The sequence below is a fragment of the Astatotilapia calliptera genome, chromosome 16 (genome assembly GCF_964374335.1).
Source record: "Astatotilapia calliptera chromosome 16, fAstCal68.1, whole genome shotgun sequence".
Lineage (NCBI taxonomy): Eukaryota > Metazoa > Chordata > Actinopteri > Cichliformes > Cichlidae > Astatotilapia > Astatotilapia calliptera.
This window is the reverse complement of record NC_137437.1, coordinates 37,316,433-37,460,060: the sequence shown is the minus strand read 5'-3', so window position 1 is coordinate 37,460,060 and position 143,628 is coordinate 37,316,433. Positions and strand designations below refer to the sequence as shown.

General features: G+C 47.1%; 2 protein-coding genes and 1 long non-coding RNA gene across 8 annotated transcripts; 2 read left to right on the top strand and 1 right to left on the bottom strand.

The window, feature by feature from the left end:
• Nucleotides 1-50,042: 50,042 nt before the first annotated feature.
• On the bottom strand, nt 50,043-54,387 carry LOC145421039 (uncharacterized). Its single transcript, XR_013902308.1, has 4 exons — nt 54,195-54,387; nt 51,583-51,653; nt 51,400-51,467; nt 50,043-50,319 (listed from the first exon to the last, which is right to left on the bottom strand). It is a non-coding gene; the product is annotated as an uncharacterized LOC145421039 (long non-coding RNA).
• On the top strand, nt 52,740-94,207 carry zeb2a (zinc finger E-box binding homeobox 2a). Of its 5 annotated transcripts, none has more exons than XM_026143880.2 (10): nt 52,740-52,921; nt 53,616-53,718; nt 78,204-78,425; nt 78,736-78,804; nt 79,360-79,566; nt 79,913-80,127; nt 82,285-82,393; nt 83,221-85,115; nt 86,275-86,455; nt 89,061-94,207. In XM_026143880.2, exons 2-10 carry the CDS (start codon nt 53,646-53,648, stop codon nt 89,657-89,659), a joined length of 3,570 nt encoding a protein of 1,189 aa, XP_025999665.2. In that variant the 5' UTR covers nt 52,740-52,921; nt 53,616-53,645; the 3' UTR covers nt 89,660-94,207. The 5 variants fall into 5 exon arrangements, with proteins under 5 accessions (XP_025999665.2, XP_025999664.2, XP_025999666.2 ...); XM_026143879.2 differs by having other exon boundaries at nt 53,613-53,718; XM_026143881.2 differs by lacking the exon at nt 52,740-52,921 and having other exon boundaries at nt 53,458-53,718; nt 86,275-86,377.
• Nucleotides 94,208-96,396: 2,189 nt separating this feature from the next.
• gtdc1 (glycosyltransferase-like domain containing 1) lies at nt 96,397-122,572 on the top strand. 2 transcript variants are annotated; one of them, XR_013902307.1, is made up of 12 exons: nt 96,397-96,552; nt 102,620-102,831; nt 107,851-108,018; nt 109,124-109,297; nt 114,819-114,929; nt 115,001-115,072; nt 119,320-119,429; nt 119,846-119,990; nt 120,347-120,407; nt 121,822-121,892; nt 121,977-122,068; nt 122,144-122,572. XR_013902307.1 is itself a non-coding variant. In XM_026143882.2 (11 exons), the coding sequence occupies exons 1-11, from the start codon at nt 96,502-96,504 to the stop codon at nt 122,216-122,218; spliced, it is 1,281 nt and encodes a 426-aa protein (XP_025999667.2). In that variant the 5' UTR covers nt 96,398-96,501; the 3' UTR covers nt 122,219-122,572. The 2 variants fall into 2 exon arrangements, 1 of the variants encoding a protein (XP_025999667.2); XM_026143882.2 differs by lacking the exon at nt 120,347-120,407 and having other exon boundaries at nt 96,398-96,552.
• Nucleotides 122,573-143,628: the final 21,056 nt, after the last annotated feature.

Below are 143,628 nucleotides of genomic sequence, written 5' to 3'. Positions count from 1 at the left end.
TCTGTCCAAAATGTGAACATTGGCATCCTCGAAAGAGTGACCTTTGACCTTAAGATGCAGATGGACTGCTGAGTCTTGTCCTGTGGAGGTGGCTCTTCTGTGTTGTGCCATGCGCTTGTGAAGTGGTTGTTTGGTCTCTCCGATGTAGAGGTCTGGGCATTCCTCGCTGCACTGTACAGCAAACACCACATTGTTAAGTCTGTGTTTTGGGGTTTTGTCTTTCGGGTGAACCAGTTTGTGTCTGAGTGTGTTGCTGGGTCTGAAATGCACCGGGATGTTGTGCTTGGAGAAAACTCTCCTGAGTTTTTCTGATACACCGGCTACATAGGGGATGACAATGTACAGGCTGTACCCAGGGGAGTCTACACCAAGTCTGTATGGTTTACCAAAAATACATAAACAGGGTGCACCTTTAAGACCGATTGTCTGTTCTGGCTTCGATCCTCAACCCGCTGGTGGGCAGCTCTGAAAACCACATCTCGTACGACGTTACATCTCTCTTCACTTGCATCCCAGTCACGGAAGCGTTGGAGCTACCTCGTCAGGCCAGGACTCTGCAGTCTATTTACACCTACAGGTCAGTGGACACTCTTTCAATGATGAGGATGTAACATCCTGGACAGGGAGGAACGCTGGTTTCAGGGCGGAGTCAAGGAGGCCATTTGGTTGTTGATCAATGGTCAATTTGCATAATTAAGATTAAGGAACTGACCTCCCAGCCCATTGTTCCTTCAGTGGGCTGGTTTCAGTCATTATGCAAATGCACTGTTTATAAGATTGAAACCTGCAGTCAGCTGAGACTGAAGACGTCACCTGGATGATGACGAAACGTTTCTCCCACAAAACGCTATGTCCAGATGAACAGAATCAACTTTTTGGAGATTAGTTGTTTTTGTTATTGCTTGTGTACAGTGTCCTTGAGTGTTTCAAAAGGCGCTTTCTTAAATAAAATGTACTATTATTATTATTTTTTTTTTATTAAGGTCAGTAAGCACAACCAGAATTCATGCATAAGGCGCACCGGATTATAAGGTGCACTGTCAATTTTTTAGAAAATTAAAGGATTTTAAGTGTGCATTATGGTGCAGAAAATATGGTAGTTCTGTTTTCTTATTCTCCTCTTTTAGTCTCTGTGTCTTGTGCGCTTTGTTCTGTCTCTGTTGTGCATTTCCTGTTTTATTTTGATAGTCCCTGTCCTATGTGTGGTGTGTCTGGTTTTGCTTCCCCTCGTCTCGTTAGGTCTGATTTGTCCCAGCTGTGTTCCCACCTGTTCCCCATCGTCTTGTTGTCCTGCTTGTGTATTTAAGTCCTGTGCTTCTGTCTGTCAGTCGTTGTGTCGTACTCTCACTGTGCTGTTTTCTTCTCCGTGCTTATGGTAACACTCTACTTCTCTGTTCCTGGTTTTGTTTTCTAGTTTGAGCTTTGTCCTTTGAGTTTCTAGTTTGACTTTTCTTGTAGTTCATGTTTGAGTTTTTCCAGCAAATAAAGTTGCGCTGTGAGTTTAATTTTTCTGTCTGAGAGTCGTGCATTTAGGTCCTGCCTGCCACACAGCACGCACCATGACAGCTGAAGTCTCAGTAGAAGCTTTTGGAGAAAGATCATTTATGTGATGAAAGGTGAAGGCGTAGACGAGCCAGTCAGCTGATGCTGAAACACTTGAAGAAGAATGAATGTGTCAGCTGAGGATGACGTGTTGATGCTGAAGTTTTGCAGAGCAAAATGAGAGCTGAGACATCAGCTGATGAGACAAATTTATCACCATAAGTGGGCATGTTAGACACAAAGGCAGCTGCTGATTGATGCATTAAATGATGGAGTGATGGACTGCTGAGTGCCATAGCTGGTCTGGAGGCCTGTGCTCTCCTCTCCTTGTTTGGCCCAGTGGAGGTCTGCTGGGAGTTGTAGTTTGTATGGAGAAGAAGCTCCCATGTGGACAGATGGTTTCTGTGGTTTGGGTCTGTTAGCGCTCTGAGGGAGATAACGGTGTCGTACAGGGTGTCACTTCTGCGAGATAAGCAACGCGTGAGTGAGGCCGGATGTGCTGCTGTCGTGTTCGGTGAGGAGGACGAGGAGGAGGTGCTCCACGTTCATTTATCTTTTCCTGCAGGAGGAGGCAGACGGTTGTGAGGAGCAGTTTTCAGTAGTTTCATGTTTCCTCTGGACTCCTAATTTGGACGTGAAGGTTGAAGCGTGATTCTGGAGAAAGCTAAAAACAACCTTTTATCGTGACGTCCAAGCTGGACGTGTTGGCCCTGTCCTTTAACAGCAGCTTTACATCGGGGGGCGGCTTGTAAATCCAAAATGTACAAAATAAAAGCCTATTAGTGGAGTGAAACATTTTGATCTATCAGATTGCAATACAAACAATGTCAACACCCAAACACATCTGTTGGAGCTTATCTGCTTCCACTGCACTTAATACGCTTCTAATTCCGCTGCCGCGCCGCCCCGCGGTCCACTTCCACTGCGAGCACTATTTATACCTCCACATGCCACAGAGTGCTCCCACTCAGAGCGGATTTCATGCTTTAAGCTGCTCTACGTGAGCTCACCTCTGCATCCACAGACCTGTTCTCTGATACATTTCATCTATTTGTCCGAGTGGATAAAGAATCGTGTTTATCTGCGTCCACACATCCGCACGCCTGTGGCGCCCGCTCCACCCCCTCACCACACAAATATTCATCTCTTTAATTAATTAGTGAGCCTGCCAAGAAGCTGTGTGTCCAAACAGGAGGAGGAGGAGGGGATGTTTCATCATCATCATCATCATCATCATGTTGGCCCATGGGGCTGAAACTGAACTGATACCTGAACACAGTCTGTTGGCCGCAGCTTAAACACTCAGAGGATTTTCATTTCAGGCTGTAAGAGGCTTTCATTTTTATACTAATGCCCGACTTAAAAGGTAAAAAAAACAATCTGCTGCCTCCGTTCACCTGATGATGTCATCAAGAGACAAAACAAACGGGGCATGATGGGAAAATCTGATTATGTGAGGGAGAAAGATGCTGCTGACCTCGGTCAGCATTTAACACTGAAATTAACATGCGGAGACAAGATGCTAGTGTCTACATACGTTTGTTCATATGATCAGAAATATGTGAGGACGTAGACTTCTTCATTTCTTTCAGGTATTATAATGTGCTGTTGTCATGGTGAGGGCAAGTCTGTTGCTTAGCCTGTCTATTTCTTATTGTTGAGTATTTTCCCAGGTTTTGAAACCCTCCCTAGGACACAGCTCCCGCTACATTTCAGTACAGATGGCCTCTCTCTTAAAGCACTGATTGACTCCGCGGTGAAGCAGAACTTACTCGATGAGCAATAAGTAAGGCAGCTGAGAATAATCACTCCCATGTCTGTAACAGCTCCCAATGGGAGCCATTCCCCAACTCTCTGTGAACTGTGGTACTCTCGACCATCGATCAATAATCGTGACAATTTGTATATTAACGATCATAAACTGAGCTCCCAACCCATGGTTCATTCAGTGGTGCTAGTTTCAGTTATTGTACAAATGTGCCGTTTATAAATTTGGAAACCTGCGGTCAGCTGAGACTGAAGAAACGTTTCTTAGTCCAGATGAACAGGATCAACTTTTGGGGGAATGACTGTTAATGTCTAAACGGAGAAAATATGCGGACACTGTGTGAGCAAATCCTATATTATTAACATGCAAGTAATAGCCAGCTGTCCACAAACCTTTGACAAAGAAGCATATTTCTATTCACGTGCCTCAGAGCCCCTCCCCCACATCGCCTGTACTTATATGTGACATCATAATACTTCTCTCGTCTTCTACTCTTTCTTATCTTCACTTCTGCTCTTCATAAAGAGTCCTCTCTGTTTGTGTTTATTTTCAATATTTGTTTCACGCAGTTAAAAACAACAACAACATGCATTTCATGCTTCATGACTCCGCTGAGGTTTTCCAACCTTACTGCCATCCAGGAAAAAGGCAGTTCTTGTTGTTTTTACACTGAGCAGATACAAGGTTTCCACTCGGAGACAAACACATCCTGAAATTGAAATGTGTAAATAAACATGAAACGTGTCTGTGGGGGTTTCCACTCTGTTCCCCCAATGAAACACCTTCTTTTCTTCTGCTGTTTCCCCATCTTTCTGCGTCAGTTCAGCCACAAATGGTGAAATTAAAGCGAGGGCTTTCAGACAGACGCGCTGCATCAAAATCAGATTAGGAAATTGGGGCAACGTTCCCCCCGGAGAGTCTGACGTTCAGCTAGAAAAGACATCTGACACCACGAGAAACAAACACAGTGAGCGCGGAGCCTCATTTACTGTTTGTTGTTAGGATTCAGCAAAACACCTGGAAACACCTGGAAAAGATACCTGACACCACTGGAACCAAAGACAGCAGCCTGCACAGACTCCTCTGTTCCTTTGTGTTGTTAGAGTTCAATAAAAATACAATGCAGATGTTTCAGAGGGCCAACATCTGACTGACGTTATGCCAGTGCTCTCGCTGAGAGTGTGAACTCACCTGCAAACACCTGGAAGCAGCTGAATCAAACATAGGAACTGCACAGAGACTCCTTTACCGCTCTTTCATAGAACCTGGAAACAGCTGCTGAGCAGAAAAAGTCGTGCTCAAACACAGATCTGAGATCAGCCTCTCTGCCTCTTTCATCTCAGCTCCGTTAATTCCCTCTTCCCTTGCTCTCGGAGATGAATATGCATCCAGCTGAACATACCGAGACACATCAAATTTTAATCACCTCGCAGTATTTGCATTTGATTCCAGGAGAGCAGAAGAAGAAGAAGAGGAGGAGGAGGAGTGTAGATTTATTCCCAGCGAGCGGCGACTCACTCTTTGATGATCAGGACAATTAGGATGGATCAAAGTGGAGGTTCGACGAGGCCTGCAGCTCATTTACATAATGAAATTAACTCCAGATGAGAAGAATCACTAATAGGAACAACTGATGGTGCATTATTCATCGGCAGGAGGAAGAAGAGCTATTTATGCTGCTAATGTCGCCATTACAAACCTTGTTTTCAATTAACAGCGTGTTAATTAACGCCTGCCTTACATTCATCTGTTAGTTCAGGCTTCCCGTTTGTTGTCTCAATGCTGTTTGTTTCTGATGACATCACTTCCAGGCCTGGCGGAGGATGTCATGACCACGCGTGATGAAGAAAGTCCACAGTGACGATTCAATGAGCGAACTCGTCTTCACGTGTGAAACAGTCAAAATGTTTGAGAGCGCTGCTAGAACAAACTTTTCAATTCAACTGTATTTATATGGAAGTGTGGCACAGATGAAAAAAACATATTTACACCAATGATAAGGAAGAGAGAGTATTTATTCTCTTTATTTTAACTGTCCACATCAACAAAGTGTCATATTTCCTATGACCATTGAATGCGCCTCTCAGTTCACCCCACGTGAGGACACCTAGTTCAGCGCAGGCCGCATTGACCCTGTCAGGCAGGAAGAGAGGTGAAGGCACTTGGTTCTCCTGGGTTTTCTCATCTCAGCAACAGGAGTGGAGGCATCTGCTGCTTAAACTGAGAAATCCAGGGACAAAAGAGAGGAAAAACTCAGAATTGAGAGGAAGGAAAGCCAGCATACTTACCTGCTGGAAGTCTGGTGTCGAGTGGCTGGATGAAGGAGAGAAGCAACGTTGGTAAGACGAGTGTTATTCTGAAGAAAAAACTTGTAGAGACTTACCGTCGTGATCACGCTAATGCTAGCTCGGTCTCTCACAGGTTAACCTCTCACCTTTCATCTGGAGAGCTGCTGCAATGTCCGAGGGCCAGGACGAGATTCGTGATCGATGGCGAGCCAACCACTTTAAGGACAATTCACCCCAAAGAAGATACACACCCACACACTTATACGTTCCAATTACACTCAGAAGGACCTTTGAAGTTGCTGTTGTCAACATAACTTGAATTCTTAAAGGGCCCCAACGAGCACTTTATTTTGTTTAAGTGTGCACACTATTAGTGTTAGCCCTGCGACAGACTGGCGACCTGTCCAGGGTGTACCCTGCCTCTCGCCCTATGACAGCTGGGATAGGCTCCAGCGCCCCCCGCGACCCTGAAAAGGATAAGCGGAAGCGAATGGCAAGGCAAGGCAAGGCAAATTTATTTGTATAGCACAATTCAACAACAAGGTGATTCAAAGTGCTTTACAGAGACATTAGAAACAAAAACAAATAAAAAGCATGATTTAAAATTGATTAAAACAAACAAACTAACTAAACACACACATTTCACACCTGTTCGCGCGATCTGAACCCTTATCGTAAGGGGAGCTACCAGTCCTTCTGTGGACGAGCTACTTTCTATTTTAAATTCCCTGAATTTAAAATCTCTAGACCCAGTCTAGACCCAGTTGGGGAGCTACCCAGAGCTCTAATCCCACACCTGTTCGCGCAATCTGAACCCTTATCGTAAGGGGAGCTACCAGTCCTTCTGTGGACGAGCTACTTTCTATTTTAAATTCCCTGAATTTAAAATACTCTCTAGACCCAGTCTAGACCCAGTTGGGGAGCTACCCAGAGCTCTAAACCCACACCTGTTCGCGCGATCTGAACCCTTATCGAAAGGGGAGCTACCAGTCCTTCTGTGGACGAGCTACTTTCTATTTTAAATTCCCTGAATTTAAAATACTCTCTAGACCCAGTCTAGACCCAGTTGGGGAGCTACCCAGAGCTCTAATCCCACACCTGTTCGCGCGATCTGAACCCTTATCGAAAGGGGAGCTACCAGTCCTTCTGTGGACGAGCTACTTTCTATTTTAAATTCCCTGAATTTAAAATACTCTCTAGACCCAGTCTAGACCCAGCTGGGGAGCTACCCAGAGCTCTAAACCCACTTAACAAACAAACAAACAAACAAACAAACAAACAAACAAACAAACAAACAAACAAACAAACAAACAAACAAACAAACAAACAAAACAGTATATAAAATCAAAACAGATAAAATCAGAACAGTAGATAAAATCAGTAGTTAATGTAAGTTTTGAAATTTAAGCTTAACAAACAAACAAAACAGTATATAAAATCAAAACAGATAAAATCAGAAATAGATAAGATCAGTAGTTAGTGTAAGTTTTGAAATTTAAGCTTAAAAGTGTGGATTTGGTGCTTTATTCAAATGCAGCTGAGAATAGGTGAGTCTTCAACCTGGATTTAAATAAACTGAGTGTTTCAGCTGATCTGAGGCTTTCTGGGAGTTTGTTCCAGATATAAGGAGCATAAAAGCTGAATGCAGCTTCTCCGTGTCTGGTTCTGACTCTGGGAACTGATAAAAGACCGGATCCAGATGACCTGAGGGATCTGGAAGGTTCATACTGGGTCAGGAGGTCACTGATGTATTTTGGTCCTAAACCATTCAGAGCTTTATAGGCCAGCATCAGAACTTTAAAGTCTATCCTCTGACGGACAGGCAGCCAGTGTAAAGACCTCAGAGCTGGACTGATGTGGTCCACTTTTTTGGTCTTAGTGAGGACTCGAGCAGCAGAGTTCTGAATGAGCTGTAGTTGTCTGACTGATTTTTTAGGTAGACCTGTAAAGATGCTGTTACAGTAATCAAGCCTACTAAAAATGAATGCATGGACTAGTTTTTCCAGGTCCTGTTGAGACATCAGATCTTTAATCCTTGAAATATTCTTGAGGTGATAGTAAGCTGACTTTGTTATTGTCTTAATGTGTTTTTCTAAGTTTAGGTCTGCATCCATCACTACACCCAAATTTCTCGCCTGGTTTGTGGTTTTTAGATGTATAGATTGAAGTTCTCTGGTGACCTGTAATCGTTTTTCTTTGGCGCCAAAGACTATTACTTCAGTTTTGTTTTTGTTTAGTTGGAGAAAATTGTGGCACAACCAGTCATTGATTTCCTCAATGCATTTACCAAGAGCCTGTACAGGGCCTCGGTCTCCTGGTGACATTGTGATATATATTTGTGTGTCATCTGCATAGCTGTGGTAGTTTATTTTGTTGTTCTTTATAATCTGTGCCAGTGGGAGCATGTAAATGTTAAACAGAAGGGGTCCCAAGATGGAACCTTGGGGAACTCCACATGTGATACTTGTCTGCTCAGATGTGAAGTTACCTATTGATACAAAGTATTTCCTGTTTTCTAAGTATGTTTTGAACCAGTTTAGTACAGTTCCTGAAAGACCTGCCCAGTTCTCCAGTCGTTTGAGTAATATGTTGTGGTCAACTGTATCAAATGCTGCACTGAGATCCAGTAAAACTAGGACTGACATTTTTCCACTGTCTGTGTTCAGACATATGTCATTAAACACTTTTGTCAGAACGGTTTCAGTGCTGTGGTTCTGTCTAAAACCTGACTGGAAGGCATCGTAGCAGTTATTCTGTTTTAAGAAGTAACTGAGCTGTTGAGAAACTGCTTTTTCAATGATCTTACTTAAAAATGGGAGATTTGAGATCGGCCTGTAGTTTTTCATTTGTGTCTTGTCAAGATTGTCCTTTTTCAGTATAGGTTTGATTACAGCAGTTTTTAGTGATTCTGGAAACACACCTGACATTAAGGAAAAGTTGACGATCTGTAACAGGTCTGACTCTAAAGTCTTTGAGACCTTTTTGAAAAAACTTGTTGGCAGGACATCTAAACAGCAGGAGGAGGAGTTCAGTTGACCTAAGATGTCCTCCAGGTCTTTGCTGTTAATCGGGTGAAACTGTTTGATGGTGTTTAAACAGTTTTTCGGTGGACACAGTACATATCCTGGATCTGCTGTTGATGTACTAACTGCTTGTCTAATCTTTTGGATTTTCTCTGTGAAGAATTTGGCAAAGTCATTGCAGGCCATGGTCGAATGAAGTTCAGCTGCCACTGACACAGGAGGGTTTGTTAGCCTGTCAACTGTAGAAAATAAGACCCGATCATTATGGCTGTTTTTAGTGATGATGTCAGAGAAGTAGGACCTCCTTGCATTCCTCAGTTGTAAATTATAATTGTGAAGTTTCTCTTTATAGATGTCATAATGAACCTGGAGGTTTGTTTTTCTCCATCTGCGCTCAGCTTTCCTACACTCTCTTTTTTCATTTTTCACTAGTGTGGAGTTTCTCCATGGAGACTTTTTCCTTCCAGAGATAACCTTCACCTTAATGGGAGCAATAGTGTCCATTACATTTAACATGTTAGCATTGAAGCTATTGACGAGCTCATTGACTGAACCTTTGGACAGGTCAGGTGTTAATGGGAAGACCTGGTTAAAGATCTCACTACTGTGTTCAGTTATACACCGTTTTGTGATCACTGCTGTTGATATATTTGTGTGGGCTGAGATTTTACTTTCAAAGAAAACACAGTAATGATCAGATAAGCCCACATCAGACACAGTAACCTTTGAAATGCTCAGGCTCTTGGAGATCAGTAGGTCGAGAGTGTGTCCTCTATTATGTGTGGCCTCTGTTACATGCTGAGTCAGCCAAAGTTGCCCAGAGTGTTACTCAGGTCTTTAGTCCCTTTGTCCTGAGGGTTGTCCACATGGATGTTAAGATCCCCAACAATAATTACACAGTCAAAATCAACACAGATCACAGACAGCAGTTCACTGAGGTCATTAAAAAAGTCTGTGCAGTATTTGGGAGGCCTGTAAACATTAAGAAACACAACTTTGGATGGGGCCTTCAGCTGTAAAGCCACATATTCAAAAGACTGAAAACTTCCAGGAGATAGCTGCTTACATTGAAATGATTCATTAAATAAGACAGCAACCCCTCCTCCTCTCCTGCTCGCCCTGACCTCACTGATAAAACTGTAGTTAGGAGGGGTCGTCTCGATGAGAACAGCTCCACTGTTACTTTGGTCCAACCAAGTTTCAGTTAAAAACATAAAATCAAGGCTGTGCTCAGTGATTAAATCATTAATTAAAAATGTTTTCCCAGCTAAAGATCTAACGTTTAATAAAGCCAACTTAAGTGTTTTAGAGGCATTACTTGTCCCCTCGTGTTTGGGAGCAGTCTGTGGCACACAAGGTATGTTTACTATATTTAAAGATCTTTTAGAGTGCAGCTCTCTGTGTTTTGACCAGGCCACATGTCTCCTTCTGTCACCTAAAAGTACAGAAATTTTAAAACCTTCTAGTAAACAGGGTCCCAGCTTCTCCTGGGAAAAGTCACCACTGCCATAATCCTCACAGCCCGGACCCTTCACACATCAGACTGCGGAGACAAAGCATGAAGGTGGTAAGGAGGAACTAAGGGGGGCGAGGCTGGGCAATGTGACTTCGATTGCTCTGTTGAGGGTGGGGCTCGGTGGCGAACCTTTGGCTGCTTTGGTGGGGGGTTTATGGGGGACAAAGAGGGATTGGGCCGGGGGGTAGATCTGAGCCCAGCATTGACCCGCTCCATCATCTCTTCAGTGAATTTCAGGTGTGGGGAGGAGGGAGAAAGGGAGGGAGAGGAGGGTGATGGGGGTGATGGCCTGTCAGGGGTTTGGGGGACTGGGGAAGATCCTGGTCCTGGTCGTTGGTGTTGTTGAGAGAGTTGGAGGCAAATAGGGACCCCTCTTCTTGCCTCTTCTTGCCTCAGATGTCTCTCCTTTCTGAGGCTCTTCCCGGGTGGGGGCAGATGGAGCTCCTCCTCAAGGTTTCTGCTGGGCTTTGTCTGTTCTTGGAGTACTGTTTGTTCCTCTTTATGAGATAACTCCTTGTTTATCTCAGCCTTGGCTCCAAGCACAGATGGATGACGTATGGAATAAAACAAGTTGGAGGTGAACAGTTTCACCCCTGACTTGTTAAAATTAAATCCATTTGCTTTAAACAGATGCCTGCGTTCCCAAAAAATATTAAAGTTGTTGATAAAATGCACTGAGTGGTCAGCACATGCTGATATAAGCCATTTATTCAGTGTAAACAGCCTGCTGAATCTCTCGTCTCCTCCTCTGACCGGCGGTACAGGCCCACTGATGAATACAGCTGCATTCAGAGAGTTTACAGTGTTTAATAATCCAATAAAGTCCCGTTTCAGAACCTCCGATTGTTGTTTGGACACATCGTTTGACCCTGTATGCAGGACAATGTTTGTCACAGTTGGATATTCATCTGCAATTTGAAGAATTCTCTCCTTCAGGATGTTGACCATATTGTTAGGAAAGCAGAGGACTTTAGTGTTCTTACCGCACATGCTTTGTACATCCTTTACGGCAGAGTCACCCACAATCAGCGTTTCAGGCCTAGCCTTTAGCTTTCCCCGTGGATTTTTAGGCCTTACTTCGCTACTTTTAGATGGATGGTTGTCCGATATAGATCCAGAGTCCTTTGATAGTGGAGCAAATCTGTTCTACAGTTTCACATTCAGTTGTTTTGAAGGTTTGTTGTTAACCTTCCTATTCACGGTTGTCCAGTCCTGTTTCCTCTCGTGTACAGGGGTAGAAGAGCTTCTCTGTCTCGTAGGAAGTGAAGGCCAGTCGGTTTCAGAGATTTCAGCTCGCTGTGCCCTGCCTGTGGTATGTCCTCCCCCTTCCAGGAGACATGATTTATGTCTTGGTTTTGCACCAAGACAGTCCAAGGGGGGATTATCGCTTGAGGATTTATAATAGTGCACAAAGTCTACTTTCTTGGTCATGTTATCTGTGCTCCTTAGCTGTGTGCTAGCTTGCTCATAGCCATTGTTTTGAGTCAAAGGCAAGGTTGTTTCATTTCCACACAGTCCATTTGCCTCCACGTTTACTTCTAAGCGATGAATTTTTGTCTCCAGTGCTGCAATCTTCTGCAGGAGGCTGTGGTAGTCATCTGTGGAGAGGGAAGGCATCTTGTTGCTAGTTAGCCTAGCGGTTAGCACCTTTCTAGGCTATCGAGGCTGCTCGGTGCCCAGACGCTGTAATCAGGCTTCAGCTGTGTCTAGGCCACAGACACACGGAGCGCTGAGGATAAGGTAACTATAAAAATGTTGCTGTTTCTGTTAAGAACACTTTAGTCCTAATGATCTATAAGTGTCCAGAAGCTATCGCAGGTAAGCTCATATGGAAAAAAGGGAAAAAATCAGCATAAAAGAAGCAAAGCATTTAGAGAGCAAAGAGATGAAGCGTCCACACTCACAAAGGGGGAGGAGTATATGGAATGGATGGATGGATGGATGTGCACACTATTTATTTTTCTTTCATACTTTTTTTTTCCTGTACAAATTGGACACTAATCTTTTACACTTTGTAACAATACAAGAGTGGCTACTCAAAAGTTAAAACTGCCTCCGAGTCATTATTGCTGCTCAATACTTTGGCTCCGTATGAATTTGGTGTCTTCTGATTCTGGCTAGGGTCTTATTACGAGCCCAAGTAGTTATTGTGCTGTAATTCACCTTTACATAGCTAAAGTTGGTTACAGAAGCAGCTCGCGGCCACAGACGGACCCAAACATCTGATGGAAATCTGCTTCAAACACAGATTTCAGGACTCAGACAGCTGAAGGCGTGTCCAGAGTTGCAGTGACGCTGAGTCCAGGCAGAAGGCTCACCGCTGCAGACTGTGTGGCCTTATTTAAAGGACAGCATCTTTAATCTGTGTCTGAAAGCCTGGAAGCTCAGCAGAGTCATCAGCTCATACTCAAAGCTACATCTGTCCCCAGCCGTCCTCCCGAACACAAGCTAAACACCCAGCCAAAACACTCCACCTGCTGAGCCGCAATAATCGGACCTGAACAAACGTCCGAACAGTCTCACTCATTGATTCTCATTGGCTCTGCTCTTATTCAAATGAGCTGCTGTGGGTCACATGTGTGCATGTCGGAGGTGTTTCCCTCTTATTACACACACTATGTAGTGTGTGTGTGTGTGTGTGTGTGTGTGTGTGTATGTGTGTGTGTGAGAGAGAGAGAGAGATATAACGCCAATAAGTGGTGGAAGTGGCTGGAAAGCAGTGTACTACATTGAACCTCAGCCAGATGACTTTGAGGAAAAGTTTCACTTTTCTGCAGAATGAAAAGAAAACCTTAGAGGACATCCAAGGGTTACGCTCCCCCAAAGGGGAAGTGGATGGTAATTCTGAAGCCATCATCCATGCAGTAGGTGAGTTAATGGTCAGAGCAAACAAACAGCCTGAGAGCCACCCATATAGACGTCTAAGGACATTTTCCGAGGTCAGTCCCATCCCAGCTGGAGAAGAAGCCTTAGATATCTGGTTGGAGAAATTTAAGAGGCTTATCCCTCAAAACTTTAAATACAAAAAAGTTGCAAAAAATAGTTTACAACAACAGGAAATTTATCTTGAGTGTCTTCATAGTTTTATTTTGGAGATACAGCAATTTTTATATACTGCAGGAAAAACAAAACAAATCCTATGATGCAAATTTGCAAAGAAAACAGCAGGTGCATCAAAATAAACTATTTCCAGCAGTGCAATTCGAGTTCTAAGCATCCCAGCAACTATTCAGAAAAGTATAGAGTCAAACTTGACTTATAAAACTACATTTTCCGCGAAAATGACGTCACTTCCGGTTTCGGGCAGGAAATGACGTACATGCGATAGTTCGCGTTGACGTCTTTTTCATTGTGGGAAGTGTTATGAACAGCTGATCGGATCTGCAAAGTGTGTTTCTGGAATATTATGTTTTTGTTCCTGCAAGCGCTTTTTATGCAGTTTTTGCAAAACTTTATGTGGAAGGAAACCGTGACCGAGGACAAGCTGATGGCATAAGATGTAAGTACAACTCCTCCGGTTTCCTATGCAAAACAAATTATTGTGCTAGCTTACACGGTTCCGGTTCTACAGGGATTTAAAAATAGTTACGCAAAACGGAGCGTGCCTCTGCCCGGCTTTAAAGGGTTAACAATTACAATGTGTTGAATAATGACTTTAAAAAATAATATAAAATAGTGTGCAAATACTGATAACAGTGCAAATGTTTGCAATATAAGAAACAAATGAAAAATGTAAACATCTATGTTTAGTGAACTTTGCAGTGTTGCTCTGGTGCAGCTACGACACCGTAGCAAAGTTTACACACTGTGTCTACTTGATCCACGTCTGACTCCGCGAACCCATAATGTTTCCACACCACTGAAGTTTTTTTACCTCTCTTTTCAACCAACGGCAGTCACTCTCCTCTCCATATAACTTCTGCTTAGCTTTCCGAGCTTCCCTCGGGTCCTCTTATTGTTGTGACGAGTGTTCGAAATGCAGAGAGGTGCGCTCGATTTGCCACACGGAGCAGCGCGAGAGTAAAGCACGAGGGAGGTGCTAATAATCAGCTCAGTCATTTTTAATGATCGTTGAAAGCCCAGATTGTAATTGAGATTAAAATTCGATTAATTGAGCAGCCCTAGCTGAGGATGTGTTGGTGCATTTACTTTGTGTGTGCGTTTTAATTTAATTGTAATTTTTGTTCTGCTGACGTAATATCTGTGTTTTTCATTGATCATTTCACCATAGTGTTTCACGGTGTTTGCTGGTGAAAAGAAGATTAAAATACTGGCTAACCATCAGTTGGAGCATGGCCCTTTATTCTACTTCGAACATGAAAAACCTTCAGGAGCAGTTACAGTAACTATCCAGTTCATCAACTGGAATTCTTGGCAGTAAAGTGGGCCGTCGTGGATAAATACTACCTGTATGGTGCCAAATTCATTGTCAGGAGTGACAATAACCCATTAACGTATGCTATTGACCTTAGCTAAGCTCAGTGTAGGGCATCGCTGGCTCACTGCCCTTGTCATGTATGATTTCACCATACAGTACCTCCCTAAGCGCCACAACGTTGATGCTGACTTGCTGTCACGACAGTATGCCCAAGAGGAAGTTGGAGAATGGACTTCCATCCCGCCTGCTGGCATTAAAGCTCTCTGTAAATGGGCCTGCATTAGGGAAGGACCAGTTGTACCTGACTGATTGGTGGATCAACTTGGTGCTCCTGCCTCTAAAGTACCGGAAGCCTATGCATTTCCTGTGAATCTCAGCGTAAGCATCCTCGATCAGCTGAGTCCAAAAGATATGGACCCTACCATTGGGCCATTGAAGAAAGCAATCAAGAGCAAAAAAAGGTTTGAACAATAAAGGGCTCTAAAATTGATTCACCAGAGACTGTGATGCTCCTCCGTGAAAGTCGCAAATTGGAGTTGAGTGATGGATTACTCTACAGAGTAAAGGAAAAGATGTGTGGAAAACAAAGCAGCTTGTCTTGCCAGCAAGATACAGGTCTATGGTGCAACAACAACAACAACAAAAACAGACCACAGGGCTCTAGAGTGCGACCAAATTGTCCCGACCAAAAAGTCTCTGTGTGATCAACAACGGACACACATTATGCCCCTATCGTGGTCTAAGCCAATCAGAGATAGCCAGGGGCGGGACCTCTGTGATTGGCCGTGGTGCTGTAGTTGTCCCGTAGTCCTTCGTGTGTACGTTTGAAAGTGCAGGTGGATAGAGAGGTGTGAGTAGCTTGAATAAAGCGATAACGATTCATTAAATCCTGAATTGACTTTTAAATATAAACTTATTTTGCCAGAAACGCCAGAATCTCAGGTTAAACCTCACAAAACTATTTCAACAACCACCAAACAGTAAATGAGAGCAGGCAACGGACTCCACACAAAGACGTAAACACAGCGGACCCGACGAATCAGAATCAGCTTTGTCTTCCTCGGCTTTCTCACCCACGGACACGCCGTCGGGGCTGAAAGCCGACAGCTCGCTGACTCTGATGCGTCGGCAGGTCCGCTCTCTGTGTTTACGTCTTTTTTGGACTCAATTCTGAGCTGCAGGTTTTGTTTCTCTCCAACCAAAATTCACTGAACCAGCAGCAAAAGAAGCAGCAAACTATGCTTCACATTTGATAAACATCGTCATGAATTCTCTCTTACTTTTGCTGTTTTGCTTCCACCACGATAACAACTTCCTGCACAGCTCTCTCTCTCTCAGATCTCTCAGATCTCTGTTTTCTGTATTATTCATTCGCTTATTACCCATCACCCATCATTGTTTACAGCGCTGTCGGCCGCTGTCTGTTTTTTTTTTTTTTTTTTAATGACCTCGGACAGGAAAGCCTCATTTCTGCTGTTCAATACTGAAGAAATTTAAATTTTTAAAATTATGCAAAATTGCAGAATATTTTTAAGGTTATCTGCCATAAAAATCCAGGCCAGGAAAATCTGCTTCATGTTTTTCTGTTTTATTCTCAGTTACTTTGACACAAAGGCCTCTGCTGTGATGTTCACACCTCTGATGAAGTCTCACAGTGTCAGTGCTGATAAATGATCAGAATCATAATGTTTCTGACTGTCGGAGGCAAAATCGAATCGAATGGATTAAAGAAATCAGTGATGATGCCCAGCCCTAGTGAGCAGCCTAGGCCCGACAGAGTGGATGTCTCTGTGGGTAATGAGAAAAGATGAAAAGAACAATTGATAACTTTTGTTAAGTTAAGGCCTGATCCGTCTGAAATTCATAGCCAGCTGTGACACGGAGCCATCAACCTCTGAACGCTGAAAAAGCACAGTGTGTCCAGGAAACAGATTATATGCTGCGATAAATGCCCAAGTGTCCCCTCTACCACTGCCTTTCAGCAGCAGGCAGCAGCAAACAGGTCGCCACAGGAGCCGATGATGATGATGAAGAGTGCCAACGCACTTTAAGCACAAGCACAAGATTGTTAGTTAATCATTTACAAATGAATATTGTCTGTATGGACAGCAATTTAAATTGCTGTCCCCCCCAAAAAGTGCACATATAAAACTGTGGTGTTAAGAGTCTAATAAATAAAAGGGTTTCAAGATTTAGAGTTCACTTACTGTGCAGAAGCAACATATTGGGGTGTAACCTAAGTTTGTTTTCCCATCTAATATAAGTTACCTTAATGTTGTATTGTCATTGGTTGTTGTGCTGATGAGCCAGTCAATGTCACTCTTCTCTGTTATGGGCGGGACGAGTGGTAAGGTTTGTGTGAATCTCTGGGAGCGGACACCCGAACTTCGAATCAGGCCTGCAACAAGCACTGTGCCACCGGGGTAGTGTGGACAGGTTCAAGTGTGTGTGTGTGGGCCCACTGTTACAAATTTGGTTTAAATTGAGTAAGTGTTTAGTTGTAACCAAAGGTATTTTCAAAGGTCAAAAATCCCAGTGAGGGATAAATTTTGTGTAAAATATGGTAAATGGCCTGTGCTTTTCTAGTCCCTAAGGACCCCAAAGCGCTTTACACATTCAGTCATCCACACATTCACACACTGGTGATGGAAGCTACATTGTAGCCACAGCTGCCCTGGGGCGCACTGACAGAAGCGAGGCTGCCGGACACTGGGGCCACCGGGCCCTCTGACCACCACCAGTAGGCAAACATGGAGTTAGTATCTTGCCCAAGGATATTTTGCATGCAGCTAGGAGGCAGCCTGGGATTGAACCACCGACCTTCTGATTAGTGGCTGACCTGCTCTGCCACCTGAGCTACAGCCACCCCACGCTATTCCCGTGGGGTGGCAAATACAGTTGTGGTGGTCCTTATTAATTCAATTAGAGGGTATCAGGTATCATAATTAGTAGCACTACCAACCCAGGCCCAGTCCCATTGCACTATATACTCTAGCTCAGGGGTGCCCAATCCCAGTCCTCGAGATCTACTATCCTGCAGCTTTTAGATGCATCCCTACTACAGCTGAATCAAATGGTGTGATTACCTCTTCAGCATGCCATCAAGTTTGGCAAAGGCCTGATAACAAGGCATTAAGTTGATTCAGGTGTGTCAGAAGAAGGATGCGTCTAAAAGCTGCAGGACGGTAGCTCTCGAGGACTGGGATTGGGCACCCCTGCTCTAGCTTTACCATAGATACGTGGGACCTGGGTTACACTCCCCAACACACACTTTCTCTCTCACACACACACACACACACACACACACACACACACACACACACACACACACGCAGACACACACAGAGACTCTGCAGTCTGACACAATAAATGATGAAATGCAAACATTAAAGTCAGACTTTGACTCCAGCCAGGAACACGGATCACTGATGATGGCATCTGACAAATTTCATTATATAAAAGTTTTCTTTGGCTAATGTTAGCTTACCTGCTAATATACGTAAATTGCTTGTGACCCAACTTGATGCATTATCAGACAGAGACGTGGCAGTCAGAGTCATGAGAGGACGTTGATGGAAGTAACAGCAAAGATCTCAGTGGTCCATTCAGAGTCAGTCTGGTAGGGGAGCACCTGAGCCAGTGTCAGGTTGGTAGAGCTGTGGTAGCTGATTCACTGATGGTACTGGGAACGTAAATATCACATCTTTGGGACTTTAGTGGAAAATGTGAGTTCGTCACAGGCTGTCAGAGGAGCCAAGGAGGCGCTTTAAAATGACACTGGAAATATAAAGTGGTAACATGTGAAAACTGCTCAATAAGAAAGGTTTAATAAATGCACTGATCACTTCAATAATGGATCTTCATGCAGTTTTTCATCGATAGATTCCTCTAAAGCTTTATGTGACAGAATCACCTGAAACCTGGACTGATGTTGACCTGAAGCTTTGCTCCTAGACTGCAGGTTTTCATGTTTACAGTTTTTTCTGATTGCTTAAGCACATTTTTTGTAACTATTGGCTAATTTTGCAAAACTCTTCACACAAATAAGAAAACCTGTCACCCAATCATCAAAACATTGTAGTTCTCTTGCAAAAGCAAACACAGCTAGATTAACTCTTCACACCTTCGTAAAAATGGTGTTTCCGTATCAAACAGTACACACAAGCCATCATCTACTAAGCACACAATGCGCCAACTGCACACTGATGGTATGAATACAAAACACATCTGGCTTTTGCTTCCTCTGTGCACAAGGTAGGCTATGTCAGTTTGAGCTCATACTTCTGTCATAGATCCATAAGCATAGAGGGATCCAAACTTCAAGTACTGGTGTTTATTCAAACACATCAAAACAAACACAAGTGTTTATTTCCAAGTATAGGATTATTTGCAATCGCCATAATGACTCTATGGGTTACTTGGTCTGCAGTGAACATGCTTCCTCCGCCCCAGTATCTGGTCATCTAGCAATTCTGTAAAGTAACAATTTCAGTATTTTTACATCAATGGTATTGGTGTGTTTCTCATTGGCATATGGCAGTGCTACAAATCTTTGTGCGAAGTGACTGTACGCACTGATTCTCATTTCAAGATGTCCTTATGGTGCTTGCTACAGTGTAGCGGCTCGAGTTAGGCTGGACCCGTTGGCCAGCTTCCCTCAGGGTCATTCCACGGTTGATTACATGGTCCACTATTGTAGCTCTGATGTCATCAGCAATTCTATTTCTTACTCTTCCTACCCTTCCTCTCCCCCCTCCTCATCTTCCTCTCCCCCCTCCTCGTCTTCCTCTTGCTCCTCCTTGTCCTTGTCGTCCTCTTCATCCTACTTCTTCACCTCCACGTCCTCTTCCTCGGCCTCCTCTACTTCTCACTCTTTCTGCTCCCTCCATTGTACTCCGCACACACAGCTTACCTGTATTATAGTGCTTAGGCTGATTGCAAAGTGAACTAATTATCTAAAGAAGTTTTCACATGTGAAAGTGTGCCAGACAGTTGGCAAATTAGTGTTAATGATAGCCATACATGTGTATACTTTTGCTAGGAGTGTGTTGGAAAGTTGGTAATTGAGTGTTGTGCAGTGAATTGTGCCTACAGTTTTGCAAAGTGTGTGTTACAAAATTGCAAACTGAGTGCAAAGCAGTTTTTGTGCTTTTAGTTTTGCAAACTCAGTGAGTGGTTTTGCTATAAGTCTGAATAGTTTTAGAGATTGTGCTACAGGAATCACAGTTAGGGTTTAAGCATTCAGAAAAAACTGTAAACAGACAGGTGAGGTTCGAGTTTGACCCTATTTGGTGAGAAACAACCTGTGGGCTCCTCTGATATGAAACAGGTGCCACCATTAGAGCTGAACGTGTTCACTGCATAAGCAGATACTGTCGGTCACATGGCTGTTTGGTTCCTCAGATGTTTTTCGTTCCCATCAGGTTCTTCATGTTTTTTCCTCACACATGTAGAACTTGCGGGAGCTCCTGGTTCTCGGTCTGGGTCGGGTCTGATGAGGTTTTGGACTCAGTATTTGCGTCAGCAGCAACAGGATCCACCCCCATGACCTGGCGTTAAGAGCAGGCAGCAGTATTTTCTGTGCAGTGACCCGAGCTGAGTAAACATCATTAGAGGAGCTGCTGTGTGTTGCAGTGCACTCTGGGAAAGCTGAAGGTTCTTCATGTTGACGAGGGCTTTGACCTCTGACATGCTGCCATCAGTGTGATGGGCTGAAGAAGAGAAATGAGGCTTTCTGGGAAAGTGAGTGTTTTCCCAGTCCACACATCAGACCGGAGCAGCTTCCTGCTGGGGACCTTCCCATCCCTCACACAGGAAGCACTGACCCCCAAGGTGCTTCAGATGTGCAGGGATGCAGCTCGGGCCCCCGCCCATGTTATTACAACACTTGGAGCTTTACTCACCCCCCATCCTTCTCTCCCACGCAGCGACGCCGCTATGATGTCACCATCCTGCTCTGCTCCTGACAGACGACGAGCAGGGAGCGAGGGAACGAATGCAGGAAGATTCTCAGGAGTTAATGAGTTCATCTTGAGCCGAGGACCAGGACAAAAAACCACAGAGAGGGATGGCAGGACTGAGGAGAAACCCGAGGAATGAAGAAGACTCGGGTACAGGAACACTAAGCAGGAACAAAGCCACAGAAAGAAACTAAGAAAATGAGTCAAAGTCTGTGAGACAAACACATTTTAACAAAGAAGCAGAGAGAGGAAAAAGGACAAAGGCTAAAATACAAATATGACTAACTGAAGGGAAAACAGGAAGTTTCCTGAGTCAGACACAGAAGGGAAGAAGTCATTTTTAGAGCGTTTCTGAGCTCAGGTGGTCGGAGCTGTGACGTAGTCAGGTGTAGGCAGCTATTACCTGGAAGTAACCTGCACTGTGGCGATGACGATGACGGTGGTGATGACAGCAGGTGTACGTGGGCGGCGAGCCCCTTAACAAGAGCAGCGGGTGGAGGATTTACTTTGATCTGCACACGTTACACAAAGTCCTGGAAAAGGTGGAGGATTGCAGCAGAGGCTTTCGCTCCGTTAATCAGTCTTAGAAAAAAGCAATCAGGACAGATGTTTTCTCCTGCAGCTGGAAATTTGCACGAGGGCGGATTGAGAGCAGGACACCACCTGTGTGTGGGATGACCACGGCAGATAATCTGCAGACTAGAGTCGGTAGGGGTCCTTAATCTGAGGCCGTGTGACCCTGATACCGTCTGCAAAGAGCCCGGGCACAAGTCAGTGTTCAGGTCGGGAAATCCTGGATTATCTCCTGTGATGACAGGCGTGGCCGCCAGCTAATGGAAGGAAAACATGGCAGGAACAGGAAGTCGGTGCGCCGACAGCACACCTGAGCCAGGGTCCAGGCCACCTTTGACCTCTCTGGGAGCGTTGTTTAAACTGTTTGGTTCAGGTTAGAGCAGTGTTCAGAAATGACATGCCTCAAAGGGGCATGAGCCGAGAATGGGACAGCGCAGTCAAACAACGGCGTCTGGATGTGAGGCTGCATCACATCCGATGATTTCAGAGCGACTGATATGCTCCAGTTTTCATGAATTGATGTGCAGCGCGAGCTGCCGTGGACTCTCCCACACAGGTCTGATATCTGATCCAGCGTCCTTAGCAGCTCTGCTCTGATTGGACTGTTTCAGCAAAACAAACAGAGCCTGAACATGTTGGAGGCGAGGTGTTCGAGTCTGAGCCCAGATAGCTCAGGTGTCCTTACCCACAGCTTCAGGGCGGTCACACACCTGCCGACCCTCAGCTATTTTCACTGGTCCCTTCCTGTCTGGCTCATCTTCAGCGATGATGACCTTTAACCCTAAGCTCTGCAGTGTTAGACACAACAGGTCTCCACTTTCCCTTCAGTGGTCTTACTCCACACTCACCTGTCCTCCTTACCCATCTGTCCACCACACCCCCCTTTCCCCCACACTCACCCGTCCTACAGGTATGAAGATGCTATTTTCTGGAGATCTGATTGGTCAGTGGAGTAATCTGGAAATAACTGGCGCAGGGTAGATTGAAGCATCTGTTTCCATGGTGATTTTGTTAATCCTGAAGTTTCCTGCTGCAGTGCACAGCTCTGAGTTTAAGAGGGGGTTCAGGTGTTTGAAAGCTGACTCCATGTTCTGACCGGAGCGGTCTACAGGTGAGCTGTAACAGGTAACACACCTGAATCTGCAGCAGCTTGCCACAGGTCCAGTGTGACTGCTGCAGATCAGCTGAGGAATGCGAGGAAACGCTGGGCACGCTGCTCTCGGCTCTGATCAGACTGCACGTCAGCGCTCAGCTTCACAAACTGAGCGACCTCTGAGCAGAGCAGCGTCGACGTGCTGGTTCGATGATGCGGGAACACTGTGGGTCTGTGAGCGGCACCTCTCCGACGTTTCCTTGAAGCTTTATAATTGCTGGCTGCTGTGAGCAAAGCATTCAGACGAGCCCACACAGTTTGGCTGCTTCTCTGCTGCAGATGAAATTATGGGCTGTCAGTCGGCTGTAATTTTGTCCCTCTCTCTGCAGACAAGAATAATTTTGGAGCGCAGTGACCGTGAGCCACAGCGTGGTTGGTTTGATGGTTGAAATGTGAAGAGGTGCTTCCCTGAGGCATGCTGGGTACTCAGGGTCAGATTCCTCTGTCAGAGAAAATTGATCAGATCTTCAGCTGACGAAACCCCCGAACCCGAGCAGAGTCTGAAGTCTTTGTGAGACCAGCTGCTGAACGATGAAGATCGCTGTGAAGACATGCCAGAGTTTGAAATGCAGGTGAACACTGTGCCGCCCAGAGGCTCGTCTCGCTGACCTCCCGTTAACTGCTCGGCTCTCATTGGTTCGATGGTGAACACATGCTGAGGTTTGCAGTGATTCAGACTGAACACAGGCACAGCTTTGACCTGAATTCATCTGTGATCTAAAGCATTTTTTACCTCTTTATTTTCCTGTTTCAGAGGGCGCTTAAATACCAAAGCCACCGTGAACTGAATGGCTTAAAAGTCATTTGTGGGCGGGGTTAAACATTGACTTGAGATTGGGTGCTAGCTGTTAATTAGCTGCTGGCATGTGTGAGTCAAACGTGTGTCAGTACTTTCTCGTGGGGTCTGCTGTGAACGCTACACGACTGTGTCCCTGAGGCCGTCTGACAGAGAATGATATCGGCCGATTTTTCGATGGAATTTCGTATCAGCGAACACCACTGAACATCAGCGCGTGCTGCTGACCCTCGCTGTGCTCAAAGAGCAGCCACTAACTACACGGTGACATCACAAGCAGCATGCTGTGTGTAGCAGGGTGGCTGTGGCTCAGGTGGTAGAGCAGATCAGCTACTGACTGGAAGGTTGGTGGTTCGATCCTTGACTTCCCCTGCCTGCCTGCATGCCAAGTATGCGGCTTAAGTATCGAAGGGTGTGAATGTATACAGCGCTTTGAGTAGAATTCAGTCCAATAGTTTACTGACTCTTCTTCTGTGGTGCTCTGCAGGGTGGACCTCACAGCCAATCAGTATGCAGGTGATGCATCACATCGTCTGATGTCACAGCGACCAGTTAGAGGCACACACACTGATTCTGTCAGCAGTCCTCTGAGATGCTTGGCTCGGTGTCAGAGCATCTAGGTCCTCCTGCCTCACACTCACTGTTCGTATGAAAAAAGGGACACACCCTCTGCTTCATCCATGCTTGTCAGACCTGTGATTCCACCTGTGGGTGGAGTAAAAACGGTCAGGTGATGTGTTTCAGATAAACAAGTGCTCACAGCAAGGAGACAGAGCCATTGAGCCGTCTGCACCAGGGTCCAGTCAGAAAAAACGTCCAATTTAAAACGCTTCCCTCGAGTCCTCTGCAGCAGAGACACCAACTCAGACCAAAATAAACTGAAACAGTAGAAACTAAAGTGAAAGCAGCTGGAACAAAGAAAACAATAAGCCTTATTGCACGCTATAATAACCACACACTGACTCCTTCCTCTGTGTCCACGGTAACCGTCGTCTGAGTGATTAACGGCTTGGTTTCTCACAGAGACGACCTTCTGTTTCCTGTGATGTGATTATTGGTTATAGATCAGTGATCGGTGCTTTGTCCTCAGTTTATACAGGAACAAACACACTGTTGTATCTCTCAGCGGGACACTTCCTGTCTGCTGTCCTCAGCGCCACCACCACCGTGTCCGTGTGAAAAGAGGAACCATAAGCTGAAACATAACGATGGGAAACAACGACGCTACAGTGAGATGCCATGGCAACATCTCTGACAGGAAGTTTATTTTAATAACTGCGAGCTGCCACTGCCAACTTCCTCTGGCCGGGATTCAAACCCGCGCAGCCAACAGGACGCTCGGCAGGACGCCGTGTCAGCCGCAGATAAACCGAGCTGTCAGTCAGCCCGAGGACAAACAGCAGCTGATCACTCCGCTGGCCTCCTCCCACCGCTCAGGCCTCTCTGGACACCAGCCGAAGGAGAAGAGGAAGGCACGGTGAAGGTTTTCCACACATGAAATCAGCACGGTCCTCAGAGCACGCCCTCACACCTGCCCTTCATTAATGTCCCTGTATTTCCTAAAGTCCTCGGTTATTTCCTCTGCCTTCGCGCCACCTCGTGTTAGCTCGTTAGTCGCTCTCTGAAAGGCAGTTCATGTCAAACCAGCAGCCGAAGAAACCATAAGACAAACCAAAGACAGCCTCCTCTGTGGCACTTCAAAGGTCTCTGAGTCTGAACATGTGCAAAGGTAACAGACCGCACGCTGACTTAGCTTTACTAAGAATCAGAATCAGAATACTTTATTGATCCCTGGGGGAAATTATTTTTTGTTACAGTGCTCCATTATAAACCACCATTAACCAACATTAACAAGACAGACAATACGCTAACTAAGAATAGTACAACATATACATATATGTTGTACGTCTGCAGCAGGACCAGACGGCATCCCAGGTCGTATCCTAAGAGACTGCGCATACCAGCTAGCTCCTGTGTTCACTGAGATATTCAACATCTCTTTATCTCAGTCGGTGATCCCCACATGCTTCAAAGAGTCCATCATTGTTCCTGTCCCGAAGAAACCCCACCCTGCTTCTCTCAATGACTATCGCCCTGTAGCCCTCACCTCAGTAGTGATGAAGTGCTTTGAACGCCTGGTCAGAGACTTCATCATTTCTTCACTACCAGACACACTGGACCCACTACAGTTCGCTTACCGTCCAAATCGTTCCACAGACGATGCCATCTCTCATCTCCTCCACACATCACTCACTCACTTGGACACTAGAAGGGGGAATTATGTTAAAATGCTCTTCATAGACTACAGCTCTGCATTTAACACCATAATTCCCTCCACACTCACCACCAAGCTGGAGCATCTGGGACTCAGCTCATCTATGTGTCAGTGGATCTCCAACTTCCTAACTGGCAGACCACAGGCAGTAAGGATGGGCGGACATGTCTCAGCCTCCACCACTCTCAGCACTGGAGCCCCCCAGGGGTGTGTTCTGAGCCCCCTGCTGTACTCTTTGTACACATATGACTGCGTGGCCACTACCAGCTCCACCACCATCATCAAGTTTGCTGACGACGGCCTACCTGAAGGAGATTAGGAATCTGGAGAACTGGTGCCAGAGGAACAACCTCCTTCTAAACGTCAGTAAGACAAAGGAGCTGATAGTGGACTTCAGCACTAAGCAGGAGAGGAACTACCAGACCCCCGTCATCAACGAGTGCCCAGTGGAGAGAGTGGACAGCTTCAAATACCTCGGAGTTCACATCACGCAGGACCTGTCATGGTCCTGTCACATCAACACCGTGGTGAAAAAGGCCCGACAGCGTCTCTACCACCTCAGACGCTTGAGAGACTTCCAACTGCCCTCCAAGGTGCTCAGGAACTTTTACTCGTGCACCATAGAGAGCATCCTGGCGGGAAACATCTTAACCTGGTTCGGGAACAGCACCATGCAGGACAGACGAGCTCTACAGAGGGTTGTGCGGTCAGCTGAGCGCACCATCCGCTCCGAGCTCCCTGACCTGCACTCAATCTACAGCAGGCGGTGCTGGACCAAGGCCAGGAAGATGGTGAAGGACCTCAGCCATCCCAACAACAGACTGTTCTCTCTGCTGAGGTCAGGAAAGCGATTCCGCTCCCTGAAGACCAACACAGAGAGACTGAGGAGGAGCTTCTTCCCGCAGGCGATACGGTCTCTCAATCACACCACCACACAGTACTGACCCACACATACAGTTCTTACACACACTGGACTTTCTGGACTTTGGTTTTGCACAACACTGGTCACTATATTCTTCATTTCCGGTTAATACTTGTACAGCTGCTGTTATTGTGTATATATTTATTTATATTTAGATTTCTTCATACATTCTTATATAGTTCTATATTGTGTATTTTGTTGTACAGTTATTTTATTTTCAACTTTAATTTATATATTTTATCTTATTCTTCCCAGTTAAATTTACCCTTCATTCTAATTTGTGTTGTACAGTTATTTCCTTTTTAACCTTAATTTATATTTTATTCCTTCCTAGTTAAATTTACCCTTTTTAATTTTTCATATTTATTTCCTATCTTATTCATAGCCTTTTCCTTTTTTGTTTTCTTTAGGTCACGAGCAGTTGTCCAAGCATTTCACTGCATATCGTACTGTGTATGACTGTGTACGTGACAAATAAAATTTGAATTTGAATTTTGAATTTAACTAAGAATAGTACAACATATACATATATATACATACATAAGTCACTCATAAATAAATAGCTGGAAAAGAAACGTGTAGTTGTAGCAGTAACCAGTATGTTAAGTGGATGCGTTGTACAGGGAGATGGCCACAGGCAGGAAAGATTTCCTGTGTCGTTCAGTGGTGCTTTTCGGTAATCTCAGTCTCTCACTGAACGAGCTCCTGTGACTGACCAGCATGTCATGGAGTGGGTGGGAGGTGTTATCCAACATTGTCTTTATCTTGGACAGCATCCGCCTCTCCGACACCACCTTGAGGGAGTCCAGCTCCATCCCCACAACATTGCTGGCCTTACGGATCAGTTTATTGAGTTAGTTGAGAGTTAGTTTAATCCGATTGGAGCAGCATTTTTAACTCATCATCATCTGGAAACACAATGACCTGTGCGTGTGTGTGTGTGCGTGTGTGTGTGTGCGTGTGCGTGTGTGTGCGTGTGTGTGAGTGTGTGTGTGTGTGAGTGTGTGTGTGTGTGTGCGTGTGTGTGTGTGTACGTGTGTGTGAGTGTGTGTGTGTGTGTGTGTGTGTGTGCGTGTGTGTGTGCGTGTGTGTGCGTGTGTGTGAGTGTGTGTGCGTGTGTGTGCGTGTGTGTGTGTGTGCGTGCGTGTGTGTGTGTGCGTGTGTGTGAGTGTGTGTGTGTGCGTGTGTGTGCGTGTGTGTGTGCGTGTGTGTGTGCGTGTGTGTTCGTGTGTGTGTGCGTGCGTGTGTGTGTGTGCATGTGTGTGCGCGTGTGTGTGCGTGTGTGTGCGTGTGTGTGAGTGTGTGTGTGCGTGCGTGTGTGTGTGTGTGTATGTGTGTGTGTGTGTGTGTGTGTGCGTGCGTGTGTGTGTGCGTGTGTGTGAGTGTGTGTGTGCGTGCGTGTGTGTGTGTGCGTGTGTGTGTGAGTGTGTGTGTGCGTGTGTGTGAGTGTGTGTGTGTATGTGTGCGTGTGTGTGCGTGTGTGTGTGCGTGTGTGTGAGTGTGTGTGTGTGTGTGTGTGTGTGTGTGTGTGTGAGTGTGTGTGTGTGTGTGTGTATGTGTGTGTGTGTGTGTGTGTGTATGTGTGTGTGTGAGTGTGTGTGCGTGTGTGTGTATGTGTGTGTGTGTGTGTGTGTGTGTGTGTGCGTGCGTGTGTGTGAGTGTGTGTGTGTGAGTGTGTGTTTGTGTGTGTCAGTGCAGCTCTGTCCTCGCTCTCAGACGTGTCCTTGTCTGGGTGCTGCCCTGTAACCAGTCCCCACAGAGACAGCAAGACGAGCGTCTCTAAGTTCAGACGTGTGTGCTCGGGCACCAACGTGGGCTCCGGGTTTCTTGGCTTGTCTGAGGCGTCACGAGCGCAAGCAGGAAAGTCTGACTCTGATGTGAGGATAACGAGGAGGAGGCACTACCGGCACGCTCGGCCCAGGGAGGCGCTTTATTTCTGAAGCCACTAATCGAGTTCACTTTACGAGCTTTCCATTTACTAAAAGCAGCTCGCTCAGGTGCTCTGCAGACCTCCAAACCCCTGAAGCCACAAACAGAAAAAACAGAGTTCAGCAAGAACAAAACATCTGAGCTTCACTTTCTCATGGTCACATGTCTCATGTTGGAAGTGTTGAACATGCTGTGCAGCTTCTGCTCAAGTCTTTGGTAGGACTTCACTCGCTGGGACCACATCCTCATTTTAGATTTGACAGCGTTTCTCGGAGGTAATGAAGCATGAATTCAGGCAGTGGTTTGGGGAAGGCCTCAGAGAGGACTGGCTCCCAAGCCAAATCCCCACACATTAATAACAAGTGAACGAGGGGGGGTCCCAATAAAGAACTGTAAGGGCACATATGGAGGTGTGGTCCCACCCATGAAACTCAGATAAATTAAAAATCGCATGAAAAAAGAGTTTTATTCCTGAAATAAATGAAAAGGCAACGATAGCTTAGATACTGTTACACGTACACAGTGATTTATTTATTAATGCATCAATTTGAAATCTTAAAATTCTTAAGAAATTCTTAACTGAATTAAGAATTTTTTCACCACGTCAGTTCAAATACTCGAATACTAATAACGCTAATAAAATACATGCTTGAGACAACCTTGAAACCAACCTTTATGAACCTGCCAATAAAAGCAGGAGTCGGCCGTCAGAGTGTCGACAGTCGCCACATGTTGTCGGTTTGTCTGTTAATCCTCTGTTTTCATCTGTACTCATAATCCTCAGGAAAACCAGATTACAGGCTGCAGCTCGCCCAGCAGGAGACAGGTGAGGGCACAACGACCACATAACACATGGTGTTTGATGAAGACTCAGTCACACACATGCTCAGTGTTAGCCTTAAATTCAGACAGCAGCAAACACTCAGGTTGTCAGCAGTCCTGCTGTCATCATCAGGTGACTTCTTCAGTGTCAGCTGACTGCAGGTCTCCAACCTCATAAACAGGACATTTGCACAATGACTGACACTAGCACCACTGAATGAACACTGGGCTGGGAGGTCAGTTTTTAATCATTAATATGCAAATTGTCATGACCATTGATCAAAGACCATAGGTACCATTCACAGAGAGTAACAGGAAAACTTCTACTTTGCACTCGTGCTTACTGCTACAAACAGAATATGATTGGCTGCTGTCATAAATGCATGCTGCCAGCCAAAGGACTTTCATGTTGTAGGTGGCCATCAAAAGGCAACATAGCAACAACAGGATCAAGAGCCCTTTGTATCCTCTTCTTTGATCCATTTTCTTCCGGGTCTTCAGGGTTGGAGCCAATGCCATAGGAGGAGAAGCACCGGGACAGGTGATCAGTCTGTCACAGGGCACAGAGAGACAGACAACCATTTCCACCTATGGATATATCAGAATGTCGAGACATCTTAACCCACACAGACACAGAAAGACCAGATTGAACCGAGGATCTTCTTGCTCTGAGGGAACAGTGCTAACGACTGCACCACCATGCTGCGCCTGTGGACCCTTACAGACCAAGCAGATAGAAACTGAGAAAGCAAAGTGAAGCTGAAGCAGCTTCGGTGTCTCAGCTCGATGACCGTTAAAAACAGACTCCTGGAAATCTCTTTCACAGAAGAACCAGGAGCTTTGATGAAGGCTTTAAAAGTCTTTAGTTTGTCCAAAACTGAAACCACGCTCAAAAGAACGCAGAGCAGAACAGCTCTGTTCAATAACCAGGCCGACTGATCATGATCAATGTGATCAGGCGACCACTGATCTGTAAGGTGTTGCTCTGGGTCTTGGATGGACTGCGTTGGGTTTTCTGAGACTCTGCAGTACTCTGATGGTCTGGAAAGGATTCAGGTGGACTCTGCTGGTGTGTAACAGAGGTTGATGTTCTCGGGTGGACTCGGATGGTCTGAGGACATCGAGGTAATGAAGATGTGCAGCAGACTCTGACGTAAAGCAGGATGAAGATTGATAGAATCAGAAAGAGGTGGAAACAGAGAAAAGGAGGAAATGGAATAATGAAAGGTTGTGGACAGACAGCGAGACGCCGGCCACCTGCTCCCAGCATGCATCAGGCCAAGGTTCATAGAATAGAATAGAATAGAATAGAATAGAATAGAATAGAATAGAATAGCCCCTTATTGTCATTGTACGTGCACAACGTAATTGTGAGCGCACCACAAAAACTGTGCCAGAATAAAATAGAATTAGTAGATTTATAGAAAATAAGAGAGAGGCAGCGCGAGCAGGAACTGAGGGGAATTCAGACCACATGAAGCCTCTCGGTGATTTACATTTATTTGTGTTTACACTTCAACACTAAATCTTCATTAGAGATTAAATTTTATTTTGCTGCTTGTAACGTTGGGATGATTTGAATGAGTGCAGTCTTTATTGCTTCCACTGAGTCTCTAATTATTAAATTATATGCAGTACAAACGCTTTTTTGATGTGATTGTACAGTTTGGCTCCTCTGAAGAGATTTACAGCCCGACATGAAGCGCTCTCTGTGCTGCTGCCGTGTGTGCTATCACACTCGTCTCAGACTCCGGCTTTGTTTCTGTCTCGAGGTCAAGCTGAGACAGAAAAACTGAACCTCCACCAGAATCCAGGACCAACTCGTAGTGCTAGCTCTGGGAGGTCTTCTGTTCATTTTCATGGTGGGAGTAAACCAGTTGTTTTATGATTCATGCAGCAGCTTCTCAATCTGATTACCTCAGAAAACACGGAGCACAGCAGCAGCTTGTGTTCATGATTAAATCAGCACTAACAAGAGCTTATTAAATTGATGCATTAGGCTCCACGGTGGCGTTCCTCTTCCTCTGTGCTGGCTAATGGGGGTTTCCACTCTGACTGTCCATCAGGGCCGCTTCCTGTTTCGGTCACACCTTAAGCACCTGGTCCCAGGCTCAGGAGTGAAGCGCTTTGAATGGAGTTTGTGTCTTTGTTCAGGTGTGACCCTGCAGAGGTCTGAGGATGACGAGTCAGCACGTGCTAAAGCAGCTTTGTGAGTCGCTGTGAAGCACCTGCAGATTTCCAGGACATGCACAGTTATTCATCAGGCTGGTCTCGTGGTGACTGATGTGTCCACAGTACTCAGTCTTTGCTCTCTTGGAGTTAGGCACGGCTAAAACTTTTTACCGAGTCACAGGGATCCAACTGTGTTGCTAACATTCACAGCCATAAGCACTCACGCACAGTAAACATAAGCACAGACAAACAGCATAAATGTAATATTAAACCATCCAGCATTAACAGTGGTTTGTAGCGCAGGATAACGTAACACTAGATCTGAAAGTAAAACAGCAGCATGCTGGGTTGCCTAGCATTCACAACAGTGTGACTGATGGATAAACTGATAAACACATGGAGTTATTAAAGATGAATACTGAGCCGGGTCAGAGGGCGCACAGAGCAGAGAGTGCGGAGTGTGGAGAACCAATCAGAGCAAATAAAGACAGAAAGGAGAGCAGGGCAGCCAATCAGATGCGCAGAGCTGAGGAGCAGCAGAGTGGACAGCATCTTTGCAATAATTATGTTGTTTCAGCTGTGAGTTCAGCGTTAAAACGCAGACAGTGAGCTATTCACCCAGTTTTTATATCTTCTTTATTTTACTTTCACTAAAACCAAAACTCATCTTTAGCCTCTCTGTAACGTTCTTTCTGCTGCTTACATTATTCAGATGTGTTACTGTATCATTTGTTTTAACTTTAAACTATTTTAACGATCTGTGATGTAAAGATCTCAATTATTTGTGAAACTAATAAAACTTTGTATTAAATCTTAAATATAATCATTTGAAAACTCATTTTGGTCATTTGTCTCTATTATATTGAAGGCTCATTACAGCTAGCCCGAGACGGTTTTGCTTCATCTGTCCACAGAGACTCAGAGTTATACAGGAAGTTGGCTTTGAGCAGTAGTGCTGTTCTGACCCACTCTGCTACGCTGCAGGCATCAGCTTCTGCTCAAATTGACCTGAATCTGCTGATGATTGAGCAGTTTACAGTCTGAGTCCTCAGTGTTGGAGCTCCAGGAACTCGCTCTTTCTTTTCTCCACTGTTGCTGAGGCCGTGCAGGTCTGCTGTAACATCGCCAACAGCACCAGATTCACCTTCCTGCCTCTTATCTTCCTCCTGACAATGAAAAGCTGCAGGCGGTCATAAAGGACCCGCAGGGCTGTGGAGGTCCAGAGGTGCACTCGGAGATGACCCAGAAGAGGAGACCAACTCGGGTTTTGGATTTTTCTGCACTCATTCCAAGGTTTGGGATTTGTTTTGTGTTCTGGTTCCTGTTTTATTTTGGAATTCCTGTTTGTCTGCACCTCAGTTTCCTGCAGGTGTGGCCCTGCCACAGTCAGGTGTTCAGCTGCTGTTCCTTGTGTCTCCTCTCAGATCTCAATGCCTTCTCTGTGACCTCAGCCTGGATCACAGATTTGTCCTTCCTGACTCCTGAGTTTCCTTTCAGAGTCAGGGTCAACTGACCCAGAAGAAACCTCATGTTTGCCACTTACCTGTGAAGGTTTCCATCAGGCGGATGAGAGCAGATCACAAACACATGGTTCATGGTGCAGAAATCCCCTTTTTTATTTTTCACATAATTCAATCAAAGGGGCCTCGTTGGCTCGTGTTAATCGTGGTTAATTGAAGCGTCTTTCCATGTCAGCTTCCCGTTTGATCGGGAACGATGCAGAAATGCAAACCACATGATTGAGCTGTTTTCTGTTGCTGGAGGGAAACAGTTTGTTCTTTCTGTCCCAGTTTGGCTCCACGCTGGGGTTTTCCTACCTGGCATCCCCATAGATCCCACACAGAGTCACAGCAGGTGAAACCAGGCCGGCGGGAGGCCGGCTGCCCTCCGTGTCCATGCTCTGTTTGAAGGTTAGTGTGAGTCGCAGTGAAACTAATTGTTCTGGCACTTCCTCCACATTTTCTCGTGCTTTTTTCACAGCTTTTTAGGCGCTCTTGTTGTTGTTTGCTTTGGTCCCGTGAGGAGTTCATGTTCAAGATTTTAACCCTCAGAGGGAGATTAACTGTTTCTGGTTCAGGGTTCAGGCATTAAACAGTAGAGGTCCGATACTGCTGGAATCTCAGAGGTCAGATGAGCCCATCGGAGGTCATCCTCCTCATCACGAAGAGCCCGTCCTTTGTTCCACTCACTATTTATTGTTTCATTCATCGTGTATGACCAGAGGCGCTCCAGAATTAGCAGAGCTGTGTGTATCTGTCATGTTCAGTCACTAAAGACCAGATGCCTTCTGAATCAGAGATCCCTGAGGCCAGGCGCAGTCCCAGTCCTGGGCCGAACAAAAGAGCGTCTGTTGGGAGTGTCCCCACGTCCAGGAATGGCCGCGGGTCGCAGTAGTACTCTCCATTAGCATATCGACTCGACTTTGGGGGGTTTCGCGAATCTGTAAACAAAGTTTGCAGTGGGAACAGAAATAAAGTGTCCACTGTACGGCGAAGACGGGGAGCCACTCACAGGAATGTCTGAGCTCACAAAGGCCTCTTCTTCTGCATCTGCAGGTCCCTCGTGTTTTTACACCGGCTATCAGGAGTCATGTGACTGCAGGTGTGTCTCACGGTCACACGAGGTGTGACGTGTTCACAGCAGTGCTGTTAACCACAGACCGGACCAGCTGGAGGTGGTTTCTCCTCCTGCCTGTGAACCCCGAGCTGATCTGAGAGCTGCAGGGTGACGTCTCCTGATAGAGGAGACGCTGGAGCTCTTTCCTCCTTCAGGAGCACTCAGGGAGCCCTGCATGCTTTTTTTCTGGGTCCTCCTGATGTTTGGATTTGATTCAGTCCGTTATGCTCTCAGGTCCATGCAGCAGGACCGAAGGCCTCACAGACAAAGGTCCTAACAGGTTTAACCTGCCTCACGCCAGCCTGCTCTCTGTGGGGGGTCAACGTGATGGCTGTTCTTTCAGCTAACATGCCTGTGATGTGCGTCCTGTGTGTGCCTGATGTGGGATTCAGGTTCACAGGAGTGTGATGTGGAAATCTGATTCTTGGGCCTGATTTTGTCTCTGACGGATGTCGACGAGTGAAAACGCAGTCACAGCGTCTCAACTGCTGCTCAGCTCGAAGGAGCAACGGCTCTTCGTGTCGTAATGTGTAACGCCGTCACATGAGCGGTCCTGTGACTGCTCCATCACGGCTGCACTGTTCCTCACCGCCGCGATGACAGTCATGCTAATTAGTGGTTTTGGTGCAGAGCACGAAGCCCCAGGAGGAAAGGTTACACACAGAGGAGTGTTGTTCCTGCTCTGCAATGGACACGGACACACACAGTTAGTTACTCGCACTAAAGGAGTCTAAAGAGCTGCAGCCTGAAAAGATTTAACCCTGATGTGTGTTTGTGTGTCTGTTTGTTTGTGAGTTTGTTTGAGTGTTTACTAGTCTGTTTGTAGTTCAGACTAAGCGTCAGTTTGTGTGTCTGTGATCATGTAATCGTGTCCATTGTGAAGTCTTCTGTCTGTTATTTCCTGCTTTATTGTGTGGGTCAGTCTTCTTTCCTGTCTGTTTTTATTTGTTGCCAGGATCACTCAAGGTGTTACCATGACAACCATAAAACGAGAGTGTATGATTTTTCATCTCAGACATGCATAACGTTTGAGTCGAGCTGTGAAACACGTTCTCTGATGTTCTCTTGTCCTCCAACACATCTGCAAACATCTGCAGCTGAGAGGGTCAGTGAGCACATGGGTCACTGCACGACCCCACAAACCGCTCATCAGACAGGCTAACCGAGGAGAGGAGGAGCTCCTCCTGCTTCCATCACTGACCAGACTGATACCCACTGTGTGTGACGGGTTTCTGGACCTGCTGCAGGCTCTGGGTCAACCTCAGATCGGACTGGAGCAGAGACCATGTGAGCAGCTGTTTGCGTGCTGCGGCTGCTTCCTTTCTGTTTGATTTGTGTTGGTTAAAATAAAGAAAACCCAGATTATTGATTATCAGTGATCAGCTGCTCATCTGATCACTGATAGTCTGCTGAGTCTGATATTCAATGAATTACTTTGTGGGTTTCATTTGCAGACTTCATGTGAAAACAAACTGCAGGTTTTCACAGTCGACTGATCGATCGCTGAATAATCATTAATCAAACTGATGATCAGCTGCATCTTTAAAGATAAAAACTCCTTTACTGTCACTGAACTTCTGGTCCCACCCCATTGTAGGTGACCTGGACCCCCCCCCCCCTCCGTCTGGTCCTGTGGTGCACTCTACCCCCACCCGCCGGTCAGGTTCTCTGCCCCCGGTTTGGTTAATGATGGTCGATGATGGGGCCTGGGGCAGATCTCTGACTGCAGCACAATAAAGAGTCAGTGGTGGTTGTAGGGGTGGGGGCTGTGAGTGGGGGGGGGGGGGGTGGGGGGGCTGGATGGCTGTAGATGCATGAAGTCCACATTGTGCAGCTCCCACAATGGCCACACTGTTGACAACATGTGTCTAATTCAATTAGCCGGGAGACGGTGCATAAATTCCGCAGAATTCCTCTGATGAACCACTGTTAGCCTCCGGGGAGGGGGAGGGCGGTCTGAGCGTGCTCAGTAACAGCCAGTCAGTCCGAGGAACTGAGCCCCGTCCAGCCGGGAGGAGTTCAGAGGTCAGAGAGGGGGATCTCCTCACACGGTCCAAACATCACTGAGCTCTGAGCGGCTGATCGTCTCTGAGCAGAAGGAAGATTATAATGAGATATCAGTGCAGACGTGATTTAGGCCAGCGCTCTCACGCGTCACAGACACGTCACGCTCTAACCTTTTTCTGCTGGGAACAGCTTCAAACATGTTTCATGAGAAAGATTCCACTTATCTTTATCCTGACTGACATCAACATCAGCACTTTAAAGCTGTCCAGATGTTGAATGAACGATTCTAACCATACGTTCAGACTCGCAGGTGGGTGCTGAGATAACGGACTCCCTTTAAAGGACAGTGACGAACAGAGTCTGAGGGTGAAGGTTTGTAAGATGTTCTTCTCCAAACATAATATAAGAGAACAGTTTTATCCAACTCATACCAACATGGTGTTGTACACGTGAATTTTCTACAATAAACAATGTGTTTAAAATAAACTGGATCAAACGTTTCTCAGGAACACAACAAGGAACCAATTTGGAACTTTATTCCCAGTTATATACTTTTTTAAAGTTGGTGGTCTTAAGTTAGTTTTACTTTGTAATTACAATGTTGATCAAATTCCCGTAAAACTGTTCAACTTTCCTAGACAGAAGCTTTTTGGATCAACACAGACATTTTATACAAACACAAATCTTTATTTGTAGGTGACTGGTTTGTTCGTGGGATTCATCTTCTCGTGCAACTTCTTAATCCAAATGGCTGTTTACTTTCTTACTCTGAATGTTTGAGTATATATGGGCTTCCTGTCCCAGTGAAGGAGTATGCATAGTATTTGATACTGTCCTTCCTGGTGTTTCAAACTGCACAGAAACTGTTGTTAATGATCTGACCACCACTGGATCCTGCTGCTTCCTGTGTTGGACAGATCTGTTTCCCCTCTGTAAAGAAGAAAAACACCCGTGACATACGTACGACAGAACTGCTCACTGGAATACTTTATACTGGACCCGGAGTGGAAGAAAATTTGGAACTTACCATCGAAATTCCTGTTAATCATCAAAATACAGGAAATATTTTTGATAAACATTCATCATCACCAGAACGCTTCTTCTATGACTGATGTTAACTGTTCATTTTGTAACTGTCAGAAAGAGTTTCACTTATCTTAGTCCTGCTTACGTACTTTATGTACTCTGACTTCTCTCTGTGTTATGGAAAAATATTGTTTGGCTATTTTGATTACCCTGCAAATAGGGCAAACAAATTTTATTTGATTCATTTACTAATTTCACTTGCTAATTATCATAGACATAAATCCAAATGTTCTAACGCCAAACTGTCTTTTTGATGCTTTATAAATGAAACCAGACAATATTTTTTAACCATACAACATTCAAATAATGTAAAAGCAGGTAAAACTATAAGCTTATGCTTCTTTGACCCCCAGTGTCATGGAGTCGGGTGACTCTGTGTTTTGGTTTTGTTATTCTATGTTCTGGGATTTTGTGGGCTTTTCATGGTTTATTCTTTTATATTTCGTGTTCCTTAGTTATTCTTTAGCACCTCATGTAGTTGTTCTTACATGAAACCCTCTGAAATTGTCTTTTGTTCATTTAATTCTGTAATTTAGGGGCCAGAGCAGACGAGAGAAATGTAAAACTGCTGGCTAAGGGTAAACATAAATACAGTAAAATCGTAATTCACGTCGGCAGTAATGACACCCGGTTACGCCAATCGGAGGTCACTAAAATCAATATTGAATCGGTGTGCAACTTTGCCAAAACAATGTGGGACTCTGTAGTTTCCTCTGGTCCCCTCCCCAATCAGACCAGGAGTGACATGTTTAGCCGCATGTTCTCCTTAAATTGCTGGCTGTCTGAGTGGTGTCCCAGAAACGATGTGGGCTTCATAGATAATTGGCAAACCTTCTGGAGGAAACCTGGTCTTGTTAGGAGAGACGGCATCCATCCCACTTTGGATGGAGCAGCTCTCATTTCTAGAAATATGGACAAATTTATTAAACCCCCCAAAATATGACTATCCAGAGTTGGGACCAGGAAGCAGAGTTGCAGTCTTACACACCTCTCTGCAGCTTCTCTCCTCCTGCTACCCCCCAAAACCCATCTCCATAGAGACTGTGTCAGCTCCCAAACAGACAAAAAACTAAATAAACACACACACACACACACAGAGAGTCTGGTTGGACTGTAATCTGTAGCACACTCTTTTAGCGTTAGCGTAGCTACCTGCAGGCTCCTGGCACTCTGCCAGCTGCACTTCACTCCTCGCCCCATAAACCCGTCAGGGCGCTTGTACCTACCTCGACCTCTGACACCATTAAAGTCACGTTATTTCCCTGTTTAACACAGACACACACACACGCACATGCACACACACGCTCTGCTGTCGTCAGCCATGATGGTTTGCTGTGGTTCTGAATCCTGTCAGAAGCTCATCGTTCAGCTTCAATCACTTTTATTTCAAAAATGAGAGGATGAGACCATCAGAAAAACGTAACCAGAACGATCCAATCCTGCCAAAAGTACTGAAAACATCGAAACAACCAAAGGAAACTGAAGCAAACACTAAAGCCCTCAAAGCTAAAGAGAACCGGCTGTTATTCACTCATTTGTGTCACTAACTTTCTGTCAGCAGAACATTATATGGTGGAGAAAGATGACCTCTGCGCTCCTCTTCTGTAGCACCAGCTCGTAGCTGACTACGACACTTTAACGCCTGGGTATAAACGCTATTGATCAACCTGAAAGAACAAGTCTGCTTGGAAAATGTTAGGAATTGAACTATTTGTGTTATAATTTAGGGACTAAAAGTAAAAATAAATGCTTAATTAAGGTACAGATTCCTGAAAATCCTGCTTCAGGACAGTAACGAAGCAGTTACACTTAGTTATTGTACTGAAGGTAAGTCCAGGCAGGTTTCGGTTTTTGGCTGATGAACCAATCACATTTGAGCCTGGATCTGCTGGAGGTTTCTCCCTGTTCAAAGGGAGTTTTTCCTCCCCACTGTCACCAAGCACTCACTGATAAGGGGCCATATGATTGTTGTGTTTTTTTCTGTATTATTGTTTGGTCTTTACAATAAAAGCACCTGGAGGTGACTGTTGTTGTGATTTGGTGCTATATTAATGACACTGAAATGAATGTAACTGTAAGTGTATTTGTAAAGCAGGGCTGGAGGCTGTGGGGGGGTGTGAGGTGCAGCCAGAGGTGGGGCTGAAGTCCAGCTGGGTGAGCCGTCTGTCCTGAGCAGCAGGTTTCTGTCTGGCGTCCAGAAGATTTTCAGTCTCTGTGTTTGTGCAGGAATCAGAGTCGGGTCCGGATGCCCGGGCGGCTTCGCGTTCGACCCCCTGACATGTTGTTTTAGCAGCGTTATTGAGCACGTGTCCGGGTCCCCAAGGACTGAACATGAACCATGAGAAATGAAGCGTCCACACATGCAGTGTGAAATCTGATCTGAAGCAGGGAGACTGAAAGCATGGAGTTACACAAAGTTCCAAAAGCCTTCCTCTTGTTTGTCGAAGCGCCCGTGGTGGTTCTTTCTCCACATGAAACACGTCCGCCCACACGCCGCTGTGGAAACAGTCTGCTGCAGACAATGAGGACATCCTACGTGCTGCATAAGCCTGTCAGCCTTTGGATGGAGGAGGAAAAGGAAAAGGGCTGCGTGTGACGAGGCTCCACACAAACCCAACTTACTGTAAGAGTTAATGCAGCAGAAGAAGAAGGTCCGCCCTCACATTTACATGGCGTCACAGGATCTGTGTTTAAATCTGTGCGTGGGCACAAACAAAGGCTCACAAAGGTGGATTACCCCCAAGCAGAGCTGAGACAGAAAACCTCCCTGAATGACCCACAACACACCAGCACCACCAACCTGCACATCTGATCATCTGAGCTGCAGCTCGCGCTACAACTGACCACACCTGGTGTTCCAGATGTTTCTGGGGTGATGGTGTGGCTGATTCAGGTCAGAGTCTGGTCGTCCTCCACCTTTCACAGCCCTTTGCTGCTCCTGGAAACGTCACAGAGCCAGTCACGCGTCACATGGTAAATATCAGAGTCTGAGATGTGACCCGTGGAGTCCTCAGGGACAGACTGGATCAGAGGGGAGCAGCTGATATTTTTACTGCAGTGCTGAGTTTCTGTTGTTTTTGGAGTCAGGAGTGTTTTCCTGGATTTAGACTCACTGTGAGGGCGTCTGCACTCCTGATGATGTCACAGCGAGCTCCTCTCTGGTGTGAGAAGATCAGCTCGACAACCTGGTGTCAACAAAGCCCAAACGAAAGGGGGGGGGGGGGGGGTGCACACTCATACACTGTATGTATTCCTGTGTGGGATCTGCTGTTTGCTGTGTTGAGTTGGAGGTCAGGTGGAGGCAGTGCCTAATTTGATCCTGTTAGAATCACAGAAGATTGTGGGTGGGGCTTCCTGTGATTGACAGGTCATCGCTGGATGATTTGGCTCAGAGCACCAACATGGTGGACGCCGAGTGACATCACAACCTTTGAGAGAGCACAAACACAACAGCTTCAATGTTCTTCACAAATTAATTTCAAAGAAACAAACTGCAGGCTCCTCGGCTGAGATGGCTCTTTGCCTCCTCCTCACAGTCATCTCTCTCAGGTGAAATCTCCTGTGTTTACTTCGTTTTTTCTATTTGGGTCCAAACTGAGCTCGAGGTAAACCAACCCCACAGGAGGCCAGCGGCGAGCTCTTCTCTTTGCTGCAGGTCGGTTCTGGTTCAGGTTCAGGTGTTTACTTGTGATGAAGCCTGGCTGTCATGGCAGCATCTCTGAGCATCTGCAGCAGCGACTCTGAAGCAGTTTAAACAGTGCTGTGGAGGCAGCAGGTGGCGGCGCGTGCGGCGTGCGACCTCGCAAGCCTGATCCGGGATCTGCTCTTCAGCTGCGTCACATATGGCGATACCCCGGCGGCGCACGCACCCCTGAAGGGTCGCATTAAGTTTGACTCCACCATCTGCCCACCGCCTGCTGTGTCAACACGCCGCTCGCTGCCTGTGTGACTTCACCTGTTTGAAGCAGCTTCACCTTCAGCAGCTCAAATGACAGGAAGCTGTTTCACCTCCGCATCTTTCACCACGACAGGCTGGCGGCAGCTTCTCACAGGTGAGGTTTCTCTAAGAGGAACTTCATCTTGTTTCAAAAAGCCACGAGGTGTCCCAACACACTCTGACACAGTGTGTGTGCTGGTTTCTGCACACATGTTCACCTCACACACGCATGCGTGACCTAAAGTAGACTAAAATAGAATAGAAAGTCTGTGTGAAGATGAGTGGAGCAGAGGGCTGAAATGAGAGTCCAGATGTTGGTCTCACAGATGTGCTTTAGGTGCACAGTGACATGAAGATGGAACATGGTGATTGGCTGATTGCTGTCACACGGTGCTGAGGTTGGTGTGAGTCCAGCTGATAAAGACTAATAAAGACTTTACAAAGGCGATAAATAGCTCCATGACTCAGCTGATCAGTAACATCCAATCACATTTAAACTGAGGCCCGCTTGTCTCCGTGGAAACCTCCCGCAGCAGGCTGATGGAGCTCCTCAGCTGTGGAGGATTGATCCTCCCACTCTGACCCTCTGGCTCTGCAAGGAACACCTTAGCCTGTGACAGCTGCTAATCTGTGGCTGCTCCACCCACACAGACCTCCACCCAGCTGGATTCACCTGCTCATGCTTCCCTACACTTTATCTGCAGGAAACAGACTCCTCCACCTCCACCCACAGCCTGCTGCAGGACTTCTCACGGGCTCCAGACCTGCAGGTGAGATCATTATTTCATTATTTCAGAGATAACACAGAGTTCATCTCACTCCACCTGCAGCACAGCAGCTGCTCCGTCACCTCCACCTTCACTCTTCTGCTCTGAATTAAACTCGTTCTGGATGTGACCCGGGTTACCTGTTCGTCCCAATATCAGGTAAATGTGGTACAATTCAAAAAGTCCTCCAAAAGACACAAACACAAAGCAGTGAACAACCCGCTGGACTCGTCTGCATGCAGGAGGTGTTGATGCAGCAGACACAGCCTGAGACACACTCACGAGTTTACCCAGTGTAAACGGTCCTAACCAAGTTACAGCGACAGCACTCCACAGCCTGCTAACATGGACACTAGGGCTGCCACGATTAGTCGACTAGTCACGATTACGACAACTATCAAAATCGTCGACGACTGATTTAATAGTCGACGCGTCGTTTGAAGCTTTGTAAGATCCCAAAAGACGCAGGAATAAGTAGTAAGATTTAAGAGTGTAATAACGGACTGAAACAGAAGATGGCAGCACTGCATGTACAAGGATGCCAGCTGCCGTTAAACCCCGAAGAAGAAGAAGCAGTTTCCCAGAATTCATAGCGCGGGCCAGCTCAGTTTCCAACAATGGCGGCAGCTAGTTAGTTTTAATATTACTCTTATTATTCTTTCTGGGTCACAAAATAAACGTTTAACATATTTTCAGGCTGGAATGTAGCTGTGTAAACCTCAAATATCTGCTCAGTTTATCAAGACACCACATATTTTCAAAAGCGCTCCGACGTTTTCGGAGACGTCTGTTACCCACTAGCTCGATAGCTAGCCGGGGGCTAGGCTCACTAGAGCCGTGAGAACACCGGACTCCCGGCAAATCGTTTTCAAACCCACCGCCGTCTTTCGCTACTCAGGTTAAACATGATATATGAGTCACTTAGATAACTTCAAAATGTTATTGTTTGGCTTTTTTTTTGTATTTTATTTGTTCCTGAGTAAATCGGTTTGGCTGAGATTAAAGTTATAGTTTTTACACAGCTGAATAAACGTCAAGCAGACAGCTGATTATCAGAAGTGTGAGATGCTCGAGAATTTACTCCGGTGTCCTGTTATATCTTAGATAGCAAGGAGTTTATTAAACTTCACCGAAACAATCTGCAAATGTCATTAAAATTTAATAAACTATCATCTTGTCTTTATTTTTAGTTAGCACCTGAAACACTTAAAGCTGTAAGCTAATGATAGTTATATAAGAGCAGATGCTGCTGGTGCAATAAGCTGTACGTTTTACGTTTAATGGATGATGATCTGATTAGTCGACTATCAAAATAATCGTTTGTGGCAGCCCTAATGGACACTTTAAATAAAAGGCTAGATTTAAAACTGCAGCAGGTTTGATAAAAGTGTCTTTTGTTCTTTTCATATAATCATTTAGTCCACATTGGTATTATTATTACCAGCTACATCCACCCTGGGGGAAAACTAGTGAGGGGGACCATCAGGACCAGGCTGAGGTTTGGAGAAACTTCCTAACTTCCTAACCCTGGCACGGATGTGGTCGGAGGATGAGGAGCCAGCCGTCACAGCTATCAATGTTGTGTCAACAGTCGATGCTAGGAGGAAGCGGCGCCCTCGTCGCCGCCGCACGTCAGCGCAGCCAGAGTCCGGGGTGTCGTCAGAGCAGTCGCCTGGGCTGGAACCGCTGGCCGAAGTCGCCTCCGAGTCCGTGTCAGCAGTGATTTTCGGCTCTGAGGAGATGTCCCCACAAATCACTGCCCAGGACATTGCTGAACGGGAGCAGGTGGTTCTCGCGGAGCTGGAGGAGAAGCTCCGGTGGAAGCCGTGGCTGACCCCCGACTATGAGCAAGTCTTTCGGGGAACGCGCCTGGCTCTTGGGGGCCCGCGGAGCTGCCAGGGCCTGCCCCCTTTCACTTCCCCTGCAACCGGAGCTTCCGTCACCGCGTCGCCTTCAGGGAAGAGGCGACGGCGACGTCACCGTGGCGCCGCTCGGCAGCTGGAGGTTGGGGAGGGTCTTGTTTCATCTCGTGCCCCTTCCGAAATGGAGGTGAGTGACTGTGCTTTTGCTCCACGTGTCTTTTCCATGGGCGAGATTATGCCCACTACTGAACTGCTGCCTTGCGGGCTCAGCCATAAGAGAGGCGATCGTATCAAAGAGCCAGAGTCCGTGCAAACATCTGTTTTACCGGCCAAGACTAAAGAGACTGTAAATGGACCAGCTGATAGTAATACTACGAGCAGCAAGACTGAAATTAAACAGCTAGAGAGGCCCCCAAGGGTTGTAGAGTGTCTCAACATGAATGTTTAGCGTTTCCATGTGTGACCTGTGTTAACCACCACTCAATCACTGATGATGAGTCTGGGGGCATTCTTGTTGCTGGAAATGTGAGCAACACTGAGCGTGAACCATTAAGTGGGGTTTCCAGGAATTTTGATGTAGAAGCTCTTCATGTGGCCGTACAAGCGCCAACAGAAACCCTGCCAGTGTCATGTAGCGAGGATGGCAGGGCTGTGTCTACCTGTTCTGAGGGAGCAGATAAGGAAATTCGATACCATGTTAATGATTTAGAGAAACCAGAGACTGTTTCCTGTGTGGCTTATATAACTGAGCCTTTTGACTCCCAGTTGAATGCGTCTGAGAATTGTGACCATGAACCCACTCTAGTTGGTGAGGACGCCACTGTGAATTCTAGGCATGGGAACTTAGACCCAGTAATTAACCCTCCTCCATTCCGTGAGGGCAGGGCACCTGTTTCCACCTCTGCCAGGAATAATTCAGTCCAGGACCTGAGACCAGGTGGCGAACTGATAAACAGTGAGTACATGGGCACGTTAGCCAAGAAGGTGTATTGTGTGTCTGAACATGCTCGGCCTGAGACAGTCATGACTCATGCTAGAGGGTCTATGGATAACCTGGACTGTGTTCTGGATGCTGTGAGAGATGAGCAAACTGTGTTAGCTGACCTGACTTTTTCCCTGAGCGACACTGTCGAAGTCATGTTATGAGTCAGAAGAAACTGTGTTTAGCTCCACAGCGAGGGCAGCCAAGGGCAGCAGAAGCCACGTTAATGGCTTAAAAGGACAAGGTTCTGTTTCAGGTGTTGCTCCCTCAGCCACACCCCATGAAGCTAATGTTCCCAAGGCTGAGATTGAAGTGCAGTCTACTTTGGTTTTCTGTGACATGACGAATAACATTGTATGTGTTACTGATCTTGACACTGGAAACGTACCCCTAGGCAATATTTCCACTAGCATCCATGTGAATGTCGTCCATGTGACCGAGTTTTCTCACATCAAGCCTGAGACAATGAACTCTGAGTTTAAAGATTCTAAGACTGTTGACTCAGGAGACATCGTGTTCTCAGAGTCTAACGCCGGTACTGTGAACATTAAAAGCGTTCACTTTCTTGACCCCTGTTTGAAGATTGCGGGTGCTAAGGACAGTTCTTCACCTGCCCTCTCAGAGCGTGGAGTTATGTCCCAGCGGTCTGTTTCGCCACAGGCTTCAGCCCGGCTACCTGCTCAGCTTCCAGGCCGGCACCCCGCAGCGACTCCGCTGCTTCCTGCCACGTCAGCTGGGGGTTCAGGAGAACCGCACCAGCCCCATGTCACGTCGGCTGGAGGGCCCGAGGAGCCCATCCGGCCTCACGCCACGTCGGCTGGAGGGCCCGAGGAGCCCATCCGGCCTCAAGCCACGTCAGCTGGAGGGCCCGAGGAGCCCGTCCAGCAACCTTCCTTGTCAGCTGGGGGTTCAGGAGAACCGCACCAGCCTCATGCCACGTCAGCTGGAGGGCCCGAGGAGCCCGTCCAGCACCATGCCACGTCAGCTGGAGGGCCCGAGGAGCCCATCCGGCCTCACGCCACGTCGGCTGGAGGGCCCGAGGAGCCCATCCGGCCTCACGCCACGTCGGCTGGAGGGCCCGAGGAGCCCATCCGGCCTCACGCCACGTCGGCTGGAGGGCCCGAGGAGCCCATCCGGCCTCAAGCCACGTCAGCTGGAGGGCCCGAGGAGCCCGTCCAGCAACCTTCCTTGTCAGCTGGGGGTTCAGGAGAACCGCACCAGCCTCATGCCACGTCAGCTGGAGGGCCCGAGGAGCCCGTCCAGCACCATGCCACGTCTGCTGGGGGGCCCGAGCCGCCCATCCAGCCATCTTCTGCTTCTGCTTCGCCTGATCCGGCTTTGGCTTCTGCTTCTGCTTCGCCTGATCCGGCTTTGGCTTCTGCTTCTGCTTTGCCTGATCCGGCTTCTGCTCCTGCTTCGCCTGGTCCAGCTTCAGCTCCTGCTTCGCCGTCGCCTGGTCCAACCTCTGCGTCAGCTCCTGCTTCGCCGTCGTCTGGTCCTGCCTCGACTGGTCCTGTGCCCACCGGGCCTCGGCCAGTGCGCCTGACACTGGAGAGCCACCGCTGCCTTCCGCGCGGTCGGCCCCCTGAGCTGCTCCGCCGTCCCCTTCGCCGCCACCGTTGCCACCCACACGGCTGGCCTCCTGACCGGCTCTGTCATCTGTGGCGCCCGCCTGGTCGGCCCCCCGACCGTATGACCCTTGAACTCTTGTGCCCGCGGGCTCCGGGTCGGCCCCCCGAACCGCACCGCCACTGCCTCTCACATGGACGGCCTCCTGATGGGAGATGGCGTGGCCTGTTGGGTTGCCAACCCCCGGGTCGGCCGCCTGAACTCGTAAACTGTGGGCTGGTGTGTTGCCGCCCTCCGGGCCGACCCCCTGAACTATGTCTGGCCTATTGTCACGTGCTCCAGTGTTTTCTGTTGGTTTTTTTTTTTCTCTTGTTCTGGTCCCTCCGTCCTGGTCCCCCGCCGCCCGCCCGGGCTCGGTGGTCTGTTTCTTTTGGTTTGGGCTGTCTGGAGCCAGCCCTCGGTGGGGGGGTGGTGTCATGGTCCTGGGTCGTGTGACCCAGTGTGTTATGCTTAACCTATTTTGATGTTTATTGTTTGCTTAGGTTCTTTAAGGTAGTCCAGCCCTTTTTGTAATTATGTTACCCTTGCATTACGTCTCCCTTGCCCTTCGTGTGTTTATGTCTGTGTGTCTTGTACTGTCAAGTTCATGCTGTCAGTTATGTCACCTCCCCCTGTACTACGTCTCCCCGGTTCATGTCTCATGTTTCTTGTTTTACTTTGAAGGCATGCATTCACTGTCTGTGTATTCAGCTCACTCCTCCTGTCCTGTCGTTAAGTTCATGTGTGTCAGCTGCGTTCCCATGTGTGGCCACTTCCCCTGATCATCCCTCATGTGTATTTAGTCTCTGTGTTTCTTACAGTCTGTGTCGCGTCGTCTGTGTTATCTCCCCTACCCCTTGTCATAGTTCCCCAGCCTTAACTAGTCCTAGTTTGTACTTTGTTTAGTCATAGTTTTCCCAGTCTATGTTCAGGTTTTCCCTCAGTTGCTTTGCTGCCTTGTTCCTTAAGTTTTCGGCCCTAAATAAAGGCTCGCCTTCTGTTAAGTCCGGTTTTGTGTCCTCACCTCTGTTTGCTCTTGGGTCCTCCACTCACTTCACACGGTCTGCCCCGGCGGTCCGTGACACATACACGGATCAAGCAGGACTCGTGATCTTCGCCAGCAGCTCCCTCAAAGGGAAATCTTCAGAACTCCACAGTGAGCCTGAAGTACTCAGATAATCCTCAGAGGCGCTGGACTTTTACATAATGATACTGGCCTGGCCGCTGCCCGACTCACAATGCACCCGACCCCTGCGGTGCCTCCTGCGAGTGGTTGGCCTGCAGGAAGATGGGCCCATGTCCCTTTTTTGGCTGTGCTGGGCCGGGCCCCATGGACTAAGGCCTGGCCACCAGACGCTCACCCTCGGGCGTGGCTCCAGGGCGGGGCACCAATAATCCTGTCCCGGGCAGAGTGAACTCTCGATGGTCTTCTAACAGAGGTCTTCTGAATCGCTCTTTGTCTGGTCCCTCACCCAGGAGGAGAGAGGGAGGTCTGGGCTTCTCTGCTTGGGCTGCTGCCCCTGCGACCCGGCCTCGGATAAGCAGAAGAAGATGGACGGATATTATATTTAGTCCTGCAGAACGATATATATTAAAAAATATATCATCCTCTCTGGTTATTCTGATATGATGGACTCTGAATTACTTTATGGTAAATAACACACCATTGGCAAAAAACAGTGAAAGGATCCCAGACGACAAGTTTTTAGTTCAACATACAAGTGACGACCTTTGACCTTCATCGGGTTTTATTTAATTGTGTCAGAGAAAACATCATGTTCTCTTCATGCAGCTGAGTACAGTCAGTGTTTAACTTTATCAATAAACAGCTGCAGCTTTCACTGACAGCACATGTGGTGCTTTAACCTTGTTGTCATTAGTTTTGCAGTTAACATGTGAACATGATGGACGATCTGTCTGCTGTCACTGGGTGGTGTTGAGGTCTGAATCTGAGGACGGCTTCTGCAATCACAAAGAGAACAGAACCGCCACAAACTGAAATATAAGGTTTATCCCTCGGATCTGAAATACAGCTGAGCCTCTCTGTCCTCACACACTCAGGATCTGAAGCTCTTCTCTTACATTTATTCAGTTCTACAGTTCTGCTGACAGAGAGCTGTTTATTAAAATAAGCCTTATATACTAACAGATTTTCCAATATAATGTTCACCTTTGAGTTGTCGGTGCTGTATAAATGGAGATCTGCAAAGATGAGATGATGGAGCAGGTTTGAGTCCTGGTTCAGTCTGCTGCTGCATCCTGGTCACAACACACGGAGGTGTTATCAGCAGTGTGTGACCTGCTGCCTGGGTATATGTAGTATATGAGTAAAAGTTCAGTACATAAATATTGGGCTTTGCTATTTTAATCCATAGTTCGTGACTAATAAGGGGTTACTTTTTAAAAGAAATTGGTCTTTCTGTCCTTACAGATGTGACAGGAGACAGAAAACATGCTGCTGTTTGCACATATTTAATAATCAGCTCTGCACAGGAGCTGAAGCAGAGTCCTGTTGCTCTTACAGTCTAAAAGTACAGTAACGGTAGTTAGTTAGTAACTGAGTGGCCCGGGGCGTTTCTCTTCATTTCCTTAGTCAGGGTGAATTCATTCACCTGCTCGGATTAGCTAAACGCACTTTACAAAACGAGTTTCCGAATAGCCGAGTGCTCATCTTGGTTAGCTAGCTAAGGACGTCGGGTAGTCCAGTTTACTGAAGAACACCTCAGGCTGTCTGTTTGAAACAGTCGGTCGTTGTTTTGTAACATAAATGCTGTTAGATCATCCATGTTCTCCACAGTCACTGGTTTTAACCTGTCTGATGACCTCACAGCTCCTAATGACCTCACACCGTTGTGAAGGCAAACACATGATGATTAAACAGTGCAGGTGTTTCGTGTTCGTGCTCACATCAGGTTTCCATGGGCAGCTGAAGCTTACACTGACTCAGATGTACACTGAGTCAGTGTAAGTTCAGGACTGTGATGGTGTGCCTGCAGATGAGAGGGGGATTCAAAGATCTGTCTGTATCACATGATTAAGGTAGAAATATTTACCCCACGTGGGGGTCAAAGGTCAAAGAAGAAACACAATAGAAGTCAGTAGACTAAAATAGAATAGAAAGTCTGTGTGAAGATGAGTGGAGCAGAGGGCTGAAATGAGAGTCCAGATGTTGGTCTCACAGATGTGCTTTGGGTGCACAGTGACATGAAGATGGAACACGGTGATTGGCTGATTGTTGTAGCGCCATGACTCAGCTGAACTGTTCTGCACAGTCTCAGTCTGGCTAAGCAGTTTACAACCTCGGACACAGTTTGTGATTCAAAGCTGCCCTTCTTGTATACAGGCCTGTTATTAAAATACATAAAACAAAATACACAGCAAATAAGCACTAGAAAATGTATTTTTCCTTAACAGCTTCAGCTGCCTTTGCTGTGGTCAGTTATCCATCCATACCTGCTCTTCCTGTTCTCCAGGTCTCAGGTGGCAGCTTTTTAAAGAGATACTTCCAGACATCCCACAGCTTCTCTAAGCAACTCCTGGATATTTTCTGTGTGGACACACCTGAACTTTGACCTTTACTGTATCTGATGAAAGGTTTCTTACAGTGTGCAGAGGTGAAATGAGGACCTGAGCCTGCACATCCTTCATCCTGCTCACTCTGCTGGTATTAAAGAGGAGCAATAAGACTCTCCTTCTCCTTCACCACAGCCTGGCGCTCTGTCTACCTGCCGGGCTTTTCACAGGTACAAGTTAATCCTCCTGCAGGCTCCTGCTGAGCCGCTCATGCTAATTGAAAGTCAAAGCGTCTGAAAAGCTCTGCAGCTTTTACTTGGGAGGACAAAGTAGGAGAGGAGGCTACAGTGATGAAGGTTGGAGCCCAGACAGAGGAGGTCCATCTGTAAACCTGCTCAGGGATTAATGGGACTGATGTTTGATGCTGTACACGTTAGATATCAGAGGTTTGGAAGGTTAACTCCTCGTGTGTTTTATAGTTTTTACTTCCTGTAACCCTTGTTATTGTCTGACTGAGTTCACCTCATCATTCGCTTCAAGTCTTCAATTCAATTCAATTCAATTTTATTTTATTTATACAGCGCCAAAACACAACAACAGTCGCCTCAAGGTGCTTTATATTGTACAGTAGATCGTACAATAATAGATACAGAGAAAAACCCAACAATCATATGAACCCCTATGAGCAAGCACTTTGGGGACAGTGGGAAGGAAAAACTCCCTTTTAATAGGAAGAAACCTCCGGCAGAACCAGGCTCAGGGAGGGGCGGGGCCATCTGCTGTGATTGGTTGGGGTGAGAGAAGGAAGACAGGATAAAGACACCCTGTGGAAGAGAGACAGAGATTAATAACAGATATGATTCAGTGCAGAGAGGTCTGTTAACACATAGTGAGTGAGAAAGGTGACTGGAAAGGAAAAACTCAATGCATCATGGGAATCCCCGGCAGCCTACGTCTATTGCAGCATAACTAAGGGAGGATCCAGGGTCACCTGGTCCAGCCCTAACTATATGCTTTAGCAAAAAGGAAAGTTTGAAGCCTAATCTTGAAAGTAGAGATAGTGTCTGTCTCCTGAATCCAAACTGGAAGCTGGTTCCACAGAAGAGGGGCCTGAAAACTGAAGGCTCTGCCTCCCATTCTACTTTTAAATACTCTAGGAACAACATAACGCTTCCTTGTAACGCTCTGTGTTTCTGGATTTGCCTCCTGTTCCTATCTGTAACTATAACAGTATCTGCAACTGTAAATATAATTGTAGATGTAACTGTAACTGTAGCTATAACTGTAAATGTAACTGTAACTATAACTGTAAATGTAACTGTAACTAGAATGTATGTATATATATTTATAGAACTATAACTAACAGCATAACTCTAAATGCAACTGCAGATGTAACTATGACTTTAGATAAAAGTGTAACTATAACTGTAACTATGCAGATGCAACTGTAACTATATAACTGTAAATGTAAATGTAACTGTAGATGTAACTATAACTGTATATACGGTTATATCTACAGTTACAGCTATAGTTACAGTTATACTTACAGTTATAGTTGCAGTTGTATGTGAATAGTTACATTTTATCTGAACAGTTACAGTTTTAACTATAACTGTAGATGTAACTGTAACTATGCAGATGCACCTGTAAGTATAGCTGTAACTATATTCATAACAATGACTATTGGAGGACAGAGAGTTAGAGAGGTCCAGACACTTCCCAGGAAGTTATCCTGTCTGCATTGAGGAACTCAGGAAATCAGGAAGTCTGTCTTTAGCCACAGGTTGACTTACACCTCCCTCAGGGCCCCTGGGGGCCCGCGTGCCTCACTTTAAGCACCGCAGGTTTTTATGTACAGAACAAACGGCTCAAACCTTTAACAGGTCACATGACCTGATGTTCACCTGTTCTCGCTGACATGCAGCTGCAGATGATAACTGAAGCCAGATGTGACCACGCTCCTGCTGTAAGCCTAATGGGACATTTACAACTGTGATTAGTGTAATACCCCTTTAATACCCCCACCCCCACCCATACTCAAACCACAAACTGAGGTAATCCACTTCTCATCACAGATTATCACCCACCTGTGTGACTCCGCCTCCCACCCATCACATGGGTGATGGTGCTGGACAAGAAAGGAAAGGTCAAAGTTCACCTGCAGGAACAGGCAGATGATCAGGATCAGGTGGGTGGGGGGGGTCACGGGAGAGAGTGTGTGTGTGTGTATGTGTGTTTAGACATCTGTGTGAGGACCAAACACCGGCATGCTCCTATACTTGTGGGGACCAGCAGTCCTTATGGGGACAAAGTTTGAAGGTCATTTTAAGGCTTAAAATGTGGTTTTAGTGACAGAGTTACAGTTATGGTTTGGTTTAGGCTAAGAATTAGGGGTCTTTTTTGATGGTTAGGGTAAGCATTGTGTCAATGCCCCACAAGGATATGAAAACACGACTGTGTGTGTGTTGAGCACAAAGATTGCGGATGGATTTCTGGTGGAGCTGCAGGACAACGACGATGATGATGATAAAGAATCATTCAGTTCTGTTTTTATTTCTTTTCTATTTTTGCTTTTTTATGATTCTTTTAACAACTGTAAACAAAATGTTTACATGTTTATTCAGTTGCATTTTCATCTCTTTTAAATAAAGTAAGTGCATTTTTACCAGATAATATAAATGTATACAAATATATTTCATGTTGAATTTAGCATATTTTTAACGGTATTAAAATAAAAGACATATTTTATTATCGTTATAAACGTATTTTTAGATTTTCTTTCTTTGAAGTCAAAACTTTTTTAAAATATGATTTTACGAATTTAAATAATATTTTATTAACAAAGTTTATTAGTTTTTTTTTCATTGTTGAAATGTAACGTCAGCTTCTTTCATCTGTTGGTCAAACTAAAAAAGAACCACGTGACCACTGTTCCACGTGAGAAACACCTGCGGAGTTCGGAACAGTCTGCGCGTGCTTGTGATCTGCAGCTCAGTGAGCGCAGCGCGTGCCTCTGCATATAGCGACTTCACCTGTCCAGGTAATCTACCTGTGAGCCAATCAGGTGCAGGCTCAGGTGAGCGCGTATGGACACAGGAACCTGCAAATTAAAGTGTGTGTGTGTGTGTGTGTGTGTGTGTGTGTGTGTGTGTGTGTGTGTGTGTGTGTTGGGGGGGGGGGGGGGGGGGGTCATTATTCCTCCTCGCGCAGATAGGTGGCGCGTGCTGCCGAGGCTCTCGCGCTGTTTGTGATGCGGACAGAAAATCGGTGACGGCGGGAGGAGCACGCGCACACCGGAGCAGCCCGACCCGCAGCCCGGACTCTCCGCTTCGACTCAGCGGGACTCTGTGGCCGGACTCTGGTACCGCTCTGCGGGAGGCTCTCCTGCCTCCCTGCCGCCTCCTCCCGGAACCGAGCAGCCTGCCGGTAGGTGGCCGTTCCTCCTCTCCTCCAATCAATGCGCTCTGCTCACCTGCCTGCTCTACCTGTCCGGACAGGTGAGCGCAGGCGGGCGCGCTCCCGCCACCAGGTATTATCCGGATGCAGGTGTTGAGCCTGCACTCCGGGGCCGGGAGCGGGTGGATGGAGGCAGGCTGGCCGGGGAGGATGAGGTCGTTCCCGGCGTGCCTGCGCTCCGCTCCCCGCTCTCGCTCCGGATGAGATGGGAAATGTTGACCTGCGCGCGCACGATTATACAACTGCAGGCCTGAATGTTGAGCTTATATAAGCGCGCTCTCGGCCTGATACTCTAATATCGATCATGTATCGATGAGTGATTGGTTTTAATTTTACACCTAAAATCAACAAGTTCACTGACAGGAGGAGGGACCGAGAGTGTATGTTTGACTTGTGTGTCAGTATCAGTGTTAGTCGGTGTGTGTGTGTGTGTGTGTGTGTGTGTGTGTGTGTGTGTGTGTGTGTGTGTGTGTGTGTGTGTGTGTCTCCTCCTCCTCTGTCACAGCGGCACACACTCCGCTCAGATCAGGCGGACGGGCACGCGGGGCGGAGGTGCGCAAACTCCCAGAAAGTAAGCGCAAAGTGTGCGCACGTTAGTGTGAGCGCGAGGTCCGCGAGGAGCTGCTGCTCCGGGATTTACTGTGTGTTGTGCCGCCGTCAGCAGGAGCAGCAGGAGTCGCGGACTCAGTGATCAATGAAGCCGGAGATCATGGCGGAGGGTCCCCGCTGCAAGAGGCGAAAACAGGCCAACCCCCGGAGGAAGAACGGTACGAATACACACACCGACTCACACACTGACTCACACATTGTCACGGCCCCGGACACGGCGCGTCCCGCCGGCCTCAAACTTTCTGACGGGACCGGGAGGCGCTGCTCCGGGCGGGGCGTAGGTCTGCGCTCTGCCGGGCACGAGGACCGTTACCCGCGCGCAGACCTGCGGGTCCGCGCTGAGCCGTGGAGTTCATTTCCATGTTTGTTTATTTTATGTGAAAACAAACAAACGGACAGGTGAGAGGGACCGGAAGTGAAAGAGAGTTTGGGCTGTTTGAGTTTTTGTGTCACACTTTGTGAATTTTGGTTGAAACATTTAAACTTTCATTTCCTCGAAACACGTTTGAGCCTCACAAACGCAAAATCCGGGAAAATCAAATCATTTGTTTTCATTAGATGAGATACAAGATAACTGTTTACTGTCTCTGCACGGTCATGCACAGTGTATGTGTGTGTATATATATATACATACATGTACAATAGTACAACGAAATATTTTGTCTCCTGTGTTTTCACGCTGCTGTGGTTTGTCCCCGTCTCTGGATGTGGCTCGTCTCCTCCTCTCGGGGCCCTGGGGGGTGGGTGGGTTGTTGTTGATGGACTGGAGGTCACGGTGACGGTTGGGGGGGGGGGGGGGGGTGTAAGAGGATCTGAAGGGCCTCCTCTGAGGAGAAGGAGGAGGTCACATGTCATAAAAGTGCGCATGGCTTTGTTTTTGGGACACGTTTAAATTTAAACGGAGCTGATGTGGTGAAGAAATCACAGGTTTGAGTCCAAGTCTGTCTGTGTGAGTTGAGGATTCCTGCACAGCCGAGCTGCCGGCAGCAACGACTCTGTGTGTGTGGGTGAGTGGGGGGGGGACGACCCCCCCTGCAGCCGTGTCAGGCTGCCTGCTGCACCATTCATGCCACATGTCTCACAGCCGTGTCATTGTGCCGGCGGTGCAGGAGCCGCTTTAAAGCAGCATCTGTGACACAAACACAGAGCAGAGCCTGGACCTGAACTTGAACCAGGATCTGGAACAGGACCAGAAGGTGGACCTGGTGGTTTCAGCCTCATAGATGTGTGGACGTAGCAGTGTGCGGCTGATGGAGGTTTTTGTGGATTATGTGGCGAACGCTGAAGGCGAGCTCTGATAAACCTCGCCTCCACATGCGATCCAACATCAGCAGAGGTCATGCACACTCTGCTGTGTTTGTGTGTGTCTGTGTGCATGTGTGTCTGCCGTCACAGCTGAGTGTTTCATGTTGGTAAGGTTTTTATTCAGAGACAGAGATGCTGTCAATTTACTGAAATGTGTCGGACACTGAACACGAAGCATGCTCGCCGCTCACGAGCACCGCTGCAGACGAGCTGTAAATACGCACAAACACACAACTGTTCAGGAAATACTCAGAAACACGCTGAGGCTCAGACTGTTGGTCCTCACTGCAGGCCCGAACACCTGTAACGTTTGCAGTCAGCTGATTCCAGCATTCAGGCGGATCCCAGATCAGCAGGTGACCCCTGACAGGTCAGTGTGTGTGTGTGTGCCCAGTGCATGTGCCTCACCACTTTGGGGGGATTTTACTGACAGCTCTTCATCGTTCGGTCGTCAAATATTTTCACTTCGTGTGTTTTACAGTTGTGTGTGTGTGTGTGTGTGTGTGTGTGTGTGTGTGTGTGTGTGTGTGTAAACTGGCTGATGTGTTGACCCCCCCCCCCCTCCCCCCTTAGGACCTGCTGTGTGCCTGTCCATTGGTGACGGTCCAGGTTTACGTCCTGTAAAGCTCCCTGGTCCGTTGCCGTGCCATCACTCTCCTCCTCCTCCTCCTCCTCCCTGACCTCAATGTCTTTCATATCTGCCCCCTCCTCAGTAAGCGCCCCCCTGGGGGCAGAACAAAGAAAGCACTGCTCTCTTCATCCTTAATCAGCACTCAGAGGCTGCAGCGCCGTCGGGGACGCTCGCTACGCCGCCTCACATGAAAAGAAAGATGGAGGGCAGAGAAAAGCAGTGAGGTTAATAAAAGAAAGTAGGAAGGTGGATGAAGGTATGTGTACGGCCTGCATTAAGCCCCTCCCCCTACGATTTGCGCTCAGCTTCGTTTCCCTCGCCCCGACTCATCCTCTGAACTTTATGGCGACCCTTAAACACGCAGCTGTCTGCTGACGGGGTCGGGGGATGTTTATTAAATGTGTTCATGATGTCACAGCTTTGGTCCCGCCCATCACATTTGTTTCAGTCTTTCGTTTTTTGAATATTCACGGTGGGATGTCCTCCTTTTCTCACCTTTACTTTTCTGTGTGACACAAAATATATTTTATTTTAAATGAATCCTGTTTTTGTTTTTCTGGATTTAATTTTATTTTTCATGTTTTTCTTCTGGTTTTCGTTGAATTTTGATGTTCAACTCTCGTCAAAGAATAATTTCTACAAGAACGACTAACGAGGATTTAGAGAGCAGCTTTAATGTGTTTAAATGAACGTGTGTGCGTGTGCGTGCATGTGCAGGATTGCCCGCCTGCCTCGTCCCTCCGCTGTGCTGCAGCATCAGCAGCTCCCTCACAGGTCAGGAATCAAGTTTAAAATGCAGCATGTGATATGAATCCCTAATTTTTGAGCCCGTGCCCTCCCAGTACGCTTTTATTGTGAAAGACAGCAGATTATCCCCCCTGCAGGAGCCAAACAGCAAACACCTCTGGTGGGACAGGGAGGAGGAGCCCGGTTGGCTCGCCGAAGAACGGGCCCTTTGTTCAAATTGTATTAACAACACGGAGTCTGCTTAATGCTGTCCCGCCAAAATAAAACATCCCAATCACAGTGACATCACTGTCACATGACCAACAGAAACAGTGACTTCAGACTGACGCGTTCATCGTGGATGAGTGTGATTAAAGTTCATTAAAAATAGAAAGCACCTGATTTCTGATTTCTTCAGACTTTTGTCGTTCTGTCAGGCGTGTGTGGTGTTTTTACTTTAACATTTTTATTCAGAAATCTTTCTTGTTGTTCGAGGCAGACGTGCGTTCTCCTGCATTTCTGTGGATCGTGTGTAAGTTGTAAAATAGGTCTTTACGAACAGTCCTGTGGACGTGTCTCTGAGCTGAGATCGGCCTCTCGGGTTCCTCACACGTTCTGCCGGAGTACCGTCGGCCCGCTGTGGGCTGTACCTCCTGTCTGTGGTCGAATGAAATCCTGATGAGGTCAGCGCGTCAGTTTCTGAGATGAAGTTGCGCTGCAGCTTTTCTTGTTCTGAGGCTGATTTCTAGAAAAGGAAGAAGTGGGAGGTGAGACGTGTCGGCTCTGTGGAGGCCTGTTTGCTCTGGTGATGTCATCGCTCCTGAGCTCACAGTGGGACTTCAACAGGTGACTGTGATGCTCAGGTTGGTGTGCAGTGGAACAGTGTTGGTGCTTCTCTGCTGTTTGTCGTGTTTCAAGGTGACTGACGTGTGTGTGTGTGTGTCATGCGCACATTTTCTTCATGAGTGAGCGATGAGCCGTCCGGTGACGCTTTGTCGCCGTTAGCCTAAACACACGTTCACCGCCAAGGTCATGGCCGAGATCGCCGTGCAGATAACACACACACACACACACACACACACACACACACACACACACACACACACACACACATAGCTGGACTGGCCGGTGGACCGATGATTTTTTTTTTTGTGTGTAAAAATAACTCCGTTTTTTGGTGGTGGCTATGGCGGAGCTACAACAGCAGGTGGATGAGGGGAGGGGAGGCAGGTGGAGCAGAGACCTGAGGCGGCCGCCAGTCCGAGTGTCAGGTGAACTGAACTTCAGGTAAGAATTTATGACCTGCAGTCTATCTGGGTCAGATATAAACCAAGTTTAGGTGGAGTTTATTTTCGTTGTGCTGACTTTTTCGTACTGAGTGCTAGCTAACATGACGGAGTTTCTATACAGCTGGTGCTATGATGTTACTGATAGTGATAGAGTTGCCAATCGTCCCGTAAAAAACAGAATCGTCTCGCATTCAGAGAAAATATTGCGCGTTTCGTACTGAGCTGAAAAGGAACACAGTTTGTCCCGGACTTCAGCTACAATGAAAAAGACAAAGCTGGATTTATTCTGCGTCTTTACGCTGTCAGCGGCCTCTTCTCCTCTCATTCTCTCCCCTCTCTCTCCTGTTGCCACTTCAATCATGAAACTGATCAATGATCAGCTGATCGGCTTTTCTCTCTTGTTTGTTTATCTCCCGCTTTGCGCCAGAAAGAGGAAACTAGTGGATGTCGCGTTCAACAGCAGAAGCGCGTTTAAGCTTGATCAGCTGTTGTTAGAATTTATTTAATATTACTTTCTAGTATCAGCTGATGTTTGCTGGAGCCACAGCTGTAAACCTGCTGGTCATGATGGTTTGGATATGTGGTGAGAGGGAAACATGAAGATGAAACCAGGAGATGTCCTTACTGAATCATCAGAGCTGTGATGGAGAAACAGGTTTACCTTTTAGGTGACATGAATGAGTTGAAGGGAAGTTATGAACTGTTTCTGAGAGACAAATAACCCCAGGATCCTTTTCTAAGTAGCTGACAGCTGGTAACTGTGCAGGGGCGGGTCTAGCAAAGCTTTGCCAGGGGGGCAGGTAGGGCATTAACAGGGAGAGGGGGGCACAAAGAAATACTTTTCTTTCTTACTCTCATTTAAAATGTCTCACTTTTATTAAATAATTATCTGAATCTTACAACCAAAGTTTTTATCTGATGTAAAATGTACAGAAATCACACATATACCAACAAGACTGTACATCACTGTCACAATGGGCAGTGATGCACGCTGTGGGCTGGCCTGTAGTCAAAATGCCCGGGCCAATTTTTTGTCCCAGTCCAGCCCTGGACACAGACACACACAGACACACACACAGACTGTATAACAGGTGTGAGAATCATTAAAAGATTTAATTTTTTAATTTAATCTGTTTTAACATAATTAAAACACAAAAATCACCAAATTTTTGTTTTGGATGTTTTAACTTTAGTATTTTTTTATAATTCTGATCATTTGCTTTGTTTGTTATAACTTTTATTTTTAAAAAGAAAGAGTTTCATTTTTGTAATGGTTAAACTTGTATTTATTTTTGTTTGTACTTCATAATTTTACACTTTTTTAATATATTTATGACTTTAAAAATAATTTCATGATTTGTTGCTGTTTAAATTACATTTATACATTTTAAAACAAGGTGTTATGTGTTTTAGATTTTTAGTTAGATATTATTTTACGTTTCTTCTTATAAACTTTGTGTGTTTCTCAGTTTTTTTCTTTTTATTCTTCATTTATCTTGAATTTCACTTTTTTAATTTTTGAATGTTTACATTTGGTCGTCACATGATCAGAGCCATTCGCTCTGCTGCACTCACACTCTCATTGGCCCCTCCCTCACAGCAAAGGTTTGTGTGATTGGGTCCTGCGGCAAGGTCACACACACACACACACACACACACACACACACACACACACACACACACACACACACACACACACACACACACAGGGGGAACAATCAATAACGGATGGCTGGATTAAGGTGTCAGGACATCTGTGTGTCCAGCCAGCGTACAGCTGAATAACTCTTGAACACACACACACACACACACACACACACACACACACACACACACACACACACACACACACACACCTCCATATCCAGCTTTAGGCCCCGCCCAGTTCCTATTGCCTGCTGTTCATCACCACGGCCTGCTCACGGTTCTGATTTAAACCACTGAGGCAACCAGAGCTCATCGGCACATTAAGAGATGGTACTGGTATGGTACTGGTATGGTACTGGGCCAGGTGAATCCTGAGGCAGTTCAGACTGACTGAAGAGGCAGTGAGTTAAATTGTGGGCGGATGCTGATCTTCAGCTGAGTGGGCTGGAGGTCCTACAGAGCCTCAGGCAGAGAGTGTGAGAGACGAGCCCGGCAGCCGTTTGGAAATGAAATACTGAACTACGACTACCGAATGTTTGTGACTCCGATGGCCCGTCTCTGACCTCTAAACAGTTTTTAAAGGGGCCTGGAAGGAGCACAGAGTTTGCTCTCCTGCCCATCTCTCTGAGTTTGTGTCTCGCGAGGACTTGGCTCACTTTCACCTCCAGAGTTCAGGAGGATTTTCCGTCCACTCGGACAAACGTCCTCGGGCCACGTCCCGGTCACTGATCTGCCAAGCAAAGTAATGAGGCGCTGCTCGGTGCGAGCTCACTGCCTCGGGCCCGGTCCTGACGGATTGCCCTCAGAGTGTGAGATAATGGAGCTGACGCTCCTGTCAAAGCTGCTCAAAGAAGCTGGGCTGAGGGAAACTTCTCCACCTCTGCGGTGCTGTGAACACCCGAACGCAGCGAGCCACAAGAGGCGAGCCCGCTCAGTTAGAAGCACCGAGTGTGTAGGCAGGGACTGGGTGGGTGTACTGCAGGTTCATTACATACCCCGAGCCTTCAGCTTCATCGGAGTCATCAACCTGGAGCATCAGGCTGAAGGTCATCGTCCAAACACACACAGACTAATGAACGCAATGAAATGAATGAAGGAAATCTTTTACACTGTGTAAAAAATTTGAACAGGAAGTCCACCAAGAAACACAGAACATGAGTCTGAGTCCTTACAGTTCTCACCAGCATGTTAAATGATTGGCTGCATGAGTGGGCGTGGCAGTAAGAGTGGGCGTGGTCTCAGGGCTCATCTGACTCTATGTATGTGTGTAGTGCTGTGACAGCTGAAGGCTGATGAAACCTTCTTCTTCTTCTCTTTTGTGTCTGAGCGCCGTGCCGGCACAGTCTACGTTCGCCTCGCTGCTGGGAGGATTCATACAGCCACGGGTCAGTGCGACGCTGAAGATGAAACATCGTCGCTTACACGGGCTCTTTTCACGTTTCCACTGGAACAGTCATTTGATTAAAACGAGACCATGTGATCAGGGTGACATCAGACAACTTCCTATTTAAATAAAGATCGAGAACAGGACACATTCAGATCTTTTTGTAAAGTCTCGGTCTGCGTGTTCGCCGACACCACACCGCCTCCTCACACCGATCCCACAATGCCTTTCACTGATTTCTCTCCCGGCCTCGGTTCCCACGGTGACGGGCTGATCGGTCGTCCACCTTTGAGCCGAGAGGCTGTGAGAAGTCTCGTGCACGGCCTCTGTTTGCCGTGGGATTATCAGACTTTGGTGTGGGTGGGGGGCATAAAGGTAGCCATGGGGAGGACCTCATGTGGGCCAGGAATGCCGGTCAGGTCAGGGGAGGAGAGGCCGGGGCGGCGAGGGACACTCGGGGATGGGGCAGGTGCCTTTGTGAGTCTGTCAGCCATCAAAGGAGCAGGCGCAGCTGAAAAGGTTAGGGGGAGAATAATCCCCCTCCCAGCCTGACAGACGCTTCATTCTCCCTCAGCCCGCCACCTTTGTCCACGCCGCCTCATTACAGCTCAACACACATGTGTCAGAACGCATCGGGCGACGTACGGTGGCTCAGAGTCATTGGGACGACAAAGTCACAGCAGCAGGATACACATGCAAGCAGAAATAACTTGTCCTCATAGATCTTTTTATCATCGTCCACGGGAAGTAGATGTGTGTTAGTGATCAGAGTGTGGAACGGTCCTGTAACCACGCTGAGCCGCGGCGCCGTTACAGTCAGCTGTGACCACTCTGGCAGCACGGGAGAGCAACAGGAAGTCTGGCTGCTGAGGAGGAGGAGGGCGATGGGGCGGGGGGTGTACAGGTTGCGTCATGGGACCCGAGGTGTCCCTCTTCTGACCCTTTTGTGCAGCCTGTCAAACGTGGTTAACATGCAGCCATGCCCCCCCCTCCACATGTGTATATGTTGATCCTCGCACCACCATAAACAGCAGAAATCACAGGAAGCTTTCAGGCTGACACCAGATCAGCTCCCACTGTCTGCAGCCTGTTTCCAGCTGAACAGTGGAGCAGAAAGCAGGTTGTCAGTCACTAAGTGCATTCTGGGTAAAGGTTCAGGATCATTTTTCCTGAGCTCGACTCAACTTCATCAGCTCACACGCATCAAAACGAGCTGAACCATCCCCATCCTCTGACGGATCTCACATCTTGTATGGATGAATTTCCTGGTGAGGCGAGTGCAGCATCAGAAATAACAGCTCCTCTGAGGCTCAGCCGTGGACGAGTGAGAGGAAGCCGCGGGACAGGGTCTCATTGTGTCGGCGCCGAGCACAGGCGCAGCGGCTCGTCCTCGGCTGCTCGCCGCAGCCCTAATGTGGCAGATAAACCCCGGCTTTGATACGGCCTGCTCCAGTAAGCCCCTCAGCCTGCCAGCACCTGCCAGCGGGGAGGTATGCATTCATGCCCCTAACAGGATTACGCTGCTCTGTAATTGATTCGTTTGCAGTGAGGGGCGGAGACAACACTTTGCAGGGCAGCGTTTAGGTAACGGCGCCCCAGAATTCATCCGACTGCATGTGTCAATTTTATTACATCAGTCCAGATGAACTTGAAAGGCCGGCTTTGTGAGCGCCCACTGGCTGCATGCGCCCGGCTCGGTCAATAGAGGTCATTGATGTAAGCGTGCTCTTTCTTCTCTCGCCGCTCGCCGTGTTGTGTTTGCGATCGATCGCTGTGACACACATGAGGCGTGTTACAGTCTGGGTGGCTTCACACATGGATGGAGGTACAGCAGCAATGGTGTGACAGTATGACGGGCGTAACCGGGTCAGTCGATGAGGCATTGTGATTGCGCCCGCATCCGGTTGCACATGTAGGTTAAAGCCGCACGCTGTGATGGAGAGCGTGCTTGAGGACCACCGGTGACTCACTGAAGGCACCTCATCATCATCAGTGCTCTGAACATGGCTGATGTTCAGACGTGTGCAAGCTGGAGGAAACTGGCGCTGACACGATGAACCATTTCAGCCAGATCAGCGTGTTAGCCTAGTGCTGTGCGCCATCATTCGCCATCAGACGGTGCGTCAACTAGTTCATGCTAACCCTGACGCTACAGAGGCGTTGGCACAGGAAGTGACATCAGACGTTTAGCCTGCTGCTAACAGCGTTGATGCTAACAGGTTGGCTGATGCGTGGCTCTGTGGGGACACCTGGACGCGAGCTGAACCTGCAGCTGGGAGCTGCCTGTGGTGTGAGTGTGCAGCTCTTAGTGGTTATATTGGGAGTCTGTCCAGTTGCCGGGTAAACCAGTTCACCTGAAACTAATGATCCCACCAGGCTGGCCTCCCCACACAACCCCACCCCTCCTTGCCTTCACCACTCTAATGAGCCTGGGAAAAGCCCCTCCCCCCATGGGGCCGAACTAGGTGACACAGTGGACACAGGCCGCCTCGGGGTATTGGGGGGGGGGGGGGGGTCGCAGCAGCCTCTTTTGTCCTGGGCGTCTGGCACGCTGAATGTGAAGACGGTGATTTATGGCTGAGCATAGACCAGCAGAGATGAGGCGCGCACAAAGACTGCGTTAAGACCGCTTCCTGTCCCCATTTCTCTGACAGTCCTCTTTGGAATCTGGGTTAAATGCAAATTGATCTGAGCGATGGCAGACAATAATCGCCGTCGGACTCATGTATTCGTGCAACGGACCAGAAGAGAATTTAGTGAAGTCCCAGCTCGAGTCATCGACCGTAGCCAAAGAAAGGCCGGCGGGTCGATGGCGATGGGCGGCAAGATTCTCAGAGCAGGCCGTGAGCTTTCTGCGGCCGCTGCAGCGAGAGGAGGAGGACCTGGATGCTTCATGGTGGAGCTGTTTGAGCTTCACGCAGGATCACAGATGCCTCGAGTCGACTCGCAGCCTTCACTCTGCTGTCTGACTGCACAGACCGCCATCAGCCCGCCATGAGCTGTAAGCCGGGCTGTACCAAATCTGTCATGATTCATGTGTGACTCCTGTCGGTGATGGCGTTTACTGAGCGAGCTCAGTTGGAGCATGGCTGAGTTTTGGCATGTTAAAGGTGAACCTGACCTGAGTCAGCCTGGGTCACCGCCTGCTGTGGGCCACATCTGGGCCACGCACTCACATCTGTGTTTAAAGCCTATGTTCTCCTCTCACCTGTGCAGACCGGGTTTGATGAGCAGGTTAAAGATGCTCCTGAACTCAGTGCTCACGGGAACTTCTCCCTCCACCATCCATGAATAACTAACATGTGGTCTTTAAACTCGATGGCGGTCTGCTCCCTGACTTCCTCAGGCTGACCCTCTAAGCCCGAGCAGGAAGTGCTGAAGTTCTGTGTACTGCTGCTGGCCACACCTGAAGTCTGTCATGAGCCTCAGCAGAAACTCTCTGTGAGTATTTGCAGTAGCTGAGTGCTCTGAGTATTCACTGGGATGGGTTGTGGCTATTTTCTGGTATGGCTGTGTGTGTTTGCAGTGTTTCTCTCTGCTCACACTCTAATTCTGCTTCTTCTTCTTCTGCTTTTGTTTTTCCGGTGCGGCGCGGCACTCGGACGTGTGAAAGCAGGTAAAAACGAGTGCAGATAAACAGTCACACGGCCGGCTTCCTCTTTCTCGTGTCGACACTCGGCTCGCCGGCCCTCACTTCCCTCTGCTGCGATGTGCTGACACACCGCTTCTCTGGGCTTTGGCGACCTCGTCACCGCACTGTTGCTTCTTCTTCTATTTCTGAGAACACACACACCTCCCGTTATGCCCTCACACTCTTCTTCTGTTTCCTTTTCTTCCTTTACACTTCCCAATTCTGCTCCGCTCACCTCCGCGCCGAGGCTGAAGGTTTGAACCTTCAGCGCTGTGTGGGTCGTGTCTTAGCGTGAACTCACTGAGCGCGCTCTGAGTCAGCTGATGAAACCTCGTGTTTGTCCAGCTCCTTTAAGTTTGAAGTTTCTGCTCAGCTGTCCTGTTCACAGACCGGAGCCTCAGTCTGGTTCCTGCTCTTGTTCTCGATCTGGTTCCTGGGTGGTGTTGGCAGTGTTCAGCCCTCAGTGTGTTCGGACAGTTTTCAGACAATCGTGTTCCTGCGGATCTGCATGGACAGCATGTGTTTGTCTCTTTCCTGTTTTGCTCGGACACTGAGGTTGTGACCTCAGGACCGCTTGGCAGCCATAGGCCGCCTCACGTCCCTGGAGTCGGGGACATTTGGGCATTTGAAGCCCAGGAACATCTGACGTGGTGGCTCGACTGAACTTGCGCATGTACTCATTCAGTCTGGGGGACTTTATGTCAGTGAGTAAAGAAGAAATATGTTCCTGTGAGCGAGTGAGGATGCCACACGTTTGAGTTTCACACTGTGAGCATTTATTCATGTGTGCACTCATCAGTAAAACTCAGAGGCTTCACAGGCTTCTGCACTCAGCTCCAGCAGGAATACAGGAGGACAACTCCGTAACATCAGAACCATCCGAATCATTAGAAGCATCCGTATCTTTAGAGCCAATAGAACCATCAGAATAAACAGAACCACCAGAAACGTCAAACCTGCTGCCTCTGACTCTTTGCTGCAGATGTTGTTTTAAAGTTCCTAGACTCAAAGAATAAAAATGGTGACAAACTATGAAGCTGTCACCTGTCAGAGTGACTCTGATGGAGCGGAGTATTAGAATGCTTGAATATGACACTAAATGTTTTCATTCATATTTAACTATGAGGGTAAGGTGAGACTGAGACGGAACAGGACAGGGAGGTGTGCAGTGAAGGTCGAGCTCCCTGCTGTGAGTCACCTGGAGAGAACAGAGAAGCCTGTGGACTCTGGGCGTACCTGGGCAGGCCGAGAGCGGAGCCCTGCGGGACACCACCTCAGACTTCACATGCTCAGATGGAGGCGCTCGCTCTGACTTTCTGTAAATGTGCTCAGAGCAGGAGAAGAGCTGGAAATAGATCAGTAGTGTTGAAGCTGGGGTTTCGGTGACACACAGGGATTCCCCCGCTATCAGAGGGCTGCGGTGGTTTCTGGGCACAGGAAGGAAATTTTCAGTTATTTTAGGTTTTGCTGACATTTGTTAGAGTTTCCGTTCTCAGAGTGATGCCAGGGACGCACACAGGAACTGGGTTACCTGTGTGATGCCAACTCACCTGTCACCTGTCTCACCTGCTTCCTCTCTGTGGTTCAGAACTCAGCATCTGCTGTGTCCCTGCTTCTGATTGGTGGGTGTCCTGTGAGTTTGTGATTAGTGAGCGGAGCTCCTTCTCTCACAGCCTCTTCAGCTCGTTGACAAAGACAAACTCTTCTTCATCCTCCTCTTGTTAACGTGGCGCTCTGTCACACGCTCCTCCTCTCATTAGTGTGCTGTTGTCTCACACTCGGGGTGCAGAATGAAACCCAATGACATATCAGAGATGAAGTCGCTTTGGTTAAACGCTTTAACTCGTTGACAGGATAAAGGACTTTTATTTTGAAGAGCAGTGAGAGCGTGACTGGGGAGGGATAGAATGATGAAGGCTGATGAAGGCTTTTCAGCCTCAAACTGAGGACTTGAGGCAGGTCTGAGCTGTTGTGAGCCTGCCCACGTGATGCTGGGCGGATGGAAGGATCGGGTGTTCCTAATAAACTGGTCTCTCTCCCCTGGTTGATCTGAAAGGGATTGTCCATTAGAGTTCAAAGGTCACTTCCAAACTGCGTCAGAAGCTGAAATAATCAGGTCTTAGCTTTGCATGCAGTGTGTTTCACACTTGCTTCTCGCTGTGACTTCCTGGTGCGCTGTGGGGAGCGTCTCAGAGGGAGGAGCCATGACTCTGACACACAGGCGTCTCCTCACACCACGGACCTCATTCAGCGAGCGGGCTGGGCCTCAGAACCACCAGAGCTCTTAGAACCAGCGGACCGGTTTCAAAGCGTCAGAGGAGGAAAGTGGATGAGCTGCTCACACAGAGCAGCCACATTCTTGCTTCCTGCAGGGAGGGGCTGGTGTGTGTGTATGTGTTACTGTGTGTGTGTGTTACTGTGTGTGTGTGTCACTGTGTGTGTGTGTGTGTGTTACTGTGTGTGTGTGTGTGTGTGTGTGTGTGTGTGTCACTGTGTGTGTGTGTGTGTATGTGTGTGTGTGTTACTGTGTGTGTGTGTGTTACTGTGTGTGTGTGTGTGTGTGTGTTACTGTGTGTGTGTGTGTGTGTGTGTGTGTCACTGTGTGTGTGTGTGTGTCACTGTGTGTGTGTGTGTTACTGTGTGTGTGTGTTACTGTGTGTGTGTGTGTGTGTTACTGTGTGTGTGTGTGTGTGTGTGTGTGTGTGTGTGTGTGTCACTGTGTGTGTATGTGTTACTGTGTGTGTGTGTCACTGTGTGTGTGTGTGTGTGTGTCACTGTGTGTGTGTGTGTATGTGTGTGTGTGTTACTGTGTGTGTGTGTGTGTGTGTGTGTGTTACTGTGTGTGTGTGTGTCACTGTGTGTGTGTGTGTGTCACTGTGTGTGTGTGTGTGTGTATGTGTGTGTGTGTTACTGTGTGTGTGTGTGTGTGTGTGTGTTACTGTGTGTGTGTGTGTGTGTGTGTGTGTGTGTGTCACTGTGTGTGTGTGTGTGTGTATGTGTGTGTGTGTTACTGTGTGTGTGTGTGTGTGTGTGTGTGTGTGTGTGTGTTACTGTGTGTGTGTTACTGTGTGTGTGTGTGTGTGTGTGTGTGTGTGTGTGTGTTACTGTGTGTGTGTGTGTCACTGTGTGTGTGTGTGTGTGTGTGTGTGTGTGTGTGTGTGTGTCACTGTGTGTGTGTGTGTGTGTATGTGTGTGTGTGTTACTGTGTGTGTGTGTGTCACTGTGTGTGTGTGTGTGTGTGTCACTGTGTGTGTGTGTGTCACTGTGTGTGTGTGTGTGTGTGTGTGTGTGTCACTGTGTGTGTGTATGTGTTACTGTGTGTCTGTGTGGACTGAAATAGTAGCTTGTCTCTCCATCTGTCTCTATTCATTCCTGACTCATGCTGCATCGTACTGGCTTTAGACCACACCTAACACACACTGACACACACACACACACACACACACACACACACACACACACACACACACACACACACACACACACACACACACCTGTAGGTGGCTCTGACAGAGAGTTAAGTGACGTTTTCTCCCCCCACACTGGAATCAGCTGATCAGCAGATGAACCTTTGAGAGGCGGTGATGTCATCACTGTACAGTGACGTGTTACTGTTACCAGGTTACAGGAGTTCTAGTTTTCAACACCTGAGCATCAGGTGGTTAGTTGTGACCTCACACTGATCAGCTGATGCTCTTGTGGGCATGATATACACCACAGCGCTGTCAGCAGGTGTCAGGACAGCTGTTGCTTTGTTGCGTTCTGCAGTTACGTCAGTGCCAAGGATGTGACGGTATCAGAGGAGGCGGTCCTTGTGAACACCGGTGTGGCCTCAGATTCCAAATACGGCTCCACGAGAACCTCAAAGTCTGGATGGTTTGAGTTATGACAGATGTGTCCACAGGACAGCTGTCCACTGTGGGGACGTCTGGGGTCAGGTTCTGCTGGGTCATGTGAAGACTTTAAGAAAGAGGTGAATAAAAGGATTAATGATGAAGACGATGAACTCATTAACCCAAAAGGTTTTCAGCTGCTGCTCGTACATCTCCTCTCAACTCTAAGCCGAACTTTGAAATTGTGGTTTCAAGGCCCCGGTTCTGCGGGTTCTGCCTCGCTGCTCTGAGCGGGTGTTGCTCTCTCTGAGACCTCGGAGCAGAGAGCATTATGGGCCGTGGTATTGTTTGAGGTCTTCCCCGCCTCCCCGTTATTCACAGAAGACGGAAGTAGCTGTTTTTCAGCTGCGATCAGGTAATGAAGCAGACTTGTTGTGCAATCAGAGTTTTCAGGAAGTTGAGGCAATGCTCATCCTCGCCGCTCATCATGTGATCTGTGTGTGCAGGTTTGAGACGCACTGGGTTATTGTCTCTCGGGTCAGTGTCTAACCTGAGCTGGACCTGAACCCTGATCTGAGAACCAGTTAAAACTGGTCCATTACCATCAGAGAGTCACAGAGGAAGCTGCTGCTGCTGCGCTCGAACACCTGCTCAGGTGGTCTTACATGACTGAACGGTCTGTTGGTGTGAGGTGTGTCTGTGACGCTGCCAAACACAGAAAAGTCTCAGTTTGTGAGCCCGGTGACTCCTTGATGAGTGTGTGCATCCTGATGAGGGCGGGGTCTTTCATTTCCTCTCTGATACAGAGAAATGGAGGAAAACGTCGTCACGCCGTCAGGTGATAACCGCAGAGGCAGAACGGTTCTCAGACATTTCTTCCACCAAGCGTCACGGTTCTTTCTCTTCAGGGAAATGTCACTTTCACTTTCCTCATTTTCTAACGTTTCTATCGGGCAGCGAACGCCTCGTCGCCTGTTGGAAATCAGCTGATAATTGATCTTTCTCTCATTTCCCACGACCACTTCCAGTAAAACACGCCGTCCACTTTGCAGCCGCTCGACCGCACGCTCGCCGTTAACGTCACGAGGACGAATAAAAGACGAGGAAGAGTAAAGTGCGGCGAGGACTTAAAGGCTCTGAGTGCCGCCCGGCGACTCGCTCAGCCATTTGTGGTTTTTAAGCAGACAGACGAGGGAGGCACCTGCTGCTTCATCACCACCACCATCATCATCTACATACACAAATATGGAGATGAAGTGAGCGTCTGTAGTTTGTTCGTGTTGTCTGAGGTGTGATGGTCATTTGCTGAGGATCAGCGGGTGCTGGGTTCGGTTGGAGTTCGGTTGGAGTCGAGTGTGTGACGGGAGCTCAGTTTGAGCGGCCACCTTTTTCCTTGTAAAATGAGGGCGTTTTTGTTTTTTTTCCTTTGAGCCGCAGCAGGAAGTGGAGACTCCTGAGAGGTCTAATGGAGACCACAGCGCTGTAACACCGGGCTCATTGTCCCGCCCCCACCCAGATCCCACTCAGGTCAGCAGCATCACAGCGACTCGACTCTCTGCGGGCACGCCGGCGTGCAGGCTCAGGAGTACACAGGAAGTCAAATCACTTCTTGTGTAGTGATGTCACATTTTATTTAAGTATGTGGACAGTACGCTCCACCCACACTCCCTGCTGGTTGTAACTGGGACCAGTAAGTGTGGAGCACCTGATGATGACACCACTGGATGCTCAGGTGTCAGTCACCGTCAGTCCTGTGATTGGTCAGTGATTCACAGCGAGGAGCGTGCGATGCATCAGAAGTCATTTCTTTGATTTGTGTGCCCCGCAAACGCTCGGCCACTTGAGTGGAAAGTTCGACCCCGAGGACCAAATGCCTGTCAGTTCCCGTCACCTCACTGGCTGCTCCTTGCTGCCATCGATGGCGTGCAGTGAGAGCAACTGTATGGGGGTCGCAGGTCACGTGGTGGATGAGCACATCTGTGTGTCCAAAGGTGCGACCGCAAGCGCTGACCTGCTCTAATGACACTTCAGTTCCTGTCGGTCCTTCACCTCTGAAGGCAACAATGGCGGCAGCTACTTAGTGTTAATGTTACTCTTATTACTCTTTCTGGGTTGAAAAATCAAACTTTTAACATATTTTCAGGCGAGAAGTTAGCTGTGTAAACTCTAAATATCTGCTCGTTTATCAAGACATCGCATATTTGCAAAAGTGTGCCGACATTTTCGGAGACGTCTGTTACCCACCCGCTCGATAGCTAGCCGGTGGTCACTCAGTGGTCTCTCGACCCGGCGAGAGCAGCGGACCGCCGCTGTCTTTCGCTACTCAGGTTAAACATGATATATAAGTCATTAAAAAATGTAATTGTTTGGCTTTTTTTTTTGGTGTTTTATTTGTTCCAGAGTAAATCGGTTTGACTGAGATCAAGGTTACTAGATTAGATTAGATTAAATAAAACTTTATTAAGCTGATTAAACAGAAGTGTGAGACAGTCGAGAATTTATGCTAGTGTCCTGTTATATTTTAGATAGCAAGGAGCAGACGGCCGAGTTTATTAAACTCCACCGAGACAGTGGTGACACAAATCTGAAGGCTAGACCGTCCCATTTCACAGCCTCGCACTTCTGGCCTTCTCGGTCTTCGAAGGAACCGGCCCACGCAGACCGCGAAGGCCGGGTCCTCCCAAGGATGCGGCCTACGTTTTGGGGGAGAGCTAATGTGTTCAGCTTGTCAAATTTACTTAAATCTTCGATCACCAGCAGTGTGACAGTGAAGTGCTGTACTGTATGTTTATAAGTTTGCTCCCCAACAAACACACCAATGTCGACGAAACGTCGTCACCTCCAGGTGATTTTGGTTTCATTCTATAATACTGGACTTATTTTTCCACGAAGGTTTGAACTTTGAGAGTTTTTAAACAGGAGAGAAAAGTTTAATAATTGTAAAAAATAAAGCTGGCTACTTCATAGATTTCACCGATCGCTGGTTATATTTAGAATGTAACTCCCGTGATAAACGAGGGACCAGTGTAGTTCAGGGAGGACTCTGTCCCAGAAGTCATGTCTGAAAAAAGTAGTTCTCAATTATAAGTTAGATTTAACAAGTATGTAAGATTGAGTTTAGAGGTTCATTCAGTAATTAAATTTATTACAGATGATGAGGGTAAAATATATTTTATAACCAAGCAGGTAACAAAGAACACATGTAAATAATGTCATTATTGTAGGAGAACGTTCTGGAAAAGGTCAAATGACCTTTGGATTAAGAAGATTTAAAGACGGCGTTTAAACTGACCTCACAGCTACAACAATCACAAACACGTGTCCACGTCTGCCTGCAGCCGCTCTGCTCGTCAGGCCTGAAACCGTCTCATTGGCTGCTCTTCTTTTGCTTCACTCTTTATTTGCTCTGATTGGTTCTCCACACTCTGGATAATTATTCATCACTGTCGTGTACAGTTTACTATGTATGCCATTAAAAATGGACTGGAATCATTACTTCAGAACAAACGTGAGACAGTTTATAAATGCGATTTCTTTGTTGTTAGCTTTGTGTTTACTCTTTAACACAGTCGGTGTGTGGGCATGCAGTTCTGACAGCTACACTCATGTATAGAGGATCAGGTTACTTCATGATTTCCCATATGGAAAAGATTTATATAAACCTTATAAAGTTTGTATCTGTCTTGTGTGAAACTTGTATGAAAAGCATACAAGAGTGAAAACAGATATAAGACCCCTTGAAAAATTATATAAATGAAACTTGTATGTTTTGGATACTTACTAAAACAATATATGAAAGTAATGAGAAAGTGGCCACTTTCATGAGTAAATCATGTAAGCTTTTACTATTTCTTTTCCATATGGGTTAGCTATAGTTTACAGCTGCTTGGCGCTTTCTTCTAAGTGAATTAGTTGACTTACTATAAGATAGCATAAAGTACGGTAAGATAAGCTCTGTTTTAGCTGGTTACTCGTGCTAGCTAGTACTTAAAAGTTAACCATTATATGTTAGCTCTGCTACGTAACAATTAGCTAAAGGTTAACCGTTACATGTTAGCACCTTGCTACGCGCTAGCTGCTCTGGATTTGGTTTTACTGTTAGCAGTCAGGAGCAAACAGAAGCCTGTGAAATGGTGACTCTGGGTGAACTGTGAATGTGCTGACAGCAGCGGTTTCTTCTTCTGCTCCTCCGTGCCCAGCGGTTGTGTCCGGCGGCAGGTTGTGGTTTGCTCTCTTTGTCCACAAAGGTCTTGTGAGTCAAAGTTAAAGTGACTCCATCAGCAGTTTCACTACCTCAAACTGTTCCAGGAACGAACCTAAAATACCTCCGAAGTCCAGTCAGTCCGCAGTGAAGCAATACCTGGAACAGACGTCGCAGATGTGAGTCATGTGGTCGATCAGCTCGTGAAATGGCGGCCCGTGTTGTTACAGTAACGGACTCGTGTCTCAGTACACCTGCTGACTTTACAGCCTTTGATTCATGTGATTGATCCCTTACCTTCTGTTGTTTATGGGTTTATTAAAGTGCCATTTTTTACTGTTTCACTTACACTGAGCTGACGGTCAGACTCAGCACAGGCCCCAAACTGAGCGTGGGTTTGATGCCGCTGCCTGCTGGTGGCAGAGGTTTGACTGGCTGGTGTTCAGCTGAGTGTTGGAGGGATGTGGGCTGAGGTAGGATCAGGTGTTGTAGTGAGTCCGGTCCCTATATGGGAGCTCTGTGATCCGGATTAGGACCGTTGCTGTGTGAAGATGGTCCTGATCCAGCAGCGAGTCGGTGAGTGTGACGGCAGAAACTGACAGCGAGCTTTAAGAAGCAATGAGACGGGCGCGCACCGCCTGTTGTTTCCCAGAGCGGCGGGAAGCTAAAATACCTGCAGTCGTGAATTATTGGAGGGAAAGTTTTAGTAACGCTGCTGTGAGAAGGTATTCATCAGAGGGATTTAATAACCGTCTTCTTCCTCCTCTTCGTCTTTTGTAAAGACTCATCCTCCACCTGGGAAGATGAATAATTCAGACACCCGCACCCCGAGAGGCTGCTGGGCTGTAAACCCTCAAACGTCCTCAGTGCTGTCTCCATCCATAATTCACACTGAAAGTCTGACTTTCTCTTAAGGTAACCTACATTTTACTGGTGGGGGGAGCCCATGTGCTCCATGTGCCCCCCCCCCCCCCCTTCCCCAGCAGCCACAGGCTGATGATTAATTAAACACTTACACAGAAACATGAAGTTTGACAGGCTTCAAAATGCATGTAGAACAAGATCGTGTGTGTGTGTGTGTGTGTGTGTGTGTGTGTGTGTGTGTGTGTGTGTGTGTGTGTGCACTCGTGCTTGAACTGTAGCAGAAACAGCAGTGAGGCAGAGCGCCGTTCACACCTCTGACCTCCTTGTCCTCCTTCGGTTGGTGTGGGCTGTTATCAGTGCTGCGCAGCCGCCGCCTCCTCTCTGCTGCGTCTGTAATCAGACGGCACGGCGAGGCGGAGCTGCTGATAGGAGTAACGTTAGCTGTCAGGTCGAGGCCGGCATCACCTTGGCACCTCCTCGCTAACCGTCAGTGAAGCTGCTGAACTGATGGAGCGAGGCCCGGTGTTTGTGAGTAACCGAGGCTGTGACGGCGTCACGGCTCTCGCACACTGAAGTCATAAACACCTGCTCATGTATGGATCAATCATCAGCACATCTGTCCGTGGCTCTGATTATTTCCTTTAACCTGAGGAGCGATCAGAGTTCCTTCCTTCAACTGTAAACATCATTCAGCTGCAGAGAAATGACCGACCGATCGATGAATCAACCGATGTCTCTGACTGACTGATCGATCGATCGATCGAGAAAAGTGAAGGCTGTGAGCCTGGCACTGACACAAAGGTCTTTTAAGTTGTTACATTAAATTCACATGATTTACACAAACTGAATGTTTGATGTTATTTTTCTCATTTCTGTCTCTGCGACAGACAGAATAGAATAGAATAGAATTCAACTTTATTGTCATTGCACATGCACAGGTACAGGGCAACGAAATGCAGACAGGAAGTGACGTCAGCGTGCTGCACTTATTCCACGTGCACTGCATGTTCTATATGTTTGACATGTGACACTCGCTCAAAGATGAGCGTGTGTCTGTGTGTGTCTGTGTGTGTCTGTGTGTGCGTGTGTGTCTGTGTGTGTCTGTGTGTGTCTGTGTGTGCGCGTGTGTCTGTGTGTGTCTGTGCGTGTGCGTGTGTCTGTGTGTGTCTGTGTGTGTCTGCGTGTGTCTGTGTGTGTCTGTGTGTGCGCGTGTGTCTGTGTGTGTCTGTGTGTGTCTGTGTGTGCGTGTGTGTCTGTGTGTGTCTGTGTGTGTCTGTGTGTGCGTGTGTGTCTGTGTGTGTCTGTGTGTGTCTGCGTGTGTCTGTGTGTGACTGTGTGTGTCTGTGTGTGCGCGCGTGTGTGTGTGTGTGTGTGCGTGTGTGTGTGTGTGTTATCTGCTGCTGTCTCTGGGTGGAGGTCGACGGCCAACGCGCCGCTGTAACCGACCTGAACACTCAAGGTGCCAAAACTTGATTAACAGTTTCAGAACCGACGCTTCAAAGAGGAACTGCTGCTGTCACACCTTCACACTGATAACAGACACAAACAGACACAGACATGTTTTCATATCCTTGTGGGGACATCTATTTGATATAATATTTTCCCAAACCATCCAAATGAAGTCCCACATGTATTTTGATGGTTTGAGGAGTAAGTGGAGTTGCTGCTGGGCTTTGCTGACCACGATGCTGTGTCCTTTGACCAGGCGGGATCTTCTGAAATGTGCACACCCAGGAACTTGGTGATGCTTACCCTCTCCACAGCAGCACCATTGATGGTTAGTGGGGTGTGCGTGTGTGTGTGCACGCTGACTCCTGCTGATAAATAAGAATGAATTTAATTCACCCCCCCCCCCTCCAACAGCAGCAGGTGAAGTCATTAAAAATGCTCCAGCAGCACCAACACGGTCCATAGGTGCAGCTCGGGTGGAGGTTTGCTTCGTCAGCAGAAACGCGTGAACCTACGGTGGGATTTTCACCGTTTGAAGCAGCCTCTACTGGGCGTTAGAGGAACTGCAGGGTTGGTGCTTCAGGTGATGATTGGTGCGTTCAGAGGAAGTCCGTGTGCAATGGACCGATCATGTAATCCACACAGGCGCCATCACAGCGTGTGAAACCAGTGTCATGTCACACGGCCTGCTGTCCACATACTTTTGACTCGGCCATCTTTTGAATATATACGTGTTACACAAGCAAAAGTGTGCGTTCAGGCTTTGTGGTCGAATCTATACAGATGTTGTTAGCAGTGGACCATGTGTCCAGATACTTTTGGTGACTGGGTCACACAGAAACACTCACTCAAATATCAAAACTATGTGGACAGATCTTAAGGCCATATCCATTTAAACATTATATATGTGAGTCCTGAGCTGTCCACAAACTTTAGGCTCTGCAGTGTAATTATTAGCTGAAACTATTGCTGTGAGGCTTTGTCCATTTAAACCATATGTGAGTGTAACATCAGGTGTCCACTTACTTCTGCCCATTATTCACCTATGTGCTCTCCCTATGATGATACACTTCAGCTCTTAGCCGCTAGGCAGCGACCTCATTTCCTCAGCGACGTGTGGCTCCCCCCTCCCCCGTTACTCAGGTGATCTGCTCTGAGCGAGCAAGTGAGAGAGTGAGAGAGAGTGAGAGAGGAGGCAGAGCTGCTTTCATTACCTCACAGCGAACGGCAGGAACCGGACGCAGCACCTGCATGGGGACGCCCTCTGTGACCTCATCGATGGCTGGATGTTATGAGAGCGGCGGAGCGTGTCAGAATGATCAAGCCTGCAGGGATGAAGCAAACATCTGGAGGTCCCATTTCAGCCCGAGAGCTGCTGTGGAGGCACTGTGGAGCCCCGCCCACTCATCACAACAGATGATTGACAGCAGATATATGTCTGTGAAGGTTCTCAGTCATCCGGGTCATTGTAGTCAAAGGAGCTACAACTTAAAGAAGTCCAGACGCTTCTCTTTGCAAGCTCCTTTGACGACAGCAGATATAGAGCTGTGATTGGCTGCCAGAGATGACAGTCAGGTGGAGATTTCCATGAAGCTGTGACACTGCTGCAGGAAGTGATCAGTGGTCAATCAGTCTGATCATGTGATCAACAGCTGATCTGAGACACGTAAACAGGAAGTAGAACCTGCCAGGTGAGCACTCCGTGCAGGCAGTTTGACTCCGTCGTGTTTCTGTTGACATTTCTTCTTCTCTGTTTTTTTTGTTTTGCTGTGTGTGTGTGCCTGTGTGTTGGGTTGGCAGACTGATGTCATCATGAATGATGTAAGTGTGATGTTCTGACATCGTCGTGTTTCGTGTGTGAGTCGACGGACGGACACTTGAGCCAGTGTTCGATCTGTCCTTCCCCCAGTCTGACAGAAATGTTGGAGCAGGAGGAAGATGAAACCCGGGGAGGAGGAAGAAGGCGGGGCTAATGTGTCTTTGTATGAGGAGGAGCGGCGCTCTGTGATGTGTCGTCTGTTTTGTCCCTGAATGGACTCAAAGACCCTCTGAAACCTGGGGGGTGGACGCGCTGTCTGAGTTGCCCCCGGTGACATCTGCCACTCTGCCTCCGTCATGTGACCTGGCAGGCAAACAGCAGCGTGAATGGCCTTTGTTTGGGAGGTCAGTGCCTGCTGCCCACCGACCAATCAGGGCACGGGACCCTCAGCCTGCTGCGGCATTCTCTGCTTTAAGGTGGAATCATGGTGGGGAGGATTTAAGGTGGAATGTTATCTTTGAAGTTTAAGGTGGAATTCTAAGCATAAAGTGTTTATTTCCTTGCTCTGTGACGGTGTCCACAGGAAGTGGAGGAAGTGTGTGTGTTTACCATTAGTGCTCAAAGAAAACGAACGCTTTGGTTTTTAAAGTTTAACATGAGTGATAAAAGGCACTGGTGCTTATCTGCAGGTAACCAGACCATCAGCCACATATGTGGGCGGAGCTTTAGCCTGTCACATATGTGGTTCAGAACTGAGAACAGGTAGACTCTGGCCCTGCCCATTCTGCATCACTGATGATTATAAGCTATTATTGAGGAGGTATAAAACACACACACACGCACGCACGCACGCACGCATGTTTAACACTGCAGATGAAAGTTTAGAATGGAAATCAGGTAAAAACTAAAAGTATATGGACACACTGGGCCTAATATAGAGTGTGACTGTCCAGATACTTTTGGCTCTCCTGTGTTTAGATATGTATTCATGGATATGGATGTGATGGCTCCTCATCCATACAAGTGTTATTCGTGTCCAGGTGTGCACATACCTGGCTGGTACTGCTGATGTACTGAATGAGGGTCTAAAGATAGACGTGAGCATATCCTGTGGACTGTCCACAGACTGATAGCAGGCCGGGCTGTGATTGGGGGATTCCTTCACACGCTGGTGTTTATATTCTGACCCTGCAGTCACGGTTTGTTGCCCCGCCCCTCCCCCTCAGACACTAACAGCTGAGCCAGCTTACACAGGCTTTGTTTGAATCCACCCCCCCACCGGGGTCCCCCAGTTAAGAGTCCTGGGGACACCCCTGTCCTATTGATTAGATGATCCTGGTTAGTGATCGATTGATTGTGTGCACCCAATCTCTCACACACACACACACACACACACACACACACACACACACACACACACTCTCTCTGCTATTGTGTTTTCTGCCTTTGGAGTGAAAGAATGTGTGGGCGGGGCCTGTGTCTGATGTCTAACGTGTCCTGGGACCACACAGCGAGCCTGTTTGATCACAGGCTCGCTGTGATCCCCCCCCCCCCCGTCCTTGGTATTCAGCCCGGGTCAGCAGATTTCTCCGTCGTGCTTTTTCATCTGCACCTGTCGTGCAGTTGTCCGGGACGCTGCAGACAAAGATCATATTATGAGCGGGCTAATCTGCGTGTAGCTGGAGGAGGATCTGCGCTCTGTGGGAACCCGCCGCCGCCTGCCGCAGGAAACGCCATCAGAACCAGATTAACCCGTTCCCATGATGTCAGCGTAGTGTGGCCGCTCACATCAGAGCGCAGAACAACTGCAGACCAATCACGAACACCCAATTCTCACTTCCTGTTTAACACTTGTTAAAGAACATACGCCGTGTTTACAAACACACTAAGGTCAGAGGTCACCCCCTCTTCTTTTGTGTTTCAGTGCTAAACTATGAGAACGTTGCGGAAACTACCTCAGACACCGATGACGAGGACAGTTTCGGAGGAGGTGGCGCAGGAGTGGACGAGGAGGAGGGCAGTCCGGCAGGCGTGCCCGCTCTGGAGGCGTCGCCCCGGGTCGGCCACGCCCTGCTGTCCCACCGTGACCAGGAGAGCGCCGAGAGCGGAGATGGGTTCCAGGACCCCCATGCCTGGAGACGCATCGGTGAGTCACGTGGTCACCTGTGAGTTGGTGAGGTCAGAGGTCAGCGTGCGGTGTTTTGGGCCATGTTTAAGTGTTTTGTAGTTTTTCTGTTTGATTTTAAATCTGGTCTCATGTTCGGTTTCTGCTTCTCATTTTCTCACTGTTTTTGTCATGAATATTTTTATAGTTGTTTGTAGTTGCTGTTATTAGTGTCGGGGGGGTTGAATAGCTAAATGATACCCATGACTCGGGAGGATACAGGAGGAAGGGACCAGCCTCCATCAGAGGAAGAGCAGGGTAAATGATGTGCTCCTGTGTTGTGTTTGGACAGATGGGGGGACGGACGAGTACGAAGCCGTGGGCCCGGAGGCGTCTCCTCACGCTGTGGAAAACAGTGCAGGTGAGATCACACACAATCAATCGTCACCCATCAGCGTCATCGCCGTCAGAAGAGGTTTTATTTATATTTGTCTCATTTTATTTTTAGCTCTGTCTCCATACTTTGCTCCTTTGTTTTTTATAAATTTTTTACTTAACTTTACTGTACGGCTCTTTGGGATAATATTTTTTGTCTTTCTTCATCTTTATTTATTTGAGTAATTAAAGCTAATTAATGATAATGACTAATGATAATTAGCGATCGTAATTAAAAGCGTAATGTAAAATGTCCTGCTGAATTTTTGTCTTTCACATAATTTCCCGAGTAATTAATACAAACTGTGGGATTGCTTATTGGTGTGGGCGTGGCCTACAGCAGGCTGACTTCAGTTGGTTCCTTCGCTGTTGTCGTAACTTTAGAGGAAGTAAACGACATCCCTGGTCATAATGGTCAATGGGCAGTCAGAGGACCCAGCAATGTTAGTTTAGGAGTCCCTCAGGGCTCAATGCCGGGTCCTCTGAGGTTGCAGTGTGATGATTGGTCCTCTGACCGGACGAGCTTTGTCCCTGCATCCAGGGAAGCGACTAGAGGGCATCCCTGAGTTGGACGAGTACTTCCTGAAGCGTAAACTGGAGGACGGCGACAGTCACTCTGCGTGCATCGCTGAGTACCTGCAGCGCAGCGACACTGCCGTCATTTATCCAGAAGCCCCAGACGAGGTGGCGCGCCTGGGCACGCCTGAGGCCACGCCTGAGGCCACGGGGCAGGATGAGAGCGAGCACGGTGAGAGACCGAGAAGACAAACTGAGCATTACAAATCGATTAATCATTTTTAAAGAGATTATTAGTCAAAAAGCTGGCAGCTCAAACATGTGACTCTGAAGCTTTGTAGAGAGAAGTCAACAAGCTGGCTTGTTAACGAGATTATAGAAGATTCAGATTTCACTGGTGCCACTCCGACCGCAACCTTTAGTATGATGTGTGTTTCTGTGACCTTCAATCCCAGACTCATCATTTTGACTGTAAAATCATCTCGAAGTTCAAAACAGTTGGGAGCTTCGGTCACGTGACTTTTCTGTCTAAATAAAGGGTTAAGGACATTGTCTCTTTCCTGACTTCTGACCTACAGACCTTGGACCCGACACGCAGGATGACTTCGCCCAGCTGCTCACGTGTCCGTACTGCGACCGCGGCTACAAGCGCCTGACGTCTCTGAAGGAACACATCAAGTACCGTCACGAGAAGAACGAGGAGAGCTTCCCCTGCCCGCTGTGCGCTGAAACTTTTGGCCACCGTGCTCAACTGGACCGTCACATGACCACACACAAGCCTGCCAGAGACCAGGTAACGCACACCTATTACATCCATTTAAACCTTTATTTAAAAGTCTGTCACAGGAGTTCCAGTATGAAATCCATAAAGACAAAGTCTTCAAACGTTAGGACTGACTCCACGCTGGCTTCACTAACAGACAGAAAACTGCAGTGATCAGAGAAGAAGCTGCCGTCAGGTGCTGACACTGCACTGCATCAGCTGTGGATGCTGAGCAGCGGAGGAGGGAGGCTCGGGGAACTCCATCAGTACATGCGATGACTCAGATTAGTAATTAATCAGCGGCTGTGGTCCCTGCAGGGTAAAAACAGATAAAAATACACCAAGGCTGGAAATTTAAGCTGCGTCAAAAGGAGCAGAGGACCGCAGACGGAGCCCTGAGGAACGCCGCCTCATTCTGTTTGTTTAGAAGGGTGAGAGATCCACGTGGCTTCCTGCTGTCTAACACATGAATGAAGTTCCTCCCAGTTCTTCCAGTCTGCCCAGTCGCTCCATTATTAACCACCTCGGTTCTGGGTGTTTTTCTCAGCAGCTGTAATGTGTCATGCGTGGGAGGTGTGAGTGCGTTGACTTCCTCCGGCCATCAGACTCCACATCAGCTGCTGCTGCTGGAACCGATTAGATTCACGGCCTTCCTCTGATGCTCGGGCAGCCTCGGTGGCAGGCAGGGTGTCACACAGTAATCTAATCATAAGCTGGTGTTAAATGTTTCCTGCACACGCCTGTTTGCTGGCCCTCATGATCAAAAACTCACATTAGAGTCGGTAACTAAGCACTGAGTCATTCAATTTTCCAATTATGCTGTGATCGTAATGAGATTTCCTGAGTTTAGACCTCGGGTCTCCTCACAGAAGCACAAATAGCTTTCATACCTGACCCCCCCTCCACCAGCCTTAACCAGCACCAGATGGTCTTCTCCCTGCTAGATTGAAGACTCATAATCCTCTAAGTGGCCGTTTATTTGTGTACTTCCTGAGTTAAACTGTTAAAGAGAGAACAGGCATGTGTGCGTCGGTGAGGAGGAAGCAGATCTGTCTGTTCAGTCTTCACGGTTTGCCCCCGACAGCAGCGCCTCACTCAGTAATCATTGTTCACAGGCTTTCTACTGTGCTGCTGAGTGCTGCGGTAAAACATCTGTATGGCACGGCCTCACAGCTGTTCAGGCTGTGCTCGCACAGCCGGGACTGCTCCTGAGTATGCAGCACAAACACTCACAGCTGTTTGCTTCTTGCCGTGATGTGGCTGCTTCAAGCAGTGGCCACACTAATGCAGTTACATATATATATACAGTTAATCTTCACTGCATGACAGTGTGATAAGGAACGCGTGACAGTGCTCAGTCAGCACAAACTGCCCAAGCCCACTTTTATCCAGTTTAACCAGTCCTCAGTTCCTGCATGGATGGGTGGACAGGTGGATGGGTGGGAGGGTGGATGGTGAACGGACAGATGGATGGGTGGGTGGATGCTGGGAGCAGCAGTGTTTGGTTAGGATGGACCTCGTGCAGGTTGTGTTTGATTTGAGTCCAAACTGGTAAGATTTGCAGACAAAGACGTGATCATTAACGACGGTGGTTAAGAAGTTTTGTTGGTGATTCAAAGCACGTAATTTCTTTCAGCGGTAATTTCAGTTTAAACAAAAACATTTGTGTTTGCGTGTGAGGGACTGGGACAAGCTGGTTCATGTTGGAATAACGAGGTCCTGGCAGAGGTTCCCTGCTGGATCCCAGGAGATCTGCTTTCCTGCATTTGTGGAGTCTCCTCTGGGGTTGAACTCATGGTGAATGAGTGCAGATCAGAGCAGAGAGTAGAGCGTTTACTTGAAGCTGTTTTCTCTGCTGTAGACGACAGAAACAAGTCTTCAGGTTTGTGTTTCCTTCACCGATCATCTGCATGTGAGACGAAAGGATTTGAGCTCCCACTCAGCAGAGGGGGGAGGACGCTCCCCGACTGTTTGTGTTTGTTTATCTCTGTATTTGCATTTCAAATGTTGGGAATGCACCTCCACCAGAAAGTGTTACCTCTGCACAGCGCCACCCACGCCGTTTCTCAGAATGCCTATCAGATCTGCTTCACTAAATACTATTAAATTCCCCGTTAGCTCGTGCTCCCTCTCTGCAGCGACTCCCACTCCTCCTCCATCACTTCAAATCTGTTTTTCTCTCTGCAGCCACCACTGCTTGCTGAAGGAACTGGAAACCGCAAGTTCAAATGCAGCGAGTGTGGAAAAGCCTTCAAGTACAAGCACCACCTGAAGGAGCATCTTCGTATTCACAGCGGTGAGTGGAGTTCTGAGGGCCGGATCAGAGCTGAAACTTTCCGCAGACACGGGTCTGATCCGGTCCTCCTCGCGTTTACATCGACTCTGATAAAACGCTGATTGTGTTTCCACATCTGACTGTCTGGCTTCTGCTTTAGCCACAGTATTAATACATCTGACAGTCAACAGTTTCACTTCCCATCTTCATATCTGATCACGAAGCAGTTCAGCTCCAAAAAAGGAACATTTTCATCATGATGGTTTCTATTTTTATTGAAGATTCATCCACTGATTTTTCCATTGATTTGATTATTAAAACCAAAACCCAAAGCGTCAGTTACTGTATCATACATAGTAATGTGAAGTATACTCATAAAGCACCTCATTAAAATGAAGTTTTTAAAAAGAAAACCTTTCTAAAATAGAACATCTGGACCGCCTCCAAAATCTCGCTGCTGATCTGTTTGTTCATTTCAATTTTTGTTAGTCAGCAAACAAACAACTATTCAGACAGTTGCTGGTTATCGTTGAATTGTTTTAATCAGCGAATGAACCGATATTATGAGCTCTGAATAACAGTGGGGGACACGTTAGCTAAAAGATGTGCCAGAGGGTCAGTTCATAGTTAATCCTGGACGTCAGCAGCTGAGATGGTGCATGGATAACATACACTTTGCTGGTGTTGAAGGAGGAAAAGCACCACCTCCAATTCTGGATCAAAGGTGTAAAGATCACACTGGTGACTAACTGTGGACGAATGATGATGTTTTAAGTAAATACCTGACGTTAAACTATAGAGCACGTTTGTGGGCTGAGAAGTAATCCAGACGTTGGGCTGTGTTTCAGGTGAGAAGCCATATGAATGCTCCAACTGTAAGAAGCGCTTCTCCCACTCCGGCTCCTACAGTTCCCACATCAGCAGCAAAAAGTGCATTGGCCTGATTGCCCTCAATGGAAGAGTACGCAATGGAAATGGTGGCAAACTCGGCTCCTCTCCCAGCTCTACAACCTCATCACCTGGAAGCCCCGCCCTGGCCCAGCTTCGCCACAAACTTGAAAACGGGCGCCCGCTGGGGCAGCAAGACCAGCCACGTCAGCTGGACATAAAACCTGAGCCGATGGACTTCAACGACTACCGGCTATTGATGGCCTCACAGCATGCGTTTGGGGGACCCGGGGTCTACCTGAACGGGCGGGGGGGAAGCCCCTTGGGTTTTCACAACTCCTCCCAGAGTCCCCTTCAACATCTGGGAGGCATTGGGCTGGACCTCCAAATGCTGGGCTACGTGAGATCCCTTGGCAACAACCTGAGCGAGGTGCAGAAGGTGCTCCAGATTGTGGACAACACGGTGTACAGGCAAAAAATGGATGGAAGCCCTGAAGACAAGCTCAGGTCCTACATGAAGGAGTTAGGTGCCCAGATGGAGGAGACCAAGGCAACTCAGGGTGGCTTCCTGGTGACGGGCGACGGCAGTCCCACCAAGAGCATCATAGATTACACACTGGAGAAGGTCAATGAGGCCAAGAGTCTGATCGACGAGTCTAAGAGGCAAGAGGGTGTTAAGAAGGAGAAACCAAGCCATTCTGTGGATCTCAGCAGTGAGGAAAAGAAACATGAAAACCAGAACCAGTTCCTGCCATTCTCCTGCCAATACTGCAAGGAGACCTTCCCCGGGCCAATCCCCCTGCACCAACACGAGCGCTACCTGTGCAAAATGAACGAGGAAATAAAAGCCGTCCTGCAACCGGCAGACGGCTGTCCCGCTGGCCACCAGGGAGGGATGTCCTCCGAGGTCTCCAGCAACGACCGAGCCACCAGCCCCGTCAGCCACTTCAAGGATCACGTGTCGTTGCTCAAAGCTTATTTCGCCATGAACACTGAGCCCAACTCAGAGGAACTGCTCAAAATCTCAGTTGCTGTTGGCCTCCCTCAAGAGTTTGTCAAGGAGTGGTTTGCCCAGTGGAAGAGCCAAAACCACCACGGTAAAAGGTCACCACCTCCTGACTGCAGTGGACCAGAAGTCAACCACAGATTGAACCGGTCTCCAATGTCACTTCCAGCTACAGATTTACACCGAAGCTTCACTAATGGCTTTTGCGAGTCCTCCCACCAGTTTACAACCAGCCGGCAAACAGCAGGGCAAAAACCACTAGAATCATTGGACCACTTGAGAAGCAACACTCCATCACCCCTTAACCTTTCCTCGACTTCCTCCAAACACTCTCAGAGTAGCTCTTACACTCCGAACAGCCTGAACTCGGAGGAAGCCCGCGGGGACACACCGCTGGATCTGTCGCTACCCAAACACATGGCGCAGAAGCGCGCCTCCGCCGGAGAGAAGCGGCCCAGACCCAATGGTTTAATCAGAGAGCACAACGGGGAGGCTTTGGGGCGAGAGCAGGTGTCTGGGCCCTTTGATTTGGTCAACATTAAGAAGGAGGTGCTGGGATCTGATGGTGGAGGGAATGCTATTCACCAACTGGAGAAAAGCACCAGTCCCATCTTTGGGATTAATGCCTTTGCTGGCGGACCTGTCTACACCTCCCTTCCACCTCACGGAGCATTTCCCCCACACACCTTCATGACTCCTGCCCAAGCGACCATCCCAGGCCTCAGGCCCTACCCGGGTCTTGACCCCATGAGCTTCCTGCCTCACATGGCCTACACCTACGCCACTGGGGCAACCACATTCGCTGAAATGCAGCAGAGGAGAAAGTACCAGCGGAAACCAGGCTTCCAGGTAAAAATCATGTAAAGTAAGGACAATGCGTTTTTTTTTTTTGTTCTTTCTTCTAAACAGAGCCAGCCAGGAGCCATGGAGGGTCAGTATTCCCAGGTTTTGGTAACCCCGACCTGCTCAGACTGGAGTGTGTTGCACTGAAAACCTCCAAACTGGCCGTGTATGGCTCATGGTTGGACAGATAACAGCAAAGACAACAGGTGGCTGTTAGTTTTCAGGGCTTTTCATCTCCATCACACAACATGGCGGCTGGCAGTCCAAACCCGCCGTCAGCTCCGTTAGCTTTGATCATGATGACGTGTTTGCTCCACAGCACAGAAGTTGGATAAAGGGATTGTTTGTTGGGCTTGGGGCTTACAGCTGTCTGTATAGTGATGTGTTAAAAGTATTGTTGACCCAGCCAGTGTTGAGCGTGGAGAATTTTAAAGGGTCTCCCTGCCACGGGACCTATGAGCTGAGCTTCAGCGTTTCCACTGTGGCGTCTACATTTAACTGGTCTCATTATGGGGCGGGATGTGTTTGCTCCGACTGAAAGTAGTCAGAGTTTTCCAGGTTTCATGTCTGAGTATTTTTAAAAATGCAAAGTGTGGAAGTAATGCCAGAGAAAAAGAGGCTGGTTCCACAAAAGACTCGAACACCTCCAGATTCAGAATTTTTTGCCCTTTAAAGGAAAACTTCACTTCCTGTAAAGAAGGGAAGTTCATCTCCTGAAAACAAATCACAGATCAAATCTGGATTTAGTGAAATGCTGAGAGTTTTTCACTGTGCCATCATAAATACCGTTTGTCAGCAGCACCAAAGGTAAACAGCTCATAAGTCCCGCCCCTTGAAGCGCCGGTCACCGCTGACTCTTGGATGATTTGTATGAAAGCAGCTGCGTGGACTTTTTGGGAAAGTTCCTGAAATTGAAACTAAAAATTATGGTCAGCGCTTTGTTCCGGTCTCGTGGTAAACCTCTGACCTCAGCTCACCTGCTGTCAGCTGTTATCTGTAAACACACCCCTCTTTCTCAGAGTCTCCTGGGTGAGGGGGACTTACCGGGTTGGGCCTTTAAGCCCTGTCCAGACTTGGGATCATAGAGGCGGTGGGGGGGAGTCTCGTGGCGCGAGGCTGACAGGTGTGGGATTATCGGGGTACTGAAGCTCTGTCTCTGTCTCAGGGGGAGCTGCTGGACGGCACGGCGGACTATCTGTCAGGCCTGGACGACCTGACAGACAGCGATTCGCTGCTCTCCAGGAAGAAGATTAAGAAGACTGAAAGTGGTATGTACGCGTGTGACTTGTGCGACAAAACATTCCAGAAGACCAGTTCCCTCCTAAGACACAAATATGAGCACACAGGTATATATAACACTTGGACACTTCTTTTTACCCACCCAATGCCTCCTTATTTCCTCTGTCCTCACTCTTCTGTTTCCTCACGTAGCTCCCCACTCGTAGCTCTGCTTCTCTCTTTTGTTCTCTGCAGGCCGTGGCCTTTAACATGCGCCTTTCTTTTCAGCGGGGGGTAGGCAGCCTTTAATACAGAGAGCAGTACAAAAACATTCAGCGCCCCAAATATCAGCAGCACCTCATTCACACTGAGAGAGGAGGAGGAGTGCATGTTTGCATGACTGTGTGAAGATCAAAAGGAAATATTAATTACAGCCGAGAGATGGTCCATTTTTTTCCATTTTTAAACTGGAAACAAACAACTTATGATAACACCACAGCAGGAAAGGTGAAGCAGCAAACACTGTTCTTATTAAAGCGTCCCAGTTTACCGAGTCGCCCCGCAGGAAATGTGATGAATGTGGAGGCTTCAGTAAGACTGCAGCATTGTGGGGTTTAATGCTTTCATGAGATTTCTCTGCAGGACTCTTCTGATCCAAATCAAAATCCTAAACGACCCCCCAGCATGTCCTGAATAAAGTCAGTGTTTCACTAGTTTGGTGTCTCATCTTCACGCCTTTCGCTGCGTCACGGATAAAGGTAATCTGTGGCGTTAAGCAGAGCCACACCGTCAGACGACTCTGGCTGCACGGCGTCAGCTCAGTTTGTCATTTTCTCACTGCTCTGGAGATAAAATCAGTGCTTTTTAAATGAAGTTTGGTTCATGTCCTGCCTCACACATTAACCCACATCACTTCCACTTAATGACCCATTAACATGCAGCATATTTACAGCATTTCATGGAGCCTCCTTTCAGCTGCTCGTTATCAAAGGTAGTAACACATGGTAATGACTAGTTTTCTGTTCTTGAACACTCACATTCATCTTGATTTTACTTGTGTTTTTTGTTTTCTCGTCGTTCTCATGATTTTATTATTTAATATTAAATAGTAATTTTTCATTGACGGACGTCAGACTGATGCTTCCTGTCGTCAAATTCGGTGCTTGTCCTGGTGTTTATGATTTGGGAGTTGGAGGCTCACGGAATGATAATCATGTGTTGTTTGCATTCCTCTGGCATGTGATAGAACAAAAGCTGAACATGAGAACACGTCTTTGTTGTTCCCATTGATACAGGAAGTCAAACCTGCGTGTTTGTGCTAATATTGGAGTTTGGTTGATCTTACCTGTGTGCCGTCCTCACAGACTCAGACCTGCTCTACCTTCATGTCTTTCACTCAGTTGCATCACCCTCATGTTTCCCTCCCACCTCCAACACTCGAAGCAGGAATCTACCGTCTCAGTTATTTCTGCCGCAGTGTGTGTGTGTGTGTGTGTGTGTGCGTGCGTGCGTGCGTGTGTGTGTGTGTGTGTGTGTGTGTGCGTGTGTGTGTGTCAGAATGCCAGCTATGGTGGATGTTACAGGCGCTCCGGGTCTATTTGTGGCTATGATCTGCCTGTGTGTGTGTGTGTGTGTGTGTGTGTGTGTGTGTGTCGGGGTAAAGCCATGTTTTTGGTGCATGTGTGCGTGGGACGTGTGATTGGGCAGCATTCAGCCTGCCAGTTGGCAGCAGCTGAAGCATCCTGTTCAGACATAAGAAATTTCCGCCTGTACAGTCGTAGTAAACCAGCTCTGTGTGTGTGTGTGTGTGTGTTGGGAGCTGTTACAGCTGTTAGGGTTCCTGCCCCTCCTTAAATTTAACTCCGGAGCTGTGATGTCATCGCAGCTGACCGCAGGCCGCTGAAGGTTCGCGTTACCTCGTGGTGTCTCAAGCATGCCTCATTGTTGTTATGGCAACAGACAGACACTGAGGGTGTGATGAAATGTTAACAGGATGAGTTGAAGATTTTAGTTCAAACCTGTCATGTTTTTGTTGTTTTTGTTTTTTACCGTCAGCCAATCACCGCACAGGTTTCAAAGATCTGTAGTTCAGTCTTCTGATTGGTGATTGTTTCAGCTGTGTCTTTGAGTTAAGAGATTTTTTTCTGGTCCAGCTGTAGATTTATGTCTCTTTATGAAAAAACACGTGAGAGTTTTCCATGTAGATCAGAGCTGAAGTGATAAACCGTGGAAATAATCAGCAGACAGGTTGATAAATGGACAACATCACTTCCATTTTTCATTTTTTAAATTCATTTTTAACACGCCCACATTTCATTCAGCCTAGTCTGGATTAGTTACTGCACTTCATGCCCAGTTACAGCTGTTGTGCTGTGGACCAGATGTGGCCCAAAGATAATTAACATCTGGTTCCATAAAGGTGGAGCTGCGCCTGAGTTTAGGCCAGACTTCAAAATAAAGTCTAAAATCTTCTTACCTGATTAATTAATAAACACCATCCACAGAGTCCAGACAGTTTCCAGGTCTTCATGCAGTTGGAAAACCTTGGAAACACAAATGTTTCCTGGTTCTTTGTAGTGTTTGTACGTCCTCGGTGTCTGTAGCTGTTCAGAGTTTCTTGTTCCTTCGTTGGGTTTGCAGCTGTCTGTCATGTGCTGATTCACTCTGCTGTGTGTCTCCGTGTCCAGCTGTGTCCGTCCTGACCGTGTCCCACCCTCCATTGTGTTTCTGCAGGTAAACGTCCGCATCAGTGTCAGATCTGTAAGAAGGCCTTCAAACACAAGCACCACCTGATCGAGCACTCACGCCTGCACTCTGGAGAGAAGCCCTACCAGTGCGACAAGTGCGGCAAGCGCTTTTCGCATTCGGGTTCGTACTCGCAGCACATGAACCACCGCTACTCATACTGCAAGAGGGAGGCCGAGGAGCGTGAGGCGGCCGAGAGGGAGGCCAGGGACAAGGGAGGCGGAGGAGGCGTTGCAGTTGCAGGGCTGGAGCCCACCGAGCTGCTGATGAGGGGCTACCTCCAGGGGCTGGGGCCCCTTGGATACTCGGACCCAGAGGACCAGCAGGAGGATGGCGGCAGTGCGATGCTGAGGGTCAGCGGTGAGGGAGGAGTAGGACGGGAGGAGAGGGAAATGGACGGCAAGATGTCTGAGGAGGTGACAGAGCGGCAGGAGGGAAGTTTCAGAAAAGGAGAGGAGGAGCAGGAGTGCGACAGCAGGAGCCAGATGGACTTGATGGGGGACGTTGAGGGTAAAGGCTCGCCGCTGCCGATGGACGAGAGTTCACGAGAAGGGAAAACAGACGGCAGGTCAGACCAGGAGGACTGATGAGGAGCAACAAAAGCTTTGGGACGCTGGCTCGATGCAGCTGCTGCTTTATGAGGGGCTGAAAGGAAGATGAGGGCCGGAGGGGACGGCGGTCATCTTCTCACACCAAATTAGTGTTTACTTTAGACTTCCTGCTGAGACTGATGGGTCACAAATGTGTTTATGGTCTGATTCAGCTTCGTTCGCGTTCAGCCGACCGAAAACATAAATGATTTTAAAAAGGCTGTAATGTGCAGTTAACTTAGTATTATTAACAAAACTCGTGGCCTCTGATTTATCAGGTTCAGTCTGATTATTTTCTCCTTCAAAGTGTTTGTTGACACCTTTTCTTAATGGAGTCCTGTTTCTTTAACATTTTAAAGTTTAAGTTCTGCCGGTAGCTAAAGTGCTGGGATAGTTTCACAGCCAGAAAGGCCGAACTTTGAACCTCGGCAGTTCAGTCTGAAGCTCTCAAACCCTGAAGCTTAAGGTTTCTGCTGAGCTGATGTTAGATTTGATTGATAGATTTTTAGATCTTGGGGCAAAACCCCAAGACCCCAAGGCACTAGTTTTCAACCTTTAAGTAAAAACACTGAAAATAGAGCCCAAAAAGCTTCTACTTAAATCGGACAAGCAAGCCTGTACAGTACAGAAGTATTTTTTTTATTATTGTGTTTGTGAATCCAAGAGAAGACAGGTTTACCTTGAGACCTACTGAGAAACCAGTTTTGTTGTAGCAGAACACCATTTACTAAAGACACTAACAGCAACCGTAGCAACTCTGAATGACGTGTTAGGGTGAGCGATGGTCTCGGTCTAATTAGGGACTCTGTGGAATGAAGAGCAGGTTCAAGTTGTAGTTCTCTGAACACCAGGTGTGGTCTTTGAGGCGTACCGTCATATACGCGTGATCGTTAATGATCCCTGCTCGATTTTGCTAGGTTAGCTTGTTTTCATCACCATGATACCTAAACACACATTCAGACCTGTGGGAGGTTTTATGTGAATGAAATAATGATGCTAGCAACATTATTTTGTATGATTTTAAGCATTTGAGGGTAAATCTTTGGAATCAATTCAATTTTATTTATACAGCGCCAAATCACAAAAAAAGTCGCCTCAAGGCGCTTCATAGATACAGAGAAAAACCCAACAATCATATGACCCCCTATGAGCAAGCACTTTGGCGACAGTGGGAAGGAAAAACTCCCTTTTAACAGGAAGAAACCCGCAGAACCAGGCTCAGGGAGGGGCGGGGCCATCTGCTGTGATTGGTTGGGGTGAGAGAAGGAAGACAGGATAAAGACATGCTGTGGAAGAGAGACAGAGGTTAATAACAGACATGATTCAATGCAGAGAGGTCTGTTAACACATAGTGACTGGAAAGGAAAAACTCAATGCATCATGGGAATCCCCCGGCAGCCTACACCTATTGCAGCATAACTAAGGGAGGATTCAGGGTCACCTGGTCCAGCCCTAACTATATGCTTTAGCAAAAAGGAAAGTTTGAAGCCTAATCTTGAAAGTAGAGATAGTGTCTGTCTCCTGAATCCAAACTGGAAGCTGGTTCCACAGAAGAGGGGCCTGAAAACTGAAGGCTCTGCCTCCCATTCTACTTTTAAATACTCTAGGAACAACAAGTAGGCCTGCAGAGCAAGAGCGAAGTGCTCTAATAGGGTGATATGGTACTACAAGGTCATTAAGATAAGATGGGGCCTGATTATTTAAGACCTTGTATGTGAGGAGCAGGATTTTGAATTCTGGATTTAACAGGAAGCCAATGAAGGGAAGCCAAAACAGGAGAAATCTGCTCTCTCTTTCTAGTCCCTGTCAGGACTCTTGCTGCAGCATTTTGGATTAGCTGAAGGCTTTTCAGGGAGTTTTTAGGACTTCCTGATAATAATGAATTACAGTCGTCCAGCCTGGAAGTAATAAATGCATGAACTAGTTTTTCAGCGTCACTCTGAGACAGGATATTTCTAACTTTAGAGATGTTGCACAAATGGAAGAAAGCAGTCTTACATATTTGTTTAATATGTGCATTGAAGGACATGTCCTGGTCAAAAATGACTCCAAGGTTCCTCACAGTGTTACTGGAGGCCAAGGTAATGCCATCCAGAGTAAGAATCTGGTTAGATACCATATTTCTAAGATTTTCAGGGCCGAGTACAATAACCTCAGTTTGATCTGAATTAAGAAGCAGAAAGTTAGCGGCCATCCAGGTCTTTATGTCTTTAAGACATTCCTGCAGTTTAACTCTTTGGTGTGTGTTATCTGGCTTCATGGACAGATAGAGCTGGGTGTCATCTGCATAGCAGTGTAAATGTATGCTATGTCTTCTAATGATGCTGCCTAAGGGAAGCATGTATAATGTAAACAGAATTGGTCCTAGCACTGAACCCTGTGGAACTCCATAATTAACCTCAGTGTGTGAAGAGGATTCTCCATTTACATGCACAAACTGGAGTCTATTAGATAGATATGATACAAACCACTGCAGTGCAGTACCTGTAATACCTACAGCATGTTCTAATCGCTCTAATAGGATATTATGGTCGACAGTATCGAACGCTGCACTGAGGTCTAGCAGGACAAGCACAGAGATGAGTCCACTGTCAGAGGCCATAAGAAGATCATTTGTAACCTTCACTAAAGCTGTTTCTGTGCTGTGATGAGCTCTGAAACCTGACTGAAACTCTTCAAATAAGCCTCTGCAGATGATCTGTTAGCTGTTTGACAACTACTCTTTCAAGGATGTTTGATATGAAAGGAAGGTTGGAGATTGGCCTATAATTAGCTAAGACTGCTGGGTCTAGAGATGCTTTTTGAGTAAAGGTTTAACTACAGCTAGCTTGAAGGCCTGTGGTACATAGCCGATCATTAGAGATAGGCTGATCATATTTAAGATCGAAGCATTAATTAATGGCAGGACTTCTTTGAGCAGTTTTGTAGGAATGGGGTCTAAAAGACACGTTGAAGGTTTGGAGGAAGTAATTATTGAAGTTAACTCAGAAAGATCAATTGGAGAAAAAGAGTCTAACTTAACATCGATGGTACTAAGAGTAGCTGTAGATAATATTACATCTGTGGGATGATTATTGGTCATTTTTTCTCTAATGATAAAAATTTTATTTGTGAAGAAGTTCATGAAGTCATTACTAGTTAACGTTAAAGGGATGGTTGGCTCAACAGAGCTCTGACTGTTTGTCAGCCTGGCTAAAGAGCTGAAGAGAAAAAATCATAGCCTGAACCTGATGAGTCAAAGGTCATGAGTGTTTTGTGTGAAGTTTGGTTTGATGAGCCCAAACGGAGAGGCGGGTCCACAGGAAGTCTGAATAACACTGGGATCTATTATTGTTATTATCAGTGTTAACGTTTAACTTTTAAAACGCCTCCACGCCGCAGGTAACCTCCGTCAGTCCCTGAGCGGAGACTCGACCCCATGAGCGTCCCCCCCCCCAAGCTTGTGGGACCGTTTAAAAATCCACATTATGCAAAAAACAAAAGAAGAAGAAGAAGAAGTCGTAATGAGTATCACTATAATGAAATGAAGCTGTTTTTAATGTACAGTATTATAAAGGCCTAAAAGCTGTGTGGTGCTATGTTGTTCTTAACTTTCGGTGTGTTGTTGTGTTCGAACCTCACTTCAGGAAATTGCACTCCACTCCCTGAATCACTACAAAATAAAAGAAAAAGGAAAAAAAGAGGGTATACAGCCTCGAACACTCGGCCACTTCCTGTCAGTGTTATTGTCGTATTTTATCTCCTTTTACTGTGATGTTTTTATTTTTTATTCGACTTTATTATTTTGCCAACTAACCACATGACTTTGGGCCTCCTGATTTGTTTTTTTACGTGGAGGAACATTTAAACCTGTGTGATTTTCAAAATAAAACGTGGAGTCTTAAAGCGCAGAGGAAATGAAAATGAAAGGCAGAGCCCTCTGAGTGTGTTGAATTTTCTCCAGAGAAAGCCTTATTATATGCAAACCTTTCACCTGTGCCATCCCTGTACAGCGCCACCTGTCCTCTGCTTCAGTATTAAAGTGACGAGCTTACCTGTCCGATGCGTCAGTGTTAGCGTAGCAAGGCGTCAGTTTCTTAGTTTACACGTTTGTGCAATTTTCTGTGTTTCTGTTCACCTCAGTATTTCTGTCAGTATTACTTTTGTTTTTAATTTGAGAGTTTGCCATTTTATTTATGTGACTCATTTTATATTTCCTAATTTTATTTATTTCATACTGTAGTGTACAGTATTAGAGTTCCTCACAAACATCTATTTTAGTAAAATGATCGGAGCAAAACTCTGGAGCTTTTCTTGTTGCTTTCTTTGTTTTTTCCAAACTACTGGAAATTTTAAATTTGGGGAACTTTGGATACGAAGCTTCTGGTGAAAACACTGTATTTAAAAAAAAATCCACTTTAATCATCCCACTAAAGAGGTGATGAAAGACTGGTGAAGACGATGAAGGAATTCCTGAAATGTTTTATGATTTTTCATTTTTAATTTCCATGCTCGAATAAATGTAGCCAAAATCAATTTTAATAAAGCTGTGTTATTCTTCTTGTAGCACCGGGGTCTGATTCATTAACGCCTCAGCGACGAAGACGAGCGCCGTTTTTAGCTTCCTCGTGTTACCGTCACATTGCTGCTCGCTCACATCATCGCTCCCCCCCCCCCACACACACACACACCTGACCGCAGTACACACACCTCTCAGCACGCTGGCTTCAGGCTGGACCTTCGTCCTGAACATGAGCCCAGCACTGACGGATAAACTTTATTTAAACTGACAAACTCGTGTTCCGGGAGCTTAGCCTGTGACAGCATGGCCCTGAAAGGAAAAGAAACACTCTGTAAATTTTACTTCCAGGTGATTCGTGTGGTGGAGGAAGACTGCGCAGCTCTCGTTTCTCTGTCTGGTTCAGGCTGAAATCATCGGTTTTCTCCACATTAGCAGGACGTGCGCTTACAGCCTCTGTGATTTATGGCTTTTATCTGCAGATGCAAGCAGGTGTGGTTCACACACAGTGCAGAGAGGAGCTGATCTGAGACCAGCGAGGACCCACACAGCCTGAGGAGAGCTGACACGGATTAAACTGCTCAGAATGAACTCGCGGCTTTTATTTTAGGCTCGTTTGTAATTAATGATTTCCTGAATAAACTATGACCCTTTTTGGAATAAAGGTTGTGGTGTGAGTGCTGTCTCTGCACACCTGACAAACAAACATGTCGTCAGTAACTGGAGTTGTGATCGTTCACACTCTCCGCGCCGTGATTCACACCTTCATCCTCCACACCTGCCGAGCGGCTCACGTCCATCCCCGCCTCCACCCGGCGAGCTAACGGATGCTGTCATGAGTCCTCTTACCTGAATGATGCTGGACGTCCACACGGCGCTTCACAGCTTTCACTTTAGTCCTGCTTCAGGTGTGTGACGGGGTACGTCCATACTGGGTCCTGTAAGCGTGCCATACGGACGATAAAGTTTGACTTTGTCGTGGTTTTAAATCAGTGTTGGTGCAGTGATCTCTGCTCTGAACCATTCGTCAGAGCGCAGCAAAGCCTTCAAACCACCTGAAACCAGCCCAACGTCACACCTGTCTCACAGGGTTTATTAATAAAGATTTATGCAATTTAACAAAACAGCCAGACAGCAGTCAGCTGACCCGTCATTGCCCTTTGATCACTGGTTCATGACTGTTAGTGAAGCAGAGTGACTCATGCAGGTGAGAACAGGTGTGTCTGGTGAGTGTGAGCTGCAGAGTTTTACCTGCGTAAACACAGTGCAAAGGTTTCCTTTACTGAAGCATGAAGTACATGTATTCATGAGACACGCAGATGTGTGATGAAGATGGTCAGAGAACATCAAGTGACCCACGGACATGCAGCATCATGTGACTGCAGTTTAACAGTTTTATAAAACAGAGAAACAGACTGTATGCAAACATGTAGGCGTGACACTCACAGAGGTCAAATGAGCCATCGTTCCATTTTTCAGCCACACCATCAGGGTCAAAGGTTAACCAGGTGACCTGCTGCCTGCTTCTTAAAGCTGCTGATTATCAAAAATGTAGCCACATCTGTCCCCAGGACAACAGGCGTGAGTGTCCTCTGTAACTTGTGTGAAAATTTGGGCGTGAACAGAAGCTGTTGTCCAGGTAAGATAGCACCTGGTCACACATGCTGGTGTGTTCAGGTGAGTCTCAGGCAGGGGCGTAGTTTCCAGGGAGGTTAGGGGGATTATGACCCCCCCAATAATCAGACCCAACCAATATAACCCCCCCCCCAATAAAATTATGAATTATTTTGCATAAATAGGCTGTTGATTTTCTTTACTCATTTCAGGAATTCCCAGCAAAATAGTTGCATGTTTAATCATCTGGGAATTTACCCAGATTTATTTATTTATTTAGACAGAGATCTTGACCTCCCAAATGTTCAGCACAAAGTTACCCCGATGGCTCAAGTTTATTCACATAATAATTAAACTTGGATTAAATTACTGTAAATCCCCGCCTGCTGCTAACTATACTAATGCAGTATTACTGCGGTAGTAGCAGTACTGCTGATACTTTACTGCGTACTAAAACCACAGGCTGGTGTCTCTGAGTGTGTAATACTCTTTAAACTGCAGTTTTTAACCTCTGACTTTAAAAATTTAGCCCTGCGACAGACTAAAGACTGGCGACCTGTCCAGGGTGTACCCCGCCTCTCGCCCCTTGACAGCTGGGATAGGCTCCAGCACCCCCGTGACCCTGAAAAGGATAAGCGGAAGTGAATGGATGGACTTTAATTTACATTTAACTATTTTTTCCACTCAGAAGAAAAGGCGGGAAGAGCTGCTCGGCTAAACCGACGTGATGACGTCAGACCGTGCGTATTCTGCTATGATCCGGGAGATGCTGTCAGAGGTGAGTGTCCCGCTGTCGGTGAACTGGCCGTTCGTATGAGGGTCCTCGGTGGAAGCACACCGGCGGGTGCTCCGGTCCTCCTGCCGGCTGCCAGTGGCGGGGAGTGTGGGGGAGGAGCGGACTTTGCACCGGGGAAGGAGAGCTACCTGATTGCGGCTAGCTGTTAGCCGCTATCAGCTAACTGAGTCCTGGTGATACGCTTTTAGAGCTAACGATGCTAACGGTGCTAACGGAGCTGGACGGAGAAGCCTAGAAACAGTGCTACTCCAGGACGTAGACAGAGCCCTGACTCGGTGCGTGGGAGAGTGTTTGGGTCATTGCACTCACCACCAACAAACACCGTACCTGCGCTCAGACGCACACTGAGGTACAGGCGATGGATACCTGTGCAGGTGTTTGCTCTGAGAAACCAGTCTGTGGATGAATCAGCTGATGGGTGCACTAGTGACAGGTGACAGGTGAAGGCTCTGGGGTGTCTCAGGTGTGTTTTCATTTTCAGTAAGAAACATGTACCTGCTGGCGTTACTCAGGTACAGCTCCTCCACCTGTGAGGTCCAGGTGTTCTTATTTCCACCCCATCAGTGTCCAGCATCATGTTCAGGTCATCCCATCTCAGATCACAGTGGGTTTTTACTTCCCAGCTCCACAGTAAACTTCCTATCAAAGCGAGTTTTTACTCCCCACTGTTGTCAAGTGCCTGCTCACAGGGGCCTGACAGCATTATTGTGGGGTCTGTACCTCACAGTAGAAAGCACTGTGAGGCAACTGATGTTGGGATTTAGTGCAACATAAATACATCAGAGTTGAATAAAAAACGTTGAACGGCAAAACAAGCAGTGACAGACTGGGAATGGTTTACGGATGAATTTCACAATACTGCAAAATAACCACATAGAATAATATTTGATTCTAAACATCCAAACATTAAACAGGAACACTGAGACAGATCAGAGAACTGGAGTGAGCCGTTACATTCATTCCACTCATTCATTAGTTTCGGTGAATTTCCACAGTGGGTTTGATGTTTCACTCTGGTTTTTATTGGTTTCACTGCTGGTTTTGGTGTTTTTAATGATTATTGTAAGGAGGGCATGTGTCAGAGGCAGATTTATGAAAAGACTTAAAGACGCCCACAGTGTCGCTAAACGCGACCATCACCTCTCTGTAGTTTTAGTTTAGTGTTGGTGAGAGTGAGGCAGGCTCCGTGGAGATCCTCTGTACATCAGTTAGTGCAGAGTCACTGTGGGCTGAGCAGGAAAACCCCACAGTGACATTTACAGTGCAGATGGGGGCGGGTGCAGTGCTACTGGGACTGTCATCACATTATTGTCCTCCAACAGGCCTCAGCATGGCACACGCAAAGTATAAAGACACGAGGGGTGGCTCAAGACTTTGGCACAGTACTGTCCATGCTGAGGGTTTAATAATGAGAGGAAAAAAACAAACGTGATTGGTTCATGTCTCAGTCCGATATGACCCCAGGGGTCCTGACCTTTGCTATCAGACGCGATCCGAGTTGCTCTGCAGGGCCGAGGAGGAGCACGCTCAGGCGTGCAGCAGGTGGTGAGGTCGGAGCTCAGCACAGGTCACCTCTGTGGGTTTGGACTGCTGGCTGAGGGTGGAGGCGGAGGGGCAGGTTTAGAGCAAAAGTGATGCTTCGCCTCTGTCTTCATGGTCGTGGAGATTATCGACTCATCAGGGAGCTGCTGGAGAAGAAGCTCCACAGATTAGCCAGTGAGTGTGCGGTTTCGCAGTCAGACACGCCCCTCGCCGTGATGCCAGTGCTCGTCTTGAAACCTCGTAGCAGGGCTCCTGAAAGCTTTGGGCGATGGGCATCTGTGGTTGTAGATGGAGCTCTGTCCGTCATGGCAGGGTGGAGGCTGGCCTGCCTGATCCTGACCGGTCCGGCCGCTGCATGCTGAGGCTGTCGGGGCTCCGCCCACACCGTGGTTCTGCGGCATGCTGTTTCCATCAGGCTGCGGGGGGATTCCCTACGGGGAACGCCGCTCGCATTAACCCTTTGTTTCAAGTGAGTCGGCAGCTTCCAGGCGCAGTGGGAGGAAAGGTGTTTAGGTGAGATGAGTGTGAGCTGGAATCCCCCGCTGGCTCCACGGTGGAACCATCCAGCTCACGTCTACTGACACGCTTCCTGCCTCGCCGTCCGGCGCTCTGGCCTCATCTACGTGCCCCTCAAACCCGGCTTCATCGAGCACTGATCGGTAATCAGTCTGATCGACCGGTCCCGGTGTGAGGATGTGAATTTCCTCTCTGATCTTTATTAAATCTCACCACTGCACCACAGACCTGATTCTACTTCCTGTTTTCATTAATAGCAGTCTGTGTGTGTGTGTGTCAGCCTTGGGGTTGAAATGTCTCTAAGAACATTCATTTATTTTCACATCACTGATGGAATCATTTATTTACTGATTGAAAATCAGGTAATGTGATCAGACACAAACATGAAAACAGTCCAATTTCTTTGAACCTGCTTTTACTGTGAAAGGTGACGAGAGGTCGAGTAAAGTAAACGAGGGTCCCTGACAGTTTCGAGGTTCGTGCACACATAACTGAAAAGTAGAAATAAACTTTATTTAAAACAATTGAAACAACACCATCGCTTCATTCATGATTCAGTCATTTTTTATTGTCTGTTTGTGCAGATTCATTTGATCAAAAACAAACTTAAATAATCTGGTGTAGGGCTGGGCCATATCATACCGTTCACGGTAATACCGGTGTAATTTTGGGCAACGATAGAAAAATGAAATATCGCGATAGAATATGGGTAAAACGCGCATGCGCAGTGCCTTTGTTTTCGTACGCACACGTCGGAAAAAGCATGGCGGTGAAAGCAAATCGTTGAATGAAACAGATGAAGCAGAACTGGTTTGTAAAAATGCTGCAGCTTCACTGGTGTGGAGCTGGTTTAGCTTTCGTCTGTCAGACACACAACAAAGCACTATTTTTGGTAGCGCACGCTAGCGGGCCGTCGTTATTATGGTGTTTTTTGGAAAGGATGGCACACTTAAAATCAATCCTTTGATTTTTCTGAAAGTCGACAGAGCCCCTTATAATCCCGTGTGCCTTATGTATGAACTCTGGTTGTGTTTACTGACCTCGAAACTATTTTATGTGCACGGCGCTCGAAAATCTGTCAAATGTTTCAGTACGACTTTGCTGAGCTACGAAGCCGCACCGCTTGATGGATTGTCGGAGCATTACGGCTATCGTAGGCGGAGCCTCGCGGAGTGATACGTACTGTGCTTCAACATAATATTACCGTATTGTGTGTGTATAACCCCTTTAAGTTTTGTGGATATTATACATGGTTATGCTGAGGATGTGTCGGCCAGTTTCCACTGGAAATGCCTTTTGGTTAAACTGTCAGCGAGGAATTTGCACTGTTACATTTTTATATAACTTTAATTCACATTCGCTGCTTGTTTAAGTGAAAATACATTGATGTTTTGGTTTTTTTTTTGCACTAATAAAGTTGTGGAGTTGTAAAGTATTTTGTCTCGTGTCAGTTATATCGTTATCGCAAATTTTCAAATGTATATCGTGATAAATATTTTTGGTCATATCGCCCTGCTCTAATCTGGTGTTTCCAACCTCTGGCTCAGGGCCTGGTGAGGGCCCAGAACTCAGTGTGAGAGGTCAGCACAGCAAGACAAAAGCAACATCTTTGTTTTTGTAAATAACATTGTTATTAATGATGATCAGGAATCTGAAGGTTTGTGGGGAGGGGGTGGTCAAACATGTGGTCCCAGGGCCTGAAGAGGTCGGTGCTCCTGATCAGCAGCTCGGAGACAATGACAGGAAGCTGTGGAAAGTTCAGAGAAGAGGTTTAAGCTCGTGTGACGTAAACATGGAAACACTGATGACATCAGGCTGATTGTTGTCTGATTTCTGAATGAACAGATGTTTGACAGGAAGCGGCGCTTCGGGTAGAGCGCTTTCGGTTTCTGGGTTCCTGCTGTGTGTGTGGGCCCGGCTGCTCTGAAGGTCGCGGGGTCCTCCGACTGTATTAGACAGGAAGTTGCTTTCAGAATAACGGCCGGCATTATGCTCAGATTTGTCTGCATTAAATCGGCTCATTGGTGGCGCTGATTGCCGCGCCATGCCCGGTGATATGGACTGATTGAGCGTGTGCGGGCGCGCTGAGTGCTTTGTGGGCAGCTAAATGGAGGCGGACTGGAAATCATGGGCAGGGGATTCAGCGGAAGCCGCTGCTGCGTAAACTCCATAATGGATCCATCAGCACGCATTGTGCTGAGGGATGAGCTGCGAGCGCACACAACACAACGACAGCAACAACAATGCAGCGGCAGCTAATCGCCCCGCAGCGCCCCGCCATCTCCTCCATATCTGCTCCGGCGCAGCAGCCCGTGTGATCGGTTCAGCTCGCGTGTCAGCAGATTGGTGCAAAACTTCTGCTCCGTCCAAGTGATGAGCAGGAAAACTCCATCAGCTCCACCAGCCTGCATGCACGCTCACAAAGCCATCGCACTCCTGTATCGCTGTGATCAATATGATCGATGGACCATCAATGGGCCTGACGCACCGACCTCACACTGCAGTGCTGCGTCACAACACGCATGGCAGTAATGATCACAGTGATAATAAACATCAGTGTTATTGATCATAATGATCATGTTGGTATGAGTCATTCATGGTTTGTAAACAGTGATACACACTGTGTGTGTGTGTGTGTGTGTGTGTGTGTGTGTTGTGTGTGTGTGTGTGTGTGTGTGTGTGTGTGTGTGTGTGTGTGTGTGTGTGTGTGTGTGTGTGTGTTGCTTTGTGTGTGTGTGTGTGTGTGTTGCTTTGTGTGTGTGTGTGTGTGTGTGTGTTGCTGTGTGTGTGTGAGATTGGAGTCCCGGGTGACGTCACACACCTGAGCATCATCACACACAAACGCTGACAAGCAGCTTTCAGTCACAACAGAGATACACTCTAACAACTGTCCAGCTGCTTTAATACACCTGAGCAACAGGTAATCAGGGTCTTGGGGGCAGAGTAGGGCTGCACGGTTAATCGTTAGAAAATTGCGATCTCGATTCATACTTATGTGCGATCTCATTTCCAAATGACAACGATTTAAAAAAAAAAAGAAAAGGAAAAAAAAGACGACAATTGTACCGCATTTTGATCCGGGACGTAATCTGCATGAAAACAAGCGCTCACTCTTCCTGCTCAATAAATGACAAGGGCGGAGCCTTATACCACGTGATACAGAAGCTGTGCCGTGTGATGCTAAAATTAGCAGGAAAAAACAACGGAGAGCATGTCAGGGATGACGAGAAAGTGACAGGAGAAAATCCGTCCCGGTCAACCACCCAAACATCAATAACGGGAACCTTATACAGCGCTTCCCTATACCCGTCGACCTCCCGCAGGCACAAAGACATTACGGAGGCTATCACTTATCACCTGACCAAAGATATGGCTCCATCAACACTGTGCAAAACGAGGGATTTAGGAAAATGATCAACACCCTAGACAAACGCTACACAGTGCCGTCCCGCAACTATTTTTCTATTGTTGCACTACCTGCTCTGTACACGCAGCGTCGAGCAACGGTGGAGACGGAATTTCAAGCAGTACAACATTTTGCAGCAACGACAAAACGTGAGACATTTGTTGTTTTTATGTTCAGTTTCAACTGTTACGAAGTTGATGTGCAGTTAATAAGTGCAATAAATATTTATACTGGAAAAGAAAATCGTGAGAGAATCGTGATCTCAATTCTAAGCAAAAAATCGTGATTCTCATTTTATGCAAAATCGTGCAGCCCTAGGGCAGAGCCTATTCCAGCTCCACTGTGTAAGCTTTTCCACTTTCCCCTCTGACAGTTCAAACCCTCCTGATTTCCTGCTGTGACAGCCCGGTGCACATGTGTCCTTATATGGAGCGTGTGGGGGTGGCTGCACACAGACGCTGAGTGTGCACCTGTCGCACCTGACCGAACCTGATTCACTGACGCTCAGGTGTTTCATGACTCTGAAGAGTGTATGAAGAGTATATGACTCCATCTGTGAGTAACAGCTCTCATCTGCCCTTACAGGAGACCCCGCCTCCCGCACAGGAGACCCCGCCTCCCCGCATCCTGCTGGTGGAGGCGTTTTATGGCGGCTCGCACAAACAGCTTATGGACCTGTTGAAGGAAAACATCGCGGGCTGCTCCGTCTTCACGCTACCTGCCAAAAAATGGCACTGGAGGGCAAGAACAGCGGCGCTCTACTTCAGCCAGACCATCCCCGCCTGCCCGTCATACAGGTGAGACCCAGACAGGTAACACAATCCACACTTTAACCCTCACTGTGGGGTGGCTGTGGTTTAAACCTGCATGTAACTAATAAACTGTCCCCACCTGAACTCCTCACCTCGTTAACTCTGAGCACAACTGTCCATTAACCACTGACATCACCAAACGAGAGTCAACACACAGACAACACAGACATTTAGAGGGAGGTCTCAGAGGCCTCGCTGCTGCATGAGCAAAGACTTACCTGGTGACGGCCATGAGGATGAGCCTGAGGATCAGAGAAGAAGCTGCACTGCATCAGCTGTGGATGCGGAGGAGGGAGGCTCGGGGAACTCCATCAGTACATGTAATGACTCAGATTAGGAATTAATCAGCGGCTGTGGTCCCTGCAGGGTAAAAACAGGTAAAACTAGAAAGTGCATTTTCTGAAGAAACTGCAGTGTGAATGCTGAAATCTCAATATATGCACTGAAATTAATTAATTGCTGAATTTCAAGTTAAAAATTTTGAATGAGATGAAAAATATAGAAATTTTCACCTGAAAACCAAAGTTCAGAACTTTTGAAAGCTGATGTTCACACAGCAGAAGTTGGAAAATAGCTGAAAATGTTTAAATGTGAATTAGAAAAACTTAAGTAATGGGAAAAGAAAATTTTAGAGTCAGAAAACATCTGAATGAATATTATGATATGAAGTTCATATTCTTTAACCCTTTAAGACCTACCATAGAACCAAGTCCGCCAGAGCTTATAGTATATTTTTACATGCTGTGGAGCCATTTTTTTGGAGCATTTCAAGTTGCTATACATCAATACAACCATTATAGCCCAAATTTTAATAATATGTCTGCATTAAGTGCATAGTAATTACATAAATTGCAAAAAAGTGCAATAAACTACAAAAAAATAACATATATTTCTAGTTAGAGAAATTTAAGAGGCTTATCCCTCAAAACTGTAAATACAAAAAAGTTGCACAAACTAGTTTCCCACCAAAGGAAATTTATTTTGAGTGTCTTCATAGTTTTATTTTGAGATACACCAATTTTCATATACTGCAGGAAAAACGAAAAAATATATTACAGTGCAAATTTGCAAAATAACAGCATATGCATCAAAATAAAAATATTTCCAGCAGTGCAATATGAGTCCTCAGCATCCCAGAAACGACACAGAAAGTCATACAGTCAAACATAACTTTTAAAAACACAAGTATAGGCTCATAAGGCCATGATGGTAAAAAACTACATTTCCGCAAAATGACGTCACTTCCGGTTTCGGGCAGGTCATGCGGTCATGTGATAGTTCACGCTGATGGACGTAGGAAGTGTTACGAACAGCTGATCGGATCGGCAAAGCGTGTTTCTGGAATATTATGTTTTTGTTGCTGCAAGCGCTTTTTATGCAGTTTTTGCAAAGCTATATGTGGAAGGAAACTGTGACCTAGAACAAGCTGATGGCATAAGATGTAAGTACAACTCCTCTGGTTTCATATGCAAAAAAAATTATTGCGCTAGCTTACGTGGTTGCAGTGCTACCGGGATTTAAAAATAGTTACGCAAAATGGAGCGTGTCCGCTCCGACCGGCTTTAAAGGGTTAAATCACAGAATGACTAAAATGTGATCCCTCCACTTGGATCCACACAGTATAAAAAGTTTACATCTCTGAGCTTTGAAAGACATGCTATTGGAAAGAGAACAATGATCGCGACGTTGAGGGTAAAATGATGGCTGTAGAGCAAACACTGTGGACACAGCAGCAGTTGAAAGAGACGTGTTTAAGATGAATCTTGGCAGAGTGAGAGAGAGCTCGTTAAGCAGGTGTGAGCCTGGTTGCTATAGTGACTGCACCCAATGGCTCCATACACACGCACACAGACATGCGCCTCACTTCTGCTGCTTAAAATAAACAGAAAAGTCAGCCCGCAACAAATCGTTCCCAAATCAAAAGTACACGTCGTATTGACAAAATTCTTTCACCGTGAGCACCAGCAATGTCTAGTCTACTGAATTCTCAGTTTTCATGCCTGTGGAGTTTATTATATGGGCGTGACGACAGTGTAAAGACAGCCTGTACTTCTGATTTTCAAACGAACCTTCTGAGCCATTTTAACATTAGTCTATGGAAGAGTTGGAGGGAGGAGGCTATGCATTGGTGACATTTATGACAGAACCATAACACCTATTACAATAATAAACACATTGGATGAAAGAGGACAGCGATGGCTACATTTTGAGGGTAAAATCATACCTGTAGAGCAAACGCTGTGGACACAGCAGCAGTTTAAAGAGAAGATTTCAAGATTAATTTTTTCGCTCCTCTCACTCTAGCAGTTGAGCTGTCTCACTCTAGCACCAACATTCCGTCCCATACACACCCATTATAAACTCTGAAACGGGTGAAAAAAAAGCATGAAACTTTGTGTTGCTCTGAGGAGATTTGCCAAAATTCTGTAACTCCCACAACAATGATAGTGACATTTTCTGAAAGCCAACAAAAATACCTACGTTTTGATGTATAATTTGTGGGGGTTGAGGGAAAATTGAGCAAGTAGCAAGTTGTTCGGACATGAAGAGAAGATTGAAAAAGGACAAATGGCCCACTCAAAGCCAACTGCATAGCAACCATAACAACGCATGTATTTTCTGAAAAATCACAAAGATGAAACTCAAAACTTAAAGAGGGATAAGATGAAAACGGTAACAGACATGAAAAAGCTGAATCATACATGAATAGCCCAATAATTTGTGAACATTTTAAAGTGTGAATGGCGTTTCTACGTGAAAGTATGAGGAAGTAAAGTTTAAAAAACGAGCAAGTTTTAGCAGAATTGCGGAAATTTCCCATTCATTTTGATGGGACAAAAAATTGCACAAAAAGCTTAATATTTTAAGTATAATAGCTATAACTACCAAAAGTCATAGCACCCATCTCCAGAAATAGCAGAATAGTTTAAAGTTTGAACGGTGAAAATAGCACAAAAATTGTGAGAGTAGTTAACGTACAGAAGCAACTAGAACTAGAAAAATTTGCATTTCCTGTGAAAATGCTGTGTGGATGCCTTAACGCTGAAGATGTCTGCTGAAAAAAGCTGAAAAAGTTGAAATTTGAAAAAAACGTTGCCCTGAGCAGGATTCGAACCTGGCCCTTCTGGTCTCAAGGCGGCTACTCATCTCACTGAGCCAAACTCATTCTCACAAAGAAGAGTTGGAGAGACTGACAATTCTGCTGAAATGAGCAGAAGTGGCTGAGAATTGTGCTGATAAGAGGTGAAAAGGCTAAAAACTTTGCAGAAAAGGGGTGAATCAGCCGAATTTCTGCTCAAGAGTTTTTTTCTGAAAACAGCTGAGATTTGTGCTGATAAGAGGTGAAAAAGCTGAAAATTTTGCTGAAAAGAGTTGAATGAGAAGAATTTCTGCAGAAAAGATGGAAAGAAGCAGAACATTGCGCTGAAAAGAGGTGAATGAGCAGAATTTCTGCTGAAAAGAGTTAAAAAAGTTTAACTGTGAACTGAAAGAAATGTTGCCATAAGCGGGATTTCAACCCGGGCCTCCCAGTCTGAGAACGGATGCTCATCTCACTGAGCAAAAAAAAAAACAGGTCAACCCGGCAAGGAAAATCAGTGAGGCCACTGATAATATGGCAGAAATGGGCAAAAAATATTGCAAAAAAAATTCCATATCTCAAAAAGAATAGAAGTTATGAGCACCAAAATTCATAGCCCGCATTAGCAGAAATAGCAGAATCGCCATTCAAAATAAAGATTTGAAGAACAATACTGTGAATGCTTTTCAAGCATTCACACTAACTTCACCGAGGCTGGAAATGTAAGCTGCGTCAGAAAGAGCAGAGGACCGCAGACGGAACCCTGAGGAACCCTGCCTCGTGGAACCTCTTTAATGAGCATGCTCAGATTAAGTGTCATGTGATTTGTTCTGATAAAGTCCATGTGACCAACATCAGCAACTTTGTCCTTGTGCTGGTAGCAGCGAGCTACACATCCGCTCAGCAGGCCGTTCCAACAAACCAACCAGTATGCTTTGCAGTCTCACAAGGGCTAGTTTGAGCGTTTGTTTCTAACACCTTTAGCATCCTGTGGAGCTCGGGCTGGTCGGGCGCTCAGCTCAACATTTAGGGGATGTCATCAGTGACTGCAGCAGCAAACAGAGCTTCGAGTTCCAATCCAACTTTATTTATAAAGCACTGTAAAACAGCCAGCACAGGACATAAGAACAGCAGATACAACGAAACAGCAAAAGAATAAGCTCTACATTAAAAAAAACAACATCCTGTCAACTGAAAGCCATCTTCTCTCAGGGTGAAGACATTTAAAAACAGAGGCCCGTCTAATCTGTGGAGGCAGATGGTTCCACAGCGTTTCATACAGACGTGTCTACAGATGTCATCACATCCCAAACTCTCTGTCTGACGTGTCCACAGCGATTCACCGTAAGCAGGCAGGGATCACAGCGACCTGAAACCGCCACTCTGACAAGCTGCTGATTCATATCTGATCACATCAGAGAGTGCAGATCAATACCACCGTTCTTACAGGGACAACGCTCTGACTCATCCTCGGAGCAAAGAGTCACCATCTCACCACGCTGACCTTTGACCTCCTACTCCTTCAAAACACTGAGGTGTGACGAGCCACCGGCCTCTGATCTCTCTGTGTGGGTTAGACGCTGTCACCAACTGTATGAGGACATGTCTGTGTGTGTGTGTGTCCCCCCCCTCCCAGAGCATGAAAGAAGCAGGGACTTTTATTTTGAAAACCCACTCTGACATTACTCAGCAAAGCCACGAACCATCACTCAAGCATCCATGTGAGCCCTGAACGCTTACTGGCCCTCTCCATCAGTGCAGCCCAGGAGAAGGAGCTCCTCCTCCGGCCTTACACTATCACCTGCTCGAAGCAGGAAGCAGGCGTCGGCTCTGCAGTTCACTGAGGAATTCTCAGTGTTCTGAGATGATCAGCTGAGCTGCTGACACGCTGTCTGCACCTCCTTCATTGTCTCCTCTCTCTGCAGGCTCCTCTTCAGCAGCTCCGTCCTCAGCCTGTGTGAGCTGGCGGCTCTCAGACCGGATCTGGCCCGGCTCAAGAAGGTTCTGTACTTCCACGAGAACCAGCTACTTTATCCGGTCCGCCGACACCAGGACAGGGACTTCCAGTACGGCTACAACCAGGTGCTCTCATGGTGAGTGTGTTTGTACGGGTGGGGGAGTCCATGTCGTGCTGCGTTTGTAGAGCCTAACCAGAAGGTACTGCTGGGTCCAGGGTGTGGGCTATGACACCATTAGGCTGTGAGGGCGATGCACGCAGACAGCAGCAGAAACCATGTGCTCCGGTAACTACCGTCATTGGAGCGAGTCAGCTGGTCTGGAGCTGGCGGTGTGCCACAGAAAGCTGCCGATCAGCTTCCTGTCAGCTGTCTGAGTAATGGCTACTCTGATGTTCGTACTGCCAGCATCCAGCCCGTAAACTGATTATTGATTATTAGCTGATTGATGCGCTGTGCTCTAGTTTGCCTTGGTAAGGCAGTGTGTGATTGGTTAATGAGCTGCTGGGATGCGATTGGTTAATTGCGGGGGCTGTAGTGTTCATTAATCAGCGGCGGGACAGTAACGAGCGGCAGAAAACTGATTGTTGTTGATCTGCGGGCAGCTCGTCAATAAGCCGAGCCGCTCCGTCTCCTCTAACGTGGTTACAGTGCCATCAAATAACACAGCTGGGATCGTTAGCAGATGTCTGATTGGCCCGTGCCCAGCGGTGTCCTCACGCCTCCCCGCAAAGCCTCAGTCCAAACTAATGTATCTGATCTGGATCACTGCATGGAGGCGTGTCTTCATGTTCACCTGAAGCTTAAACGTGACCTATGTAAACCTGCAGACAGTGGGTCCTTACACTCCTGCCCAGGTTTTCCTCAGAGTTAGTCTGAACTTCAGGACGTAAACACAGGTGTACCTGTTCCAGGACGAAGCTCTGACCTCAGGTCAAAGTTCACGTTACACAGGTGTGTATAGGTCAAAAGCTCCAGGTGCAGACACGGCTACACACTATAAGTGAATAATTTATATGTGAGGGCAGCCAATCAGAGTTTAGTTGTCTTAAAGTGGGAGGAGCTACAGCAGCTTGTTTCAGACAGGTGACCTGAATCTCAGGTAAACTGCAGAGCGTGGCCTTCAGTGATGGAGCTTCATGTCCTCTGTCTCGTGTGTGTGTGTGTGTGTGTGTGTGTGTGTGTGTGTGTGTGTGTGTGTGTGTGTGTGTGTGTGTGTGTGTGTGTGTGCGCGCGACACCAGCCTGGTGGCAGATGTCGTGGTCTTCAACTCCCGCTTCAACATGGACTCCTTCCTGTCATCCATCCCCTCCTTCATGAACAAGATCCCAGACCATCGCCCCAAAGACTTGGACTGCCTCATCAGGCCCAAGTGTGTGGTCCTGAACTTCCCGCTCCAGTTTCCTGATGTCAGCAGGTCAGTACACGGCAAACCTGCAGTCCCCTAACTCCGGATTGTTCTGTAAATAGTTTGAATAACTTTGCTGTTTACAAATCGTGTGCATAGGTTACTAAAATGTATAATTTCTATTTACATTTCAAGTTATGCAAATGATTCGTTAAACATGTTTGTGTTTGTTACAGTATCCTTTTTCTACTCAGATTTGATGTTTTTGCCTGATTTGTAGATGAGCTGTGTTGATACAGTCAGTAAATTCAGACCTGAGCTTGTGCTGAAAAGACTGACAACAAACAAGGCGAGGAAACCGTTTTTAAAGGTGAAATTTAGAGGTCAGAAACAGCCAATTATACTCCAAAGAGTTAAAGTAATGCAGTACATTACTTAGTTACTCCAGGATACAGATGTTTGATATACTACTGGTTACTTTACTTCCATGATCTGAAACACTGTCACTAATCACCCTGTCGTGATGAGGACGTCTGCTCTGCAGTGTCTCATGTGTCTCATGCTCCGCCCTCACACTGTGAGGAAGTGATGACACGGCCGCCATCCTCCACGTCCTCCTCCGCCATGCTCAACACAGGAAACAGGAGTGTTAACGCTTAGACTGAGGAGGAAGCAGAGAGCTCCATGAAATCTTCATTTCACTGTAATGACCTATAACATTTAAACTCTGCTTACTCTGCTTTCATAAAATAAACAGATGACAATCATCATGTTCTCGGTCAACTCGCTCCGAGAATGTGTGAGAGCGAAGAAACAGTACAGCTGCCTCTGAGCACACCTGAGCACAGCTCCCCTCTGAGACCAATCACAGCGCTGCTTTAGCTCATTAGCTGGCAGGTGTTCCTCGTTCTTTCCTATGGCACAAGAAGGATGCCGCTGCTTGTTGGAGCGCGTGCAGTGTGGTGTTTGTGGTCTCCATCCATCAGGCGGCTCTGACAGGTGGACTCGTGTAATTGGATAGTGATTGACTTGCGGCGGTGCACAGACGGAGCATCCATCACGTCGAGGAGGATCAATGAGCGCATCACGTGAGCAGCAGGTGTCCTCCTGCCCGCAGTGTTTGGTCTTCTAAGCTTTGTCTGCTTTCATAGTGGCTGTCACCTCCTGTAGGTCAAACTCACTGAGTGGAGAACGACAACAGACCAACGAAGGTCTCTGACGCGTCCTCCTCTTCCTCCTGCAGCCTCGGCCTCTGCCTGCACCCACTGAAGCTGTCCAAAAAGTCGATACTCTGATATTAATCAATACTAAAGTCATATAGAATTAAGACATCACGATTAGGGCTGGGCCATATCATACCGTTCACGGTAATACCAGTGTAATTTTGGGCCACGATAGGAAAATGAAATATGGCGATAGAATATGGGTAAAATCCGCATGCGCTGTGCCTTTGTTTACATACGCACATGGCGGCAACGCAGAACGAGAAGAGCAAAAGCAAATCGTTGAATGAAACGGATGAAGCAGAACTGGTTTGTAAAAATGCTGCAGCTTCAGTGGTGTGGAACTGGTTTAGCTTTCGTCCGTCAGATACACAACAAAGCACTATTTTTGGTAGCGCATGCTAGCAGGCCGTCGTTATTACCGTGTTTGGAAAATACGGCGCACTTAAAACCAATCCTTTGATTTTTCTGAAAGTCGACAGAGCCCCTTATAATCCCGTGTGCCTTATGTATGAACCCTGGTTGTGTTTACTGACCTGGAAACGATTTTATGTGCACGGCGCTCGAAAATCTGTCAAATGTTTCAGTACGACTTTGCTAAGCTACGAAGCCGCACCGCGTGATGGATTGTCGGAGCATTACGGCTATCGTAGGCGGAGCCTCGCGGAGTGATACGTACTGTGCTTCAACATAATGTTACCGTATTGTGTGTGTATGACCTCTTTTTAAGGTTTGTGGATATTATACATGGTTATGCTGAGGATGTGTCGGCCAGTTTCCACTGGAAATGCCTTTTGGTTAAACTGTCAGCGAGGAATTTGCACTGTTACATTTTTATTAGAGATGGCACGATACCACTTTTTTATGTCCGATACCGATATCATAAATTTGGATATCTGCCGATACCGATATGAATCCGATATAGTGTTTTTTAATCAACAAAACTGTTTTTTAAAAATTTTGCTGCATTTTGTATAAGTTCATACTCAAGTTTAAAACAACAACTACACTAAAGCTATTCTGTTATACCTGTATACAAAAAAAATATTTTATAGTTCAGCAATACTGATCAATCTAATAAACTTAGACCTACCATCCTCCCTATTCTGGTATTTTAAAGAGTACTTAGCGTAAATATTAAGCAACCTAACTAATAGGGTTCCAACTCCCAGCAACAACAAAAATAAATAAATAAAAAATAGGGAGCCACCCCCCACCTCATGATGCTTAATCGACGTAATCAACCTTAATTTGATGCAGTGTGAAAAAAAATGCACAGAAATCAATTATTTTTCAAGAAATATTAAATAGATTCAACATCTTTCTTCAACAAAATTGCAGACTGCACAGATGGTACCTTCTCAAAGGAAAAAGTACTATAGCTTACTAGGGTATATATATATTAGACTTAATAGTTACTATATACAGTAATTGACTTCTGTTCATTTTACATCAAATTAAAACTTTGGGTGTCAGATAATTATTTATTAAAAGCTAGACATTTTAAATGAGAATAAGAAAGAAAAGTATGTCTTTGTGCCCCCTTTTCCCTGTTAATGCCCTATCGGCCCCCCCTGGCTAAACTTTGCTAGATCCGCCCCTGCACAGTTACGTCAGCTACGTAGAAAAAGATCCTCGAGTAGAAAGTAATATTAAATAAATTCTAACAACAGCTGATCAAGCTTAAACGTGCTGCTGTTGTTCAGCCGCTGGTTTCCTCTTTCTGGTGCAAAGTGGGCCAAAAGCAAACTAGAGACATGGACTCGTGACAGAAAAGCCGATCAGCTGATCGTTAAGCAGTTTCATGATTGAAGTAGCAGCAAGAAGAGGCAGTCGCTCCATATATCGCTTGTTAAGCTTAACGCAGGAATGCTTTACAAACATTCAGAGATGGACTTACACACTTGCTTTACTTCTCTCGGGATAACTTTGTTGGAGATGAAATGCCGGGTTGCTAGCGAAGCTCCACATGCTATCCAGACCACCGACAGGTCCCGCATGCCACAGCCGCTCTATCACGTGATGCATACTGCTCCGACGTGCTAACGTTCTGAGGTGAGTTACGGCGTGTTGCAAGTTTTGTGAGGTGCTTTCATGATATTTAATGGATCGATTACATTTTTTATTTTTCTCCGATATCCGATCCAGTAATTTAGGTCAGTATCGGACCGATACCGATACGTAATATTGGATCGGTCCATCTCTAATTTTTATATAACTTTAATGCACATAAGAAACAGCTGCTTGTTTAAGTGCAAATACATTGATGAGTTTTTTGCACTAATAAAGTTGTGGAGTTGTAAAGTATTTTGTCTCGTGTCAATTATATCGTCAGTTATGTCGTTATCGCAGATTTTCAAATGTATATCGTGATAAATATTTTTGGTCATATCGCCCTGCTCTAATCACAATATTGTCACTGATTTCAGTTTGGACGCAGTCAGAAATATTATAATTCTCATCATTTATCAGCACATATCCATATTTTATATCTATGTATAAATCAAAGCTGACACTGTGAGACTTCAGAGGTGTGAGCATCACAGCAGAGGCCTTTGTGTCAAAGTATTAGTCCTTTATTTATCCAGGTTAAAAATCTCATTTTCAAGAGAGACCTGGCATCATGGCAACAAAGTAACTGAGGATAAAACAGAAAAACATGAAGGACATGTTCCTGGTCTGACTTTTTTATAGCAGATAACCTTAAAATACAACCATGAATCGACATGTAAACATTACCTGATGCTGCTGAAGTGCAGCAGATATAAGTCACAGAGGTTTGATTAGACACAGCTGAGAATTTGTAATCTGAGAAAAAGTTTCTTCAGTTTGAACAGCAGAAATGAGGCTTTATTGTTGGAGGCCGACAGCAGTGAACACAACAGCAGACTGGTGCGTAATGAGCAATGAAGAAAACAGAGATTTGTGATGGGAAATTGTTCTCTGAGTGCACTGAGAGAGAGAGCTGTGCAGGAAGTGTGATTTATCGTGGTGGAAGGAAAAACAGCAAAGTCAGGGAATTCATGACGATGTTTATCAAATGTGAAGCGTAGTGTGGATCTTCTTTTGCTGCTGGTTCAGTGGATTTTGTTTGGAGAGTCGCGACACCTGTTGCATCAGAATCTGTGAGCTGTCGGCTTTCAGCCCCGACGGCGTGTCTGTGCGAGAAAGCCGACAGCTCACAGATTCTGATGCGTCGGGTCCGCGCTTTGTGTTTACGTCTTTGTGCCGAATCCGTGTATCTGCTCTCATTTGCTGTTTTAGCTGTTTGGTTGTTGTTGAAATAGTTTTGTGAGCTTCAAACTGAGATTCTGGACTTGCTGATAAAATTCATTTATATTCAAAAATTGAGGATTTAATGAATCAATAATTTTTATTTATTTTTTTCCAAGCTAAAATTGATTTTAATCGGAAAATCTATTTTTTTTAAACCCACTCCTATTACAGAGATCCAAACACTGCGATACATCGGGGATCACTGACAGCAGCTGTTGTGTTCATGATGATCACGCAGTAAAAGGACCACAGTCTCTGAGTCTTTGAGCTCAGGTGTAGAAAACCTGCACGCAGCCATGCACTGTGACAGAGCAGAATCTGAGGATCAGCTGTCAGTGTGACTGCAGAGTCGGTGCGTTTGCCGCTCTGGGCTGGGATGAAGTCGGTGTGTGTTTGGCGCTCTGGGCTGAGGTGAAGTCGGTGTGTGTTTGGCGCTGTGATTATTGGTAATAAAGTAAATGCGCCACAGTGATTTTTGACCTTCATTCCTTCGTGTTTAATCAGACTCAGAGGTGAGGTCATCGTCCTGATCACTGCACATTTATCAATAACATAATTACACCCCCCCCCCCCCCCGCTCATGTTTTTATTGTCTCCAGTCAAACATCTAATTTATAAAATGGATTATTGAATCAAGTTTTCCCAGAAGCCTTAGAGGCAGAAACTCCACTGAGAGGCCGTCCAGCTCTGTGGGGAGGAGGAAACAACCTCCAGACACCCCCCTCCCCCTCTCCCTCCCGCCCCTCCCCCGTGTTCCCACGTAAGCTTTCCTGGAGCCTCTGCAGGATCTCAGAACAGTAACAGAGCAAGCAGCATGCTCAGAGGAAGTGATGTCACCTTTGACAGTCCCCACTATGGGTCACTGTTTTCTAAATCTTAGGGGAGGGGCTTCCAGCTCTAAATGTGTCTGATTGGTTGATGACTCACAGCGGCTGCGGCTCATCAGGGGAGAAGACCGTTGTTGATGTGACAGCAGGACCCGTTAGCTCCTGATGCTAACGGGTCTGAAGTTTCTATCTCTGTGGTGGACATGTACCTGCTCTGAGTGCGCTGCAGTCTCCACTCATTTCCTGTTTTTCTTTCTTTTTCAGGTTCTTGCCTAAACACAAACTCCTGCAGCGGCCTACTGAGCAGTCTCGTGTTGATGATATCATGTTGCAGGGCGAGCAGCAGAGCAGAGCTCACGATGAAGATACGCCACGGTACAAATCCATCCCTGGTAAAACTCAAAGACTCAAAGAGTTTTGTCTCACATCAGTTTGTGACCCGACAGGTGTGAGCAGCCTGCGGAGGGGGGCGTGGCCAGCCAGGTGAATCCTTTGCACATCGTGTGGCCTCACAGGTGGTGAGTTCAGTCTGAAGCCTTTACTTTGAAAACTCTTTTGAAAACTCTTTTAAACCAAGGCAGCAAAACAAAATAAAACACATTTCAGAATAAAAGATTTTACTATTTTTACTTTGAAAATGAAACCAGAATGAGACTTTTATATCAGCTGTAAAATAATCTCATGGAACATCAGACCTGAGCTAAACTGCCACAATAAACCTAAGAAAACAAACCTCGAATAAAGCTGTCATTTTAATTCAATGCACTTTTATTTCTACAGCGCCAAATGAAAACAACTGTCGCCTCAAGGTGCTTTATATTGTAAAGTCATTGTGATCATATGACCCCCTATGAGCAAGTACTTTGGAGACAGTGGAAAGGAAAAACTCCCTTTTAACAGGAAGAAACCTCTGGCAATGGCAGGGATAGCTCAGTAGGTAAAGTGGTTGCCCCATGATCGGAAGGTCGGGGGTTTCGACTCCACTGAACGGCTACCCTGAGGTACCCCTGAGCAAGGTACCGTCCCTACACACTGCTCCCCGGGCACGGCACTGGTGGCTGCCCACTGCTTCACTGGCTGAATGGGTTAAATGCAGAGGAGTAATTTCCCTATGGGGACTAACACATACACATTATTACATATTATTATTATTATTATTATTATCCAGCAGAACCAGGCTCAGGGATGGGCGGGGCCATCTGCTGTGATTGGTTGGGGTGAGAGAAGGAAGACAGGATAAAGACATGCTGTGGAAGAGAGACGGAGGTTAATAGCAGGTATGATTCAATGCAGAGAGGTCTGTTAACACATAGTGAGTGACGAAGAAACACCCAGTGCATCATGGGAATCCCCCGGCAGCCTACATCTATTGCAGCATAACTAAGGGAGGATTCAGGGTCACCTGGTCCAGCCCTAACTATATGCTCTAGTAGAGCTGGGCGATATGAGATTTTTTCATATCACGATATGTTTTTTTCATTTCAGGCGATAACGATATCTATCACGATATAAGCCAAATAACTATATTTGTAAGATTTGCTCACAAGTAAAATGTGAAATAATCAGCAGCTTGTTTTTAAATATTTATTTCCCATAATAAGTTCAACAGGGTAGATGTACTTAAGGAACATGAGACTTTTTCAGATAAATAAAGGCAAATATTGCAAACTACACAAAAGGCAGCCACTAAAGCGTTTAAGTTTCAAAATAGAACAAACGAAACACACTACTAAATTGTCAATTCCACTTAGAAATAAAGTATTAATTCTAAAAATAAATCTTAGTTTGTTTTACAGAAGAACAGACAAAACTGACTAACTTTTGTCAATATCAAATAAACTGAGAACTAAAAGGAAATTCTCAATCTCTCCTTGTTGTATAGCTGAGCTTTTCAAACAGTTGTAACAGTTACTTTAGTCTGACAAAAGCCGAATGACGAATTAGCGCTTCCAGTCAGAGACTGAGGCTACGTCCACACGTACACGGGTATTTTTGAAAACGGAGATTTTCCGTTTTCGTTTTAAAAAATAATCCCGTCCACACATAAAGGGAGAAATGAAAGAAAACGCTGCTATGAACATGCCAAAGCAGCAGGTGGCGCTAGATTCCTAACCGTGCAGAAATGTTGGCCAATCAGAAGTCTAGAAGCCTCGGTGGGAAAAAGTAAACAAAGCTGGGGCATAGAAGCAGAACCGAGTCGTATGTGTGGAGGGACAGTAACTTTGTGTATATGTAAGCATTTAAACACTGCAGAGAGTAGAATTAACAGTATTGTAGAAATTCATTTCACCGAAACAATAACGTGGCGCACAGTGTGACGCATGCACCAGTTTATTGTATTTCCAGACTTGCTTTCGGCACAATTTACAGTGCACGCTACTCTGTTTTTTGTCAGACTTGAAATAGCCGAAATACCTTCACACTACGGAACTTCTATGGCTCTTCCGTTCGACAATCTCTCCGGCATTGGAACCATCATCTGTTTTCTCTTCGGTCACGCTCGGTTGATTTTTCTAGTCGGCACACTCATTTCCTCCATTATGCGCTGGCTCCATTACCCGCTGGCTGCTTCCCAAACAAACACAGTGCGGCTTGGCACTTGTGCTGTACGTAACAAGTCACGCGACGTGACGCTGCGGCTGTGATTGGTTCGGCTCTGCGCTACTTTATTTGGATTGGCTGACCTTTTTTTTTTTTTTTTTTTTTTTTTTTTTTAAAGAGGACAAGAGCGGCGAGGTCTATCGCGATAGCTTAATTTCTCTATCGAGTAAAAGTTATATCGCGATACATATCGTTATCGTTCTATCGCCCAGCTCTATGCTCTAGCAAAAAGGAAAGTTTGAAGCCTAATCTTGAAAGTAGAGATAGTGTCTGTCTCCTGAATCCAAACTGGAAGCTGGTTCCACAGAAGAGGGGCCTGAAAACTGAAGGCTCTGCCTCCCATTCTACTTTTAAATACTCTAGGAACAACAAGTAGGCCTGCAGAGCGAGAGCGAAGTGCTCTAATAGGGTGATATGGTACTACAAGGTCATTAAGATAAGATGGGGCCTGATTATTTAAGACCTTGTATGTGAGGAGCAGGATTTTGAATTCTGGATTTAACAGGAAGCCAATGAAGGGAAGCCAAAACAGGAGAAATCTGCTCTCTCTTTCTAGTCCCTGTCATTTATTTTATTTTATTATGAAAAGTTCTGTTATATTGAAAGGAAAGCTTTTATTTTGAAAGTAAAAAACAGGTAATTTCACAGAATCTTCAGCTTTTATTTTGAAGCTTTGAGACAGTTTCCTGCTGTTTGTCAGGTTGATTGAGTGAAATGTTAATGAAGACGTATAAAGTTTCACAGCGTGAGGCTGCAAGTTCACTTTCATTAAAACACAAATCCTCTATCATCATGAAGTAATCAGACTACAGTTACAGCAGGTGGAGGCTTGTAAACATGACGTGTTGCAGTGTGAGGCTGATGGTGAGCGTCGGCGTGTGCACCTCACCTTGCGTTGTATCGGTGACAAAGCGGCGTGCTGTAAGCTGCTGTGGTGGCACAAACACAGATGGATTACGGCTGCGGCGACAAGGATTTCCTGTTAATCTCTGATTGAAGCTGCAGCTCATCAGGCTTTAATCTGAGCCTGGCCCCGATCCTCAGATTACAGCCTCTTACTGCTGAGGGGGGGGCTTCCAGGTGAACACGGTGCTGGAGCTCGATGAATATTAATGAGCTCTTGGCCCTTCACTGAGCATGCACACAAAAAACTGAAAACAGACTGTCAGCAAATGGGGCTTTTATTTTGAAATTATGCTTTAAATCAGCCTGCTAAATTCCTGTAACTAAATGGTAAATGGTGATTTTATTTATATTTTATTATCTGATAAAATAATTGACTTCACTATTGTAACGTTCTCTAACTAAGGCCTTTTATTTTGAAAAACAAATCACCCTGCTTTCTATAACTGACTCTTACTGTGAAAGTCTTGACAGTATGAACTATCTAACTGAGCTTTTACTTTGTAAATCTGTCAGCAGTATTGAGTCTGTATAGATTTTATTGTGAAATTTGAAGATTGCTGTGATTGATGGATCAGTTTCATGTGACAGGTGGCATGTTTCTGGTAGCTTATAGATGTATGACATCATCAGTGTGAGACCTGATTGGTGACTGGAGCATTATTGGTAGGTGATCAGGATGATTGCGATCAGTTTTCGGGCTGATGGCGGACGCTGCAGCTTCCTGTGTGGATGAATTTGAGGGTTCTGGTGGCTGTGAGGTTGATCCTGTTAATTACGCTCTCAGACCGAGAAGGCGGGGATGGTAACTCTCGGTCCTCCCCGTCACGGCGATGCTCGGGGAGGAGGATTGGAGGCTCGCTGAAGGAGTGAAAGGTTTGCGGGAAATGAGGGAATTATCTGCGGCCGGCCGGAACGAGCTGCGAATGGAAGGAATAATCTGCTTGCTTGTCATCTGAGGAGATCATTGTTGCCGCTGCGGCTGCTGTTTGACCTTCACTGTGTAAGCAGAGGATCAGGTGGAGACGACCACCAACACCTGACGCCACACAGAAAGTCACCTACATGCAGGAAACAGGAAGCAAACAGCAGCTGGGCGTGTTCTTCTGTTGGCTTGTCCCAAGCACTGCTGACCTCTGACATCACAGCCACCTGACCACCTTCAGACTTCACATACATGTATTAAAGTGTGTGTGTGTGTGTGTGTGTGTGTGTGTGTGTGTGTGTGTGTGTGTGTGTGTGCGTGCGTGCGTGCGTGCAGGGAGCATGATAAAAACCCTGAGCTGTTCTTCAGCACTCTGCTCAGACTGAAGGAGCGAGGACTCGACTTCCACCTGTCCGTGCTCGGAGAGACCTTCACCGACGTGCCCGGTACACACACAAATACACGCACACACACACGCGGGAAGGAAAAACTCCCTTTTAACCTCCAGCAGAACCAAGCTCGAGGAGTCCAGCAGCTCCTCCTCTCACTGGTTCTCAGGCGGCAGTTGAACCATCTTCTAAGGGTCAAAGGTCACTGCTGCCCCTGTGTTTCTAACGGATTGTATCATCAGCTGATGATGTGATTGTGTGTGTGTGTGATATTAAAGTTTTAGAGCAGCCTTTAAATCAGCTTCATGAGCACTGAATTTAATCCCATTAGGACGACTCTAATCGACTCTGATTGGCTAAGAGGGTCACAGTATTGATTGTGACACGCGCACACACACACACACACACACAATATCTGCAAGTTATTTCATTCTGTTTATAACCTTCTCCTCCTTCCTCTCCTCCTACTGCAGAGATCTTCTCCTCCTCCAGACTCCTCCTGGACTCCCACATCTTGAACTGGGGTTTCCTCCCCTCTAAGGAGGACTACCTGAGGGTTCTGTGTGAGGCTGATGTTGTTGTCTCCACTGCCAATCACGAGTTCTTCGGCGTCGCCATGTGAGTCACCTGTTTTACCTGCGCCAGGGTTGATCTCATGCGCCTTTATACAGATTTACTCTCTGGTGTTCTGCAGCAGGAAGTTCCTATAGACAGAATAAAACCATAGTTTAATTATAATGTGAGTGTGACCAAACAGCGGGATTTTAAAGTAAAAGTCTTAGTTTTAAAATACAGAAATTAATTTCACGTGACACCCCCCCCACAGATTTCTGTTCTTCCACACAGTGTAAAAGCTGAGGCTTTTATTTTGTTGACATTTGCAGACACTTTTATGATGAAGCTCTTATTTTGGTGAACTGTGTCCTAATACTGTTGTTTTGACCAGCTGTATGATGAAGCTTTTATTTTGGCAGGCCGTGTCCTGGTGCTGTTATTTTGATGGGCTGTAGGCTGTATGAAGAAACTTTTATTTTGGTGAGCTGCGTCCTGTTATTTTGGTGGGCTGTATGAAGAAGCTTATAGTTTGGCGGGCTGTGTCCTTCTGTCATTTTGATGGACTGCATGATCAAGCTTTTATTTTGGTGGGCCGCATCCTTCTGTTATTTTGACGGGCTGTACATCAGCGGTCTCCAACCTTTTTTGCGCCACGGACCGGTTTATGCCCGACAATATTTTCATGGATCGGCCTTTAAGGTGTTGCGGATAAATACATCAAAATAAAACTAGTACCGGTACCAAAAAAAAGAAAAGTATTCATAACACACGTGAAAAGACCCAGGAAATCGAGTTAACGATAAAAACGATAACAAAATAACGCTGAAAACCGATAAAAACCCTGAAAACTATACATTTCACACCTGAGCCTCAACTCTCGCAGCCCGGTGTCAAACGACTCACGGACCGGTACCGGTCCGAGGCCCGGGGGTTGGGGACCGCTGCTGTACATTGTATGAAGGAAGCTTTTATTTTGGCGGACCATGTCCTGCTGCTGTTATTTAGTGGTCATGTCTGAGTTTGTGTCCTTTAATAATTCAGCGTGAGCTGCTGCTGTTCGGGGTGCGTTTGATTCCTCTGCAGGCGTCGCAGCGGTCGGTGCAGTCCTGATCTGAGAGTCTCTGCATCCCTCCCAGGCCTCAGAGTCTTCACTCAGGTGTCACATCAAGGACTCTTTGAAAGCGTCCAGAGTCCAGCAGAGTCCTGCAGGTGTGACTTCAGTCAGCCCGAATCAGCCAATCAGACAGTTCGGAGCATCCGTGTGATGTTCACCTGATTCATGTCAGCTCTATTGATCCCAGATGAGAGAAACGAGCACACACGAGGACTCTGCAGCACCGAGGAATCCAGCTAATGTTCAGACTGTTCACAGCAGTAATGATCGGGTCATTAGCGATCACATTATTGATCAATCGCGTCAGAGCAGCTGAACTCTCAGGCAGCAGCTCGCCTCTGCACTGATTGTTAATGATCAGGTTATTGATCAGTGAGTCACATCAAGGCAGTCACATGACCACATGGTCAAAAGTTCCTCTGCTAAAGAATCCTGCACCAATTACAGCAGAGAAGAAGAAGAGCGCCGTCCGAGGGGGCGATAGTGCACGCTAGTGTTAGCATGCTAACAGGCAGAGTGCTACTTAATCACTCAGACCTGCTGACTGAACAGGAAACTCAACAAAATAAATGCCTGCATGTAGATAGAAGGGGGGAAAGTACAAGTTTATTTTAACAAAATAAAAGCCTCTGTAAGGTGATAACTGAGGGGAAGTCAGTTCTGTTTATTCCTGGTTTCTCATTGGTCAGGACTCTCAGGTAATGGTAGCTGGTACAGGTGTGCAGAATGCTCTGCTCTCTCATTGGCTCTCAGGTGAGTCACGTGTTGAATGTGTTGCAGGTTGGAGGCGGTGCATTGCGGCTGCTTCCCTCTGTGTCCGAAGGCGCTCGTTTACCCCGAGATATTTCCAGGTGAGCACACCTGTGTCTCTGCAGCTTCTTCTTCTGCTGTCCTTAAAGGAGCACACCTAAACTACTACTTGTTCTCTAATGCAGCACAGTACCTGTACTCCACACCTGAGCAGCTCTGTAAGCGGCTGCAGGGACTCTGCAGGAAGCCCGACGTTGCCCGTAGACATATCGTCAAGGTAACGGCATTTAACCGATTAACTGTGTCGTGTGGTGACGACCTCCTCCGTCAGCATGTGGTTCTGATTCTGCAGGTGGACACCTCGGCCTACTCCTGGGCCGCCCTGAAGCCGCGTTTCCAGGATTTGTTGTCAGCCCCGTGTCCCTGAACACACCGCTGCCGCCATCGCGTCTGACCTGCGGCGCCACTGAGCTCGGCATGAGAGCCAACTCTGAGCCCACGAGTCTGGACTCGTTCTGGTCTCCTCAGACTGGGTTCTTGGAGGAGTTCTGTGCTGGACCCACAAAGAGGCCAATTCTTCCTCCACAGGACTGATCAGACTGGACCAGGTCCTGGTCTTGATCCTGGTTTAACTCTGGGTCCTAGTCCTGATCCTGGACCTGGTCCAGGATTCTGAAGTTTGTTTGTGGTTCTGCTGAAGATGCTGTAAAACTTTTCTGATATGTTTGAAATGGACTCGTTTGTTATTGATAAACATGACATAAAATCAGAATTAACACGATCACACGTTGTGTTGTTATTCAGGTATGGAAGCCCATTTATGCCAAAACACTGAGACAAATAAGAAAAACAAACGTTTATTTTTTTGAAGTCATTTCTGAACCGTCACGCAGCCTCTAGCAGAACCGCCGTTATTGATCCGATTGATCGGTGGCAGAGACGCTTCACTTTTAAATTCAGTAAAACCAAAAACCAGCCGCCGTACGTGAGTGAGGCGCTGTGCTCATGTGACACATGCTGTTTGAGAGCCGCAGAGGCCACTGCTTCCTGATTGGATGACACCATCATCACTGCCAAACATTGTCTTGTAAAAACTGTTCTGGTCATGTGATCAACACCCAAACCTGGCCCAGGTGTTGGTCCTGGAAATTCCTTGAGGGGCGGAGCGTCAACGGTTTAAAGAAAATTTAAGTCGGGTTTATTCTGAACCGCAGAAACAACCTGAACAGACCCCAGACGAGGCTCCCGCCCTGGAACAGGATGAGAAACGGCGTGAAAACACATCTTTGCTTTTAAAGCCTGAAACATGGCCGTGACATCGATGGCGGTGGGCTGAGTTTTGACTCGTGAACCTTCACCTGAGACGATCTGGTGATCGCGAACTAATCACGCCGGAGGAAGTGTAAAAACCTGATGTGAAAGCAGACAGTGAACGCCTCAGGACTGACGCTCTTCTTCTGTGGTGTAAATGTACGTAGTGACTCTGTTCTGGCTGTCGTGTCTCTAACGAGGTCGGCATGGCGCCGTCACCTTCGAGGACTCGCCCACTAATGGTTGATGGTGGGCGATGTTCGGCATGTTGGCATGCCATATGTCATCAGTTCCGCGGGCAGAGCGAGCGTGTCATGAATATTCCCGCAGCTTATTACAGAGCCGCGTCCTGACGCTCATCTGCTCTGACACCATCAGCACCGATCACATCAGGACGCCATGCTGCTGTGTCTGACGACAAGGGCGGGGTTTGAACACGCAGGAGCCGACCTCTGAACGGTGTCCAGACCGGGGTCACAGACCCAGACTGAACACGAGAGGTCAGAGCGAGGCTCCTCAGATCGCTGAGCTTCGGCCCTCATCTGTGAGGTCAGAGGTCACAGGTTTGATTGCTGAGCTGTGGGAAACGCGGTGTCGCTGCCGGCCTGGTTCTGGTCAGCCGCTGAAAACCTCTGCTGTGAATCATGTGACTGGCGTTTTCCACTGTCAGTAGAAACAGACTCTAATGTGTCGACAGGTGAAGGAACAATCAGACGTTCACACAACAGCTGACGGCTCACCTCATCCATCTTTTATGTACAGTCTGTGGTTGTTATCAGGCTCATTAACAACCTGTCACCACTTCCTGCGTCAGCCTCGCACCTGAGACAGGAAGTAACCTCGATCAGCTGACGGACACAGGTAAACTCCAGCTCCTGACATGTTTAATGCAACAGTGATGATGAAGAGTCCCTGTGAGCGTGGGAGCTTTGGCGTGCACAGCTGAGCGGTCGATAAATGAGGCCTCGGGTGTGTGTGAGGAGGAGCGGGACTGAGCGCGCTCAGCGCCAGCCGCAGGGCTGATGTGATCTGGATCACTGTCGTCCCCGCACAGCCCGACAGCTGCGTGAAGATGCCAGCGTGCATTAATTAGCAGCTGATTTTACTGAGCGGGGGTGGGGGGCTGGACCGTGATGCCCCTCCTGGCTGCAGGGCTCCCACTAATTGGATCAGGATCACTGAGTCCTGAAGGATTCGGGGGGATGGCGGGGGAGGCGGGGTGCTATGTGAACGTTTCAGCTTCTGTCTGCTGTCACATGACCTCTTCGTCCCTTTGTCTGACCCCGAGGGTCTGCTGTATTCACCTTCATGCAGGTGTGCTCTCTCAGAGGGCCGCCCCTCCCTGAGCCTGGATTGGCTGTCGGTTTCTTCCTGTTCGAAGGGTGTCTTCCCTCCCACTGTCACTGTGACTCATCCACGGGAGGTCTGAGTGTCGAGTTTACCGGAGCTCTCTACAGTATGAAGCACCTTTAAGGAGCCTTGGCTCTAAGGTTCTTCTGTCCTCTGATTGGTCAGTTTTAAAACAGCCTGTTTGGAGTTCCCATGAGCAAACACCGCTTGAACCTCAGAGGAAGATGAGGCAGTGTGCTGGTTCATGTCCCATCATGCTGTGGAGGAAGTGAAGTCACGGGTGAAGCAGGTGACTCTTCTTACCGAACACAGACTGCGACACAGTGAGAGCTGTGTGTGTGTGTGTGTGTGTGTGTGTGTGTGAGTGTGTGAGTGAGTGAGTGTGTGTGTGTGTGTGTTTACAGGAGACTCCACAGCAGCGACGCGCGTGCGTAACCTTCATCTGTTCGCCCGTTAACGTCTGAACAGCTCGGTGGGGCTTTTACTCTGATTAGTTTGACTGTTTTTCAAAATAAATCTCACTTCCTGCTGCAGACACGAGAACCGTCTGTGAATAAAACCAGCAGAAATGATCGTTTCCATTGCGAGTGGCTTCTGCTAGAACCACTTACCGCTTCAGGAACATCGGCTTTCTTTGATCATTCCTGAAGCCCAGCGGGAGCTGGTCTGGAATCAGCTGACAGCGACTTCCTGAGGAACAATGAAACAGCGGTGCCGGCAGCAGAGGCTCATGGGTACTGTAGTGTTGTGATGCGGAGACTGGAAGCGTGAGGCCGGACGGTGGCGTGGAGGCAGCGGTCCGATAAGCTGCTGTTTGAAAGCGCCACATGTGGACGTGTTGATCGGAAAGTTTGTGGGGATTTCATCTCATCAGACGCTACTCGCTTTATCGCCGAGTGCGACTCTGCAATCTTCAAGCTGCAGATTAAAGAGGAATTACAAGATAATCTTGAATAATCCATGGAGCACGGACACTCGACAGCAGAGTCATTCTGAGCGCTGACAGCTCCGTCCATCAACACCCAGATTACCCATGAAATTAGCACGAGAGCTCGCTGCTAATTCGCTGTCCAGCTGATTAATCTGCCATGCAGCCCGGGCAGATTGCACTGTGATTAAACACACAAAGGTTTAATTTTCCCACGCTCAGCGGTGCTCTGAGCGCAGCGTCCTCTGTCAGGAGCTTCTTCGGTCGGACACAGATTTAAAAAACGAGTGTTTCATGCTGAATCTGCCACTCAGAGAGCTGACAGCTGCAGATGATGCTGTGTGACTGTAACAGGAACCTGAAGCTCCCTCAGCTCTGTGGAGCTTCGTGTCTCTCTGAGGATGTGACAGCTGGCTCTCACTGTCCTGCTGAAACCATCTGACTTCCTGTTGATCTGCTCCCTGTGCTCCAGTCTGACACAGACTGAGGCCACACGTCGAACATCCAGCTGAGGAGCTCGACCATCAACACACTGCTGATGGTTGACATTTCCTGATCTGTGTCTGTGTTCTTGGACTCATAGCGCTGCTCTCTGATTGGTGCAGCTGAAACCAGCTGATTGAGTCATTAGAAACTCTGAGACAACATGATGCAGGCACCATGATCAGTCCAGTCTGAGGAAGCAGAGGTTTTTAGCCTCTGAATCCAAACTGGAAGCTGGTTCCACAGAAGAGGGGCCTGAAAACTGAAGGCTCTGCCTCCCATTCTACTTTTAAATACTCTAGGAACAACAAGTAGGCCTGCAGAGCGAGAGCGAAGTGCTCTAATAGGGTGATATGGTACTACAAGGTCATTGAGATAAGATGGGGCCTGATTATTTAAGACCTTGTATGTGAGGAGCAGGATTTTGAATTCTGGATTTAACAGGAAGCCAAAACAGGAGAAATCTGCTCTCTCTTTCTAGTCCCTGTCAGGACTCTTGCTGCAGCATTTTGGATCAGCTGAAGGCTTTTCAGGGAGTTTTTAGGACTTCCTGATAATAATGAATTACAGTCGTCCAGCCTGGAAGTAATAAATGCATGAACTAGTTTTTCAGCGTCACTCTGAGACAGGATATTTCTAACTTTAGAGATGTTGCGCAAATGGAAGAAAGCAGTCTTACATATTTGTTTAATATGTGCGTTGAAGGACATGTCCTGGTCAAAAATGACTCCAAGGTTCCTCACAGTCTGTGTGTCTGATCATCGCTGACATCAGATCTAATGGTTGGTTATGGCAGTGAGAGGACGAACGTGTTTACTCAGCTGCCGTCCTTCCTCCCTGCTTCTCGCCACGCTCCACAAACAATGCTGACTTCCTGTGGTGCTCGGATATCACCGCTCTCGCTCGCTCTCGCCTTTCACTGTGATACCTGAGGGCCTCGGGGCTGTGGGCACCAAGAGAAATGGGACACTCAGCACCACTGCCTGACCTCACACTCTCAGGTTAGCGAGCAGAAAAATGTTCCAGCAGAGGCGACGAGTGCAAAGGTGACAGGAAGCCGCTCGATGTTTGATACCTGCTGTGAGCAGGGTTCCTGCTGGGAGCCTGAGGGCCGTCAGTCCAGAGTTTTACTGGATATTTCCCTTAAGCCGAGCGCGGCTGAGGTTCAGGAAGCCCATCAGACGTTCGGCTCAGGTTCAAGCGTGCAGTCGTTCGTGTATCTGAGGCTCTGCAGCTGATCTTCATGTCTGCAGTGCTGCTGCTATCAGCTCGCACTGACTCTGAGGTCTGCATCGTTAAAACGAGGCGACGCACAGATGGAGCCTGTGATGGAGTGCGCACAGACCCTCCGTCCAAGTCTTCCTGGAAGCTCGTAGAACTGAGGCTGAAATAATGAAGAGAGCTTTGAGTAAGAATGAATTTTTCATGCCGGTCTGAATCTGAGCGAGCATCTCAGTCAGATGAAAAGAGCAGAGCGACGTTTGGCCCTCAGCCTCAGCAGAGGAAACAAAGACGGGGTCTGGAACTAAGTGTTTCATGAGGCCTGGTTCTGAGGGTCCAGCTGAGGGTCCGGAGGTTGTGAGGGGGTCATGTGAGGGCTGGTATTCATGGTGATTATGGCGCGTACTTTGAGGTGTTGCTGGAGCTCACAGCTGACACATGGAAGCCTCTGTCATGGTGCTGCTGAGGTCTTCAGACAGGCCTGCAGATGTTCCAGCTGTGTTACTGAAGTGGGCTGCTGTGGAGGTCGTTCTGGATCAGACCAGGTTCTGGTTTCCTGTGAGCTGATCTGCGATGAAGCTGTCCGTGCTGACCTCAGTGCCCGGCACTCGGCCGACCCGTCGTTACCTTTGTTCCATCCAGATGAGATGAAATCCGCCGAGGCTCCGGCAGGACGTTAATCTCCGGCTTTAGCAGCTGATCTTCGGTCCGCAGCACAGAAAAGGTATTTTGTGATTCACTCTTGAAAGCTGCTTACAGACTGAAGTGACTTTAATTTGGTTCTTGAGGGAAACAGTGAGAGCTCAACGTGGAGGATTTACACCCAGATTACACGCCTTTTATTCTGGAGGTCTCCCAAACATCTGTTTCACACTTATTTTGTCTCTTATTTTGTAAAAGAATGAAGTGTGTGTGCTGTGGACGTCCCTGAGACAGTGCTCCGGGGTTAAAGGTCAGAAATTGAGTCATGTCATTGGTCTGAACTACTCCATGATGAAGGTCATGTTTAATTAAGACTATGGACCAATCAGTGAAGCCACAGGAAGTTCATGTTTTTCCTGCTTCTGCATCGAAGCAGAAACTGACTGTCAGGTCCTTTCAGTGTCACTCGTCGTCGTTCTCTCGCCGCTCTCCCGGATTCCACTTCCTTTGCATCACTCACTCTGAGTGTGAACACTCTGTCTCTGAGGCTGATGTTTCATCACCCAGGGTCACGCCTACAACTTCATGTGACTTCAGAATCTCAAAGGTCACACAAATGAAGCAGCTGTTGGTTCTGCGATGTTTCCACAGACGAAGCCTTTCACTCCATCTCGGTGACATCAGCACATCTGTTCTCAGCTGGACACAACGAGGCCTCGCATGATTGGCTCTGTGATGGCTGACCCTTCGCTGTGACACGTTTGTTATTCTGCTGATAATTGGAGATAAAGAACTCGTTAAAGGGCTGTGTTGTTCTTTTATGAGCAAACGTCATGAATGTTGCAGACGCAGAGACGGGTCTGTAGCTGCTCGCCACGTTAAATATTCATCACTTTAAATAAGACGCCTCGAAGGAACCTCGTTTCTTTCTTATCCTTTTTCATTCTCCGAAGCAGAGGCTCCGATTCGGAGCAGGGACCATCGCTCTGCACTGCCTCTCGCTGCCTTCGTGCTGGTTTACGGACATTTCTGTCTCTCTTTCTTCCCTTTGAATGTATTTTTTCACAGTTCGGAGAATCAGCTACAGAACGTTTGTCTCTACTCTCAGAACAGCTCCATCGTTCCCTGCAGTCCTCCATGTTTGATCTGCCAGAGCTCGAGGAGCTTGTTCTAACTGTGACGCCTGCAAGCGTTCAGCTGTGATTGGTTCTGTGTCAGAGTGCCCTGGTGGGCGTTGGTGACCCCGCTGCACACTTCGACCTTCAGCGTCGATTCATTCAGAGGTCGCCATGAGAAGCCTGAGCTCATGTTGCACTGACAGTCTGTGGCGTGTTGTTAGCGTGTTGTTGGTGTGTTGTTGGCGTGTTGAGCAGCACCTTTGTCCCTGACGAGATGAGGTCATGTGACCTGTGGCCTCGATGCGATGCAGGAGCTCATCTCCGGTTTGATTAGGAGCTGAATAAAGGAGCAGAGTCTCCTAATCTTTAATACATCTTGGAGTGCAGGAAGTGCGATCTGTTGTTGGAGCGATTAGGGCGGAGGCTCGCCGCCATGTGTGTGGTGGCGGCAGGAAAGAAGCAGCGCTGCAGTTTAATCATCCTGCAGCATGAATCGCAGCTGCTGCTTCCTTTAAGATTTAAGAGGATTTAAAGATGAATCCAAAGTGAACAGCGCTGACGTTACACTCACAGCTGTGCTGCTCTCCTGCTGCTCCAGGGTCACATGGTCACATCAGATGGCCACAAGGTGATATCACATGATCCAGCTCAGAGTGACCTGCAGACATGTCATGGCTCAGCTCCACAGAGGCTCACCTTCTGCCACCTCATCAATGACGGTTTGCTGTGATCAGTGATGGTCTCCTTCATTTACAAGCAGCAGCAGAAACTGTGAGCTCAGTCTCCAACAGCTTCAACACAAACCGAACTTCAGCACTTTCATTGTCCTGAGTGAACACGTGGAACCATAGAAGTCGTGCCTTTGCTGTGTAAGAGAGCGCTGCCGATGGTTTCATCTTTGTTCTGTTCATACGTGACTCACAGATCATACGTGTGTCCTTGTTAGGACAGGGATGTGTTGGTGTGTGACCACAGCCTCAGGTTTACACTGTAATTATGAGACGGCCGTTAGGGGGCGCCACACGCCTCTGTCACTCCAACCTTCTGCATGGACCTGCTCTGAAGTCTTCCACTGGTCCTCCTGCTCCGCCTCCTCCTTTCTCTGCACATGTGAACAGAAACTGACAGCTTTAGATTTTGAATTTATTTAAAGGGACGATGCACATTAATGAACACATACCAGTGTAAATATGCCAAAAGGCTACTTTTCCTCTGTAGTCCCAACACTAAATGTTATAATACAATAAAATGCAAAACAGAACCATAAAGATAACACATCATATGAAACTGGTGATGTCAGCCATCATTTGAGATGAGTTTTAGTTGTGTTGAAGGTCGTGTATTCTCTTATTATCACTACATTTGACTGCAAACACCTGTTTACTGAATGTTGTACGTCTACACAATCCCTCAGCTGCCTATCAAAGCTCTGCTGTCAGTGTCACACAAACTAATGATGGAGCATCATTGACGTATAAACACAGGAAGAAGAAAACCACCAGCAGCTGACGTGACCCTGAACACCAGGCAACGCAGCGCACACGCTCCAGTGATGCGCTGTGATGTTTTTGGGCCCTTCACGTGTTTCTGCGATAAAGGCCAAAAACGGTTCGTTTCAATTATTTATCGGCGCGACACGAGATCATGCTAATTAGCATCGTGTCAGCGTAAATCAGACTCCAATTATGCTAATCCCTGTGAGCGTCCCGCCACCTTCAGCTCAGAGACACCACGCTCACATCAACCTCATCAGAGACCAGAGGGACGGACACGAGTGGCTGTGCACACACACACACTGAACATGGTTTTATCATCAGGCAGTTAGCACAAGAGCAACAGCCTGACACACAGCGACAAACTGAAGAACAGGAAACAGTCCTCATTAACCCTCCGTGCCCCAGCGCAGCTCCGTCAGACTGTTCCAGATCCCCGACAAAATCGGATGAACATCGAAACACAAGCACAAAGTGCTGAAACGTGTCAGTTAAAGGTGAGCTTGAGCTATATGACCAGCTGGTAATCTCCACCTCTTCCTCATCAGCACATGAAAACGTGCATAAACACACATCTATTCCTGATATTGTCACATTGTTTCTGACCAACGATGTGGTTAAGACAAAGAGGGATTATTTTGAACTGTGACTCATGCAGAGTCCAGTCTGGAGCTGGACAAGAGCAGAGTGGTCAGCATGAATATTAACCGCCTCCTTATCGTCACAGGGCTGGCAGAGTGATGTCACTTCCACACCGTCAGTGTCATGGCTCCGCTAACAGCTGGTGTGAAGACGCCGCCTCAGTGAGAATCGGTGAACGCTGAGCAAACAGTCAGCAAATCAAAGACTCAATTAAGCGGCCGTGGCGTGGCTGGAGGTCACGTGACCCTGATTGTTTACTGATGCTGGACTCTGAGCGCGGCGCCTCTCCCTTCTCCGTCACTTTAACCTTAGAGAACAACAGAGGAATGAAGCCGCGCTCCTCAGTGGCCAATCGCAGCCGCCGAGCGCCGAGGCCTCTCCTCACACGGGGAACTAATTTATTGAGCTCACGGTTGGAGCGAAATACACCATTAAAGGGCATATTTAAGCACATTTGCAATCCTTAGAAGAAGGTAACGGTATTTGAATTTGCCCCAGCTTGAAGGAGAGTCTTTAATGTTGTGTCCACGGGACAAATGCACATCAAAGGCGGCACGCTCCTGACGCTCCAAATCAAATACTTGTGGATTAAAGCGAGGGGCAGGTGGCCCCCAGACTGTCCTCTCTGGCAGAGCTGCCGGGCACGCTGCCTCACTGAGTGCGTTCAAACCACCGCCTTGCGCCGCGCTATCGTTCCCCCGAATGCAAATTAAATCCGGGCGCCGGAGCTGCTTTGAATTCCTGCAGGAGGGGGATTCTCCTCCCTCTGCTCCCCGCGCTTATCAGCCCCACACTCGGGAGGCAAATGGGGGTATTTATATGAAGAGGTGCCATGCTCCCAGTCATTTATGCTTCTGGTGTAACCCCCCCTTACTCCTCCTCCTGCTATTCTTCCCTGTATAAACAAGAAGAGGCCATCTTTGATCTCCTCTGGCTGCAGGAGGAGATCAGCGAGCCTGCTGACCTCAGATCTGTTCAGGTTGCTTGACAGACGCAGCGCTGGGTTCAATACCACGTCAGTCTGTGCCTGTGGTCCACCCTCAGTGAGGTCATTTCCTCCTCCTGCTGGTTACCACTCACTAACACGTCTGCTTCAGTGAAACAGCTTCACGTGGAAGAAAACCTAAACTCAGATTATCACACGCTGCACAGCTGATCTCAGGACAGCACCACCTTTAACCTCCACTCAGGAGTCTGCAGCAGGTGAGGATGAAGGTGGGGATGATGATGGTGGTGGTTATAGTGATGTTAGAAAATAAAAAATCTAAGCCAGAAGGGGAAGAAAAGCAACACACGTGTGTAAAGAAAATGTGGTTACCATCAAATCAGCAAAGATGCGCAGAAAAGAAGGTCAGACAGCAACGAGGGAGATTCAGAAGGACAAAAGGAACAACAACACCATCCCTGACGTAGCAGGTTTATCAGAGGAGCTCAGGAGAGTCTTCTCCAAGCTCCAGTGTACTTCAGACCCAGCCACACACTCAGAAACAAACCGGTTCATCGCAAACACAAACCTAAGAAGGTCATCCCAGGTTGATTCTGTTCATCTGGACGTTTCAGTGGGAGGAACGTTTCATCATTATCAGGTGACTCCTTCAGTCTCAGCTGACTGCAGGTAGCTCAGTGGGCTCGTTTTAGTTTTAAAGTGCAACCATCAGTCTTGTGGTCCAGACTTCCACGTTACAGATGGATGGTGGATCTAAAAACAGCAGCATCAGCTCGCCTTGTCTGCACATCTGCCACCGTAAACGTGACGTCAGCCGCGTGTTTGAGATCGTTTCACAGTGGTGACCTCCTCCTCCTCCTCGCCCTGCTCCTCACACAGGAAGCTTATTGTCCTCCTCGCAGTGGCGCCTCATTAACATGCCAGAGGCCTCCACAGGCAGCAGCTACACACATATGATCAGAGCAACACTCACACCTGCAGAGGCACCTGAGTGCCCTGCACAGTAGGTCATGTGACTTAAATCATGGTGATGTCCAACCCTCACAGAGTGTTTCGTCGTTGAGACTTTAACTGACGTGAAGAAACAGCATCATGTATACACACAGTCTCAGAGCCAGGCCCTCCACCTTCAGTCTGCTAACAGGGTTTTATCAGAAACAGACCTGAGAGTTTAGATGGAGGAGGGATGAACCCCCCCCCCCTCCATATCATCATCATCATCATGTTCATCTTCACCTGCTGAGCTGCAGCTGCATCACCTTCCTGTCTTTACCAGCACTGCCTCCATCAGGGGAGACAGGTAACTGCACCTGTGTGTTTCTGTCTCTGTGACATGTTTGAAGAGCTTCTGTGACTCAGGTGCATGCAGCCTACCATCGGGCTCCTCTGTGTGCCAGAGCATGTATTTCCCATGATGCCGTGCGCTTTGTCTCAGCAGGTGGAGGTGGCACATTTCCAGCTCAGTGTTGTGTGGTGTTGGTCGGGGGTTTCTCTGGTCTCAGATCTATTAATTCAGATTGATCTGAGCCGCTTTGTCACAAACACCCGGCGCTCAGTGCGGCCCCGGGCTCCGCGCCGCCGCTGCCAGGTAAACATTAGCATAGTAATTAGCCTCCGTTAATTCAGCCAGACTCAGTTCTACTGTCCTCTATTGTTCCTGACAGAGCATCCAGCCCTCAACCATCACAGGAGGAGCTGGTCTCCTCCACTCTCAGTCCTGCTGCTTCTCTTCAGCAGCTCGTCTGAAGGATCAGCAGTCGCAAACAACTACTGAGCAAGAGTTTCAGTCTCAGCTCCCACACTACTCATGAGAGGGACCAGCGTGACTGCAGGCAGCCAGTATAAACCAGTATATAAACCAGCAATAAAACCAGTATCAGTATAAATCGTAATAATAAAAGGTAAGACGGTGCCTGCGACATCAACCCCAATATTTAATAAATGTGTCTGTGCTGCTGTGATTTATGACCACTCTTCCCTAAACCAGTATGTGATGCAGCATCATGGAGCACCTCCATGATGACTGGGCTATAAGAACATGTGTGCTCCTCTTCCTCACCTGAATTCTTCATATCACTCATGAAACGTCCTTCGGGACATGTGAAGAAGAAATTGAGAGAACAAGGCCGTAGGGCCGGCATCCAGGTGCAGATTAGACGAGCCTCCAGGTCGGAGATTCCCCGACTGGACTGGAGGCGTCCCCAGTTTTTACTGTCAGGTTGTGGTTGGAAACCCGTACTCACGGCCGCTGCAGCCTGGGTTTTTCTTGCCGGATGCTCTGGACTATGTCGATTGCGGCCTTACCGCTGTGTCCTTGCAGCTTGCATCACCGTGGCGCAGCTGGAGACCGGACAAGGTGTTTGCTGTCAGTCTCACTGCCACCAGCTGATGTGAAGTCTGTGCTGCCAGCATTTAGCCCATCTCCAACAAATCCTTGGATTTTCTGTTTGGCGAGGTTATCCACCTAAACGAGCCGTGCCCTGTTGGCTGCTCCCGTGTGGGCGCCCCCGTTTAGGAGCCCGTGGACTGCCTGCTGTGTTTAAGGACAGTTACACGTGCAGAGGTATGCAAACTGAAAACTGCTCTTCTTTGAAGTTATTGCCCTCCTGGCCCTGCTGCTGTCTTCTTAGTTCTGATTCTGATTTTATACTGATCTTATATTTTATATATATTTTATATTGATATATTGATGATGAAATCAAACCCGGCAGCTGAACTCTTACCTGTATCTGATTCAGTTTCTTGACCGACCCATCTATAAGGCCACACCTTGAACCTCGTCTTTTCTTTGGGCCTCAGCATTAGCAACGCGTTTGATGAGGACGTACGGTTAAGTGACCATAATTCTGACTTTAGCTCTAAACAAACACTCATAATGACTGAGAGCGCCGCTGCTCTGTCATGCTGACAGTTCTCTGATGTAAACACTCTTATCCACGGCTCATCCATTATGGATCACGTGGCACCGATTAAAACAGGAAAACACGTGAGTGTATGTTAAACTTCTATGGAAGAAAACTATGGCATGGTGAAAAATGTCAGATGACAATATTTTTCTAGAATGGTTGAACAACAGCTACTTAAACCCAGACAGCACTGAACAGGACAATTAATTTTTACATAGCTGGTCGAGGTGTCTCATAGAAACATAGGTGTTATTTTTGATAAAGCTCTTTCCCTGGAGCGAAACTTAAAACAGACATTAGGAACCTGCTTTTCAGAACTTAGATCAGAAGATCAGAGGTGTCAGCGAGTGAACTGAGATGATAGTCTCAGGACCTGTCCAAACTATAAAGGCTTGACAGGTTGTCACAGCGACACTGCTGACTCGCTCAAACAGAGGAGCTCATTTAACTCCTGTTTTAAAGTCATTGATCTAAGTCCCATTTTAACATTAACCTTCAGAAAGCAGCTACAAAAAGCTTTTAAGTAGAGCAGACCTGATGCATTTATGATAGTGTCATGATGACCTCTGTCTGTGAAAGGTGCTGTCTAAACTACCATATTTGTCTAATTACAAGGAGCATTAAGCGAAACAAAGCAGTCAGATAAATCAAACTTTACTCAGCTCATTCTTCTTGCTTCCTCCACTTCTGTACCATTGATTGATTAATGTTGAATTCTCTGCAGCTGCTCTATTCCCATGTTGTTGCAGTATATTAATGACTAACCTCGTATTGTGGATGGATTATCTCAGTTGTTCTCCTGACTGAAGTTTGGTCCGTTTACAGCATCCTGCCATGCGATTGCATTTGTCTCTAACCATCAGGAACCCTCACGTTAACTTTTATCGAGTGGAAAGAAGTTAGCTTCATCCTCCAGCTTCACTGTTTATGTTATGCTAACATAGCTGTGTAGCTAGCGGTCACGTAGCACATCATTATATAGCAGCTAGCCCAACTTCAGTAACCCTACAAACGTCACTGCTGTTTAGTTTTCTGTCTTCATTTATGTTGGAAGTGATAACAGAGCTGTACGTTTGAATTTTTCAGAAATCTCTCAGTCAGAACATGCTATATCATGTTTAGCTAACTAGCGAGTTAACTTCCTGCTAGCTTCCTGCTAACTTCTAACTCCGGTAAATGTAATAAATCCTGTTTTCATGGATGCCTGGAAGTTAAACTTCATAGTTACACCTGGTAAAGCAGCAACACTGATCATTTTATTAAAGACAAAAGAATTTAGACAGTTTGTAACTCTCAGTGATGCTGCAGTGTTCGTTTGACTTTGAGACCTGAACTTTAGGACCCAGATTACTCCGTGAGGCTCCTGACTACGGTAGCTGTAATGCTCCAACAATCCATCAAGAGGTGCGGCTTCGTAGCTTACCAAAGTCGCACTAAAACATTTTTGAGCGCCGTGTAGCACATAAAATCGGATCGAGGTCAGTAAGCACAAGCAGAATTCATACATAAGGAGCACTGATGATTTTTGAGAAATGGATTTTAAGTGCACCTTATAGCGAGGAAAATACAGTATGCTTTTACTTTACAAACGTGACACACAGAGACACACAATGTTGATATTCGTGTCATCAGTGTCACACCTGCATCTGTTTTTTATTTACACTCTGTGTGTGAGAGAGAGTTTCAGAAACGTGCGCTCCATCACAGACTGGCCTCAGGGTGGAGTCCCTCAGGTGTCGGTGCTGGGTCCTCTGTGTCAGACACAGGTGTGGGCTGTAAGCACAGAGTGGTCACTGAAGAGTCGTGTTTGTCACACAGAGGTTTGGACTCTTACACCAGCTTCAGGAAAAGACTGTAGGGCCTTTTGTAACATGAGGCTGAGGCTGTGAGCTGTGTGGTAGAGCAGCATTCAGGGCTGGTTCTGGTTCTGGTGCAGATGTGTGTTGGCTGCACTCGAGCCGCTCGGCCGTAAACGTCTGTGAGGGCGGAGTTTACGGCCGAGCGTTGGCAGAAGATTAACGGTCCCGAGGTGCCGCCTGTAATTCGATAATGAATATTTAGAGGCGGGGATGTGGGTCAGAGAGCCGGCAGCTCTGCAGGTGATTACATCCACTTCATCACATCACTTTAGATAATTAGCAGAGGAGCGCGGCGCTGCAGGGGGATAATTAGAGCGATCTGCCTGCCGCCCCAACATCAGAGGAGGATGAGAGCGTTTACTAACAGAGTGGGAGGTTAATGAACATAATACAGCTTCCTGGCAGAGGAGCGTTTGTTTGAAGCTGCTCGCCCTCGCCACAGCCTTCTGATGGTGCACATTTACTGTGGTTATAGCTGCAGCTAGATGGAGATGATGATGATGACGATGACAACTATGATTCGTGTGTGGTGGGTATCACAGGGACGTGGACACACCTGTCTGCCTCACAGATCGCACACACCTGTGACTTCAGCGTCGCTCCACCCTCACCGTGTCAGCTGTTTCCTCTCAGTGAAAATCATCAGCACGGGTTCCTGTGATCTGTGTGTGGTGTTTACAGGTGTGGTGTGCAGGCCAATCACAGAGCAGCAGGTAGATGGATCTGTGACAGACATCAGTTCAGCTTGTGTGTAAAACAGGTGAAACGTGTTGCACAGGTGTGTTCAGGAGCCAGCAGGAAGTGACCTGTCAGCTGATTAGCAGCTGGAGAAAGCTGCTGCCCACCTGTCAGGTTAAACTGATCTGTGATCAGCTCCAGTCTGAGCTGGAGAGCCAGATGTTTGGTGTCAGAGTAATCAAGTAATCTGATTTCTTTCCTCGTTACTCTGTGAGCTGCTGATGATAGTTCAGCTCAGTAGTTGCAGGTATACCTGTAGCTGAGATGTCTCCACCTGCTCCTCTCCTGCTGTGTGTGAGTTGGAGGTCTGCGCGCGCTTGTTTCCTTTCAGTCTTTAAAACGGCGTCCTCGTTAGCGAGCTGTGTTTTGATGTTTGATGATGTTTAATGAAGGCCGGACTCCCCAGCCAGGATCCGTCTAACGTCTGAATCTCCACTGGCAGTTTGTTTACCTCATGATAATGCTTGACTGGTGGGGGTGGGGGTTGTAATAGGATCCATTACCACGGAAACAAACAGGAAGACCGTGCAGCTCAGGTCACCTGACCACAAGTATGTGGACGCCTGGCTGTGATGTTACTGTGCAGCGCCGGGCGTGTTCTCCATCAGCAGCGGCGGCGTGTTTGTGTTTCTGTGTTTGGGGAGCGCTAATAGCCCGCTGTCATCACAGAGCATAAATCACTGCTGTCAGTGGCGACATGACTAATGCTCCCCCGTCCTCCCAGGACACGCACTTCCTGCCCTGCTCTGATTGGCCGGTAATGATGATGGTTTTACTTAGTGAAGCTCAGGATTGAAGTGTGAGGTCACTGCTCTGGATTCACTGCCTCTGCAAACATCATCAGACCCCGATCTCTGACTTCCTGTCAGGGAGGAGGGGTCTGCGCTTCCTGCTCTCACAGGAAGTGCACCTGTGATGAGTTCACCTTCACTCCTGACCTGCTAACGTCACAGTTTCACGAAACATAGGAGGACTGTGGGAGGGAACAGTTTCCACTCTCTGAGGCGAGTGTGTCTGCATCCACACCCTGGAGTGCTACACACCGAGCACAGAGGCAAGCTGAAGACCGAGCTCCACGTGCCACCGTGTCCTCAGACTCAGTCTGAGGCGACGCTCTCCGAGCTGGGACACCGCTGATGGAGCGCGATGCTACATGATGGAGCCGCACACGTCCTGCTTCAAACAGGTGAGTTCAGGTAAGACTCAGAGCTGTTACTGAGGTCAGTGTTAGAGCAGAGAGGACATCGTTTCCTCTGCCTGACTCGGGGTGACGGAGGATGAATAAGTTGTTAACAGACCTGTGAGCACTTATTAAAAACAGCAGAGAAGCAAACAAAGCAACTGGTATACATGTCAAACAACTCACAATCTAGTGAGTCCAATCCACAAGATCAAATCCAAAGATCGCTAGGAGGAGCTGATAACAATCATGCAAAAACAGTTATGGGCAACAGCTCAGAATGAAAGCAGTTAGAAAAACTCCCTTTTAACAGGAAGAAACCTCCAGCAGAACCAGGCTCAGGGAGGGGCGGGGCCATCTGCTGTGATTGGTTGGAGTGAGAGAAGGAAGACAGGATAAAGACATGCTGTGGAAGAGAGACAGAGGTTAATAACAGATATGATTCAATGCAGAGAGGTCTGTTAACACATAGTGAGTGAGAAAGGTGACTGAAAAGGAAACACTCAATGCATCATGGGAATCCCCTGGCAGCCTCTGATAAACCTCAGGTAAACCTCTGCCTGCATTTGTGAGTAGGGTCTCTACTGTTGTTTACTGGGTGCAGCTGGATTGGGAGAGGGTCACCATGGCCATGAGCCAGGGCCGCTTCTGGGACCATTGTTCTGGCCCCTATTTGTTATTTTACAGGACACCGACGCAAGGGGAGCTGTGGCGGTGGTCGCATCATGGATTCGGGTGCAGAACGCAAGCCGGGCTGGGAAGTGATGGGCCAGCGGAAGGACAAGAAGATGGGTGGCTCTTTCTTGTCTGCTGAAGACGGGGCTGGCGTGGACTCTGCTCTAAAGGAGGAATTCCTGGCCTGCTGATGGACCCATAATGAACATCTGGCCTAATTATAGCAGGGGGGGTTTTAGTGAATGTAGAAAATGGTAGTTTTACGGGTTTTAGAATTGTTTTTAGTAGAGAGCAAACATTTTATTATGTACATTTTAAGGGTGTTTTATTTGTGCTCCCTGGCCCAGTAATAAACTGTTTCTGATCAGACCTGCTCCCTCTCTGTGCCCGTGGTATCTGACTCGCTTGCTCCCCCTTGTATTTTAAAGAATCTTTCTTTTTAGCGTGACATTCTGGCGCGACCGCTTTAGTGTCCACCGCGCGTTACATTTGGCGTTGTCGACAGGATACAAGTTTGGGAGCAATGTTCAGTACCTGGGCTACAGATATAGATGATAGAATGCAAAGCCAAGTATTTAAATCAGCTACCCTCGCTGAGGGTTGTGAGCAAAGGGTGCACAGGAAAGACTTTGTTGCCACGTGAGGAGTCATGAGTAGTGTTCAACCACAGGGATATCAGAGGAGTTGAGCTTCAAGAGTTGCTGGCTGTGGGATCGTGGGTTGCTGCTATGCAGTAGTGCTTAGGAGAAGCACGAAGACCAGGTTATGCCTGGAAGGATCCCAGCAATGCCCAGCTGAGAGGAGCCAATAGTCTGATAATCCCATACGTTAGCTATGCTATGTGGTCACGAAATTGAAGAAATGCAGATTACCTGGAGGTGGTAACTGGACTGCATCTTACACCTATGCTGTAACGTTTCTAGGATGCATTCGAAAGAACTGATTGATTGGTAGCAGATTATTGCTGATGTTTTATGTGTTATGGGTACAGAATGTAATAGCAAAGCCACAGTATCCAGCAGGTTCAAATGTTGGCCAGCCACCCTCCTGGACAGAACACCTGAATGTTGTGACAGGGACTGTCACAGTTAAAATATGGGGGGATGTCACACAGTGGAAATTTGTATTTATCTTGTATATTGTTTTTATTCTGATTTTTAGTGTTTATTTATGAGTGTTTTATTTGCATGGTTTTATTCTGTTTCTATTGCATGGTTTTTAGTGTTTTATGTAACATGGTTTTTATCCACTGTGGACTGGCTGCACATGGGACAAATTAGCTGATAGGGACCACCTGCTGAGGCAGGGGTGTGTCCAGAGGTGACCTATCAGCTGTGTAAAGACCTTTTAAAAACAGGCTAGCTGAGCACTGAAGGAGGGAGGCCCCAGACTGGAAGGTTAATGCGAGATGGCCAGTGTGATGCGGCGACCAAGTCCTGACCTCATGGAACGGCAACAGTAAGAGACGACGCTGTGATTGGCAGCAGGGCAGAGGTTTACCTCTGCCTGCATTTGTGAGTAGGGTCTCTACTGTTGTTTACTGGGTGCAGCTGGATTGGGAGAGGGTCGCCATGAGCCAGGGCCGCTTCTGGGACCATTGTTCTGGCCCCTACTTGTTATTTTACAGGACACCGACGCAAGGGGAGCTGTGGCGGTGGTCGCATCATGGATTCAGGTGCAGAACACAAGCCGGGCTGGGAAGTGATGGGCCAGCGGAAGGACAAGAAGATGGGTGGCTCTTTCTTGTCTGCTGAAGACGAGGCTGGCATGGACTATGCTCTAAAGGAGGAATTCCTGGCCTGCTGATGGACCCATAATGAACATGTGGCATAATTATAGCAGGGGGGGTTTTAGTGAATGTAGAAAATGGTAGTTTTACGGGTTTTAGAATTGTTTTTAGTAGAGAGCAAACATTTTATTATGTACATTTTAAGGGTGTTTTATTTGTGCTCCCTGGCCCAGTAATAAACTGTTTCTAATCAGACCTGCTCCCTCTCTGTGCCCGTGGTATCTGACTCGCTTGCTCCCCCTTGTATTTTAAAGAATCTTTCTTTTTAGCGTGACATTCTGGCGCGACCGCTTTAGTGTCCACCGCGCGTTACAGTTAAACTAAAATACTCTTTGAGAGTTAATATATAAACTCTTAACACCAAGTGTTAAATTATCAACTCCAGACAGATTTGGTGTTTAACACTAAATCAGAGTTAACGTACCAACTCTCCAAAAAGAGTTAAATTAACACTCTCTGGTGTGGACCCATATAGACACTTTAATAGTGTTGAAATCAAATCCGACAGTGTTAATTTGGACATGCTGGATTTGCTGTGTATAAGGTCATTAAGATAAGATGGGGCCTGATTATTTAAGACCTTGTATGTGAGGAGCAGGATTTTGAATTCTGGATTTAACAGGAAGCCAAAACAGGAGAAACCTGCTCTCTCTTTCTAGTCCCTGTCAGGACTCTTGCTGCAGCATTTTGGATTAGCTGAAGGCTTTTCAGGGAGTTTTTAGGACTTCCTGATAATAATGAATTACAGTCGTCCAGCCTGGAAGTAATAAATGCATGAACTAGTTTTTCAGCGTCACTCTGAGACAGGATATTTCTCATTTTAGAGATGTTGCACAAATGGAAGAAAGCAGTCTGACATAGTTGTTTAATATGTGCATTGAAGGACATGTCCTGGTAGAACGTCACTGGATGGACTCTCCATTTACATGCACAAACTGGAGTCTATTAGATAGATATGATACAAACCACTGCAGTGCAGTACCTGTAATACCTACAGCATGTTCTAATCGCTCTAATAGGATATTATGGTCGACAGTATCGAACGCTGCACTGAGGTCTAGCAGGACAAGCACAGAGATGAGTCCACTGTCAGAGGCCATAAGAAGATCATTTGTAACCTTCACTAAAGCTGTTTCTGTGCTGTGATGAGCTCTGAAACCTGACTGAAACTCTTCAAATAAGCCTCTGCAGATGATCTGTTAGCTGTTTGACAACTACTCTTTCAAGGATGTTTGATATAAAGGAAGGTTGGAGATTGGCCTATAATTAGCTAAGACTGCTGGGTCTAGAGATGCTTTTTGAGTAAAGGTTTAACTACAGCCAGCTTGAAGGCCTGTGGTACATAGCCGATCATTAGAGATAGGTTGATCATATTTAAGATCGAAGCATTAATTAATGGCAGGACTTCTTTGAGCAGTTTTGTAGGAATGGGGTCTAAAAGACACGTTGATGGTTTGGAGGAAGTAATTATTGAAGTTAACTCAGAAAGATCAATTGGAGAAAAAGAGTCTAACTTAACATCAATGGTACTGAAAGTAGCTGTAGATAATATTACATCTGTGGGATGATTATTGGTCATTTTTTCTCTAATGATAAAAATTTTATGAATGAAGAAGTTCATGAAGTCATTACTAGTTAACATTAAAGGGATGGTTGGCTCAACAGAGCTTTTTGTCAGCCTGGCTACAGAGCTGAAGAGAAATCTAAAGAGAAACACAGTGAAGCAGTCACCTTCATCACGCTGTCTCACCCCAGCGGGTCACATGATCTCATCACAGGTAAACTGGGTTTTCTTCAGAGAACTGTGACGTTCTCCAGAGTCAGAGGGAGAACCCAGGAGAGGTTCTCCTCTCACGGAGGAGGAGTTTCTGACAGGTCCGCACGCCAGCTCGTTCCTCCGTTCCACTTCAGACTTCCTGTCGGGTTAGTGAGCGGGCGCCAGCGGGCCCGTGTGTCACATCTTTGATCCTGGGCAGCGCTGATCCGAACATCTGTTCTCGGTCTGGATTAAAGACACTCGCGAAAATTTGGGCGCCTGCGAGGACGAATGAAAGAGTTTCTGCAGTGGGATTAATAGCTGATCTGATCTGCCGGGTCATTATCCCACCTTCAAGGAAAGGAAAGGAGAAGAAGGCCCTCTGTGTACAGGGTGGAGGATGATCACGCTGCAGTGGCGGGCAGGGATGATAATGAGGTGGCGGAGAGAGCGCGAGCAGCAGGCAGATCCTCCCTGCAGCCTTCCTCCGAGGCACCATCGAGGATCTTTGGACTGATTGAGAAACCTGGCACGATGAAGCAAACAGACAAACACGCCGGTCGTGTCACAGCCGGGGGGATGTTCCAATTCAGGGGAGGGGAGGGCGGGAGAGGAGGGGCTCATAAATCTGAGATGAGTTGGCCTCCTGTGCAGGCTGGTGAGTATGGAGCAGAGCTGATGGAGGGATGGAGAACCAGGACTCCAGGGACGGAGGTTTAGCCAGATGGCCCTGTAGCTCGTCCCGGACAGCAGAGCGGACGGGACCTCTCGCTGAGGTCTCTTCCTGTGGCTTCGTGCGG

Excerpts from the sequence above, each read along its gene's own strand:
- zeb2a (XM_026143880.2), top strand. The coding sequence starts at position 53,646 with ATGAAGCCGGAGATCATGGCGGAGGGTCCCCGCTGCAAGAGGCGAAAA. Across the intron at positions 78,426-78,735 it reads CCATGCCTGGAGACGCATCG|ATGGGGGGACGGACGAGTAC; the intron begins GTGAGTCACGTG and ends GTGTTTGGACAG. Across the intron at positions 80,128-82,284 it reads ACAAGCCTGCCAGAGACCAG|CCACCACTGCTTGCTGAAGG; the intron begins GTAACGCACACC and ends TTCTCTCTGCAG.
- gtdc1 (XM_026143882.2), top strand. The coding sequence starts at position 96,502 with ATGACGTCAGACCGTGCGTATTCTGCTATGATCCGGGAGATGCTGTCA. Across the intron at positions 102,832-107,850 it reads CCCGCCTGCCCGTCATACAG|GCTCCTCTTCAGCAGCTCCG; the intron begins GTGAGACCCAGA and ends CTCTCTCTGCAG. Across the intron at positions 119,991-121,821 it reads GAGTTCTTCGGCGTCGCCAT|GTTGGAGGCGGTGCATTGCG; the intron begins GTGAGTCACCTG and ends AATGTGTTGCAG.